General features: G+C 45.4%; 5 protein-coding genes across 5 annotated transcripts; 4 read left to right on the forward strand and 1 right to left on the reverse strand.

Annotated features, from left to right (window-relative positions):
• Positions 1-28,174: 28,174 nt before the first annotated feature.
• LOC308260239 (interferon-activable protein 203-like) lies at positions 28,175-65,542 on the reverse strand (the record flags this gene model as incomplete). The annotated part of the gene is made up of 6 exons (XM_080691549.1): positions 28,175-28,296; positions 31,210-31,285; positions 51,566-51,754; positions 53,760-54,179; positions 54,423-54,486; positions 65,226-65,542. The coding sequence occupies 6 exons, from the start codon at positions 65,540-65,542 to the stop codon at positions 28,175-28,177; spliced, it is 1,188 nt and encodes a 395-aa protein (XP_080547675.1).
• A 21,096-nt stretch (positions 65,543-86,638) lies between these two features.
• Positions 86,639-87,583, forward strand: LOC308260591 (olfactory receptor 6N1-like; the record flags this gene model as incomplete). The annotated part of the gene is made up of 1 exon (XM_080691980.1): positions 86,639-87,583. One exon carries the CDS (start codon positions 86,639-86,641, stop codon positions 87,581-87,583), a length of 945 nt encoding a protein of 314 aa, XP_080548106.1.
• A 10,726-nt stretch (positions 87,584-98,309) lies between these two features.
• LOC308260592 (olfactory receptor 10C1-like) lies at positions 98,310-99,254 on the forward strand (the record flags this gene model as incomplete). The annotated part of the gene is made up of 1 exon (XM_080691981.1): positions 98,310-99,254. The coding sequence occupies one exon, from the start codon at positions 98,310-98,312 to the stop codon at positions 99,252-99,254; it is 945 nt and encodes a 314-aa protein (XP_080548107.1).
• A 9,124-nt stretch (positions 99,255-108,378) lies between these two features.
• Positions 108,379-109,332, forward strand: LOC308260587 (olfactory receptor 6N2; the record flags this gene model as incomplete). The annotated part of the gene is made up of 1 exon (XM_080691976.1): positions 108,379-109,332. One exon carries the CDS (start codon positions 108,379-108,381, stop codon positions 109,330-109,332), a length of 954 nt encoding a protein of 317 aa, XP_080548102.1.
• A 15,206-nt stretch (positions 109,333-124,538) lies between these two features.
• On the forward strand, positions 124,539-125,477 carry OR6N1 (olfactory receptor family 6 subfamily N member 1; the record flags this gene model as incomplete). The annotated part of the gene is made up of 1 exon (XM_080691984.1): positions 124,539-125,477. One exon carries the CDS (start codon positions 124,539-124,541, stop codon positions 125,475-125,477), a length of 939 nt encoding a protein of 312 aa, XP_080548110.1.
• Between the last annotated feature and the right edge of the window lie 17,689 nt (positions 125,478-143,166).

Consider the following 143,166-nt stretch of genomic DNA (forward strand, 5'->3'; position numbering starts at 1 on the left):
AGACTGAAATTCTCGTCAAAGGTGAGGCCAGGTTGGCATGAGGTTCAAGATGGAAGGAAGGGGCAGGGTTGTTGACAAAATGTTGGGCTTCAATGGGAAAGGATCAGGATGCTCTGGTTCCTGACGGAAAAAGAGTGTTATCTTTGGAGCTGGAAGACACCTTAGGGACCATAGAAGTGAACTTAGGAAAAGATGGGATAACGGGGGATGGGATAAAGAGGGGGCAGGATGTGGAATGATGTCCCAAGTCCTCTGATTAATCATCTTCTCCATCTGCCGCTCTCCAGTGAGCCCCTTCTGCCCATCATCCTTCCCTAATTCTCTCAAGATCGCTGGCCTGGGCCCTCCCTGTACTGTAGCAGCGTGGATGAGGACCACGGGAAGAGAAAAGGAAGCTGCTTTGGAGAGAGAGCTTTCCAGCCAGCAACGGGGACTCTGGGACGCCCTTCCCACCGGCTCCTCTTCCTTTTCCTGAACTGTCTGCATCAGTGTGCCCCCCGCCCCCGGGTTGGAGAACTATAGAATAAGAGTTTTAGACCTGCAGTGGACCTTCAGCCAGAGTCCTGGTTGGAGGCAGGAGGAGGAGGCCCAGAGCTGAATGGCTTTCATTCAGCAGGTCAGAAAGGGGTTACTGCTATTGGATGGGGGCTGACAGGGCCCTTTGGGAGCGGGAAGAATCAGGCGGATCCATGCCAATAGTTGAGAGCAATGTCCAGCTGGAAGAATCCCTCCCTCGCTGCCCATGGAACAGAAAGGCAGTTTTTCCTCTAAGTAAAGGTGGATGCCCTCCTTTGGAATTTGATGGCCACCTATCATTATCCTAAAGCCCTCTTTTTTTTTTCTTTTTTTTTTGTTTTTTTTTTTGTTTAACCCATGCCCTCAGCACCCTGTCCGCTTACAAACAGGGCTTCCCAAAAGAAGACTGACCTGCGAGGATGAACTCTATCGTAAAAATAGGTAAAATAAAAGTAACCATTCGCACTGCGATCTCTATGGTTACCCTTGGCTCTAAACACTCGGGCACCGGCGTGTGTTTCCCCGAGGTTTGCACAGAGGCTGGAGTGGGCTGTCTGTGGGGTCGCAGCCCCGGCAGCTCCAGTGCAGGGGCGCAGAGTGGAGGGCCTGGCTCCGGGACGCCCTGTTGACTCAGCGACAGCCCGGGTAGCTGGGGGCGTGGAATGTCTCCTTGGCAGCGCTGCCCGGCTGGCGCAGCTGTGTGGGCCCTGGACATTCCTTTCCCCGTGCTGTTTCTGTGCACGGGGAAGGAGCTCAGCCTGCCTGGGGTGAACTTTACACATTCATCTGGGAGGGGGTGTCCGCACCTGTGGGGAAAAGACTGGAAGACTTGGCGTGACGTCCTGTGCACTCCTGTGGTCTCTCTTTACCAGCTGCCGCCTTCCTTCCTCTTCCAGGCCCCCACTCCAGCTGATCTGGTCCCCCCTCGTTCCACCCTTTCTTACTCCTATTATCCACTTTTAATTAACAGCGTCCTCTGTAATAACCTCCGCACGCATTCTAATTCTAACGTTAACTGAATTCTAATTTCAATCCTAACCCTAATCTACTGCAGACGCTAACCACTAATCCTAATACCGACCCCATTTTAATTGCCGGTTTTAACCAGCATCTTCATTCTGACTAGTCTGGAGCCTGCAACTAGCGCAGCAACTTGCCCATAACAACAACAACAACAATAAAAATGACCCCAACTGGGCACGGTGGCACACGTCTGTAATCTCGAGTTTATTTTTGTTTCTAAGCTTGACTTTATTTTTGTCTTTTTGGCACTGGGAATCAAACCCAGGGCACCGCACTTGCAAAGTGAGTGCTTTGACACTGAGCTCCATCCCAGCGCACCTGGGAGACCGAGACAGGAGGACCACAGTTTGGAGGCTGGCCTCAACAGTGTAGAGAGACTCACCAATCTAGCAAAATCCTACTGCAGAACAAAAATTAAGAAAAGGACGGGGGGTGGAGCTCAAAATAGAATGCCTCTGGGTTCAATTCCCAGTAAACACACACACACACACACACACACACACACACACACACACACACACACACTGACCACAGGTTTATTAATTGAGAACCCATCCGACACCAGACTTCCAGACTTAACGCTGGGTACTTTACGTACAAGGATTTTATTTAAATATCAGAAAGAACCCTGAAGCCCTTAAGATGATTAGTTCCTTTTTCAATCCAAAGAAACAAGAGTATGACGAGATTATGTGATTTGTAAACAGTGCCTCCAAGTGCAGGCCTGCTGGACCAACCCCAGGACCTGCGCTTACCCCTCTTTCCGCCAACAAAACCCTGCCCGACTGACCTTCTAAAATCCTAACGCTGACGGCCGTAACTACCAAGGTGTTGACTTTCTTCAAAGCATATTTTTACTAGTTTAGGGTTTTTTTTTTAAATAAATAGTGATACAAAATAGAAACCAAACGAGCAAGCTCCAAATCTTTCTGCCCAGAGACACTATTGACGTTTTCCAACAGTAATTCACTGATCTAGTTAAAATATTCAGACTATAGAAGGGAAAGCCGCCTGTCCTTCCCAGAGCAGCCATATTGCACAACCCCAGGGGGGACCAGCCCCGTTGGAGCTGCATAGAGCACACGGCTCTCCAGAAACGCAGATAAAGCCGAGGCAGATACCTGCCCAGTCAAACCACCCTATGCGTGTGTCTGTGTATAGATAGACGTACAGATACGATGACGGATAGACAGACAGATGCATACGTGAATGACTTAGGCATGACAGCACTAAGCACTTTGAATTTATAATTAGCGATAACTAAGAAGGGCCAGACGCTCTGTGATGCTCTTTGGATTTATGGCACAATTTAGTATTCAAAGTCCCTGGTGGGGAATCCTTTACCCCTATTACAGACCAGGACAGCGAGGCTCCAAGAAGCAAAATGAAAGAAAGAAAGAAAGAAAGAAAGAAAGAAAGAAAGAAAGAAAGAAAGAAAGAAAGAAAGAAAGAAAGAAAGAAAGAGTGGGCAGAAAGAGGGGGAGAGCCCCCAGCTCCGATGCAGATTTCTCTTACTCCAAACCAATAATAATAAGTTATAATAATCCATCCTCCTCTTCCTCCTCCTCCTCTTCCTCCTCCTTCTCCTCCTTCTCCTCCTCCTCCTCCCCCTCATCTCCCTTCTCCTCCTCCTCCTCCTCCTCGTCCTCCTCCTTCAGAAATGAGGATTGAACCCAAGGCCTTTTAGCTATACCCTCAACCCTTTGTGTTTTTTATTTTTATTTATCGAGTATTAGTGTGTGTGTGTGTGTGTGTGTGTGTGTGTGTGTGTGTCACTGAGAATTGAACCCAGGGACATTCTACCTTTGAGCTACACTCCCAGCCCTATTTTATTTTTATCTGGAAACAGAGCATTGCTAGGTTGCAGAGAGTCACACTACTTGCCGAGGCCGTCCTTGAACCTGCGATCCTCCTCCCAAGTGTGGGATTACAGGCATGCACCACCACGCCTGGCTGTATTTTTGGAGACAGGGAAGAAGCCATTGGGGCTTGGTTCTGAAGGAAAAAAATGGCCGTTGCTTGAACTTAGATGGGCTGACCTAGGAGCCTCTAGAGAGACACAAGACGACCCACTGATACAGGAGACTGTGCGGTGGGGAAGGATCTGGATAAATAGATCACGGAGGGAGACAAGAGTAAGAGGAGAAAGTAATCAATCAAGAAATAGCACAAACAGAACAGAGACCTGGGAAAATTATTTTGCATTCACTTCAAGCACATATAAAATCATGTAATAAATACGTGTGTCCTTCTTGTTCCACTACGGGCTGATTTTTGGATTATGGAAAGACGGTAGCCATGCAGCCATCTTCCCAACAAAAGTGCACATTCTCGGTTGCACGGCACCCACACTCTCTCTGGTGGAACATCTCCGTGTTCCTCCAGTGCCCTGGCAAAAATCAAATGGCCTGCAGTTTCCCAAACACACCGTGCTGTGTCAGGCCTCGGTGTGTTGGTGCATACTGTTGTTTTCTATACCTGGATTGCTCATTTCATTAAATCTGATGTTAATCGTGCTGGTGCTTACCCACCCAAGCTTTGATTAGGTGCTGCTGTCTCTGGGAAGCCTTCCACTCAGAGGGAATTGCTTTTGGCTAGGAGCTACCGCTACATGGAAGCCGCGCCTCCAGCCCCACACTTCTTTGTGTCGAGATGGTTTCTGTAGGTTCTTCTTTTCTAACCAAGCACTTCTTGAGGGCAGGAAGGCGACCTCACGAATCCCATTTTTCCTAGTGCTTAGTGTAGACGCTTAAAAAAAACAGTAGATTCTCAGTGAATTCTGAAATAATCTGTTTATAAACACGCAAGCTCCATACCCCATTGTCCACATAAGTATGTACATGCATACCAGCTACATTTCATTGACATACAAGCTACCGGTTCACGTGCATGCCCTGGCACGGAGCCGCTGTGTCTAAAGCACAAAAACGGATTCTAATATACATAGTCAATAATTTCATCCACTTATTCAAGATAGATTTGTAATTCTTGGAATTGACCCAAGCATGTATCATCTATTGGGCATTTCAGTTGTGCAAAATACTCATCCTTTGAAAATTCTTTGTGTGTGTGTGTGTGTGTGTGTGTGTGTGTGTGTGTTACTGCGCTTGGAACCCAGGGGCATTCTACCTCTCAGAAACACCCTAAGCTCTATTTTTTATTCTTTCTTTTGAAACAGGGTCTCACTGAATTGCCGAGGGCCTAAGTAGCCGAGGCTGGCCATGAACCCGCGATCGTCCTGTCTCAGCCTCCCAAGTATTGGTATTACAAGCGTGCGCCACCACGCCCAGCTTGGCAGATCACTTTTGATTTTGAAAACAGTCACGAGTCCTTGGAATCTAAGCATTATGGATGAGTTGGGGGGCTATGCTTGGTAATACTAAAAATATCTGGCTGTGATGTGATAATAAGTGGCTTAGAGTTTGACTTAGTGTATGAGTTCTCAACGGAGTTCTAGAAAACCTCTGTGCAGTAGCATGCTGGTCTCTTTGCAAATACAAATGAAACCAAACAAGCGTTTCCTTATTTTAAAATCACACCTGGCAGACGAACATGCTGTGTATAAGAATTCCAAAAGTTATGCCCAGCACAGCTTTGCCTGGCCATTTAGCCCGTCCGTTTGTGTGTAGTTAGCTGAGTTTCCGTGTTGTGCAGACTGCCAGTTGAAACCAGTTGGTTCTTTTGACCTGGTTATCTTGTTGCAAACGTATAAAAAATATCCTACATGCTCTCGGATATTTTTAAATTACAAAGTAAAATATACCATTAATTCTCTTATTCTATCTTCAATTTCCACCCCATTATTTGAGCCTGGATTTATCTGTAAGAAAAATACAAGGGCCGAGGATGGCAAATATTCAAGGATGCAGATAATTGATAATTAAATGATCTTACAGTGACGGTTTGCTTTTTAGAATAAGAAAGCGGGACTGGATGTTAAATATTCTAAGACAAAATGTCAGTGTGTTGTGCTAGTCTCCGGGGTACAAAGGAAAGGAGGTCGTGTAACCTCGGGTCAAGAAAGGCGTGGTTGGGTGGGGAGACTTGCAAACAAGACTTACAAACTTGCCGAGTGGAAAATGCTACCGTGACATTATAAACAAGGCATGGTGGGAGCAGAGAAGAGGCGGGGATTAAAGACATAGGAAGCCAAAGCCAGGAGTGGTGGCGCACGCTTGTAATCTCAGCACTTGGGAGGCTGAAACAGGAGGATCACAGGTTTGAGGCCAGCCTCAGCTACTTAGTGAGGCCCTCCACAACTTAGTGAGACCCTGTTACCAAATAAAGAATAAAAAATAGGGCTGGGGGTGTAGCTCGGAGTTCGAATGCCCCTGGGTTCAAGCCCCCAGTACCACACACACATGCATACATACATACATGAATAAATAAATAAATAAATAAATAAATAAATAAATATACATAATAAACCTTAGCCAGGTGGTGCCTGCCTGTGAGCCCAGTATTTGGGTGGCTGAGACAGGAAGATCATAGGTTCGAGGCCAGCCTCAGTAACTTACTGAGGCCCTCAGCCGACTAGTGAGACCCTGTTTCAAAATAAGAAGTAAAAAGGGCTGGGGTGTAGCTTAGAGGTAGAGTACTCCTGTGTTCAACCTTCAGTATAAGAGAAATGTATGGGAACCTTTCACATGAAGAGTGGGGCAGCCAGGTGTAGTGGCGCACGCTGGCAATCCCAGCATTCGGGAGGAAGAGACCAGAGGATAGCAGTTTGCGGACGGCCTCAGCTACTTGGCGAGGCCCTTTGCAACTCAGTGAGACCCTGTTTCAAAAATAAAAAGACTAGCCGGGAGTGGTGGCACATGCTTGTCATCCCCACGCTTGGGAGGCGGGGACAGGAGGATGGCGCAGGTTCGAAGCCAGCCGCACTGGCTTAAGAGACCCTGTTTCCAAATAAAAATATAAAAAAAAAATAGGTCTGGGAGTGTATCCCGGAGGTAGAAGGGCTTCCAGGAACCCCAGTACCACCAAATAAAGAAATACACAGATAAATAAATAAATAAATAAATAAACTTAAAAAATAGGGATGGGGATGTGGCTCGGAGGTAGAGTGTCCCTGGGTTCCATCCCCATACCTCAAAAAAAAAAAACAACAAAACAACAACAACAACAACAAAAAAAACAGTGGGGCAGATATAAAAACAAATGAAAGAAACTAGGTAAGAGGGTACAGTCTGCAGCAACAGCAGAGCCGGCAGTGGCCCAGGTGGGTGGACGGAAGGGGATTCGCGCTCCGGATGGCCCTGTATTCCAGGGCAATGAGGCATCGAAGGGTTGAGGCAGAGAAATGTCAGCTCTGGATCTGCATTTAGAGCTGTCAGTCTGGAGGCGCTGGGTGGGTGGGTGCTCATCATCTGACGCAGAAGGCTGACCCTTCTGGGAACCGCAGACTCAGCACCAGGGCGCAGAGTAGGACTTGCCGAGGGTGGTCTTGTCTGAGATTCTCTGGGCAAGGCAGAGATAACACGCAGGCTAGGACCCAGATATCAATGCACACTGGATACAATAGTGTAGGGTAAAAAGCACAGATACCGGCCACCAAGGTTATTTATTGATTTATTTATTTATTGATTGATTGATTGGTGGTACTGGGGTTCCTGGAAGCCCTTGTACCTCCGGGCTACACTCCCAGAACTATTTTATATTTTTATTTGGAAACAGGGTATCTTAAGCCAACGCGGCTGGCTTCGAACCTGCGCCATCCTCCTGTCTCCGCCTCCCAAGCGCGGGGATTACAAGCGTGCGCCACCACGCCTGGCCACCAAGGTGTTTTAAAATGAGGACCTATACAAGAGATGGGAGTGGTGGCGCACATTTGTAATCCCAGCATTTGGGAGGCTGAAACAGGAGGATCGTGGTTTCTGGACGGCCCCAGCTACTTAGTGAGGCCCTTTGCAACTCAGTGAGACCCTGTTTCAAAGAATAAAAAATAGGGCTGGGGGTATCGCTTGGAGGTAGAATGCCCCTGGGTTCCATCCCCAGTACTGCAAAACAAACAAACAAACAAACAAACAAAATGAGGATCTAGGCGTGGGACCAAGCGTCCCAGTTTGGCAGGGCCCCGCGTGTTCCACAGGATTCCCAGCGCTAAAACGGGCAAAGTCTCAGACACCCCGGGATGCGTGGCCACCACAGGCAGCTCCTGGCAGAAAGTCTTTAGTGAGTGGCAGCTGCTGCCCAGATCTCCTCCTGACCACCAGCCGGGGTCATGTGGAGGGCAGGTGGGGGAGGAGGGGAGCCCAGCGAGTTGTGTTCTGTCTCCCGGGAGAGCAGTGGTGGTCTGGGTGGGGGTGGTGGGTCAGAATAGCTGGGCCTATGGATTGGAGGAGAGAGGGGAAAATTGATAGGAGACTGGATGGGTGCCGCCTTTCCTCTCTAGTGTTAAAGCGGGGTGCAGATACCAGGCACCTTCTCACCACACTTAAGTTTCATCTATTTGGCTGGGCGTGGTGGCGCACGCTTGTCATCTCAGTACCTGGGAGGCTGAGACAGGAGGATCATAGTTCGAGGATAGCCTCGCTACTTAGTGAGGCCCTTTGCAACTCAGTGAGACCCTGTTTCAAAAAATAAAGACTAAAAAATAAGGCTGGGGGTGTACTGGGTACCATCCCCAGTACAGTACTGAAAAAAATAAATAAATAAAGTTTCGTCTATTTGTGCATTCCGGTTCTCAGCCAGCCCCCACCTGGTGCTTTCCTTTGGCAACGGGAATTAGTCTGTACGTACGGTTCTGGGACTTACGGGTTTTAGCTCCATTTGGCAGATGGAAAAAACAAGCTCAGGAGATTTGGTAATTCCCTTTCAGCCAGTATTAACTGGTGGAGCTGAGATTTTTTTTTTTTTTTTTTTTTCGGTACTGGGGATGGAACCCAGGGAATTCTACCTCCGAGCTACACCCCCAGCCCTATGTTTTCTTCTTTATTTTGAAACGGGGTGTCACTGAGTCATGGAGGCCTCACTAAGCAGCCGAGGCAGCGCGCCTCCTCTCCGGCTGGGCTCTGCCTGCTTCTGCCTCTCAACCTCCCTGTTATCACCTCTGAGAAGCCTGCCCTTCCCTGCAGCTTGTCATATTCTTAATAGTTTATCTTTTATTTATCTGTTGTCTATATTCTCTTTTTTTCCCCAGTAAATGTAAGCTTCATGGGAAAAGAAGCCCTGTCAGTTTTGATCAAAGTGGTATTTCTGGAAATTTAAAGGATCTTGCGCACAGAAAAATGCCTGGCTCATAGTAAATGCTTATTTTATTTTACTCTATTTATTTGTGTGTGTGTCTGTGTGTGATACTGGGAGTGGAACCCAGGCGCATTTTATCTCCACGCTACACCCTCAACTCTATTTTTATTCTTTATTTTAAAACAAAGTCATTTATTTATTTATTTATTTATTTATTTATTTATTTATTGTGTGGTTCTGAGGATGGAACTCAGGGGCGTCCTACCATCGAGCTACACCTCAAGCCCTATTTTAATTTTTCTGCAACTACGTTTCAGAGGGTCTCACTAAGCTGGTGAGAGTAGCCTCGAACCTGTGATCCTCCTGTCTCAGCCTCCCAAGTACCGGGATTACAAGCGTGCGCCACCATGCCTGGCTAATGGGTGCTTATTAAATGCCGGTTGGGTTTTGGATGCAGGAAAACAGATGCGTGCACACTTGGAGATACACGTTCAAATTCTTTGATTTTTTTTCTTTTCTTCTTGTAACAGTTCAATAATTTTGCCATCGAGAATTTCCATCTTAGGCCCAAAGTAAACCTCTGCCTGCTACTTAGGGCTTTTCCCCTCTGGATTGTGAGAGAAGACTGCTCATCCACTTTACTGGCTGCTGGATAATGTTCCTCCAGAGGCTCCAAGACTGTTATTAAATTGTCCCTTGACCTCTTGGACGTTAGGTGCGATTCTTCACCTTCTGCCAGCCCTCCCGTCACTTCGAGAGCTCTAGTCCATCCCCTTTCTCTCAAACAGCTGGGTTCAGAGCAGGTCTCAGAAGATAAGCCAGGCGTGGTGGCGCACGCTTTTAATCCCAGCACTCGGGAGGCTAAGACCGGAGGATCGTGGTTCGCGGACAGCCTCAGCTACTTAGTGAGGCTCTTTGCAACTCAGTGAGACCCGGTTTCAAAATAAAGAATAAAAAATAGGGCAGGAGGTGTAGCTCGGAGGTTGAATGCCCCTGGGTTCCATCCCCAGACCCGCAAAAAAAAAAAAAAAAGAAAAAAAAAAAAAAAAGAAGAAGATAAGCCAGGCCGTGGCTGGTGGTTATGACCCGAACACAAGACGATGTTCCAGCCCCGCTTGCAGATTTTTTCCTGTTCTTTATTTTGAAACTGTCTTAGCCAGATGTGGTGGTGCCCGCTTGCAATCCAAGAACTCGGGGGGCTGAGACGGGAGGATCGCAAGTTCACAGTCAGCCTTAGCAACTTAGTGAGGCCCTCTGAGACTCAGTGAAGACCCTGTTCCAAATAAAATATAAAATAGGGCTGGGGGTGCAACTTGGAGATAGAATGCCCCTGAATTCAATCTCCAGTACCAAAAAACAAAACAAAACAAAACTATCTTCTTTGATTACCCTGTGGTTGGCTCGTGGACCCTTTGGGTCCCAAGATCTTTTTAGGGCTAAATTTCTAGAGCTTGATACAGTTAGGGTAGGACTCTCTCCCCAGGTGAGATGCACTGGCACTTTCTCTTCTTTTTTCTCTTTCTTTCTTTCTTTCTTTCTTTCTTTCTTTCTTTCTCTCTTTCTTTCTTTCTTTCCTTCTCTTTCCTTCTTTCTTTTTTGTGGTACTGGGGATAGAATCCAGGGACATTCGACCTCCAAGCTACAGCCCCTGCCCTATTTTTTATTCTCTATTTTGAAACAGGGTGTCACTGAGTTGCGGAGAGCCTCACTAAGTAGCTGAGGCTGGCCACGAACCTGTAATCCTCCTGTCTCAGCCTCCTAAATGCTGGGATGACAAGCGTGCGCCACTATGCCCTGCTTATTTATTTGTTATTTTGAAATGGAGTCTCATTAAATTATTGAGACTGGCCTTAGACCTGAAAGCCTCCTGCCTCAGCCTCTCAAATTCATCCCTTCCCTCATTTCCTCCCTCCCTCCCTCCTTCCTTCTTTCCTCCCCTCCTTCCTTTTCCTCCCTTTCACTGTGAAACAGGGTATCACTACTGAGTTGGGGAGGCTGGCCTTGAACCTATGATCCTCCTGTCTCAGTCTCCAAGTACTAGGATCAGGGGCCTGCTCCAGACTGAAAGCGTGGAATTTGAAGTGGGGCCCACCTGAGGCTTAAATTCCAGCAGTGGCTTGTGGAGATCATTCTTTTCCTCGGTTAATCGGGAGGCTTTATTATTGTTGGTCTGATGGGCCTGGTATGAAGATTAAGTAGCGATATTTACGTAAAACCCCTAGTGTAGAGCCAGACACGGGCTGCTTACCTTTCTTTTTGTCCCGGAGCGGAGGAGCAGATGAGTAAGGTTGTTTCTCGGTGCATGGAATAAAATCGTGTTCTGGATGCTTTGTCTGAATTTGGAGATGGAACCCAGAGCCATTCTACCTCGGAGCTCCACCCCCAGCCCCATTTTATTTTCTTTATTTTGAAACAGGTTCTCACTGAGTTGCAAAGGGCCTCACTAAGTAGCCGAGGCTGCCGTGAACCGCGATCCTCCTGTCTCAGCCTCCGGAGTGCTGGGATGACAAGGCTGCGCCACCGCACCGGGCACCTTGCCTGAATTTGAAAAGCAGGAGTCTCAGTTCCAACAGCCTCTTCGGGGGACCCCCGGCCTCTGCGTAGCCTGCTCTCTGCCGCCCTCCTGTGGCACCCGACGCTGTCATTCTTGGTCCTGGGCTCTCGCAGGGCGGTGACTTGGAGGTAATGCATGGCTTCCCAGCTTTTGGGCGGACCCAGGTCCTGCTCCTCTGAGTTTTGCAAAGACACAAAAGACATTTTGCAGTTGCGTTGACCTCTTCTCCTCAAGCAGCATTTTCTGGGTTCTTCTAAGCTTTCCTTTCTTCTGGGCACGGCATCTGTCAGAGATCCTGCAGGAAGCGTCCAGCCTGCGTGCAAAACGTTTGGTCCCAGAAGGACTCTTTGGGTTTCAAATCCCATCACCTGTCGCCTAGTTCAGTCCCAAGTTCTCCATCCCTGGGATGCTAAAAGGGCATCGTATCCTCACAGATGCCCCACCATGGGCAGCCCCGCCCCTCAAACCGGATCTGTTTACGTTAGTTAGGAAAACAGGCCACTGTCATTGCAGCCTGGGATTGAAACACTGACGTTGGATTGTAGGCTATTTCCACTAGAGAGACTAAGAATTACTGGGGCTAGAGGAAGTACACTCATTTGATTGAAAAACTTTGCAGATGAGAATAAAGAGAAATAGATTTGATGGGGTGGCTTTAACGTAAACATGGGAGGGTGAGATTTGAAAACTAGGCATGGGAGATCTTTTTTTCTTTTTATGTTGAAGCCAGGGCCTCATGCATACAAGGCAGGCACTCTAGCACTGAGCTATAGCCCAGCTTTCAAAGACCTTTGTCTTTTATTATTTATTATTATTATTATTATTATTATTATTATTATTAATTGTTATTATTAGTATTGTGGTACTGGAGATTGAACCGAGGGGCATTACACTGCCAAGCTATACCCCCAACCCTATTTTATTCTTTATTTTGTCTTTTATTTATTTATTTATGTTTTGGTTTTTTAAACCAAAACCTGAGTTGTGAAGGGCCTCACTAAGTTGCTGAGGCTGGCTGAGAACCATGATTCTCTTGTCTCAGCCTCTCAAGTACTGGGATTACAAGCGTGTACCACCACGCCCGGCTGGCCTTTGTTTTGTCTTTTAATCCAACATCAGTTGGGGAAAAAAATATCTGCAGGGTGTTCTGTAAGTGAATTAGTATTTAAATATAAACCCTCAGATTCAGTAGGGTAAAGATGTATTTTTAATTCTTACTTTATAAATTCATTGCAACACAATGCTAAATCCCAATCAGATAATTTATAGAACTTGATCAGCCGATTCTAACATTCTCTTGAGGGAGAAAACCAAGAATGATTCAAGACTGTTTTAAAACTCATAGGGTTTGTTGGAAAGAGGGCTTACCGCCAGGCGTGGAGGCGCACGCTTGTCATCCCAGCATTCGGGAGGCTGAGACAGGAGGATCGCAGTTTGCAGACAGCCTCAGCTACTTAGTGAGGCCCTTTGCAACTCCGTGAGACCCTGTTTCAAAGCAAAGAATAAAAAATGGGTTGGAGGTGTAGCTCAGAGATAAAATGCCCCTGCGTTCAATCCCCAGCACCACCAAAAAAAAAAAAAAAAAAGCTTACCACTTATCCTAAGTTACTTTGTGTGTGTGTGTGTGTGTGTGGTCCTGGGGTTCCTGGGAACCCTTCTACCTCCGGGCTACACTTCCAGACCTATTTTTTATACTTTTTTTAAATTTGGAAACAGGGTCTCTTAAGCCAGCACGGCTGGCTTCGATCCTCGTGTCTCCGCTTCCCAAGCGCGGGGATTACAAGCGTGCGCCACCACGCCCGGCTTCCTAAGTTACTTTCAAATCAAAGCAATTAAATCACTGAGAAGAGGGCAGCATTAGAAACCAAAGTACGAATTTAGTATATGAAGAAGAGTGCCCATGACATCATCGTATGCGTCTCACCAGCAGCCAAGGGTTGGACTGCGCAGTGGGATTGGAATGACTGGCTGTCATTGGTTGGCTGGGGTAGGGTGTGTCTAACCTTACCTCCTGCCACATGCAACAACATATTTCAGATGGAGTTGGGCTAAACTAAATACAAAGTATGTTTTAAAATGATAGAAAAATACATCTAATCCACAAGTGGGAAAGACATTCTTTCAAAGTAATGCTTAAACCCCAAGCTCCATCAGGAAAAGGACTGGCAAGATTTATCGCATGACTTTTTTTGTTTTCTTAACATGGACATCATTGAGAACACTGTGGACAAAATTTAAAAGTATGTTTCAGATTGGAAAAATTAGATACAACACATAGATCAAAGTGTTAAAGTTGATAGCAAGTAAAATGTCCAACAAGTAGACATAAAGAAACACTCCAGTAGAAAATGGGTAAAAGATAGGAGTGTGGCTTTTCAGGGGAAAAAAATACAGTTATACAGTAACGATCTAGAAAGAGGATCCACACACTGGGGTTTGGAGGAGGAGGGGCGGGAGCACCAGAGGGACAGAGGCCCGTCAAATTGTTAAAATTTAAATAACTGATAATCTTCAGTCCTGGCAAGTATGGGAAGAAATAAACACCTTCATATATTACGAGTGAAAATGTAAATCAGGAAAGCTTTTTTGGGAGACATTTTGGCAGACTATATCAAAATTAAAAATGGAAATACCAGAGGTGCTATTTCTCCAAACTGTGCCGTAGATCCGTCCACGTTCGAGGGCCGTGATTTATGCACAGAGGTGCGTGAAGCACATCATTCTTTTCCCCCCAGTGGTGAGAAATGGAAAACAACCCAAATATCCATCAATAGTGAATTGGAGAAATAAATAACGCTCCATCAGACTCTGTAATAACACATTACAGTTAAAAAGAATGAGGGAAATTTATATGTACCAAGGTGGAAGAAATGCCCAAGATGTATTATCGTTAAGCAAAAATACAAAGACGTACACACGTTACTACCCCTTTCGTGTAAAATGGGGGGAAATGTCTAATATGACACGTGTACGTTACATTTCAGGTAGACATAAATGAGTATTTAAGAAAACAAGTAGGTGGGAATTGGGGAAGGGCAACTTGAGTGATGTGTGCACGTACGCCTCTGCCATCGTGTACTCTATTAAGATGTACGACTATGGTGCGCCAATAAAAAAATAAAAAAGAAAGAAAACGAATAATTACTGACTGTCAGGGTAACCTCAGGCAATATCTTCAGCCCCCTTAGCATTTTATTTATTCTATATGTAAAACAAAGATAGTACTTGTACATGTGTCTTGGGGTTTTGTGGTATGAGGATCAATAAGTTAATTGATTTAAAATAATTTGGAGTAGTTTTTGGCCCACAGTAGGTCCTTCATCAGGATTCCTATCAGTCAGACCCATCTTAAACTTAATCTTAGAATATTTCTAGGGTGAGGAGGTTTAAGCCATAAAGGGGGGATGGCTATAATTGTGTATGTATGTATGTATGTATGTATGTATGTATGTATGTATGTATTTCTGGTAGTGGGGATTGAACCCAGGGGTGTTCTACCTCCAAGCCCTTTTTATTTATTTACTTACTTTTTTAAATTTTGAAAGAAGGTCTCAACAAGTTGCTGAGGGTCTCTGTAAGTTGTCCAGCCTACTCTTGAACTTGTGATCATCCTGTCTCAGCCTCCCAAATACTTGGATTCTAGGCATGCACCACTGCACCTGGCTTGTCATTGTTTATATTATATACTTAATATTTTTATGGGGATTATGTGCTTATGTAGTGAATGATTTAAAAAATTCAAGAGCCAGGCAGGTGGCGCATGCTTGTAATCCCAGTACTTGGGAGGGTGAGCCAGGAGAATTGCAGGTTCAGGGCCAGCCTCAGCTACTTAGTGAGGCCCTCTGCAACTCAGTGAGATCTTGTTTCAAAATAAAGAATAAAACATATAGCTGGGGTGTAGCTCAGAGATAGAATAACCCCTGGGTTCCATTCCAGTACTACAAATATATATATATATATATATATATATATATATATATATATATATATATTTTTTTTTTTTTTTTTTTCAGTACTGGAGATGGAGCCCAGGAGCATTTTACCTCCGAGCTACATCCTCAGCCCTATGTTTTATTCTTTTTTATTTTGAAACAGGGTCTCACTGAGTTGCAGAGGGCTGCACTAAGTAGCTGAGGCTGTCTGCGAACTGCGATCCTCCAGTCTCAGCCTCCCAAGTGCTGGGATTACAAGTGTGCACCACCACGCCTGGCAAAAACTGATTTTAAAGGCACCTGTTAAAAGGTCATTATAGAAATCCAGGGGCCAGGTGGAGCAGTCTTGAGGCGGGCAGCGAGCCGCCGGGGTGGGAGGGCAGGGCTCTGCTTGGGGTTGGGTATGGGAAGGAAGAGAAACTGAACAGATAATGCTCCGCTTTGGCGTGTACATTACAAACTGCTGAGCCAAGCTAAGAAATAGTGCAGTCAGGGGAAGTTTTTTGTGGGGTGTAGTATTTTGGGATGGAGGAAGATTGGTGTGTATAGCAGAACAGCGCAGACCCAGTAGCTACAACATCAGACTTCCGTGTGTCTGGATTCTGGAAGCTTGAAGCCGAGGTCAGGTGCTGGGTGCCTGGCATGGACCGGCGTCCTACCTGCACTCTGTCTTTGCAGAGTGGAGAGAGACCATCTCTCTCCTGTCTCTTCTTTTTCTTTCCCTTTTTCTTTTTCTTTCTTTTTTTTATGATGAGATACTGGGGATGGAATCCAGGGACATTCTACCTTTGAGCTACACCCCAGCCCTATTTTTTTATTCTTTATTTTGAAACAGGGTCTCACTGAGTTGCAAAGGACCTCACTAAGTAGCTGAGGCTGGCTGTGAACCGTGATCCTCCTGTCTCAGCCTCCCGAATGCTGGGATTACAAGCTCCTGTCTCTTCTTGTAAGGACACTAATCTCACTGACCAAGGCTTCACCTTTATGGCCTAATTACATCCCAAAGGGCTACCTCCAATCATATGCCTGCTGGAGATTAAGGTTTCAACTCAGGAATTCCAGAGAGACCCCAACATTCAATCCATAGTAGTCAGTAGTCGTCAGCTTGTTTTTTTGTTTTGTTTTGTTTTGTGGTACTGGGGTTCCTGGAAACCCTTCTACCTCCGGGCTACACTCCCAGGCCTATTTTATACTTTTATTTGGAAACAGGGTCTCTTAAGCCAGCACGGCTGGCTTCAAACCTGCGAGATCCTTCTGTCTCTGCCTCCCAAGAGCACAGATTGCAAGCAAGCACCACCACGCCCAGCGTCAGCTTGGGTTTTAAATTCTGTTTCCTTGAAGCTGATAAGAGCCTATCTAATAGGAAATATTCTATAGACAGGAAAGGCAAACTCGAGTTTGGAAGGAAACTGACTGTTTCACCATTTTTGAAGACGGCCGAGGATACCGACCTGGGTTTCATGTGCCATGTCTGGTGTTACGATCCCCAGGTGGAGGTTTTCAGTTGTTAGCTGAGTTTGTGTCCTCTGGTGCTATTTACATTTATCCAGACAGAAAAAAATATAAAAGGGAATCAAGACACGCTCTGTGGCAGTGTTTTTATTTTTTTTATAACAAATCACAGAAAATAGAACTTTGGGGGGCCCCAGAACACACGTACTGTTTAGATGTAAAATGTCTTCCAGAGATTGCTGGGTTAAAGAAAGGCTTGGTCCCCGGATCCTGGGAGGTGATAGTATTTTTAGGAGGTGGAGCCTCGTGGGGGGTCTTTAGGTCACTGGGGGTTGAAGGGGATTGTGGAACCCCACAGCTTTCCCCTCTTGCTCTCGGGCTTATGATATAAATGGGTCTGATGTACAGTGTGCCGCCCATTTCTTGCAGCACACACCAACCAGAGACCCGAAGCGGCGGGTCCACTTGATATTGGACGGGAGCCTCTGGACTATGAGCCAATATAAACTTTTCTTCTTTTTCCAAGTTAATTATCCGAGGTGTTTTGTCATAGCAACGCAAAGGTGACAAACGCACCTGCTCATGCATATACATGCATCTGCAACTGAAATGAAAATAACACCAGGAAAAGATACACGGTCTTATTAGAAGGTGATGTCCTAGCCGGGCGTAGTGGCGCACGGTTGTAATCCCAGCACTCGGGAGGCTGAGACAGGAGGATCAGGTTTAAGGACAGCCTCAGCTACTTAGTGAGGCCCTCTGCAACTCAGTGAGACCCTGTTTCAAAATAAAGAATAAAGAAAAATAGGGCAGGGGGTGTAGCTCGGAGGACTTCCCACCCGGGTCTCCTGTCTCCCTGCTCCTGGTCACGGCCTCACAAGGCAGGCGGGGCTCCCTGTGTACACTTTGGAGATGGAATGAGCAGTCAGTCTGAGTCTCAGGGGCGATTTAGACGGGGACTCAAACCCCACTCATCTCAACTTTAAAGTCTGTGCTTCTCCAATTGGACCCAAGCACGCAGTGTAATTTTGCCACATCCGAGAAAGTAATTCGATTTCTATGGGCCCAAGTTTACTAATCTATGTAATTACAGATGCAGAGGGTTGACAAAAATTATAGTCTACAGAAATATAGAAAATAAAGAGGAAATGTTCACCCACTTAGCAGTTTCAATTTAATCCTCAAACTAGGTTTTTTTTTTTTTATTTTATAAGAGTAGGAAGTGCAGATGGCAAAAATTCAACTGAGGCATGAGGTTAAAAGGGATGATTATTGTACAGTCTTTTGCCATTTTGAGCGTTCTGTGATTCCAGGAAGAGGTTATTCCGTCTTTTTAATTTTCTGGTTTATCAGTTAAAGACCAAACATAAAGCACTTGGCCCTTCCTCTCCCTCCCCTTTCCTCTCATTTTTTGTGCAAAGACTATCCCGGGGAACTCAAGCGTGATTCAATGACGCAGTCCTGGAATTAAAAGAGCACTCAATTAGGAGTCAGAAAACCTGCAGCTCGGGAGGTGTGATGACACACACCTGTAATCCTAGTACTTGAGAGGCTGAGACAGGAGGATGGCAGCTTTGAGGCCAGCCTCAGCAACGTAGGGAGATTCTCAGAAACCTAATGAGACCCTGTTTCAAAACAAACAAACAAACAAACAAACAAACAAACAAAACATAAATAATAAAAGGGCTGGGAATGTGGCTCAGAAGTAGAATGCCCCTGGCTTCAATCCCAAGCACCACCGCCATCCCCATCACCATAGCAAAAATAACAACCCCCCCCCAAAACAAAAAGAAAGGCTGCAATTAAAGCTCCCCCTTGTGAGAGCGGAGCTGGCTGATTTTGAACAAGGTGCTGTGTTCATCTGGACCTCGTCTCTTAGGTTTAACTTAAGGGATTGGATGAAAATGAACCACCAGATCTGGGCGTGGCGATGCGCCTTGTAATCCCAGCATTCAGGAGGCTGAGACAGGACAGCCTCAGCTACGTAGTGAGGCCCTTTGCAACTCAGCGAGACCCTGTTTCAAACTACAGAATCAAAAATAGGGCTGAGGGTGTAGTTCGGGGGTCGAATGCCCCTAGATTCCATCCCCAGTACTGCAAAAATAATAAATAATTAAATAAAATGTAAGAGAGGACTAGACAGCCTAGCGTAAGAGAATTCCATCTGGTGGAATTGTCTGGAAAAGAATGGAAGGGCCTCTGTGTGGCAGGGGTTCTGTTTAGCCCTTCGTTGAGGGTAGAGAGTTGTGAACGGGCTTAGCAGAACCGACCTAGCCCTGTGGCTTGGCAGCGTGGGGCATCCTCCAGCTTTCCCGGGAGTTTCCCACAGTGCCCCTGGGCAGGCTGCCTGCGAGGGACGAGCTAGGGGGAGCACCGTGTGAGGATCATAGCTTGTCCACAGGGTCGCGGTGACGTTCAGAGAGAGGCATGAGCCACGTTGGAGTCACGGATCTTTGGAGGATTACGTCAGCGCACACTCTCGTTCTGGAGGGGGGAATGTGCCCTTCGCCTCAAGATGGCATGCACCTGGTCGAGAAGACGAAGCAGGCACAGGTCTTCAGCCATGTTAAAAGTGGTTCCCCTCATCTCTTTCCTGGCTCGTCAACATGCCAGTTTTCTTTGATTGCTTCCTTCTTTATGTTTACATGGAATACCTGGTTCTATCATCCATACTATAGAGAAGCTTCTTAACTCAAGGCTGGTAAGAAAAAGGCAGAGCATTTTTACTCATGCAGATGCCCTGGGAAGAGGGTTGGGGCAGAAGTTTTGTTTTTGTTTTTGTTTTTTTGCTGTGGGGTAGTGAGAGGGAGTTGAAGGAAGGGTATTTAAAGAGAAGGAAGCCGGGCGCGGTGGGCACGCTTGTCATCCCCGTGCTTGGGAGGCGGAGACAGGAGGATCGCGCAGGTTCGAAGCCAGCCTCGCTGGCTTAAGAGACCCTGTTTCCAAATAAAATACAAAATAGGTCTGGGAGTGTAGCCCGGAGGTAGAGGGGCTTCCAGGAACCCCAGTACCACCAAAAATAAATTAAATAAATAAATAAATAAATAAATAAATAAATAAATAAATAGAAGGAAGAGACCTAGGTCATGGGGTGGAGAATTTTGATTTAGGGTCCCCAGTTGCTTCCTGAACACCAAGACTTTGTACCACGTAACTTTGGCTAGCTCTTACCAACAGCAGGATTGATCACTGTCTCTTGTTTATCATGAGGAAATGTGAGATCAGAGAAGTTAACCGGTTTTCTCGGGTTCAGAAGCTGCACAGCCAGATCTTTGTGTTTCCAGAGTTAGGGTCTTTGTGCGGACTTGGGAACTCACCACCGTATTTGGGGATCAGTAAATAGATGGGGTCCGTCTTTTTCCTATATCTCTTTCGGAGCCATCTACATTGGAATTTACCTGCAGAATCTTAATCCTTCCTTCCTTCCTTCCTTCCTTCCTTCCTTCCTTCCTTCCTTCCTTCCTTCCTTCCTTCTTTCCTTTTTGTGACTCTAGGCACTGAACCCAGGGGTGCTCTACTTCTGAGCTACATCACCAGCCCTAGTTTTACTTTTTTACTTTGAAACAGGGTCTTACTAAGTTTCTGAGGGCCTCAGTAAATTGCTGAAGCTGGCTTTGAACCTGCAGTCCTCCTGTCTCAGCCCCACACCTAAGGACTGGGATTACAGATGTGGGCCACCACGCCCTGCATAAGGGCCAGATCTTTGAGGGTGGGACCATGCCATTATCTGCCCTTCCTGCTATAATCCCCAGCACCAAATGAGAATATTTGCAGAGGAAGGAGGCTCCTGGAGGAGGTTGGGAGCCCGGCCTCTACGGAGGTTGCAGAAGACACATACTCTGCAGGAGACTGATAAAATTTCTTGGGACAGGACAGCAGTATCTTTGTGGAGCAGAGGGGGTGGGGTGTGTGTGTGTGTGTGTGTGTGTGTGTGTGTGTGTGTGTGTGTGAGAGAGAGCACTGAGCCCTGGCATGCTCTTGGGGGCTGGTCTATCTTTCCTTTGTGTCAGGGTGGCTCCTGCTGGCCTGAGGGTTAGGCTTCCCTTGGCAGACACGGGCCTCTTGACCTGCTCCTTGACCAGCGTGTTGCCAGTGGCGGCTGCAAGCAGTACAACGTCTGGCTGCATTCGGCTTTGCCTGTCAGGCTCCTGAACTGGTCCAGGGTGACCGTGCTAAGGAAGACCTACTCTTTGCATCCATGTCGGGGCTAAGGGTCGGGATCAGGTACAGTTCTGAGCTCCCGGCTTCGGGTCCCAGGCGGAAGGCGTCTTGGTGGGAGTCACGGCTCTCTCCAGGTGGTAGAAAGCTGACCTCCCCTCCCTGACCGCATCTCCTCTGTCCTGTTTTCTACCAGGTCTCATCCTAGGAGCTACACCAAGTGTCCAGTCTCAGCACTTCCTGGAGTCGGGGCACCTCTTTTCTTACCCACCACCTGGCCTCAGAGGTTAGGGTTACAGTGAGGTCTGCCCGCAGTGTTCCCCCACTGTGGGTGGGGAACCCCACAGTGAGGTTCCTCTGCTTTCACTGTGTCCTTCCAGAGAGACTGGGGAGGCAAACGTGACTGAACCGTGTCTTTAAACCCGTGAGTCGCCGCTGGAGAATCGAGGCCAATTATCCAATGTGTCTGGGAACCAAATTGGAGGGAATGAGCCGGAGGCAAGGTCAGAACTTACAAAGAGCAGTGGAATTGTCTTCTCCGGGAGGCTTTTCGAAATAGTGTTTTCTTGGTTCTGAGGCCGCGTAGGGCGGTCTTAACGTAGGGTTGTGGAGGCATGGTCAATCTGATTGCCCTGGGATGCCTCTAGGAAGCCCAGACAGCCGGGAAGTCTCCCTTCCTTAAACTGGAGGGTCCAGCATGGAAGACTAGCAGGGATGGGGCTGAGGAAGGAGGGAGGAGACCAGAGAGGACCCGGGTTTTAAAGGAGGATGGTGATGGCCACCTGGATTTATTTCCATGAGATCTGGTGACTCTCCCAGGTTCTCCCCTCACCTCATGCATGTATACTCTCTCTCTCTCTCTCTCTCTCTCTCTCTCTCTCTCTCTCTCTCTCTCCTCTCTCTCTCTCATACACACACACACACACACACACACACACACACACACTCCACTATTCCATTTCCACTCGCATCCTAAAGATGCTGTAGGAATGTCAAATCAGACTCTCCCCGGGTACCTCACCTCCTCCAGGGCTTGACAGATAACAGTTCTGACAGCTGAGAACTGGACCAGACACTGCCCCTGGAGCCCAGCTTTCTGTGTGCCTTCCTCTGCCGCCATCCATCCATGGAGTTTCTGTACAAAAGGCAGCTCCTTTGTCTCTGGAATCGAAAATTTTCCCGAGTCCCCCCACCCCCCCAGCTTTGCCCAGCCCCTGTCTGAGAAGAACTGGACCAGGATGAAACCAGGCTGAGGGAATAGGGGAGGAGGTGGAGATGGCTTCTGCCTTAGCTACGGGTGAGGCTGGGTTGAGCGATCTGCTTCATTAGCATGAGAATAGAGAGCCAGTCCTGCATCCTCCCTTAGGGATGGAGGGGAAAGGAGAGCCCGGGCTCCTCCTGCTCTGTCCTCCTCCATCAGGAATTTTGGGAACGAGAAAATGACCACAGTCACTTTGCTTCCGATCCTCAGAGGCTCCCAGGACCCACGGTATGGGGAAAGCTTTGATGGAGCCGACTGGTGGATCTCCACTCCAGATTTTCCAGCTATCCCTGCCCCCCCACCACCACTCTGAGAGCAGGATGCTGAGATGGTTCGGTGATGCAGAAGGTATGTGCTTTTTCAGTTCTGGTGCTGATGCTGTGTGTGCGGTGAGGTCTCTGTGGCGCAATGGACGAGCGCGCTGGACTTCTAATCCAGAGGTTCCGGGTTCGAGTCCCGGCAGAGATGGTCACCTGGCAGGTGTCTCTTTTATTCCAAATAATGTCATGTTAGCTGGATGGTTCTATTTATTCCTCCCCGGAGACTCCGGGAGGGAAGATGGGAAGCCTTTTCCATAGAAATCCTGGAGCCCCTCTCCTTCGCCTCGCTGCGTTTTAATTTTGGTTCTGTCGTGCTCCTACTGATTCCTGCTGTCTAGTGGGGGCTCAGAGGTCTGCGGCATCCCTGCTCAGCCTGGCTGGCAAAGCCCTTGCAACCTTTGCTTCCGAAGAGGATAATCAGCACCGATGGCAGAGAAACCGGCTCCCGGGTTTTGAAACCATTATGATGCTCACCCTCTTTCCTATGATGATGATGATTATTATTATTAATTATTATTATTATTATTTTAGCTCCAAGAACACAAAAGGGTGGGCTGACTCAGATACACGGGGGGAAATGTCCAGCTGTCCTCACCACTGATACCACCTTGGCCAAGGTACCTCCCTTGGGGTCCGGAGCTGATTGAGGTCACACAGGAATCAGCTGTTCTCTCTCCTTTGGCTTTTCCAAATGAGACTTACCACTTGATCTCGAGGGCGAGATGTAATCATTGCTCTTTGTCTCAGGGGGCTAGACCACACAGCCGCACACTATCACCAGCGGGAAGCCGGAGGAGTGTCCCCAGAAAGTTAAAGTTCTCCCGTGAAAGTGCTCTTCCCCGGGAAACTTGCGGCGCTCTCCCGTCGGCTGCGGGGCGAGCTGCAAAGATTGTTTGTGGATGTCCTTTTCCGACTCCCCAACTCCAGCAGGCCGGGTTCTTGCCTCCCCTCTCACCCCACAATCACATCTGTGTTCCTGGCTTCTCTTTGAATGGGTCACATGGGGCCTGATTGGGAGCCCAGGTGGATGGATGGGATGGAGCTTGGGTCCCTGTGTGAGCTGCCGTGCCTCCCCCCTGCACACCACTGCTTCTTGCCTATTGGCTAAAAGGAATTGCGGGTGCCAAAGACTTGCCTCAGCTGAACCCAGGGTGCCTGGCTAGACAGCCTCCCCTGCCTGCTGGAATGTAATCACTGTCCTGACCTTCGGACAGGAGGCAGAGGAGGGGACTTGGGACAGGAGACCAGAGGAGACAGCAGTATCTTTGTGCTCCAAAGAGGCTGGGGTGAGACAGGAGGGTCCAGGTAAGCCAAACTATGCTGAGGATTGGGGTGAACAGGGCAGAGAGGACTCTGAGCCCGGCTGGTGCTTTTGTGATGCTTATAGCACATCAAAACTCCTAGAATTTTTTTTTTCTTGTGGTACTAGGGAAGGAACCCAGGGGCATTCGACCTCCGAGCTACACCCCCTGCCCTATTTTTTATTCTTTATTTTGAAACAGGGTCTCACTGAGTTGTGGAGGGCCTCACTCAGTAGATGAGGCTAGCTATGAGTCTGGGATCCTCCTGCCTGAGCCTCCCAAATGCTGGGATTACAAACGTGCGCCACCACCCCTGGCTTTATTTTTTATTTGAAAACAAGGTCTCACTAAGTCACTGAGGACAACCTTGAATCTGCAATCCTCCTGTCTCAGCCTCCCAACTACTGGGATTACAAGTGTGTACCACCACATCTGGTTTTTCTAGAATTCTTTTGAAGTAGCAGTTCTTTAAAGGGACTTAAAATTTTTATAGTAAGCTGGGCATGATTGTGGCTCGGGAGGCCGAGACAGGAGAATAGTGGGTTTGAGGCCAGTTTCAGTAACTTACTGAGTCTCTCAGCAGCTTAGTGAAACCCTCAGCAACTTATCCAGATTTTGCTTCAAAATAAAAAAATAAAATAGGGCTAAGGGCGTAGCTCAGAACTAGAATCCCCCTGGGTTCAATCCCCTGTAACACACACACACACACACACACACACACACACACACGAAAAATAAACTTTATAGTAAGAGTGAGCATAGCTTTATAGTTCTCTGCATTAACTTACTGGAATGCTAACTCAGATTTGAATTATTGTCTGCCAGCCCGCCCTGTACACAGGCTGCCTGGAGGATACTTGTGTATCCAGAAATCCCACAAAGCCTCTTCCTAGAGCCTTTCATTTATCACTAATGTATCCCATTCTTGATATTTTTGCTTAAGCCTGGAACTGGAAGAAAAGCTTTATGTATGTGCGTGTGTGTGTGTGTGTGTGTGTGTGTGTGTGTGTGTGCGCGCGCGCTTGTGTGCGTGGCAGAAAGCAGGAAGGTTTATTTATGGTACTGAGGATTGAACCCAGGAGCATTCTACTTCGGGCTAGATCCTCCTAGCCCTATTTTAATCTTTATTGTGAAGCAGGGTCTCACTAAGTTGCAGAGGACCTCACAAGTTGCTGAGGCTGGCCACGAACCAGCGATCGTCCTGTTTCAGCCTCCCAAGTACTGGGATTACAAGCGTGCACCACCTGCTTCAAAATAAAGAATAATAATTAAAAAAAAAAAGAGCTGGGGATGTAGCTGGGAGGTAGAACGCCTCTGGGTTCAATCCCCGGTACCACACATACCACATAAAAAGAGAACAATTGGACAGATGTCCTTCCGTGCTTCAGAGAGGGGATCGGTCTCAGCCAGGGAGTCAGAGAGGTCTGTGGACCCCCCCACTTAATAAGAAGCTCCCACCAACTTAAACATCCCCCAGCATTTGCGTCTTGGTATCTGCGTCTGTAGGATGATGTTTAGGGTATTACCCAGACCTAGAGAACATTTTTCTACCTTGGTAAAAATTCTTCTGTAGGTGACAGCAATTTTCTTCCTCATACCTGAAGGATAACTCCTAATTTGTGTAATCATAATTATCATATTTTAATGACGCTCACAAACACAAAAACAACAGAGGTTTTTACGTTTTGTTTTGTTTTTTACAAAGTCGTTTTACTGTAGGACTTGAAGGCGTCCGAGGTGTTGGAGCTGATCATTAATTGAAAGGCTGTGGGCAGATTTGTCTTATTTATTATTGTATTCTCAGCGCCTAAAATATGGGAGGTTTTTGATGGATGTATTGGAAAGAATTAGTGCTGACTTGGATTGGCTATAAATTATGTAGATAGGAAAAAAGAGATTCCTCTTCGAGCCTCCTCTGGAGCAGGAACGCAGGCCAGGTCTTCACACAGTAATTCACACACTTAACAAATCGTCATCAAACGCTCCTCACTGCCGGTTCATCCAAACAGCAGCTCTCTCCGCCCTGCCCTCGCACAGTGTGAATGCCCAGGACCCGGATGGATGAGAGACAGGTAAATATTAGGACAGGAGGCTCGGGACTCGGTGGTATAACACTAGCCCGGCAAGTGTGAGGCTCTAGCGTAGAGCCCCAGCAATGCCAAAGTAATAATAAAATAAGATAGAATGGAATTTGGGGGGACATTGGGTACCATGGGGGCTTTTTCTTTTTTTGTGGTACTGGGGATGGAACCCAGGGACATTCTACCTCCGAGCTGCACCTCCAGCCCTATTTTAAATTCTTTGTATGGCAACAGAGTCTCACTGAGTTGCCGAGGCTGTCCATGAACCGGGGTCCTCCTGTCTCAGCCTCCCAAATGCTGGGATTACAAGCGTGCGCCACCACGCCCGGCTGCCATGGGAGGATTAAGGGATAACGGGGTGGAGAGTCCGTGACGAGTGGGGAATATGGAGGTCCTCTTGTACAATAACAGGGATATTTGAGGGAAGACCTCGATGGAGAGGGTTGGTTGGATGCGACTCAGGGACGGGCACTTTACGCAGAGACCCAGCAAGGGTGGAGACAGTGGAGCGGAGCCCAGCGTGCCGTGGGTGTGGGGTTAGAGGGGACTGGAGACTTAAGGTCATGCCTTAGTTCTGGGTGTGTCGCTGGAAGCCATGCCCACAACCTGTCAACATCGCCGCCAACCAGGGCCCTATTAGGCCCCGCACCTCCTTACCTCTCTGCTCCCCTGCCATTCAATTCAGAGGCGACAGGACCCTCTTTCCCAAGTAACCAGAAGCAAGTCAATCTCACACCCTAACTGGAATGTTAGAGGGAGGTAAAAGAAAGACATTTGTCATAAATAATACATATCTTAGCATGAAAATTCTATGCTAGCAGCCCTCCTTCTTTATAAAGAGTCATCTGAGCCGGGCATGGTGGTGCACGCTTGTAATCTCAGCATCTGGGAGGCTGAGACAGGAGGATCTGGGTTTGCGGACAGTCTCAGCTACTTAGTGAGGCCCTTTGCAACCCAGTGAGACCCTGTTTCAAAATAGAGAATAAAAAATAGGGCTGGGGGTGTCGCTCTGAGGTAGAATACCGCTGGGTTCCATCCCCAGTACTGAAAGAAAGAAAAAAAAAACGGTGAACTTTGAACCAGGTGTAGGGGTGCACGCCTGTAATCCCAGTAGTTGGGAGGCTGAGATGGGAGGATCACCGGCTCCAGGCCAGCCTCAGCAACTTGTGAGAACCTGTTTCAAAACAAACAAACAAACAAACAGAAGTCTAGCTCAGAGGTAGAATTCCTGTAGGAACTACACACACACACACACACACACACACACACACACACACACACACGTTGTGTTTTGGCTGTGGGTAGGGAATGCACGGGCTTGGGCACAGGCAGGGGCAGGTGTACAGTGGTCTGGGCCTAGGGCCTTGCAGAAGCAGCGGGGTGTGGCGCTGTGGTTTCTAAGGGAACTTATGCGATCACCAGGGAACGGGGAGTTTTATAACGGCGTCCACCTACAGACCTGCTTTATTTTTTCTGAGGAGCTGACCTGCACGGAGCACTCACACTTTGTCTAAGAACTAGTTATTTTTATTTATAATCATTACAAGAGTTATCAGCCTACCAGTGAACATGTTCCCTTAACATCGACAACAAACAGAATATGTTCTCTAAAACAGTACTGCACTGTTTATGTCCTTAGTAATTCTAGTAAATTATTGTTATCATTGTTATTATTATTAATTATTTTATTGGGGATTGAACCTAGGGGCATTCTACCTCTGAGCTACACCCTAACTTTTTGTGGTGCTGGGGATTGAATCCAGGGTCATTTGACCTCGAAGCTTTACCCCAGTCTTATTTTTTTATTCTTTATTTTGAAACAGGGTCTCACTAAGTTGCATAGGGCCTAAGTAGCTGAGGCTGGCCGAGAACCCAGACCCTCCTGTCTCAGCCTCCCAAGTACTAGGATTATGTATGCCACCACACTTGGCTGGTTTTTTTTTTTTTGTTTGTTTGTTATGTTTTGTTTTGTTTTTGAAACAAGGTCTTGCTAGATTTCTGAGGTGTTCCCCGAGTTGCTGAGTCTGACTTCAACCCTGCAATCCTCCTGTCTCAGCCTCCCAAGGACTGGAATTACAGGTGTATGCTGCCACACCCAGCATTCCCAGAAATTCTAATGGAACAGATTATCTTGGAATTCTCCATGTCCTCCTTGACGGTCTGTTGGGATTTTTCTTCTGGGATGGAAATGCTGCTCTGTGATGATTCTTTTGAGAACATGAGTGGTGATACATAAACGATTATGAAAAGGGACTTTGGCATCCATGAGCCCAGCAGAGCAGCCATCTTACAGGCGAGACAAGGGCCTGCATCTGACTCTGAAATCTCACGGCTTTTAACTTATGTGACGGGGATGCACACCTGGTCTCTCCCTAGGAAGCAATCCGCTTAATCCCTGGCACTAAATGTGAAAGTCCACAAATGCAAGAAGTCTTTTTGGAAGTGGTTCATCTCCGAGAGCGCCGCCGCCCCCGTCTGATCAGTGTGGGCCCGCGGGTTTCTGTCCGGGGCTGTGCACAAGCCACATAGTTTAAGGCCAGGTGTGAGAGTGCGTGCGTCTGTCTACATGGAGAAGGTGGGAAGGGGTCCTGGGAGATGAAATCAAGCTAAAGACAAGTGCTCAAGGAGCCAGGAGAAGACAAGAGAGCAGGGATTGGGCTGCCGGGTTCCCTGTCCAGAGCCCTTTTGGGGAGAATTCCCTGCGGTGGATTCTCTTCAGTCTGCCTCTCAGGGGAGTATCTTCTGGGAATCGCTAACATCTCCTAATAACCTCATCTCTCTTTTGCTGCGTCAGTATATCAGGTTTCAGGAGGGGAACGTAACATCAAAAATAGCAGACAGTTGGCCATGCATGGTGGTTCACGCTTGTCATCCCAGCATTCGGGAGGCCGAGACAGAGGATCGCGGTTCGTGGACAGCCTCAGCTCCTTAGCGAGGCCCTCTGCAACTCAGTGAGATCATGTTTCAAAATAAAGAATCAAAAATAGGGCTATGGTGGAGCTCAGAGGTAGAATGTCCCTGGGGTCTGTCCCTAGGACCGCATTAAAAACAATGAGGTTGTGAGAGATAAAAAGGGAGGTGTTCTAGAGACGGATTCAACAGACGGAAACCACAAGGTTGAATGCATGGACATTAGTTCATTTAATCTTGCAATGATGATTAGGACCTACTATTTAGTATGTGTTAAACCTTGAACTAGGTATGAGGGGGGGGAGGGAGTGAGGGAGGGAGAGAGAGAGAGAGAAGAAGAAGAAGAAGAAGAAGAAGAAGAAGAAGAAGAAGAAGAGAGGGAAGGAGAGAGAGGGAGAGGAAGAGAGAGGGAGAGGGAGAGGGAGAGGGAGAGGGAGGGAGAGGGAGAGGGAGAGAGAGAGAGAGAGAGAGAGAGAGAGAGAGAGAGAGAGTTTAACAAGAGCATAGGGACTATTCTGGGGCAGGGGAGAGCCTGGTAGAATGGCCGAGGGATGGAGATGCTTCGCAGGCTGTGTTGAGGACGTCTGGAGGGGGCTGGCCTTGAGAGGCAGATGGACTTCACATCCATAGCCCTGGGCATCCCTGTGTGGACTCCGTAAGGACTGCCCCCTTCTCAGTGCCGTCGATACTCTACTCACTAGCCGAGGGTCCCCGCGAGCGTGCTTCGTGGGCTCCTGAGAGGTGTGGTCCACAGCTCCCACCCTCCTGCCTGTGTGGCCTGAGTGTGTGTGTCACCCAGGGGAGGCGGCTTTGATCCATAGAATAAGGCCCTGGTCCTGTTTCGCATGAACCGGTCCAGGGCGCCACCTGCTGGAACTTCCGATTCTATTTACCAATGTGATTACCCCCCCCCCCCTTGCAAAACCAAAAGCAGAGTTCTTGTCTAGGGTGTTTTTGGTCCTGGTTTCTGAGACTCATCTGCAGAGGTTCTTTCCCTTTCTAGAATTGTGGGTCAAAGCAGTCGCTTTAAAGTGTGTTCTTTTCCAACTCGACTTTGGTCTTTGGTCAAATACCACATCTACCTTGTTTAAATGAATTCATCGTCTGTAAACCTTATCCAAGGTCCGTATATGAAAGAAGACAAAAAATGTCAGGTTCACCTGCGATAGTAAAAATGAGATTTGGAGTACCAGCTAGAGATATATAAATATGGCTGAGACAGGAGATCTCAGTTCACGGCCAGCCTCAGCTACTTAGTGAGGCCCTTTACAACTCAGTGAGACCCTGTTTCAAAATAAAGAGTAAAAACAGGGCTGGAGGTGTATCTTGGAGGTAGAATGTCCCCAGGTTCCATCCCCAGTTCTGCAAAAAAAGAGTAAAAATAAAATATATATATATATATAAAGGTGAGGAGCGGGTGGCACACACCTGTAATCCCAGTACTTGGGAGACTGAGACAGGAGATGCTCGGGTATGAGGCCAGCCTCTGTAACTTAGCAAAACCCTGTTTCCAAATAAAAATAAAGGCCTGGGGATACATCTTGGAGGTAGAATACCCCTTGGTTCAATTCCAAGTACCAAAGGAAAAAAACCCCACAAAACCAAAATAAAACCAAAAATATCCTATATGAGGTCCAAGTGATAAGGAGCCCGACGACGGCAAGGTTCAGCAGTGTCTAATTTTAGCAGTCCCTCAAATTTGGATTTTTTCCACCTGCCTCCTACCCCACACCCCTCTGTGTTCTTTGACTAAAATGTGTATTTCTTCATAGTTTCCAAGCTAATTACACAGACAACCGGTCTGCTACAAATGATTTCTGGTGCTTTGTCTTAACAGCAGCTGGGAAGACGGCTTCTCAGCGGCTGCTCGGCCACATCTGTTAGCTGCTCCTTAATTTCGAGGTTGTTTTTTTTTTTTTTTTTTTTTTTTTTGGTGGTACTGGGGTTCCTGGAAATCCTTCTACCTCCGGGCTACACTCCCAGACACCTATATTTTATTTATTTATTTATTTATTTATTTATTTATGGTGGTACTGGGGTTCCTGGAAGCCCTTCTACCTCCGGGCTACACTCCCAGACCTATTTTTATATTTTTACTTGGAAACAGGGTCTCTTAAGCCAGCGCGCATGGCTGGCTTCGAACCTGCGCGATCCTCTTGTCTCCGCCTCCCAAGTGCGGGGATTACAAGCGTGCGCCACCACGCCCAGCTCGAGGTTTTTGTTAAGTATTTCTATGCGAGGGTCTGAGGGGTAAATCGCCCTGACTGCTTCCTCTCCTGGAATTCCATCGATAACTCTTAATTATCATCATTTTACATGTACAGATTCAGTCATGATTCACGTGGTGTTTCGAGAAATGCAGCTTTTATAAAGCATACCGAATCATCTACACGAAAAACAGCACCGGTTCGTTGACCAGGACCTGTCTTTATGCAGTGCCGGCCATGGGTCAGGAGGTAGGAGAGACCCTGGGAGTCCTGGGGGAATAGGACCGGCGTGACCCTGGTCCTTACCGAGTTGGCTGTGCAGCGTGGAAGACAGATGTGGGCTGCAGAGAGCTCTCCGTGAGGAGAGATAGCGGAGGCCTTCCTGGAAGAAGTGCCATTAGCTGTAAAGGTACGGGAGAGCCAGCCGGGCGTTGGTGCATGTTTGTAATCCCAGCATTTGGGAGGCTGAGGCTGGGGGATCGCGGTTCGTGTCCAGCTTCAGCAACTTGGCAAGGTCCTGTTTCAAAATAAAATATAAAATAGGACTGGGGGCATGGCTCAGAGGAAGAATGCCCTTGGGTTCAATCTCCAACACACACACAATAGAGAAGGAAGGAAGGAAGGAAGGAAGGAGAGGGGGAGGGAGGGAGGGAAAGAAGAAAAGAAATAAAGAAAGAAAGAAAGAGAGAAAGAAAGAAAGAAAGAGAGAGAGAAAGAAAGAAAGAAAGAGAAAGAAAGAAAGAGAGAAAGAGGAAGGAAGGAAGGAAGGAAGGAAGGAAGGAAGGAAGGAAGGGAAAAGGAGATGATAATAATCACATGCAGGGCTCACGCCTGTAATCTCAGTACTTGGGAAGCTGAGGCAGGAGGATCACAGGTTTGAGGCCAGCATCAGAAACATAGCAAGACTGTTTCTAAACAAAAACTAAAAAGGGCTAGGGTTGTGAATCAAAGGTACCGTGCCCCTGAGTTTGATTCCCAGGACTACTACTACTGATGATAATAATAATAATGACCTTCTCTCTCTCTTCTCTCTCTCCCTCTTTGTCTTCTGTTCTTTCTCTTCTCTCTCTCTTTCTCTCTCCTCTCTCTGTCTCTCTCCCTCTTCTCTCTGTCTTTCTCTCTCTCTTTCTCTCTCTTCTCTTTCTCCTCTCCCTCCTTCCCTCTCTCTCTCTCCTCTCTCTCTTCCTCTCCTCTCTCTTTCTCTCTCTCCCTCTTCTCTCTTCTCTCTCATCTCTTTCTCCTCTCTCCTCTCTCCTCTCTCCTCTCTCCTCTCTCCTCTCCCTCCCCCCCCCCTCTCTCCTTCCAGCTACCAGGAGTGGAGCACCTCTCCCGCTGCCATTACATTCTGCTTTGCCCCAGGCCCAGAGCAGCAGAGCCCCAGCCTTGGGCTGAGCCTCTGACACTTGAGCCAAGTACATCTTTCCTGCTCTGAGATGCTGTCACCAGGTATTTTAGTCACAGTGATGCAAAGCCGACTGACACAGACACGCCTTCAGGGCACTGCAGCCGAGTGATGTCACTTGGCTCTGGGGGGAGCAGGGCTGTCCAGGGGCCCCGGGCACAGCTGAGTCACATTTTTTTTTTATTGTGAAGCAAATTGTGTAGACTCAGGAGTGCACACCATGCACACGGACAGTTTAAAAAGCCTGATTACAATCTCAGAATAAGCACTGAAGGTCCCGGCCGCCAGCTTCGAATGAGAACATCTCCAGTTCCTTTGAAAGCTCTCAGGTGCATCTCTTCAACAGAAACCCTTTCCCCATTAACTAGTCTTCCTCGACCACAAGTAAATAAACCAACAAACAACTAAGGGAAGTCTTTTTTTCTAATGTAAAGTTCAGATGGGTTAAAACATGTGACCAGGGTCACATGGCTTTATTTATTCATTATTTGTGTTGGGGGGGGTACTGGGGATGGAGGAACCCAGGGACATTCTACCTCTGAGCTACACCCCAGCCCTATTTTTTCTTCTTTATTTTGAAACAGGGTCTCACTGAGTTGCAAAGGGCCTCACTAAGTAGCTGAGGCTGTCTGCAAACCATGATCCTCCTGTCTCAGCCTCCCAAATGCTGGGATTACAGGCATGCACCCCCAAACCTGGCTGGGTCACAAGGCTTTAAATGGGAATGCAAGGGCCAGGGAGAGAGGACAGATGGCAGCAGAGACCTGGCCGTGACTCTTAACTCTACAACCCGGCGGCCCATGACTTCTGCCAGGGCTCTTACCTCCTGAACCTTAATTTGCTGTTTCTAACATGGGAACAAGTTCTAGTTTCAAGGGGTCTTGTAAGGAGCAGAGACTCTTTCCAAATGGGGATGACCAGTGGCCATTAGCATTTTATGGAGACCCTCTTTCAACATGAAATAAAATAAAGTGGGCATGGTGGTGCACGCTTGTAATCCCAGCATTCAGGAGGCTGAGACAGGAGGCTCCAGGTTCGCGGACAGCCTCAGCTACTTAGTGAGGCCCTCTGCAACTCAGTCCTGTTTCAAGATAAGGAATAAAAAATAGGACTGAGGGTGTAGCTCAGAGGTAGAATGCCCCTGGGTTCCATCTTCAGTACCACACACACAGAAACAAAAAAAGAATAAAAAATAGAGCTGGGAGTGTAGCTCAAAGGTAGAATGCTCCCTGGGTTCAGTTCCCAGCACTACAAAAATAAATAAATAAATAAATAAATAAATAAATAAATAAATAAAATAAAATAGGGCTGAGGGTGTACCTTGGAGGAAGAGTACACCTAGGTTCAGTTCCTAGCAACACACACACACACACACACACACACACACACACACACACACACCACAAAAAATAATAAAACCAGTTTCTGACTTCCCACGGCTTGGGAAGGTCTGCCACCCAGGATGCAACTAGAGGACACACCTTAGACCTCTCTCCGCACACCTGCTTGTGCCTTGCATGCCTGGCTTCTCACCTCTTTTCCTCCTATTCTCTGGCACCGAGGAGATAGGTGTGCTGGCTCTTAGCGGACCTCGATACCCCGGGACTGTGACGTCGGTTATCTGAGAAGTTGATCCTGTAGCCCAAATGCTCTACACCCTGAAACAGCAGACTGCCACCAGAGGGAAAGCTCAGCTTTTCTGGTAATGACGAACGCCAAACCACGGGGAGAAATGTGGTGGGGGCCTTAGGTGCCACTCCTTGTTTTGTTTGAGGTATTGGGGATGGAACCCAAGGGCAGCCTACCTGTAAGCCATAGCCCCGGCTCTTTTTATTTATTTATTTATTTATTTATTTATTTATTTATTTATTTATTTATTTATTTATTTTTGCAGTACTGGCGATGAGCCCAGGGGCATTCTACCTTCGAGCTACACCCCCAGCCCTATTTTTTATTCTTTATTTGGAAACAGGGTCTCACTGAGTTGCTGAGAGCCTCACTAAGCAGCTGAGGCTGGCAGAGAACCTGTGATCCTCCTGTCTCAGCCTCCCAAGTACTGGGATTATGAGCGCACACCACCACACCCCGCTCTCTTTTTATTTTTTGTTTGGAAACAGGGTCTTGCTGTGTCGCTGAGGCTAGCAACTGGTTCTATAAACCTGTTATAGCCTCTGTGTTAGTAAACTGGGGAGAAATGTTCAGAGAAGATTAAAGACTGCAGGAGGTCACAGGTTCCTGGCCAGCCTCAGCCCAAATTGGTGAGATCATGTTTCAAAATAAAAAATAAAGCTAGGCATGGTGGTGCATGCCTGTAATCCCAGTACTTAGGAGGCTGAGACAGGAAGATTGCAATTCACAGACAGCCTCAGCTACTTAGGGAGGCCCTTTGCAATCTAGTGAGACCCAGTTTCAAAAAATAAAGAATATCCGGGTGTGGTGGCGCACGCTTGTGATCCCAGCACTTGGGAGGCTGAGACAAGAGGATCACACAGGTTTGAAGCCAGCCTCAGCTACTGAGTGAGGCTCTCAGCAACTTAGTGAGACCCTGTTTACAAATAAAATATAAAATAGGTCTGGGAGCATGGCATGGAGGTAGAAAGCCCCTGGATTCCACCTCCAGTACCAGACGAAAGAAAGAAAAAAAGGAAGAAAGAAAGAAAGAAAGAAAGAAAGAAAGAAAGAAAGAAAGAAAGAAAGAAAGAAAGGAGAGAGAAAGAAAGAAAGAATAAAAAATCGGGCTAGGAGTGTAGCTCAGAGGTGGAATGCTCTTGGGTTCCATCCACAGTACCATAAAAATAAAATAAATAAATGAAAAGGTAATTCAATAAATGAAATAAAACAGGGCTTGGGTATAGTCAGAGGTAGAATGCCCCTGGGTTCAATCATCTCCAGCACCATAATAACTAATAAAATAATAATAATAATAATAGTATCATAATAATAGGGGCTGCGATATAGCTTGGAGGTAGAACATCCATGGGTTCACTCCTCAGAACCTCATCTCCCAAGCAAACAAACAAACAAACAAACAAAAAGAAGACAGTTCTGTTCTGAGCTCAGATGCTTGCAGAACGAGGCTCCAGGCTGGATCCGGCTTCTCGTCGGCCAAGCTAGCTGCACCAACTCATCGTACAACAAACTATCTTAGGCAAGAATGTACAGAGACTTCCTCCATCAAGTTTTGAGAGGAAGCAGAATGAGCCTGAATAATTAGGGATGATTTCTGAGGACACAATGGGCTAAGGAGAACTGAAGGAAGGAAGGAAGGGAGGGAGGGCAGAGACTGCAGGGAAATTGCTGAGAGGAAGCAGGGAGAGGAAGTCGGGCCCAGGCTGAGCGGAACGTCCTAAGCTACAGAGGGCGGCTGGGAACCGGGTGTCTGGGAACTGGCATAAATAAGCTGGCTTTTTGGGGGGTAGCCTGTACCCTTTGGGTGTCCTCAGGGTCACCCGGGTGCTCTGGCCCCGCGAGGATGTCGGCTGCTCTCAGTTCTCCCAGGGCTTTCCCAGACAGCCAGAGTTACCAGCTAAGACTGCCCAGCCGAGCCTCGTCGGGCTTCCAGAACCGGAGCATCTCAGAGCCCTTACTTAGTGGGCATGAGGACCACAGGAAGGCCGGACCCCTGAGAACAACGAAGCCATTTGAGCACAGTGTGGTTTAGAGAAATTTGGTAACGAGTACCCTTTGGAGACCCCTCGAGCCCCAGTACACAGGTAGCTGATTGCTAAGCCCGAGTCCTGCCAACCCACCAAGGAGGCGCAAATAAAATCTCTGCCCTTATTTTGTATTATGCCTGCACCCTTGAATATCCATTACAAATAAAAATGTCATCACTACAGGGACCAGCATGCCATCTCCATCTTCCTGATGGAGACTGGAAGAAACTCTCTTCTTACCTGAAGCCACAGGTCCAGTAAAGAGTCTGTGAAGAGGCCGGGCGTGGTGGCGCACACTTGTCATCCCAGCATTCGGGAGGCTGAGACAGGAGGATCGCGGTTCACAGCCAACTTCAGCTATTTAGTGAGGTGCTTTGCAACTCAGTGAGACCCTGTTTCAAAATAAAGAATAAATATAGGACTGGAAGCCAGGCATGGTGGCACACGCTTGTTATCTTAGCATTTGGGAGGCTGAGACAGGAGGACCGTGCAGGTTCGAAGCCAGCCTCAGCTACTACTTATTGAGGCTCTCAGTAACTTAGTGAGACCCTGTTTCCAAATAAAATATAAAATAGGTCTGGGAGTGTAGCCCAGAGGTAGAAAAGCCCTGGGTCCCATCCCTAGAAGCAAAATAAATAAATAAATAAATAATAAAACCAAAATTAAACAACTAAAATGTAAATGATACCGTAATTGCCAGAGGCTAGCTTCAAGCTTCAGACACGTTAGGAATGGGTCCTGGGATTGCAAGCATGAGCCACCACCACTTACATTTTACATTGCCACTTTATTTATTTACCTGTGGCACGGGGATTGAGTCCAGGGAAGTTCTACCTCCTAGCTACATCCCCAAGCCCTTTTTATTTTTTCTTTTTTCTGAAACAGGGTCTTAAAAGCTGCGGAGAATCTCACTTCGTTGTTGAGGCTGGCCTGGGACCTGTGATCCTCCTATCCTAGCCTCCCGAGTACTGGGATTTTAGGCATGCTCCACCATGCCGGCTACACTGTGACATGAAAGAGGCCCCCACTCTCAGCTTTGCTTAACCACCAGTCAGAAAGTTCCCAACAGGGCGAATTCAACACAGACAACAAAGGTAGGGTAGAAGGCGGCCGAACAAGGGCCGCCCGGCTCAATCCACAGGTGCTCTCGGAAGGAGGCGTCAGAGGAGTGGCAGGGCTTCTTATGTGAAGAGTCACACAGCTTTTCCCTTCCAGACCCTTCCTCTGGAACATAGCCCCTCACCCTTAAACGGTGTCCCTCTCCAGACACAAGCCTCTAGTGCCTGCCCGCACCTGCTCTCCATTTGAGTTCTGTCTCTTCTGAGAAGCAAGGACGGGGTGGGGGAGCTCTCTGCAATGCAACACTCTGTGGGTGCCGGGGACTGGACAGCTGGCGTCATGGTGACATGCGCCTCTGCTAGGCCAAGGCGGCTCAGAAGCAAGAGCGCTTGGGAGGCTGAGACGGGAGGATTGTGGCTCTCGGCCAGCTTCAGCTACTTAGTGAGGCCCTTTGCAACTCAGTGAGACCCTGTTTCAAAAAAAAGAATAATGGATAGGGCAGGGGGTGTAGCTAGGAGGTCAAATGCCCCTGGGTTCCATTCCCAGTACTGCCAAACTGCCAACAAACAAACAAACAAACCATATATATATATATATTACAAAAATAGGGCTGGGGGGTGTAACTCAGAGATAGAATGCCCCTGGGTTCCATCCACAGTAGCTTACGCGCGCACACACACACACACACACACACACACACACACAGTATGAAATAGAAACCGTGGACACGAGACACCTGTGCGTTGTTTTGCCCATTACTTGGACTTCTGAATTCTCTTGAAACGTAGGGAAAAAAAGTGAGGGGAGAGCTTTTGGCTTCCGCTTCGGTTCACCTGGAATATCTGGCTGAGACCTCAAGGTAGCACAACTGCTCAGGCTGCTCAGAAAAAGAAACAGGAAAGCAAAGATGCGGTGCCCGTGGAGCCTCAGAATCCTCTAACGATGGCGCCTTCTCTTACCCAGCTCAGCACCCAGCGGCATGGCCAGGCTCCCCAAGCATCCTTGGGACAGTCGCCAGCGGCACCCTTCTCTTGCTGTCTAGCGATCCCGCCATTAATTCATGAAGAGTTCATCCGATGTGGGTCTCCACCCCGGCAAGACACCTGCTCGTCCTGGGTCTCTGACCTGGCGACCGGGCTGCTGTGTGCCAGACCTTCCAGGGCGGTGAGGCTGGGAAGAGTTTTCTAGAACTGCTCCTGGAAGTCGTTGCTAATCAGAAAATTAGAAGGAAGGCCGTAGTTAGGGGTTTGCATGGTGGAAAGACTGTTGAGTGTGTTTTAGAGAAGAGAGCGCTGCAGGTGGTCTGATGCCAAGCTTTCTTGGTTGCAGGAATAGAGGCCCTTTTATTTTCCCTCCAGTGAGGCCCTAACAAAAGCCTCAGAGCACTGGGCTACAGGAGGAATTAGAATACATTGTTCAGGGGGCTGACCCGGGCTGAGTGGGAAAGGAACTCTGGTTTCCTGGGTGTGTGGGGCTGCAGGTATCATATTGATGGGAATTTATACCTAGAGGAGGGCTTTCATTTCTGGCTGGAGAGAGAAACTAAGTGGTTGGAGCTATTTTGAGATAAAAGAGAGGAACAGTGGTATGACAAAGTACCTGTGATGTAACATTAGGTTAAAAACCTCAGAATGCAAAACTCCATTGTACAGCCTTCTGTTTAAAGAAAGGCCGAAGCGGCAGACTGCCGGCCCAGAAACACACACTTTGGAGTCCTGCGGCTGGGAAAACTTATTTGTTCTTCTTGCCCATTTTAATTTGTTAGTTGATTACATATCAGGAAAAAAAAGTTATTTCAGTTTATTTGAGATTGGACCCTATTTTTCCCGGAGCCATAGCTAAATTCTTTAGATTAAGGGAGCAAATTAGATTTTAATGGTAACTATTATTCGAAATTTATTTTTTTTGGGGGGGGTGGTACTGAAGGTGGAACCCAGGGGCTTTTCTATCTCTGGGCTACACTCCCAGACCCATTGTATATTTTATTTGGAAACAGGGTCTCACTAAGTTGCCGAGAGCCTCACTAAGTAGCTGAAACTGGCTTTGAACCAGTGCGATCCTCCTGTCTCAGCCTCCCAAGCATTGGGATCACAAGCGTGCACCACCACACCCGGCTTCTTGAGATATTTTTATAGACCTCTTGGATGTATGAAACACATTTCTAAGTATTCCATCAAATCAGAGTTGTTAATTATGTTGTTCAACTTTTCTATGTTTTTGCTAAAAAAATTTTTTTACCTACACGGACAGTAATTTATTATCGAGAGAAGGGTGCTCCTATCTACCACTACTATCATGGGCAATTTGTGAATTTATTCATGAAGGTCTATCGATTTTTATATTGGTTGAATCTGTCTAATGAGGTGCAGACATGTTTAGAATTTTTCCAGGACTTTGGTGACTTTAGCATTTAATCATCGCAGTGACATGCGAACTTTAACGATGCTATTTGTCTTAAGTCTTCTTTGACTAATATTAATACAGCTCTATTGGCCACTTTTCAGTGAGTGTCTGACTGATTTACCTCTTCACGTCCTGTCCTTCTCAGCCATTCAGTATTTTCTTGCATTAGTTGTGTCTTTTATAAATAGCACAAAAACTGCCATTTGCTTTAGTCCAACCTGATACTCTGGTTTTGTTTGTTTGTTTGTTTGTTTTTGTTTTTGCGGGTCTGGGGATGGAACCCAGGGGCATTCGACCTCTGAGCTACACCCCCTGCCCTATTTTTTTTATTTTTTATTTTGAAACCGGGTCTCACTGAGTCGCGGAGAGCCTCACTAAGTAGCCGAGGCTGTCTGTGAACCACGATCCTCGGGTCTCAGCCTCTCAAATGCCGTGATGACAAGAGTGCGCCGCCACCACGCCCCGCTCTGATACTCTGTTTTAATGGTGGATTTAATCTCCATGTATTGGGTTAATTTATGTATTGGATTGTTGTTACTGTTTTGCTTATTTTCATATAGTATCTCCTTTTCTATGTTTGCTTCTTTCTTTTTAAAAATATGTTAGTATTAGCCAGGCATGGAGGCACATTCCTGTAATCCTAGTAGTTGGGAGGCTGTGACAGGAGGATCTTGGGGTTGAGGACAGCCTCAGCACCTTAACGAGACTCTCAGCCACCCAGCAAGGGTAGTTCAAAAATAAAAATAAAAATAAAAAAGGGCTAGGGATATAGGGCAGAGATAGAATGTTCCTAGGTTCACTCCCCAGTACCCCCCCCCCTCTCTCTCTCTCTCACACACACACACACACTCGGCAAAATCAACCAACAACAACATCAATTTAATAATACATTTAATTAAACAAAAAGCAAAAAGAAACAAAATCAATTTAATAACACATGTGATTAAGCTCAGTGTATTCCAAGTGCTATCACTTCCCGTGAAATCACCATAAAAATAATTAATAATGTCTTTTACATTTTTTGTCCCACATCTTCAAAACCTGATGTGTGTTTTACTCTAATTTTGTGTCTCAATTCCTACAACGAATTTCAATCAGACACATCTAATTTGTATTGACTTTTCACAATTTATTATCTTGGTTGCAGGAATAGAGGCCCTATTGTTGGCGTAAACTCGGGCGTGGTGGCGCGCGCTTGTCATCCCAGCATTCGGGAGGCTGAGACAGGAGGATCACGGTTCAAGGACAGCCTCAGCTACTTAGTGAGGCCCTCTGCAACTCAGTGAGACCCGATTTCAAAATAAAGAATAAAAAATAGGGCAGGGATGTAGCTCAGAGGTCGAATGCCCCTGGGTTCCATCCCCAGACCTGCAAAAAAAAAAAAAAAAAAAAAAAAAAGAATAAAAATAGGGCTAGGGAGGTAGCTTGGAGGTAGAATGCCCCTGGGTTCTTCCAGTGCTGCCAAAAAAAAAAAATATTGGCATATATATATATATATATATATATATATATATATGAATGTGTATATATCATATATATGTATAATGTATTTATATAAGAATGTATATACATCCAATATATGTGTATAATGTATATTGTATATTATTGTATATTAAGTGAGATCCTTTATATTTTCAAAATAAAGAAAAAAAAATAGGGCTGGGGGTGTAGCTCGCAGGTAGAGTGCCCCTGACTTCTACTTAATTTCAATAAGTGTTAAACTTAGCCACATATAGTTGGCGGCAATTATACTGGAGAGCACACCCTCTGGATTTTAAGCTCCGGGAGGGAAGGGACTGTGTCTAACATTTTCTGTCTCGTGTTCTAGGGCCCACTCCATGCCCGGCGTGTGGTACGGGTCTAATACCGGGAGTGTTGGGATTGGAACCTGCCGACTGTTCGACGCTTAGAGTTTGATCTTTCCAGCGGGAAGATGGAGAAGGAGTGAGAAGCCACGCTGCTTCGGAAGGATTTGGGTGTCGGTGCCAAGATCCCTGTGATGACGGCTGTGTATCAGGAGGTCTTAAGCGTGAGCCTGCCGCAGGCGGCCGGCTTTCCACAGCTGATCTGCGATGGGATGGCTAAGCCGGCCCGACTCTGAGCGGATATACCACAGGGATATTTTTTAAACTGTATTTTCATAAATTGTCAGGATATCTACAAAATGAGAAAATGAAGGTGATCCCTCACGGGGCTGGGACACCATGGCTCCAGGAAGGAGAAAGCAGGCATCTCTTTTTTCTCCTCTGCAGCTGAGTGCAAGCCCTGAAGATATCTATTTAGATTTTTCTCTTAGGGTTTTGGTGATTGAACCCAGGAGCTTCTACCTCCAAGCCACACCCCAAGCCCTCTTTACTTATTTGTTAATGTATTTATTATTATTATTATTATTATTATTATTATTATTATTATCGTGCTGGGGATGGAATCCAGGGGCATTCTACCTCCAAGCCACACCCCCAGCCCTATTTTTTATTCTTTATTTTTGGAACAGGGTCTCACTGAGTTGCAAAGGGCCTCACTAAGTAGCTGAGGCTGTTCGCAAACTACAATCCTCCTCCCAAATGCACGCCCAGCCTATATATATATATATATATTTTTTTTTTTTTTTGTAATAGGGTCTTGTTAAGTTGCTGAGGGTTTCTCTAAGTTGCTGAGGCTGGCTTTGAACCTGCGATCCTCCTGTCTCAGCCTCCCAAGGACTAGGATTACAGGTGTGCACCCCACATCCGGCTCAAACTCCCATTCTTCTTACCTTACCCAGATGTTTTGTTTTTGTTTTTGTTATTTTTGTACTGGGTACTGGGGGTGGAACCCAGAGGCATTCTACCTCGGGGCTACACTCTCAGACCAAGTTTATATATTTTATTTGGAAACAGGGACATACTAAGTTGCTGAGAGCCTCACTAAGTAGCTGAGGCTGTCTTTGAACCTGCGTGACCCTCCTGTCTCAGCCTCCCAATTGCTGGGATTACAAGCGTGCGCCACCACGCCCGGCTTCCAAGTATCCTTCCTGAGTCACAAATGAGAAGACTTGGGCAGCTAAGAAGGAAAACCTTTTTTGGCACGAGATAGCACGGTAGATGGATGCCTTCAGAGTCACACACTAGGTCCAAAACAAAGTCTGCGACTTCAAAAACCAGCGGCCTTCATTTCAGTGGTGAAGTCTTCTGAGAGTCTGACTTAACTGTATGAAGCTCACAGTCCGGCTTATGGTAACGGGAGCGTTTATAGACATGGATGCCTGCGATGCGATGTCTCAGATTGTCCCGTGATTTAATAGCTGAGACGCTCATCCAGTTCCCGTCTCTGGTTTCCCCCCGACATGCGGATGAGCACCTGTAGCCACCTGTTTCAGGACTCAGCGGAGATCCTCCTTCCTCTCTCTCCTACCTCCTTTCTAGGGAAAATCCTGGTGGTATAAAATATGCAACATCGCCAATTAAATAATTAGCATTGCAAATGCGCTGCCCATTACTGACTTCCTGGCATCCATTATCATGTTTGAACAGTAGATTTCCCCACTTAACAGCAATCAGGTTCCTTAGAGCTCTCGAGTCACTCTGACTACCGTGGTGTGTGTGCTTGCTCAGTCTGTGGGAGGCTAGGCAGGAGGGTCACAGATTTGAGGCCAGCCTCAGCAACTCAGCGAGACCGAGCTTCCAAATAAACAGAGGTGTAGCTCGGAGGTAGGATGTCCTGGGTTGAATTTCCAAGACTCCTAAATTAATTAATTAATTAATAGGCTCTCAAGTTACATATGTTTCTATCCCAGACAGAGCAATCTAGGTATATTTCAATACAGGCTACAAAGCAGGAATATTAAAAAGAAGGAGGAGGAGGAGGAGGAGGAGGAGGAGGAGGAGGAGGAAAGGAGGAGGAGGAAAGTTCAGAGCGTGGTAAAGAGAGCTCTGAGCACACAGACGGGACCAGAGGTGTCCGTGGGAGCTGGTACCCAGCAGAGGGCCCAGGAGCTGGATGGCAGACACAGCCCAGTGTCCTTTGCCTGCTGCGCCGTCTACAGGAGCCGGGAATTCACAGCTCAGATAGACTTTCCTAAAATGCCTCAATACAGAACTCACGCACCAGACGTGACGGTGATGGCACACACGTGCGATGCCAGCACTTGACAGGCTGAGGGATCGCAGGTTCAGGACCAGCCTCAGCAACTTAGCGAGAGCCTGTTTCCCCTTTTACAGACAGTTGCCTGGAGACCCGTCCTCTTGCAAGCCGCCTCTCTGTAGTTACATCCCTCGCTAAGAGTCTAGGTTTAGGAGTTTCCTGCTCCCTCCCCAAACCCAGATCGCCGATGCTTAGCAGAGAGAAGAGAGTGCCTTGCAGGTCCATGGGGTCAGCCAGGGTATGGCACCAGTGGGGAGCCCCTTTCTAGTGGAGACAGAGCATCAGCCTGCTGAGAAGGACAAGACAACTTTATTTTAATACTTTTCTGGGTTTTATAACACAGGCCTGCTAGGTGTAAGCCCCCTTTTACTCCTTTCTGAGTTACTTGGCCAAATGGTGTAAGGTTAAAATGTCTCTGTTTATGGCCCAGGGACTGGGAAGCCAGAATTCACTTCCTGGATGTTGGCTGATTAAAGAGAGACCCACTCTCCTGCTTATCAGCCTCTGGAGCTTTATTTGCCTCTGAAATATGGCCTTGAGGAACACTCCTAGGAAAAGGGAAATCTGGGCCTTTTATTTTAATAATTTCGGGGGTCTACTACAGTACCTGCGGTGACCGCGGACACAGGGCGGGCAGCCATGTCAATGCTGTGAGTACTGTTTGCACAGAGCAGAGTGCTCGTGGGCCTTTGGAAGGCTTGCAGGTGACCACAGAAACCACAGCATGAAATGCAGAAGGAAGGATGGCGGACCAGGCTCACAGACCGCCAGGGGCCCGGAGACGCTGCTGCCTTTCCTCCGGGAAGACCGGCTCCTTCTAGGTAAGCAACTCCCTCCTCTGTTTCTTTGCAATATAGATCACAACATGAATGCCTCGGGGCACAAAGGTCATTTCTTGTACTCTTCAACAAATATCAATCTCCCTGAAGTCACTATGTGTTCCTCACGCTCCCGGCTGTTGACTGAGAACAAGTGATCCACCCTGGACTTGTGCCGCAATGCCTAGAAAATACCCTACCCAAAGATGCTCAAAGGTGGCTGCTTGGGGATTCTAAGTACAAGCATGGAGTGGGGATTCTAAGATTCTAAGAGCCTCTCATGTGGTGCTGGTGGGTCCAACGTGAAGGACGTGGATTCTCATGCATTATTTCTTTGAGGGTTAAATGAAGCCATTTGCTGGCGGCGGTGGTGGCGCACGCTTGTCATCCCAGCATTCGGGAGGCTGAGACAGGAAGATTGCGGTTCACAGATAGCCTCAACTACTTAGTGAGGCCCTTTGCAACTCAATGAGACCCTGTTTCAAAATAAAGAATTAAAAAAAATAGGGCTGGGGGTGTGGCTTGAAGGTAGAATGCCCCTGGGTTCCATCCCCAGTACTGTAAAAAATAAAATAAGATAAAATAAAGAATAAAAATAGGGCTGGGGGTGTAGCTCGGAGGTAGAAATGCCCCTGGGTTCCATCCCAGTACCGCAAAAAAAAAAAAAAAAAAAAAAAAAAAAAAAAAGAGGCCGTTTAAGTCTGCGGTAAGCACACAGGTGCGCACAGATAAACGAACCTTAAGAACTTAGTGGCTGGGACCTGGGTTAGAAGGTGTAATTCTCAGTTATGACCACTAGGTGGCAGTACCTACACACAAATGCAGCAAATAACCATCTACTTTGGCATTTTATTTGGGAAGCTATTTAGGAATGGCTTTTCCTCTCCAAATCCATCCAAGGACAGCAGAGATTATCCATGGCCCCTGGCGCAGGGTCAGAAGTTTTCCCTTCTGGATCTTCAGCTCCTGACCTAGAGTCAGAAACTGACCGCGGGAGGCTAGCTCCCCAGTCTCAGCGGATAGTGCCATCTTGGGTCAGGCAGGAGGAAATTGCCCTCACGTGAAATCCAAGCATTAAATGTCTAAATCCCCTAAGTGATTGGTGCTTTTATTGACTTTCATTGGTGTTCTGTGATTATACATCAGGCTGAGGGGTGGGAACATCCCGTCGGTCATGCAGTGCTGGGTGAGGCTCTGTCCCACCTGCCTGCCCTCCTCCCAGCACACACCATGGAGACTACTAGTGGCAGTTTCCTATATACACATAGACACGTTTGGACTGCGGCCTTAACCACGCCTCGTCTGGGCCCTCCATCTCTCCACTGGACTTCTCTCTCTGGTCTGAGCTCCCCGGCGGCACCAGTCCCTCCGGCTCCCACAGTTCATTCTTTTAATCCCCTCATTCTCAAGAAGAGTCCACTGTGGAAAGTTCCTGAGCTCTGGCCTAGCTCAAGACGCAGACACCCTCCGTGTTTGGAGCAGTGCTTTCCTGAGTGTCTGTAAATCGGATTTGATTTTGGAGGAAGGAAAGCTCGGCAGCCTGACACCTCAGGACAAACTCCGCTCCTCGGTAGCCAAGTGATGCAGTGATTCCCAGCAGCACTGAATCCGTCTCAGCTTCAGGTTTCTCACTGAGAAAAACAGACAAGGGAACTGGTTCTATGGCTTACCCAGCGCCTTAGAATCTGACTTCCAAAGTGACCAAGGAAATCTTAAATACACACACAGGTACACATATATACAGGTATGTAACATGCATATATTAGATATAACATACATATGTTATATATGTATGCATATACATACTCTTGATTCTCATAAAGATACTTTTCTTTTTGTGTGTGTGGTACTGGGGGTGGAACCCAGAGGCTTTCTACCTCTGGGCTATACTCCCAGACCTATTTTTATATTTGGAAACAGGGTCTCACTAAGTTGCTGAGAACCTCACTAAGTAGCTGAGGCTGGCTTTGAACCTGCGTGATCCTCCTGTCTCAGCCTCCCAAGTGCAGGGATTACAAGTGTGCGCCACCACGCCTGGCAAGATACTTTTCTTTATATAAAGTATTAGTATAGCTCAAAATGCAAATGTATATATGTCCTATGTCTATACACATTCAGTTACAAACATATATACATCTATGTGTAATTTACATATAGGTATACATGTTATATATGTACATAATGCATACGTTATATATAGATAACATGTTCCATCCTGTATATATGTGCCCATATATATTCTTCATCCAGTATGTATGTAACATATGTGTGTTTATATAGCATGTATCCATGCATTTAAATGTATATGCATATTTATATAACACATTCATAGCTGTATTTATGTGTATAACACATACATAGGTGTATCTATGTATATTAACTGCATGTGTGTATGTATAGATGTTATTAGTCATTTATATTGGACATGATTAGAATACTATTGGACAAGAAAATAAAGTTGCCTTGGCATGTAAGCCAGTTTTAATAGAAGAAACATATGGGAAGGGGGCGGGCTAAGGCAGCATAATGCACCTAGTCCTCGAAGCTCTGGTTCCAGGCCTGCAGGAGCGCCACAACGCCTCTCTTCTGTAGATAAGTTGGCCCTTCCCGTCGGTGGACCTCCCAGGACCTCCCCTCCTCTCCCTCCAGGCCCACCTCATCTCCAGACTCCTCTCCTACCTACCCCGCTTGGAGCGCCGGCTGGAGTCTCGGTCGAGCCAGCTTGTGTTTATTGCAAAGAGAGCGAAGAGGAGAAGCCAAACCTGCCTTTCAGGGTCCATGGGCAAAAGGCACCAAGGCTGTGATTGACAGTTATAAAACAGCAGAGAGATCCGACTCCAAAGAAAATTAACCTAAAGCAAATCTGCCTGGGACAACTTCCTCCAGGGACCCAGGTAGCTGGATCTTGGGAGTAGATCTGAGTGGGAGCGCCCCGAGGAGCTCTCTGGACTTGAGGAGCAACTGGAAGCAGGTGTTTCGCATCAGAGAGGGCCAGAAACCCAAGTGCCCAGTCGCACCCCTTCTGGACCCCGCGGTGGGAGACCACCTCTTGTCTGGGCGGAGGCTGAGATGGACTCTGCCCTGCACACATCCCTCCCGGCAACCTGGTGTCCTGCAGCAGAGCAGAGCCCATTTGTCCCTGACCCAGGGCCTGGTCCTTACAGATCACACCCAAAGCGCACAGCCGAGTGCTGCTGGGAGCCTGGGAGCCCCATCCGCTCGGTAGGCCACTCAGGTGGGTTAAAGAGACCTCTGGGGAAACATTGGAGCATTACTTTAGAAAATTTGTTAGTTTTATTTCAAATTACAAAACGTATAGGTATAAAATATATCATTTAGAAAATATAAAAAGTATAGAGTCAACACTTTCAAACCCCCCCATTTTCTAGACTTCAGAGCTGTTTTTACATTTTTGCTATTGTTGTTATTTTGTATACATGTATGCACGTATATATATATATATGTGTGTGTGTGTGTGTGTGTGTATTTATTTGTTTATGCATTCATTTTGCAGTCCTGGGACTCGAACCCAGGGCCGCCCCCTGCGTGCTAGGGACGCGTTCGTTGCTGAGCTCCTCCTCCAGCCCAGGAGCTGCCTCCTCTACATACACATTCTAATCAGAAAGATATATATGCCTATACATGTATTTTGTTTTCCAAACTTGGATCTTATCTCCGTAGAAGCCCCGATCACTAGTACTCAGGGTTTGGGAAGAAGAATTGTCGTGAAGTTCCCATGTTTGGACCACGACTGGGTAGTGGTGAAGTCCCCATGTTTGGACCACAATTGGGTGGTCGTGAAGTTCCCAAGTTTGGACCATGATTGGGTGGTGGTGAAGTTCCCATGTTTGGACCATGATTGCATGAAGTTCCCATGTTTGGACCATGATTGTGTGAAGTTCCCAAGTTTGGACCATGATTAGGTGGTGGTGAAGTTCCCATGTTTGGAACATGATTGCGTGAAGTTCCCATGTTTGGACCATGATTGGGTGGTGGTGAAGTTCCCATGTTTGGACCATGATTGGTTGCTTCTGTCTTGCTTTTCCTGGCCTTGATGACCTTGAAGAAGAAGAAGGGAGAAACAGAGATGGATCAGTGGAGGTGGGGTCCACCATGCCTCCCTCCCTTGCCCTGTCTCCTCCCTGCAGACCACATCACTTTCTGCACATTTCCTTGTTTTTCCCTTCCTTCCTCTCCTTCCTTCCTTCTTCCCTTCCTTCCTCCCACCCATCCATCCATTCTTGCTTCTTTTTGGTACTGAGGATTGACCCCAAGGATGTTCTACCTCCAAGCAACACCCCAGCCCTTTTTATTTTTTGTATTTTAAAGCAAGGTCCCGTTAACTTGCTGAAGGTCTCACTAAGTTGGAAGGCCTGCGCCCTTCCTGTCTCCCGCCTCAGCCTCCCGAGCACCAGGATGACCAGAGCGCTCTGCCACGCTGGGCTTCTTTTGTCAGTGTTGCTGACCCGGTGACTTCCTGTTGTGGAGTCAACCCTCCCCTTGCTTGGGACCATGGAAGGAGCCAGTCTTCCTGGCCAGCAGAGACCCATGAGCAAGAGCTGGAAATGTCCCGGAACACGACGGAGATACAGCTGGTCGACCCCATGGCAAGAGTCCAGGGCAGGCTTTCTGTGCGCAGGAGGGTGGGAGGGCTGCCAAAGGTGCTCCTGGTGCAGAATTTTGAGCTGCTTGACAGGTGGTCCTGAGAACCAGAGATCTCGCAGCCCGAGTAGTCAGCGTGTATCGTGGGCTTGCATTCCAATGCCAGCCTCTCATGCAAATGTATGTGGGAACATGGAAGAGGACAGAGACCCCATCATTCACCGTGTCTCTGAAGGCGTCCTTGGTGAATGGGGCGTGTTATGAGCTCTGTCAGTGAACCTCTGTGATAGAAAATATTTCCCCTGCTAGAGAGGACAACCCTGAGGTTTCTCATTTAGTTTTTACACCTTTTATCAATTAAAACTCACAGAACCAGAATTTGAAACAGACCTGCTTTATCAAATGCAAATTCTTATTAAATTATCTCCCCTCTTGGGTAAATTTAACAATTTTTTTTTCTGGTACTAGAGGTTGAACCCAGAGTTATTCTACTTCCAAGCTACATCTTCAGGACTATTTTATTTCTTGTTTTGAAACAGGGTCTCATTAAGTTGCTGAGGGACATTGCTAAGTTTCTGAGGCTGGCCTTGAACCTGAAATCCTCTTGTCTCAGCCTCCAAAGTACTAGGATTATAGGTGTGCACCACCATGCCCTGTGATTAGTTTGCAATCCACTATTATTTAGTGTAGGGTATAATTGCTTTTGAAAGTCTCTCTAAATCTCCTTTATTTACTGTGATAAAAAGTATTCATTTTGGTGGGATTGCAAATCAGTAGAGCTGCTACTAAGATCAGTGTGGAGGTTTCTCAGAAGACTGGGAATGGATCGTAAGACCTGGTGATACCACACCTGGGTATCTTCCCAAAGGAACTAGAGTAAGACTATTCTAGTGCCCCATGCATATTTATGCTTATGCCAGCATACTTTACAAGAGCCAAATTTTGGAACCAGCCTAGGTATCTGTCAACAGATGAACGGATAAAGAAGATGTGGTCTAACCACACGATGGAACTTTACTCCATCACAGAGACAAAGTCATGTCATTTTCAGAAAATGGGTAGAACTGAGAACATGACGTTAAATGTGATTAACCAGTTTGAGAAAGCGAAGGGCTGTATGCTTTATCTCCTGCGTGGAAGTTAGAAACTGGGAGCAAAAGAGACTTCAGATAAAGAAGGAGAGATACCAATCCAATAAAATAGTGGGAGAGGGGTAAGAGAGACAGGTGTGGAGGAGGCTTGACCAAGGCGGTGATTCAAATACTGCAACAGACACATGATATTATCAATATAAATCTCAATAACCTGGCAAGGTGGGGTCCAGAGGGAAACAGTGCAAATGCTGTGTGCATGTATGTATCTGTCACTCTGAACTTTAGTATTTATTTATTTATTTATTTATTTATTTATTTATTATTTATTTATTATTGATTTTTGCAGTATTAGGGATGGAACCCAGGGGCATTCTACCTCTGAGCTCCACCCCAGCCCTATAGTTTTTATTCTTTATTTGGAAACAGGGTCTCACTGAGTTGCGAAGGGCCTCACTAAGTATCTGAGGCTGACTGCAAACCCTGATCCTCCTGTCTCAGCCTCCCAAATGCTGGGATTACAAGTGTGCACCACCATGCTCACTCTGAACTTTATTATGATGTATAACTACAAAGCCCCTATAAAAGTGTATTAGAATTAAAAGATTCCTTTTAAAAAAATAATGGAAGCCAGGGTTTTAGAATATGCCTGGAATCCCAGGACTTGGGAGATTGAGATAGGAGAATTACAGGTTCAAGGCCAGCCTCAGCCACATAGTGAGACCCTCAGCAACTTTGTGAGACCTTGTTTCAAAATGAAATAGGGGTGAGGGTGTAGTTCAGAGATATAATGCCTCTGGGTTTAATCCCCAGTAATACACACACACACACACACACACACACACACACCCCACACCCCCCACACACACAATGGAAAGGACATTTACTAATGAAAAAAGCTTGGTTTTCTTTCTGCCTTTTGGACTTTGTAAGAGATGAAGTTTAGTTTTATTAAAATAATAGATGTAAAAAAATTAATTACAATAAGCCAGGCGCAGTGGCATACTCTTGTAATCCCAGCACTTGGGAGGCTGAGACAGGAGAATCACAGTTAGTGGCCAGCCTCAGCTACTTAGCAAGAGCCTCCGCAACTTAGTGAGACCCTGTTTCAAAATAAAGAATAAAGCCGGGCGTGGTGGTGCACGCTTGTAATTCCAGCATTCGGGAGGCTGAGACCGGAGGATCGCGGTTCGCAGACAGCCTCAGCTACTTAGTGAGGCCCTCTGCAACTCAGTGAGACCCGGTTTCAAACTAAAGAATAAAAAAATAGGGCTGGGGGTGTAGCTCAGCGGTCAAATGCCCCTGGGTTCCATCCCCAGACCCCCAGACCCACAGAAAAAAAAAAGAATAAAAAATAGGGCTGGGGGTATAACTTGGAGGTAGAATGTCCCTGAGTTCCATCCACAGTACCACAAAAAAGATAATTGATCATCATCATCATCATCATCATCATCATCATCATCATCATCATCATCCCCTTTGGAAGAACGGTGTCCCCGGGATACACACCTTGATGTAACTGTGAATCCCACTCCGCAGCTGCCATTTGCCCAGATCTAAGGCCACTTGGAAACAGAAGAGCTGGAGCTTGTCCCCTTCCTCACAGCTGACCCTGGTCAGGTGTCCGTACACCACAACCTCCATCTTTCCTGTGTCGTCTTGGATCTCGTAAAAAATGAAGTCACCCCTCACGGTTTTCTGTGACAGAAAGTCAATATTCGCCTTCAGAAATGTCTATCGGGAATTTCCACAGCTACGAGGGATACAGGGCTCAAGTGGGAACTTGTCTCTGACAGGTAAACGCGGCCACTGCGCTCAGAATAACGGACCGGGCAGCCTCAGGCATTCTGGTCAAAAGCAAATCCGCCCTTTGGAAATCTCTCCAGCGTTCCTTCATTAACTGTTGGGTTTTTTCTAGGACTCTGACCATCTTCCTAATTTCTACTGCATCTATATTGGCGTAGTTGAAGTTTCTCAAGGAGCCGGCGAGAGAGAGATCCGATTGGCTCGGTAGGGTTCGTTGATACCCCCAGGAGCACAGAGGGGGAGAAGCCACGCAGGGCTGCTGGGAGTTGGAGGAAGACTATCGTGCGTCCTCATTCGGGGGCGTGTTGCCGCAGTGTACAGTGCAGTGGCTTACCTTGTGCACTTCTATTTTCTCCATTTATTCACTCTAAAAGTTTTGAGTCCAGACCATCTACTCTCCTTGCGTTGTGTTGTATCTCACTTAACTCTATCCGTTCATTTTATGGCCACATGTGTGTGCACAGTGATTTAAACAGAGGATACAGGACACCGCACAGGTAACACCAACGAACCACTTTCAAAGACGTACAGGAGGGAATAAGGAAAACACTTTACCCTGACAACTAGGTCAGCCATGTATACTATTTACCAGACTGAAAGATAGACCTGAAGTCTAAGGATTCGCCAAACTTTGTCCTTATTTATAAATTGGGAGATTAAGCTACATGTCTTTGGTCTTTTTAACTTTTTTGCTTCTCTTATTATTTTGTATAGAAGTCAGCTGATCAAATCTCTCTCTCTCTCTCTCTCTCTCTCTCTCTCTCTCTCTCGCATACTAGAGATTGAACCCAGAGGCATTCTACTTTCAAGCCACACCCCTGGACCTATTTATTTTTTGTTTTTAAATAGGGACACGCTTGTAATCCCAGTACTTAGAAGGCCGAGACAGGAGGATCACAGGCTTGACGCCAGCCTCAGCAGCTTAGTGAGGCTCTGGGCAACTTAGTGAGACCCTGTTTCCAAATAAAATATGGAATAGGTCTGGAAGTGTGGCTCGGAGGTAGAAAGCCCCTGGGTTCCATCCCCAGTACCATATATAAATAGACAAATAGATAATAAAATTGGATCCTACTAGTCTGCTGAGAGTCTTGGTATGCTCCTGAGGCTGGCCTTGAACCCATGGTCCTCCCATCTCAGCCTCCGCATTACTGGGATCACAGGCCTGTGCTACCATGCCTGGCTTGATCAACAATCTCTTGAGGAAGTAATAAACAGAAGCCCGAGCGCTTTAGAGTTTAGGTGATCAGGGTCCCAGATCGCTGTTGGACAGAGCTGTGTTGTAGAGCAGGATGATTTCTTCTTCTGGCTTTCACAACCAGATCTGGGCGTGGCCATAGCTCCTCATTTGCAGTAAGGCTGTATTTGATACAGACAGGGAATGCTCACAGAAACACAATCCTGAGAATGTACACGTGGACTGAACTACGCACCCTCTTGAACCAGGGTGATGATGAACGGACAGATGATAAAACCGACAAGGTTTAGCCGGGCGTGGTGGCGCATTCGGAGGCTGAGACAGGAGGATCAAGGTTCACAACCAGCCTCAGCTACTTAGTGAGGCCTTTTGCAACTCAGTGAGACCCTGTTTCAAAATACAGAATAAAAAATAGGGTAGGGGGTGGAGCTCAGAGGTAGAATGCCCCTGGGTTCCATCCCCAGTACTGCAAAAAAAAAAAAAAAATATTGACAAGGTTTCTTAGTGAATTTCTTTCTAAAGACCTTGCATGGCGCTACCTTGAGAGAAGCAATGTTAAGAGACTGACCCTCCCAGACCCTGAGGTGGGGGTTCCATCACCTACCCCTGATCGGGGGACATCGATCTCCTGGGTTTAGTAAGTAAGTGGCTCAAACTCTTACGGTTGCAGAAGAAATTTGACACTACAATGCAGTGGCTTACCTTGTGCACCAGAAACCGCCCATTCACAAATTTCCCTTGGCCTTGGCAGCAGAGGTCGATGATTTTAGGAGTGGCTTTGGCGTTTGCAACCAGCGTGCTTGAGATACGGAGTTTCCTGTCGTCGTTCACGTCAGACACACTGGAAGCACCGAAAATCTCCAGGAACCCGTTGCGGCCGATGTAATCTGAGAGGGTGATGACCTTCCCCCGGGTGAACTTGTCCCCCAAGCTGATGTCAAACACCTTCACGCGGAAGAACTCGGTCTCGGTGGCCACCGTGGCGTGAAACATCATTCTCTCCCCATCTTGGGTCCCATACATAAATGGTTCTGTTGCTTTCAACACCATCACTTTTTTGGGACTCCTCTGGTAGCCAACTTCTCTAGAGGGTTCAGTAGGTATAATCCTCCTTCTTGGTCTCTGCTCGGAAAAGACACAGCAAACAAACAAAGAAATAAAACAATGGCCAATCAAAACTGGCATTACAGTTTCTCCATCTCATGAGAGCCATCTTTGGACTCAACTGATCCTCAAGGAACAGCTTCAAGACAACCACGGTTGACACTGGTATAACTTAGCAAATGCAGAGGATTTGGGGAGTGGTGTTGGGGCAGGTTTTAAGGACTCAGGTCACAAAGCCCTTTCCAACACATGGGAGCTAACCCTTGCGAAAGGGTTAGTAACACAACCCTCGGAGTAACGGCAGCCGTCGAGGAGAACCAGGCAGCTGGAGCGGTCAGGCAGAGAAGTGACTCCTTGGCCTGGGGTCTGAGTTTCAGGAGAGTACTTTGCTTTGGAAGGGAGGCTGCTTCCGATGGGAGGGAGGTAGAAAGAAGGGAGCCAACTGGGGGCTCCTAGGAACCAGTATGTGCCCTGGAAAATCATAGAGACCACAACCTTCCCATGGTGGGCTGAACTCGAGCCTCAGCGTAGAGTGGCCACACCCTTTCTAATACCAGGGAGCAGATTCCCCTTGTAGTAATGGAGAATCCCACAAGAGTGACCTCAGCACCCAGACACAGAGTGCACAGAATCAAGGAAGACGCTTCCATATATTATAAAGAGAATTCTGTATTTTGGGGGGCTTTATGTTGCTGTCATCTGTGGGGTGAAAGGAGACCCGAAAAACACAGCTTCTATGCGTTCAGGGCAGATACGGTTAATAACGTCAGCAACATAAACTCTCCCTCCCCCCAGGAAAATACAGCTTTTTTTTTTTTTTTTCCGATACTGGGAATGGAACCCAGGGGCATTCTACCTCCAAGATACACCCCTAGCCCCTATTTTTTATTTTGAAACAGGGTCTCACTGAGTTGCAAAGGGCCTCACTAAGTAGCTGAGGCTGTCTGAAAAACACGATCCTCCTGTCTCAGCCTCCCGAATGCTGGGATTACCAGCATGGGCCACCATACCCGGCTCAGAATTCTTTTTATAATTCAATATAACCATGCAATTTTGTTTCCCTAGAGTAAAATAACCCGTCTATATTAGCATTGATTGATTGAATAGCAATTCCAGATATGTTAAATGATTTTTTTTTGGTACTAGGAATTGAACCCAGGGTCACTCTACCTCTGAAGTACAACCTAGCCCTTTATTATTATTATTATTATTATTATTATTATTATTATTATTATTATTAATTTTCAGACAGGGTCTTGCTAATTTGCTGAGGGTTACACTAAGTTGCTGAGCTAGCCTCAAATATGGAATCTGCAGTCCTCGTGTCTCAAACTCCCAAATATTGAATAACCCCTATGCACCTCACTTTTCTCATACGTGGAATAGACTAACATGGTAGTATAGAATTCTCACACAGAGGCGGGATGGGAGTCACGTAAGGGCAGCCCTTTTACTTAGGTCTGCCATACAGAGTCAGGAAATTACATTGAGAAGAAGGTTTGGAGCTATTATCTTTTAAAAATAAAGAAGCTGGGCGTGGTGGCCCACGCTTGTAATCCTGGCATTTGCGAGACTGAGGCAGGAGGATCCGGTTTGCGGATCAGCCTCAGTTGCTCAGTGAGGCCCTTTGCAACTCAGCGAGACCCTGTTTCCAAATACAGAAGGAAAAATAGAGCTGTGGGTGAAATTCGAAGGTAGAATGCCCCTGGGTTCCATCCCCGGCACTGAAAATAAAAAAAAGTTAAATAAACTAGGAACAGAAAGATGGTACCCTCGCGGAACCTCCGACCGGTGCTGCGGGAGGCTGACAGGGGGTTTGGGGACGGCCTTCAGTGTGCTGTATGGTGGCTGCAGAAGTTCCTGGAAGCTCACTCTGTCCCTGGAAAAGCTGCATCCTCTCCAAATTATTTGTTTTTGTGACATTTTTTTTCTGAAAGAAAAACAAAAATTCTTTTAGTAATGTCTGTTTTCCTTTTTCCTTTTTCATTTTCTTACTTCCTTTTTTTGGTGCTAAGTATTAAACTCTGTGTCTTGTGCTTGTTGCAAAGGGCTTCACATGCTCTCTCACTGAGATGCACCCCCAGCCTTGGGTAATTTTTTGTTGTTGTTGTACTTGTTTGTGTGTGTGTGCATGCGTGTGTGTGTGTGTGTGCGTGTGTGTGTGTGTGTGTGTGTGTGTAGTATTGGGAATGGAAGCCAGGGGCATTCTCCCTCTGAGCTACACCTCAGCCCTATTTTATTCTTTATTTTGAAACAGGGTCTTGCTAAGTTGCTGAAGGCTTCACTAAGTTGCTGAGACAGGATTTGTTTTTTATTTTTTATTTTTTTGCATTACTGGGAATGGAACCTAGGGGCACTTTTTCTTTAAGCTACACCCCAGCCCTATTTTTTTATTCTTTATTTGGAAACAGGGTCTCAATAAGTTGCAGAGGGCCTCACTAAGTAGCTGAGGCTGTCCACAAACCGCAATCCTCCTGTCTCAGCCTCCCAAATGCTAGGATTACAAGTTTGCACCACCATGCATGGCTCAGTTTTTGTTTTGTTTTGTTTTCTTTTCTTTTTTAAATAGGGCATTCCGCCAACTTTCTCCTGGGTTGCAGGAGGAATAACAGCTTATATTAAGATCCTCCAACACCTGGTCTCCTCCCATTCCAACTACAAGTAAACCTCCTGCTTTTAAAGGTTTAAAGTTTAAATAAGTGACATTTCATGGATCTGGGGTGGAACAGTGACTCTGCAGGTCTTGTATAACTGGCTTAAATGATGAGGTCAGGTATAACTCTGGGGATTATTTCTTGGAAAGCCATGGGTTAAAGCAAAGTTGACTCACATTGTGGATATTTTATTTTTTTTTTCGGTGCTGAGGGCCATTGTACCCCCGAGCCACACCCTCAACCCTATTTTTTATTCTTTACTTTGAAACAGGGTCTCACTGAGTTGCAAAGGGCTTCACTATATAGCTGAGGCTAGCCCTTCTACTTAGGTCTGCCATACAGAGTCTGGAAATTTCATTGGGAAGAAGGTTTGGAGCTATTATTTAAAAAAAAATAAAGAAGCCGGGCGTGGTGGCACATGCTTGTAATCCTGGCATTTGGGAGGCTGAGACAGGAGGATCGTGTTTCGCAGACAGCCTCAGCTGCTTAGTGAGGCCCTTTGCAACCCAGTGAGACCCTGTTTCAAAATAAAAAATAAAAAATAGGGCTGGGGGTGTAGCTCAAAGGTAGAATGCCCCTGGGTTCCATCCTAGTACTGAAAAAAAAATTAAATAAACTGGGAACAGAAAGTAATAGGTCAGGTCCCTTCTTTCCCCCATGGGACCCCACAGCAGGGACAGGAGGTGGAACCCTGGAAGCCAGAAGCAGAAATATCGCGAGACTCCAAACATCACAAACAGACTCCAGGCATTGTGAGACTCTGGATGTGGTAAGAGAATTGAAATTCCCACACTGCTAGCCCCACCCCAGGCACCCTCTTTAAACACCGGTACTTCTGCTCCACTGCGTGACTCTGCTGACCGACCGCGACTACTGGCGACTCTCCTGACCTCATGGCTCATCTTGTCTTCCTCCATGGCTGGCAGACCTCGCCAAAGGTGCCAGTTCATTAAAGCTGCTTTTGATAACTAGGCTGGTGTTTACCTCCTTCACGACCCCTGCTCAATTTCAATGTTACAGGAAGATGGTACCTTTTCGTAATCTCCGCACAGTGCTGCGGAAGGCAGATAGGGAACTTGGGGACGGCCTTCAGAGTGTTGTATGCTGACTGCAGAAGCTCCTGGAAGCTGAATCTGCCCTGGGGGAAGCTTCATTCCCTCTGAATTATTTGTTTTTGTGACCTTCTTCTGAAAGAAAAACAAAAATTCTTTTAATAATGTCTGCTCTCCATTTTTCTTTTTCATTTTCTTTCTTTTTTTTGTGGTGTGAATTAAACTCTGGGCCTTGTGCATGCCAATTAAATACTCTATTACTGAGATGCAACTCCAGCCTTTGGTAATTTTTTGTTGTTGTTGTACTTGTTTGTGTGTGTGCGTGTGTGCATGTGTGTATGTAGTATTGGGAATGGAAGCCAGGGGCATTCTCCCTCTGAGCTACACCTCAGCCCTATTTTATTCTTTATTTTGAAACAGGGTCTTGCTAAGTTGCTGAAGGCTTCACTAAGTTGCTGAGACTGGATTTGTTTTTTTTATTTTTTATTTTATTTTATTTTATTTTTGCAGTACTGGAAATGGAACTTAGGCCTATTTTACCTTTGAGCTACACCCCCAGCCCTATTTTTTATTCTTTATTTTGAAACAGGGTCTCAATGAGTTGCAGAGGGCCTCAGTAAGTAGCTGAGGTTGTCCGCAAACAACGATCCTCCTGTCTCAACCTCCCAAATGCTGGGATTACAAGTGTGCGCCACCATGCCTGGCTTTTTTTTTTTCTGTTTTAATTGGAAATTATGCCAAATTTCTCCTGGGTTGCAGGAGGAATAACAGCTCGTATTCAGATCCTCCAACACCTGGTCTCCTCCCATTCCAATTACAGGTACACCTCCTGCTTTTAAGGGTTTAAAGTTCAAATGAGTGACATTTTGTGGATCTGGGGTTGAACAGTGACTTTGCAGGTCTTATAAAACTGGCTTAAATCATGAGGTCAGGTATAACTCTGGGGATTATTTCTTGGAAAGCTATGGGTTACAGCAAAGTTGGCTCACGTTGTGAATATTTTATTTTTTTTTTCAGTGCTGAGGGCCATTGTAACCCAGAGCCATACCCCCAACCCTGTTTTTTATTCTTTACTTTGAAACAGGGTCTCGCCGAGTTGCCAAGGGCTTCACTAAATAGCTTAGGCTAGCCCTTCTACTTAGGTCTGCCATAGAGAGTCAGGAAATTTCATTGGGAAGAAGGTTTGGAGCTATTATTTTTAAAAAATAAAGAAGTAGGGCACGGTGGCGCATACTTATAATCCCGGCATTTGCGAGGCTGAGACAGGAGGATCCAGGATTGTGGCCAGTCTCAGCTGCTTAGTGAGGCCCTTTGCAACCCTGTGAGACCCTGTTTTATTTATTTATTTTTAATATTTATTTATTTATGTATTTATTTATTTATTTTTGGTGGTACTGGGGTTCCTGGAAGCCTTTTTACCTCCAGGCTACACTCTCAGACCTATTTTATACTTTTTTTTTTATTTTTGGAAACAGTGTCTCTTAAGCCAGCGTGGCTGGCTTCGAACCTATGTGATCCTCCTGTCTCAGCCTCCCAAGCGCAGGGATTACAAGCGTGTGCCACCACGCCTGGCTGACCCTGTTTTAAAATACAGAATAAAAAATAGGGCTGGGGGTGAAACTCAAATGTAGAATTCCCCTGGGTTCCATCCCCAGTACCTAAAAAAAAAGTTAAATAAACTGGGAACAGAAAGTAATAGGTCGGGTCCTTCTTTCCCCCATGGAACCCCACAGAAGGGACAGGAGGTGGAACCCTGGAAGCCAGTGTCACAAGACTCCAAACATCACAGACAGACTCCAGGCATCGTGAGACTCTGGATATCACAAGAAAATTGAAATCCCCACACTGCTAGTCCCACCCCCACCACCCCCTTTAAACACCGGTACTTCTGCTCCACCCTGTGACTTTGCTGACCAACCGGGACTACTGGTGACTCTCCTGACCTCATGGCTAATCAGTCTCTTCCCCCACGGCTGGCAGACCTCGCCAAAGGTGCCAGTTCATTAAAGCCACTTCTAGCTAAGCTGGTGTTTACCTCCTTCACGACCCCTGCTCAATTTCAACGTTACAGGAAGATGGTACCTTTTCAGAACCTCCGCTCGGTGCTGGAGGAGGCAGATAGGGAGCTTGGGGACGGCCTTCAGTGTGCTGTATGCTGGCTGTGGAAGTTCCTGGAAGCTCACTCTGCCCTGGGGAATCCTGCATTCTCTCCAAATTATTTGTTTTTCTGACCTTTTTTTTCTGAAAGAAAAACAAAAATTCTATTAGTAATGTCTGCCTTTCTTTTTCCTTTTCTTTTTCTTTCTTTCTTTATTTTTGTTTTGGTGGTAAGAATTAAACTCTGGGGCTTGTGCATGCTAATTACATATTCTATCACTGAGATTCACCCCCAGCCTTTGGTAATTTTGTTGTTGTAGTGTGTGTGTGTGTGTGTGTGTGTGTGTGTGTGTGTGTGTAGTACTGGGGATGGAAGCCAGGGGCATTCTCCCTCAGAGCTATACCTCATTTCTATTTTATTATTCATTTAAAATAGGGTCTCGCTAAGTTGCTGAAGGCTTCACTAAGTTGCTGAGGCCTGCTTTGTTTTTTATTTTTTTTATGTTATTTTATTTATCTATTTATTTTGCAGTACTGGGAATGGAACTTCGGGGTAGTCTATCTTTAAGCTATACCCCCAGCCCCATTTTTTTATTCTTTATTTTGAAACAGGGTCTCAGTGAGTTGCAGAAGGCCTCAGTAAGTGGCTGAGGTTGTCTGCCAACCATGATCCTCCTGTCTCAACCTCCCAAATGCTGGGATTACAAGTGTGCACAACCTTCCTGGCTCGTTTTTTTTTTTTTTTTTCCTTTCTTTTTTAAATAGGACATTCTGCCTACTTTCTCCTGGGTTGCAGGAGGAATAACAGCTCATATTCAGATCCTCCAATACCTGGTCTCCTCCCATTCCAACTACAAGTAAACCTCCTGCTTTAAAGGTTTAAAGTTCAAATAAGTGACATTTCGTGGATCTGGGGTGGAACAGTGACTCTGCAGGTCTTATATAACTGGCTTAAATCATGAAGTCAGGTATAACTCTGGGGATTATTTCTTGGAAAGCTATGGTTTAAAGCAAAGTTGACTCATGTTGTGAGTATTTTATTTTTTTGGTGCTGAGGGCCATTGTACCCCCGAGCCACACCCCCAACCCTATTTTTTTTAAACAAATTTTTTATTGAACATAAATAGTATACATTTAAGCTATATTTGGTGCCCTCTCTCCCCTGCCCCCATTTTCCCTTCCCCCCTCCCACCAATGGTTATCCAGGTTAACCATGTCATATTCATCAACCCTATTTTTTATTCTTTACTTTGAAACAGGGTCTCGCTGAGTTGCAGAGGGCCTCAGTAAGTAGCTGAGGCTGGCTCTTCTATTTAGGTCTGCCATACAGAGTCAGAAAATTTCATTGAGAAGAGGGTTGGAGCTATTTTCTTTTAAAAATAAAGATTCTGTGTGTGTTGGCACACACTTGTAGTCCCAGCATCTAGGAAGCCAAGACAGGAGGATCATGGTTCGCGGCCAGACTCAGCTACTTAGTGAGGCCCTTTGCAACTCAGTGAGACCCTGTTTCAAAATAAAGAATAAAAAATAGGGCTGAGGGTGTAGCTCAGAGGTAGAATTACCCTGGATTCCATTCCTACTACAGACAAAAAAGAAAAAGTTAAATAAACAGAATGATGGTACCCTCTCAGAACTTCCGCCCGGTGCTGCGGGAGGCAGATCAGGAGCCTGGAGATGACCTTCTGTTTGCTGTGTGCTGGCTGCAGAAGTTTCTGGAAGCTGATTCTGCCCTGGGCGGAGCTCCATTCTCTCAGACACTTCTGTCTTTGTGACTTTTCTTTTCTGAAAGAAAAACAAAAATTCTTTTGGTAATGTCTACTTTTCTTTTTTCTTTTTCTCTCTCTTTCTTTCTTTCTTCTTTCTTTCTTTCTTTCTTTCTTTCTTTCTTTCTTTCTTTCTTTCTTTCTTTCTTTCTTTCTTTCTCATTTCCTTCTTCTTTTTTGGTGTTAAGAATTAAACGCCAGGCTTTGTGCATGCTAATTCATACTTTACCATGAGCTGCACTCCCAGCCTTGGCAAGTGTGTGTGTGTGTGTGTGTGTGTGTGTGTGTGTGTGTGTGTTTACAGTACTGGGCATGGAACCCAGGAGTCATTCTACCTTTGAGCTACACCTCAGCTCGATTTTATTCTTTATTTTGAAATAGGGTCACGCTAAATTGCTCAAGGCATTACTAAGTTGCTGAGGCTGGCTTTGTTATTTTGTTTTATTATTTTATTTTATTTCATGGTACTGGGGATGGAATCCAGGGGCATTCTACCTCTGAGCAACACTCCCAGCTCTATTATTTTATTCTTTATTTTGAAACAGGGTCTCACTGAGATGCAAAGGGCCTAAGTAGCTGAGTGCTGCAAACCATGATCCTCCTGTCTCAGCCTCCCAAGTTCTAGGGTTACGGATGTGTGCCCCCATACCCTGATGCTGGTGGTTTTTAATATTAGATGAAGCACAGTATCTTTCCCATTGAGAAACCCCATGCTTTTTACTGGATTCTAATTAGATGTGTGTCCCGGGAGCACCCGGGAACTGCTGACCAGCCATCCTCCGAGGAGATGGGCAGAGGTCAACAGAGGTCAACCGCAGGCCTGTAGGATCCACCCTACAGAGAGTGGACGATTCATACACCTCGTCTTTTCACTCATTTCTGATGGGGGGAGAATAGTCCACCTGGATTTAGTAAATCTAAGTCCCTCTCATCGGCTGTGGCTTTGGCAAGCCGTTTCTCTAAACTGGTTGCTATTTGAGTTGCTATCATAAAAAGTAATAATTTTATTTTTTCATTCCAAGGAATTACATTCCACAAGTCAACACAGCAGTGACCTGCTGGCTCTGTAAAATCATTTTCATTGGGTTCCAGGACAAAATAAAGAACTAAGTGTTGATAAGGAGGCGGGGTGGGGGGAGCTGCAAAGACTTCTGGGAGCTTGTCACCTGCCTTGGACGTGGGCACAACGCCGCTGGGCCCTGGCACCACCTCCTCTGGGGTCGTAGGTGTGGGCTGACCAGCACCAGGTCCAGCCTGCTTGCCTCTCTTCTCTGGATTTTTTCTTTTCTCATTGGATTTCATCTTAATTGATACTGCAAAAAAAAAAAAAAAAAAAAAAAAAGAACACACACACACACACACACAATGAGCCTGATGTAGGATACAAGAAATAAATAGGTTTCATGGAGACAGACTGGAACAGAAAGGAAGGGCAACACAGAACTTGAATACAAGAACCTGGAGCCGGGCGCGGGTGCGCATGCCTGGAGTCCCAGTACTTGGGAGGCTGAGACAGGAGCATCACAAATTTGAGGCCAAGCTTAGCTACTTGGTAAGGCCTTCTTCAACTTAGTGAGACCCTGTTTCAGAACAAAGAATAAAAAATAAGGCTGGGGTGTAGTGGAGGTAGAATGCCTCTCTCTGGGTTCAACCCCCAGTAATGAAAGAAAGAAAGAAAGAAAGAAAGAAAGAAAGAAAGAAAGAAAGAAAGAAAGAAAGAAGGAAAGAAAGGGCTGGGGGTGTAGCAGAGGTAAAATACCCCTGGGTTCAATCTCCAGTACTTCAAAAAAGTATATCTCTTTATATTTATACTTTTCATATATATTTATATTTTTCATCTATCTATCTGTCTGTCTGTCTCTCTGTCTCTCTGTCTAATCTACATATGTATACCTGGTGCTGCAGTATCTCAATCTTTACTTTCCAAACCAGTTTTCTTTCTCAGGCCGGTCTCTCTCAAATTTCTGGGAGAGTTAACGGAAAGAAACTATAATTGCCCAGTGTGTTGTTGACAAGACAGATAGGACACCTTGAGAATCAGGTAATTCAGGATCTTCCTCAGCTTATTTGTTGATCACATAACAAAGACCTCAACCAGCCTGAAGACCTGAAGGCTGACCAGGCCACTGCACCTCCCGGAAACTCCCTGGCTCGGGACTCCCAGACTGTGATCAACTCCTAGACCTCTTGCAGCACGCCCTTCACAAAGGGCCCCTGTAAGAAAAGAACTCTGGCCAGGTGGCGGTGGCACATGCTTGTAATCCCAGAATTCTGGAGGCTGAGACAGGAGGATCATTGTTCGAGGACAGCCTCGGCTACTTAGGCCCTTTGCAACTCAGTGAGACCCTGTTTTCAAATAAAGAATAAAAAGTAGGGCTGGAGTGTTGCTCAAAGGTAGAATGCCCCTGGGTTCCATCCCCAGTATGGCAAAGAAAAGAAAAGAAAAGAAAAGAAAAGAAAAGAAAAGAAAAGAAAAGAAAAGAAAAGAATCCTGCATGCCTCAAAAGTTCGTTCTCTCTCTGGGGATGGCCCTCATTCTCTCTTAAATGTGTATTTCTTACTTTCTTAAATAAACCTCTGTCCACGTCTCTGACTGACATGTGCAGAAATTCTTTTTCGTCACATTAAGCCCAGGACCCTACTGATCCTGAGTTCCCGAGTTGAGGGACAAGCCCGCCCCTCTCACAGCAAGCCTGGAGGGCAAGTGACATTTCAGCCCTGTCCATCTGCAGCGCCTGTGTGTCTGCTGAGCTGCTCCTCCCCTCCTGCCTCAGCCCCACCTGGCCGGCAGCAACCCAGCCCAGGAACCCTGGGACACTCCTGTCTCAGCCTTCCAAGTACCGTAATGACAAGTATGCACCACCAGGCACAAGTATGTCCTTTTTTTAAACCTGCCAGTTTTGTAAGAGGGAAGTTCACATCTCCCCGAGGCCGATTTTTATTTCAATACTGCCTTGGATGTTTCCAGAGAGATATTAATCATGGAGCAGCTATTCTAATAGTCATAATGATTTATTTAATATTTTTTGTGGTCTTGGGGATGGAACCCAGGCTCATTCTACCTCCGAGCTACTCCCTCAGCCCTATTTTTTCTTCTTTATTTTAAAGCAGGGTCTCACTGAGTTGCAAAGGGCCTCACTAAGTAGCTGAGGCTGTCCTTGAACTGTGACCCTCCTGTCTCAGCCTCCCAAGTACTGGGATTACAAGCGTGCGCCACCACTCCCAGCTAATTTTTTTTAAAATGCACAATTTTCTTCTAATTTTATCTTTGCCATGTTCTAATCTCCTTCAGTGTATTGGAAGCCCTAGTCTCTCAATGATGCCTGATTTCCCCCCTTATCTCTGTCCTGAAAAGAATCCCTCCCCCCTTATATACATTAGAGCTTTTTTCTATAGGCTGTTCAATTGTTGGCCTCTGAGGGACCACCATTGCCATGGTTACGGAGCAATGGGTGCATCCCTCGTGGACCAAGGGGGGCGGGAGTCCTAGAGACCTACTGAAGGAGGGAAAGGTCTAGAAAGGTTAGGAGCTGTGATTCTTCCTTATTACTTCTTAATCTCTCTTTCCGCAGCACTCCGGCCAGTTCCCGAAGCGACGGTAAGTCCTTGCAGAACGCGATCATCTCGTCCAGCCCCGAGTCTCTGGGGTACTTCTTTTCCATCAGGTCGGCGATCTTGATTCTGTCGTAATCCTCCTGCATCTTTCCGGTCAGGTTCAGCTTCTGGGCCAGCAGGGACTTGAGCATGCGGAAGTCGTAGTCGTTCAAGGCCTCCAGCCCTTTCATCAGCACCGCTTTCTTATACTCATTCATCATCTCACCAGCATCGGGGGCCTGACAAAGTAAAGCAGCACAGACTTGGCCTGGGTGCAGAAACGAGAACTTAGGGCGTGCTGGTGGCCAACGCCTGTCATCCCACTCCTCGGGAGGCTGAGACAGGAGGATCCCAGGGTCAAGGCCAGCTCAGCAACTTAGACTCTCAGCAACTTAGCAAGACCCTGGGTGAAGCTCAGTGGTAGAACAGCCTTGGGTTTAATCTCTAAGTACCACAACAAGAAATGAGGGACTGGCGCTTGTCAAACCGTCGTGTGTGTGTGTGTGTGTGTGTGTGTGTGTGTGTGTGTGTGAGAGAGAGAGAGAGAGAGAGAGAGAGAGAGAGAGAGAGAGAGAGCCAGATACATCGCTGTGGAGAATGGATGGGTCGTAGACTCACACATTTCCAAGAAGCCCCGCCCTACAGAAAGGATGCTGCGGAGTGGCTGGGTACTGAGTGCAGGCTGGGCAGTGCACCTTGTGGATGCTGGCCTGCCAGTTCTTACTTCCTGCCTCTTTCCTGACCTCTGATGGCTGGAGGGATGGACAAGCTACGTGGGCTCAGCCTCTCAGCTCACACGCGCACGGCCCTATGCGGGGCCAGTGCCGACCCTGGCCGCGCAGCCCCCTCCTACCCGCTGCATCTGTCGGGAGCCGGACCCTGCTCTCCCTGTCCTTGGTGCCTCTGAGGCTGTCACTGTGCTGACCTCCTACATGCTTTCCAGGCAGGATTTATCGGCCAGAATTATGTCAACAGTTGTCTGATTTTTCTTCTCAAAGGAGAAAAATTTACTCCATCATCAGTTTTTTTTTTCTCAAAGAGCCAATTTTCTCTCCATAAGCCATGGTCCAATCCTGCTGACAGCCTTCAGTTATTTCCCCAGTTTCTTTAAGAAATAAAAATAAAATAATAATAATAATATATAATAATAATAATAATAAATAATAATAATAATAATAAAAACCTAGCCTGATGTAGTGGCGTGCGCTTGTAATCCCAGCATTCAGGAGGCTGAGACAGGAGGATCCAGGTTTACGACCAGCCTCAAGTACTTGGTGAGGCCCTCTGCAATTTAGTGAGACCCTGTTTCAAGATAAATAATAAAAAATAGGGCTGGGGGTGTAGCTTGGAAGTAGAATGCCCCTGCGTTCCATCCCTGGTACTACAAAAAATAAGTAAATAAATAAAAGTACCCTTGCTCTTAAAAGCAGCCTGCATCATATAACTTTTGGATTCCTTACATCCTGTGCTTTGAAAAAGAGTGCACCTCATGTCTTCATGACGGAGGACTTTACTGGCTCCCTTCCCTTGCCTGGAACGCTCTCTGTCTGACTTCCCTTTCCTGACCGCCTCCTGTGCGACCCGTCAGACTCAACCAGAGCCTGGCACAGCACTATACCCCTAAAATCTCAGTACTTGGGATGCTGAGACAGGCGAATCGTAGTGATTTAAATAGAATCTCAGCAACTTAGTGAGGCCCTGTTTCAAAATAAAAAAATAACCGGGTGTGGTGGTACACCCTTGTAATCCCAGCATTCAGGAGGCTGAGACAGGAGGATCGTGATTAGTGGACAGCCTCAGCTTCTTAGTGAGGCCCTCTGCAACTCAGTGAGACCCTGTTTCAAAATAAAGAATAAAAAATGGGGCTGAGGGTGTCACTCAGAGGTAGAATGGCCCTTGGTTCATCCCCAGCACTGCAATAAATAAATAAATAAATAAATAAATAAATAAATAAATAAATAAAAAGGCAAACAATAAGCTGAGAAATGCTACAGACCCAACGGAAAACAGAGTGGAAAAAAATAGACGTAATTAGGACGTGCCTATCTTACAAGAAAGGCACAAAGAGGAGAGAAAGGGGAGCGTGTCTGTCTGTGGTGGGGTGAGGGAGGGAAAAGAAGATAACTCTTCACTGATGTGTTGTCTTAAGGCATTAGGTAGAAAAAAAATCAATGAAGAAAGAAAGAAAATAAAAAGAAAGAAAGAAAGAAAGAAAGAAAGAAAGAAAGAAAGAAAGAAAGAAAGGAGAAAATAAGAAAAAGAAAGAAAATACAAAAGAAAAAGAAAGAAAATAAGAGAAAGGAAAGAAAGAAAATACTAAAGAAAGAAAGTAAATAAGAAAGAAAGAAAGAAAGAAAGGAAGAAAGAAAGGAAGAAAGAAAGAAAGAAAGAAAAGAGAAAATAAGAAAAAGAAAGAAAATACAAAAGAAAAAGAAAAAAAATAAGAGAAAGGAAAGAAAGAAAATACTAAAGAAAGAAAGAAAATAAGAAAGAAAGAAAGAAAGAAAGAAAGAAAAGAAAATAAGAAAAAGAAAGAAAATACAAAAGAAAAAGAAAGAAAATAAGAGAAAAGAAAGAAAGAAAATACTAAAGAAAGAAAGTAAGTAAGAAAGAAAGAAAGTAAATAAGAAAGAAAGAAAGGAAGAAAGGAAGAAAGGAAGGAAGGAAGGAAGAGACGAGAGGAGTCTGTAGAAGTGTCTGGGTGAAGATAACTAAAACAAGACGCAGCACGTTCATTATCAACACGGACAATGGGGGTCTAACCAGTTCAAGATAATCTTTGTCAAACTTGATTTAAGATGTCTCTTCGTATGTCATTAAATGCACATTACTTAAAGGTGAAAAAATGAAAAACAAACTTATGCAAAGAGTAACTATCGGAAAGCCCGCTGATCTCTATTAGGGTAGGTTTGTTTGTTTGTTTGTGTATTTGTACATGGGATTGAACCCATCTACCCTCTAGCTGCACCCCGAGCTCTGTTTAATTTTACTTTCCTTTTAGTTGTTGTTTTGAAACAGGATCTTGGTGGTTCCTGAGAGTATTGTTAAGTGACCAAGGGTAAACAAGGCTTTTCCTGTCTCACCCTCCCAAGTATTGGGATTATAGGTGTGTGCCACTGTGTGGCACGATTTAAAAAGACTTTAAGAAGAAAAACCATTCTCAGGTCCAACACGACAGTAAGATCCCAGAGCCGGGCGTGGTGGCGCACACCTGTAATCCCAGCACTTGGGAGGCTGAGACAGGAGGATCGCGGGGTCAAAGCCAGCCTCAGCTACTTAGTGAGGCTCTCAGCAACTTAGACTTTGTTTCCAAATAAAATAAGTCTGGGGGTGCAGCCCAGAGGTAGAATGTCTCTGGGTTCCATCCCCTGTACCACACACACAAAAAGAAAGTTCAACTCCTAGGAAGACACAACAGTTTTAACTGGATTTATCTAATAATAGTGCCTATTATGACTTTATGGTCTTTCATGGTACTTTAAATAGTATTATGGACTATATTCTTCTCCATATTCACATACATGCACATACCAAACATACAGACCTACACAGTATACATTATATGTGTATGTGAATGCATACAATGCCTACATGTATATATGTGTGTGTATATATGCAAATTTGCATATGCATGCACATATATGTATATATACATTTGAAAGAACTACAAGAAAATTCTCTCACAGTTTATGGTAGGCATAGTAGCGTTCAGTTGCTAAATGAACAAGGTAAAAACTTTTGTAAAGTTTAAAAAAAATTTAACAGCATGGTCGACATTATACATATATGTAAATATATATACTCTATATATTTTCAGATCTCTCTCTATATATTTATCTGAAATCAGTATTTAAAATCCCACATTCTATTCATGCGTCCATAAAATATTGGACCAGGTTATATAGAAAGTCTTTCAAAAATTATCAAAGTAGAGCCGGGCGTGGTGGTGCACGCTTGTAATCCCAGCATTCGGGAGGCTGAGACAACAGGATCAAGGTTCGCGGACAGCCTCAGCTACTTAGTGAGGCCCTTTGCATCTCAGTGAAACCCTGTTTCAAAATAAATAATAAAAAATAAAAAATAGGGCGGGGGAAAGTAGCTCGGAGGTACAATGCCCCTAGGTTCACCCTCAGTACCACAAAAAAAAAAAAAAAATCAAAGTAGGCAACAGGAAAAAAATAAAAATAAAATATAAAAAGCACAGAGCCGGGCATGGTAGCACAGGCTTGTAATCCCCGTGCTTGGGAGGCTGGGACAGGAGGATCGCACAGGTTCGAAGCCAGCCTCAGCTACTGAGTGAGGCTCTCAGCAACTTAGTGAGACCCTGTTTCCAAATAAAATATAAAATAGGTGTGGGAGTACATCCTGGAGATAGAAAGCCCCTGGGTTCCGCCCTAGTACCACCAAAAATAAAAATAAAAAATAAAAAAAATTTAAAAAAGCACAAACTTTTTCATGGTGTCAGCAATTCTCCGGAAGTCATTGAGGTCCTCTTCCTCTCCCCGTGGTAGAGTGAGGTTGAAAGTGAAGCACAATTAGCAAAAACTATGGGACAGAAATCGACTTTCTAGACAAGTGTACTTGTTTTCCTGTTTTGTGAGCCGGGGACGACAGTGCATGGCACAGCTTTCTCTCTAGATAAGCTTCCTATTCCATATTATTTGTGCTTTTTTTGGGTGTTGTTATCTTGTCTCTCCCTCCGGCCCTCACTGCATCCCCCAAGTTAAATCCTTTCTGTACTAGAGCGGCCAGGCCTTCTTCATCTACTCTATCCTTTTCTGATGACAGACACTCTGCTAACAGACCGGTTTACGGTCTGCCATCACCACAGTGTGCTTCCCTTGCAGACTACAGCTGTGAAGATGTTGGCTTGCCTGTGTCTCCCTCAGTGAAGCGGCAGAATCCAGCTCCAGCAACGGTTCCCGTCCCGAGCTGATGCCACCCACCCCCGCGCCCTGCCACCCGAAGAGCCAGCCCTTATCTCTGGGAAAAGCCCTGGCAGGACTCACCTCCCTGGAACGTGTTCAACAGGGGTCCAGGTCTGCACACCGGCCGCCGCCGGCGAGGCAGGGAGCAGCGTTAGTTTGGTTCGAGAAGCGGAATCTCCTGAGATATTAAGAAAATGAAGAGAGCCCGGCCTGGTGGTGCAGGCCTCTAATCCCTGTGCTTGGGAGGCTGAGACAGGAAGAGCGCAGGTTGGAGGCCAGCCTCAGTAATCTAGCAAGACTCCCAGCAACACAGCGAGACTCTGCTTCAGCATAAAAAATAAAATAAAATAAAAGGAGCTGGCTGAAGTACGCTAGAGAGCTACAGATAGATTGTCCCTGAGTTCAATCCCCAGTACCACCACCACCAAAAAATTAAAAAAAATTAAAAAATAAAGAAAATAAAGTAGTGCAGGGTCTCAGCCCTGCGCTCGGTGAGCAGGGAATTACGAAATGGAGCTAACTCCACCCATCGTATCTGGTAGCTTTCGATTTCCTCAGGCAGCGAAACCCAGCAGTGATTTTTCCTGTGACATCTCAGTTGCCAAGAAAAGTTAGAGCCCCTTTAGGCTTGAAGTTTCCTGTTGCATAAGTCTCCATAGCTAGGAAAACAGCCCCAACCTTAGCACTGTGGCGTGCACCAGACTTACCCTGTGGTCCTCAGGAGCCCGGAGGCATGCCAGTGATGGTGGCCGAGGAGGCCTCTCCAGAGGCGCTGGCTGGGGAGGAGGTCTGCTCCGAAATCGCTGGATCTGCATGCTTCCCGAAGCCATGCATGGTCATCGGTGCTCATAATCCTGGGGCTCTCCAGAGCCCGACGTCACGGCAGGCACGTAAGCCCAGCACTGACCACCTCGAAAGGAATGTGGCCTTGGTCGCCTTGGTGACCGTGACCGGGCTGCTACGATTCCACGACTCAATTCACTCCTCGGTTTCCCCATCAGGAGCGCACATCGCCACAGCATCGGAGCCGGGGAGCGCTGGGGCAGCAGTGGACTGCTGCCAGGGCCAGGGCCCCAGAGAACCTTCATTCGGCAGCATTTCTTCCCAAAAGGACGGTGGAGGATTTGCGCGCTGCTGCAACCAAGGTGGGCGGCACAACTTGTCAACTCATCCACAAGGGGATTGGTGCCGTGGCTGGGAAAAGAGGCCCCAAAGATGGCTGGCCCAGACTATGACGTGAGCCCGTCCGCGGGAGAGAGCCCAGGGGCATTCTGTCTCCGAGCCATGCCCCTTCCCTTTTTTATTTATTTATTTAGGCCTTGGGGGTGGAACCCAGGGGGTATTCTACCTCTGAGCTACACTCCCAGCCAGATTTTTTTGTTCTTTATTTTGAAACAGGGTCTCACTAAGTTGCAGAGGGCCTAAGTTGCCTAGGCTGGTCTCAAACCTACAAGCCTGCCATGTCAGCCTCCCAAGTACTGGGATAACAGGCGTGCACCACGACCAAGGGCTCATGTTGACTATCATCCTCCACACCAGGCTCATGGACGGGATGATGGAAGTCTGGACTTGAAGCCGTCTGAGAACTCAAGGCAAGAGTAAATCAAGAAAACTAAAAAGGATGTGGAGTGATGGCCACACACACCCATGGGTGTTCCTGGTTCTACAGGCTAGGTCACTGCTTCTGTGGAAGTGTGGACCTGGTCCTAGAATAAGGAATAGAAAGAGACAGAAGGTGTCAGGGGAGGTCAGAGGGTGCCCCAACCCAGGGATGCGAAGGGGCAGGACACATGGGGGAGTGCCGGGGATTCAGGACATCTCCCTTGGTCATGTCCTGGGGAATACCATCTTCAGCGCACACACAGTCGTCAACATTCATAAACCTGGAGCTTTCCAGAGCATGGCATCATGAACGGCGTGTAAGCCCATCGCTGAATATCTCCAAAAGAATCTGGGACTCCTGCACACAGATCCCTCAGGACACAGCTCTTCCAGGACCCCCCGGAAGCACTCTGCTGACGCGCAACTCCCTGCCGTGATCAGTTGGTACCGTGACGCAGTACCTCGTTTCTCAGCCCAGGATCTGCACTCTCGGGCTCATGCACCCAACAGATAGACGCGAGAGGTATTTTATTTTATTTTGGGGGGACATTTAAGATATTTTTCAAGAAAATACATTTTGGAGTCCAATGTAAAATGTCTATGTGATTAAAAAAATAAAATTCAGAGGAATCGCTACGCCTCTCTTTCCGCAGACAGGAACTGTTTATTCTGTGATTGTCGGGGCAGGGCGGGTGATTGGAAGGTGGCGGTCTTGCATTGGGCAGGAGGAGAATTCTGGGAGGTTAATCACAAAACGGGCACCTTTTTTCTCACTGAGTCTCCACCCTAAGGCAGGGTATTTGGGTGGCTCAATCATTTCAAGTATTTCAAATGTGTTCCCCATTTTGAAAATGTTCCTGATAGTGGTTTCAATTTTTATATTTAAACTCTACATATATAGCCAGGCATAGTGGCGCACGTTTGCAATCCCAGTACTTGTGAGGCCGCCGAGACAGGAGGATCACAGGTTTGAAGAGAGGCTCAGCAAGGAATTAGTCTCATCAACCTAGCAAGACCCTGTTTCCAAAAAATATAATAGATTTGGAAGTATAGCTTGGAGGCCGAATGCCCCTAGGTTCAATACCCAGTCCAAGAAAGAAAGAAAGAAAGAAAGAAAGAAAGAAAGAAAGAAAGAAAGAAAGAAAGAAAGGGAAAAAAAGAAAAAGTCTACATGTATAAGTAAGACTTCTTCAGCCCTCAAAATGCCTATAAAAAAAATCATACTCAGACCATACCAAATGTAGTAATTAGAATGTGTTCACCTAGAGTCAACTGATGGGGGTGTTTGAGCTCCCTGGACAGTCTCCACCGGTTATTTTCAAGTCATAAACATATAATCATGTCCCCTGCCACCCATGCTGCTGCTTGGGGAAGCGCCGGCTACGAGCACTGTGGGCGCCTACTCAGGTGTGTACCGGATGCTGAAATATGGGTATTCATATCCTGGGCCCCTTTTTTCTTTCTTTCTTTGTGGTACTGGGGATGGAACCCAGGGGCACTCTACCGCCGAGCTACACCCCCAGCCCTACTTTTTATTCTTTATTTTGAAATGGGGTCTCACTGAGTTGCAGAGGGCCTCACTAAGTATCTGAGGCTGGCCACGATCCATGATCCTCCTGCCTCAGCCTCCCGAATGCTGGGATTACAAGTGCCCGCCACCACACCCAGCTCTGTGTCCTTTTTCCAAGTGGGCTGTTCAAATGATGGAATGGAAACATGGCTCTCCAAATATATGTATGCAGGTTTTCTACAGAGACACACTGCTAGCTGGAATGTAGAATCAGAGGCACGCTAGACAGGGGACAGTGTCTCACACTTTTATGTCCTTGGATGTCCGAGTTTAGGCTGTCCGCTTCCTGGACATTGCCGCCAGGTGGCAATGGAATAAACCAAAGCAAACACCTGCCACCTAAATTTATCCCCCCTCCCTTTTTTGTATTGAAGATTGAACTTAGAGGTATTCTATCTCTGAACTACCCGCCCAACTATAGTTTGATTTTTTTATTTGGTAATAGAGTCTCACTAAGTTGCGGAGGCTGGCTTCAAACCTGAGATCCTCCTGTCTCAGTCTCCCAAGTACTAGGATTATAGGCGTGTGCCGTGACACCTGGCTAAGTTTCATCATAGTCCTAAAAGTCCAATACAGGTCGCTCCTACTCCCACATTGGGTATAGCAAATTAATTTGTGCCCCATGTGTTCCTTAATCATTATGCTAGAAAACAACTTTTGGGGGGTTATCTTTTCTGTGTTTCATCTTCCAGTCCCTGTCGAGTGCTTTCTGTATAATCATTGTGTATAGTCTATATTATTGTACTTGTGACCTCTCATGGAAGGTGCTGATCTATCTAAAGGGATATATAATGAATACAGTCGATAATGAGCCCACGAGAGGAAAGTCAGCAGATGGAGAGATGGCAAGCCATAAGGAAACTTGAGCCTAGAAAGAGAACAGAGCTGGGGATGCTGGCATATGACTCTAATCCCAGTACTTGAGAGGCTGAGACAGGAGGATTGCAAGTTTGAGGCTGCCTCAGTAATTTAGTGAGACCCAACAACCTAGTAAGACCTCCGGGCTATCCTCCCAGACCTATTTTATACTTTATTTGGAAACAGGGCCTCACTAAGTTGCTGAGAGCCTCACTAAGTAGCTGAGGCTGGCTTTGAAGTGTGCGATCCTCCTGTCTCAGCCTCCCAAATGTGGGGATTCCAAGAGTGCGGCCACCACGCCCGGGCAAAAATATTTTTAGAAAATGAAAACATGCCAGGGTGTTGGGAGCCGCACCCCACCGAGCCCCAGGAGCAGGCTGGCTCAGCTTCCTTCTCCCTTCTCAGCGTCTCGTGAGTTCCCGCATGCTTCAGCAGGATGTGTCATATAAAAAACGTGGCGCGTCTGCCAGAGAAAGTGTAAGAGGAAAGGGCGGCTGCGAGCTGAGAGCTCTAAGGACCGAGCAATAGAGGAACCTGAAGAGATAGCGCTAAGAGAAAACCACGCCCGCCAGCGCGGTCACGGCTCCCCAGCTCTCCCGACAGGAAACCCTGCAGCTCTTTCCTGGCTGAACGTGGGTTCACGGTTGGGGAGATTTTCAGATCTCCTTGAGACAGGCAAGAATTGCTATCTTTAAGAGCAGAAAGACAGATTAGGAGTCGTCTCCAGACACTGACCCGCAGGATGTGGGGAAAGGTTAAGGGAAGGAATCCTTTAAAATAATATTAGCTGGTGCGCGGGTCGCTGAACAGTATGCTTTAAAGCCGTTCCCTCCCTTTGCTGACCCGGACCGACGAGAAGTCGGCACACAGCTTTCTCTCGTTTATTTCTATAGCTTCTATTGGGCAGGGAGATTGCTGTTTTCTTCTTAGGAATGGGGTGTGTGTGTGTGTGTGTGTGTGTGTGTGTGTTGGGGATCAAACCCTCGACCTCCAAGCCACATGCCCAACCCTCTTTTATTCTTTATTTCGAAACAGGGTCTCACTAAATTTCAGAGGGCCTCACAAGTAGTTGAGGCTGGCCTTGAACCTGCGATCCTCCTGTCTCAGCCTCCCAAGTACTGGGATTACAAGCGTGCGCCACCACGCCGGGCTAGGGATGCCTTATTGTAAATGAAGCATATTGGCAGCTTTGTACTCCTTTGGTCCAAGAAGTCCCATCTGCTCCTATCTCCACTGTCCACAGCACAGGAGGGGGTACTGGGGGGGACATCTATCATTACCAAAACCTTAATGTCTCTTCTCAATAGAAGATCTGCTACGGAGCCATCATGATGTCCAGAGCATGTAACATTACTTTATTAATACTGACATACCTGGGGCATAGACAGGCCCAAACTTGTAACTAAGTCACTCCTTTTTGTTTTTTTTTTTTTTTTTTGAATATCTGTGAATAAACTCTGTCTTATGGCCGGGATCTGTGATTTGAGAGACTGAATCCCTTGCCTCTCTGAATTAAGTATGGAAGATCCATGTGCTCCTCCAACATCTTATTCTTGGTCCTTTTCTTTGTGTTTTCTTTTTGCTGAAAGTGTTACGCCAGTCCGTTTTCCTCCAAAGACCACCAGGAGCCGAGTCCGATGTAAATTACATGAGGGATTGTATTCAGGCTCGAGCTTGGGCTCTCCATGTACACCAACGCAGTGGTCAGGAAGGAAGAGCGCTTTGCCCCCCAAGAACAAAGCTTTTATCCCCTAAGAAGACCACCCTTCCCACCATTACATTGATTGGTTGTTTTGTAACCAAGCAACCACTGTTGGTTCCCGATTGGTTTAGCTTTTGTGCCATAGGAAAGGGCTGTCATCAGGAAAGTTTCAGCCATCTAAGTTGACCTTTAAGTTGATTGGTCCGGCCCGTGGTACCTATCTCAAGAATGTTCAAGTTGAGTGGGGGTCTCTTTTCTCAGAGCAGAGTGACCTTGCTTGGTTATCTACTGATTCCGGACACAGAGGTACTCTGCACTGATTGGCTGTGTCTAGGGGAAAGTCAGATTAACACAGTTACAGTTTATCCAGAAGGGACATGAGTTACAGAAACTTAACTTCTAAGAAAAGGAAACCTAGGCCTACTTCACTTAAAGCTTTAACTGAAGCCTGTCATGGTGTCACTTTGGTCCTTCAAAAGTAATTGCATTTTCCTCTTAATGATTCTCAGTGCCCAATGAAGTACAGACAACACAGACTCATTATCAGGCAGCAGGATTTTTATACCTAAAAAGGATTTTTATTTCCTTGAAAATTGGAGGGAGTACTGCCCAGCCCCTGACCAGTTGTAAGATGTGGACTGAAACGATTTTATTCATCAACAGGAGAGGAAACAGCTGTGCAGGTGACTCCCCTGGTCACTTCTGTGGTGGGATGTGACTGGCTTGGAATTAGTGAGACCAGGTCTTGGTCAGCCAACGTGGGCAGAGCGTTTTACTACCTGTGACTTGTTAACATGCCTCTTGAACAGGGATGAGATGTATTTATGTTGTATGATCAGTTCTTATACAACATGGGAAATCTAAACATTGCACAAAAACTGACGAAGAAAAGCTGGGCGTGGTGGCACACACCTGCAATCCCAGTATTCAGGAGGCTGAGACAGGAGGACTGTGGTTCACAGCTAGCCTCAGCTACTTAGTGAGGCCCTCTGCCACTTAGTGAGACCCTGTTTCAAAATAAAGAATAAAAAATAGGGACGAGGGGATCATTTGGAGGTAGATTGCCCCTGGGTTCCATCCCCAGTACTGCAAAAAAAAAAAAAAAAAAAAAAGCTCATCAAGCTCTAACAGAATATTGATAATTTCTGAAAAACACTGAAGCTCTAGAAAGATTGAGAGTACAATGTTTTTCTGCAGTTTTTTCTTGTGGAAGACCACTGATACATTCTCAATAATGGTGCCCATTAGATGTTGACTAAATGACACCAATCATGAGGTGGTACCGTGGCACCCACTGGGTGATCTCGGCACGAATGGAAAGAGTTCCACAGGTCAGCTACATCTAGATGATCTGAGGTCCTTTGGAGACAAGAAGAAAACGGCTGAGCTAATTCAAGCTAGACTCACAGAGAAGAGAGTTGAATTTGGGATTTGAACACCATGTGAATAGACAAGAATAATTTTGGGTAGGCAAGGAAGATCTGGAATGAATACTACCAACACCTGTGGGGTTTTGTAATTTTTTAAAATATTTTGGCAGTACTGGGGATGGGTGATTCTTTATGATAGACTTTAGTGCTTCTTGTGAGGATACACTGAGATGTCTTAAAAGGTAAAGGGTAGAGCCGAAGGTGGTGGCTCACAAATGTAGTCCTAGTATTTGGGAGGCTGAGACAGGAGGATTGCAGGTTCAAGACCAGCCTCAGTAACTTAGTAAGATGAGACTCTGTTTCAAAATAAAAAATAAAATAGGCCTGGGGGTTTAGCTCAGAGGTAGAATACTCATGGGTTTAATCACTAGTACCAAAATGAATGAATGAATGAATTAATTAATTATGGTAAATGGTAGAGAGGGAAATTATGGAGAACAGAGTAGATCTCAAATCTAGAGACCAGTGGGTAGGAGATCCACAGTTGGAATGTCCAAGTTTCAGGTCACTTTTATCTACTTTTTTGGAACACCAGCTTATTTGAAATGCTCTCTCTCTTGCTTCTTCAGTAGATAACACACAAATTAATAAACTTCCTTTCCCCCCCACCACCAGGAGACAGAGGTCAGAGTGATGCTCTCAAATCTAAAGTGTGCCCTTGGCTTATTTTCATAGATGTCTGAAAGAAGAAAGAAAGAAAGAAAGAAAGAAAGAAAGAAAGAAAGAAAGAAAGAAAGAAAGAAAGAAAGAAAGTTTTTTTTTCTACCTCTTAGTCAGTAGTCTAACTATTAGAGATTTGCATCATTCTGGGGACATTAATGTCTCCTGGATAATAAAGTTCTAATACTACCTCTTTTAGGTATGGACATGTTGCAAATAAGAATAAAAGCAATTCTGCTCTCACTGTTTTTTACTGTGATAAAATATTTGTAGGAAGGAGACAGTTTAGTTTTTAGGCCCAAAGACATCAAACTCAAAGGACACTAATGGGAGGCGCCCTGCTTCTTTCCTGAGGTCCGTCTCTCTAGGTGGTGGGTACCATGTCTACTCTAGAAAGTTCTGCTATCCCAGCATGCTTGGTTCCCTAGCCCTGGTGCGTTCTTGACCACACGGCAGCTGTTTTATGGTGGAAGAACCCACACTACAAGCTACCCCACTGCTCTGCCATGAGTGGGTTATCTATGGAAGCAACGATTGCCTTCAACATTTAATAATTCTCTGTGATAAAAGATTTATAAAATGCTCTCTTTTAGCTATTTTGAACTAGACAGTTTTCTATCTATAATCATCTGTGTAACGGAGCCCGCCAAGTGTTCGTCCCATTTGCCGTGACTTAGTATATGTTAAACAGTCTCTCCCAACCCTCACCCTTCTCGGTTCTCCCCATCTCCTGGTGACCACTCTTCTGTCTTCTAGTTTTATAAGCTCATACCGCATATAAGTGGAATCATGTGGTTCTTGTCTTTCTATGCCCGGCTTATTTGACTCTTAAAATGATCATTTCCATGCTCATCCATGTTGTCACAAATGGCAGGATTTTGTCCTTTTATAGGGCTGAATAGTATTCAATGGTGGACATACACCACGTTGTCTTTATTTATCCACGATGGACATCTCAACTTATTCTCTATCATGGTTATTTGAATAGTGTTGCACTAAATGTGAGTGTGCAGGTATCTCTCTGATATATGGGTTTCATTTTCTTTCTCCATACTCAGTTTGGGGATCGCTGGGTTATACAGTTGGTCTAGTTTTAGTTTTTGTGAAAACTTAATACATTTTTACAGTAGCTAGACTAGCTTACGTGTTCATCAGTGATGCATAGATGTTCTCCTTAAGACATATCCTCACCAGGATTTTTCCATTTTGATCTTTTTTGAAAATAGCTCTTCTTTTGTGTGTGTGTGAGGTGCTGGGGATGGAACCCCGGGGGCATTCTACCTCCAATCTACACCCCCAGCCCTATTTTTTATTCTTTATTTTGGAACAGGGTCTCACGGAGTTGCAAAGGGCCTCACTAAGTAGCTGGGGCTGTCCTCAAACTGCGATCCTCCTGTCTCAGCCTCCCAAATGCTGGAATTACAAGCGTGTGCCACCACGCCTGGCTTGAAAACAGCTGTTCTGACAGTAGTGAGATGGCGTCTCGCAGTAGCTTTGATTTATATATCATTGATTATTCTTGACCAACACACTTGACAAACTTAGAGAAAGAAAGGTTTATTTTAGGGCTCATGATTTTAGGTTTTAGTCAAGGGCTGGCAGGCTCCAAGGCAGAGGCTGGAGCAATAGGGCCTTAGGGCATGGGGATGGGGAGGAGGAGAAGCCACGCTTAGCTCCTGGCGTCGAGAAGCAGACAGAGAAGCCATGCCTCTTTAGTGTTTTTTTCCAAGAAGGAGTCAGGATACTAAACTTCATTTGGCTCTCTCAATGCTATTACCCTGATATCAGAATGAATTTCTTTTAAATGAATTCACTTTCTGTCCCACAGCATTTGTTGAAAAGGTTCCAGTTCAAAGAAACCACAGAATTCAAGAGGCCCCATCATTTTATTTTACATATTAAATAAAGTCAAGGTCAGAACAGGTGTGTGTCCCACCCCATGCCCAAGCCTAAATTAACACGCAGGCCTCCTGAGTCCCAGCCAGACCTGGGCGTGCCTCCCAGGGCTGTGCGGCTCAGGCCCATGCTCCTGACAAGGCCCAAGAAGGGATCCTGCCAGGACTCCATTTAGACCGGCTTCTTTTTCCTCTTGGCTTGCGTTCCCATGTTCCCAATTAGCATTAATTGAAGGGGGCAAGAGGAGAAGACTTGGGCCTCCCTAAAGCTTCGTACTCCATCACTCAGGCAGGGGGTGGCCTCCAAAGACAGAGGCTGGTAATTACTGAAGTTGAAGCTGTGTGCCATGAAGCCGCACGGGCTGCCTCCAGGGAGCCCCATCTCCCTAACCAACTGGCGACTTGTTTGTCTTCTCATTAGCAAACTTGTTAGCGCTCAGCTCTATTCCCCCGGGTTTCTCAGAAGAAAAGTTTTGCAGGAGTATTCCCTTGGCTGTGCGGGTCTGGCTCTTGTGCTTCCTAGTGAGATGCTGAGGTATCCAGGTCTCCCTTCAGTCTTGGTGTGACAGGGACGGTTTGGCCATGGGTCCAAGGCTCCTGTCCTTGGCCAGTGGGAAATAGAGACAGGAGTCTAGGATGGCTAAGGAGACAAAAGTTCAACGAAATAGAATACTCATTCAAATCTAACTGAAAAAAAAAAAGGAACTATTTGAGACTTGTTTCATCAGGGCCCATTGCTGCCTGATGGTCTTCCAAGGAGGCCTCTGGTCTCTCCTCCCATATATAATAGAGTTTCTACAAGCTCTCTCTGTTGGTACCAATTTTGAGTTCTCACCTATCAATCTCGTATTTCAGTGATTTTTCTTCATGGAGGCAAGAAAGGATGAGCTACATGTCATTGTCTCACATTTTATCAAATTAGGCCTGAGGCTCTAGAGACTCACACAGAACAGAGATGGACACCACAGTCAAGGTTTTCTTGGCCCTTCTCCACTGAGAGCGAGGAGAATGACATTCAACGCTGTCCACTCCTTTGGCCCAGTCAAACCAAACATCAGGATGCATTTAATATCTCTATACTTGTTGTGAACCACATTCAGTAATAGCTGTGATACTATTTATCGAATGCCCATATACGTCAGGAAACTGAGACTCAGAAAGGCTGTGTGGCCAGTCTAGAATCCCAGGGTAAAAAATGAGCCTGGATCCTACTTGGGGGTGGTAGTGAGAGGAAGACTTTCTGGACAGAGGGAAGAAAGAGAGGGCATGGGTTCAGTGAGGAGGGCATTTCACAGCAGGTGGCGAGGCCGGGGGTGGTGGCATGAGGCTGGGCGTAGTGGTACACACTTGTGATCTCAGCATTCGGGAGGCTGAGACAGGAGGATCGTGTTTGCAGACATCCTCAGCTACTTAGTGAGGCCCTCTGCAACTCAGTGAGACCCTGTTTCAAAATAAAGAATACAAAATAGGGCTGGGGGTGGAGCTCAGAGGCAGAATGCTCCTGGGTTCCATCCCCAGTACCACAAAAAAAGAAAAGAAAAGAAAAGAAAAGAAAAGAAAAGAAAAGAAAAGAAAAGAAAAGAAAAAAGTCAGGTGGTGAAGAAGGCGTATGAGCACCAATCAGTGGGAGGCTGAGAGTACTAAATTCAGAAAGTGTCAGAGTCTCTCATCAGCCTGGTTTTGCCTTTGCTGATCTGCTAAGGAGCCACCATCTCTAGTCTCCAGAGGTGCCTAGCTTCTGAACCAAACACAACAGAAACAGAGCAGTCGTTAATACAAAGGATCTCAAAATGTGGCCCAGTTCTTTCTTCTCTGCCCCGCACCATTGGACGATTTTCAGTTGTGCCATCTCCAAGTCCTTGGTTCCGGTACCTCAAGCCCTAGGCTGAGGCCCTCGGCGCACTTTCTGTGGGTTGCTCGATTGTATTTCCTTTTGGAACGCACCCATGTTCATGTCTCCCAGAGGCAGGCCTCTTGGAAGTGTGAATATTATTTCTTCCTCCAAAATGGTTCAGCTTTGCTGGACAGCGATTGCAAGAAGAAGGCCCAGTTCGCTCGCAGGAAGTTCAAAGAAGACACCCGAGAAATCATCTGATCCGATGTTTTCAAGCAGGCACACAATCAGCATTTAAAAAAAGTCTAGACAAGGCGCGGTGGCACACACCTGTAATTCCACCTACGAGGGAGGGTGCGTCAGGAGTATCACAGGTTGAGGCCAGCCTGAGCAACTTAGCAAAACTCTGTCTCACTAAATAAATAAATAAATAAATAAATAATAGACTGAAAATGTAGCTCAGGGTAGTGTGCCTAGGTCCGATCCCCAGTGCTGCAAAACAAAAACAAACAATCAAACAAACACGAAGCAGACAAAACAAAGAAGTAGAAAGTTGAAATGGAGACTTCAAGCCCCGGACATTTTTGTGTACCTTTCTCTTTCCTGGAGCCCCCACCTGGATCCCACTGATACGGGGTTGTGAGAGGTTAAGAAGCAGGAGTTCCTCTTTCTCACTTATTCTGAGGGGTGAACGGGGCGCAAAGAAGGTAATATTACCTCCAAAAGATGCACGGCTTATTGGTGGCTACAAGAATTTGGCAAAGACACATCACTGTGTGGGTCTTTGAATTCTCCTTTTGAAAGGGATTGTCATTTTAAAATTTTAAATGGATTCAACGATCAATTCTTTGCTTTCTACGACAGGAGGACTATGACAGGAGGGTGCCCAGGCCCAACTCTTTGATTACTTCCTTCTTCCAATGTTGACATTAGTTTTCTCACTCCTGAAGAGGAGAAATTACTCATACACACATATAGTAATATACCTGCCACTATATGCACTCATATACTTACTTATGCTATAAGCTCTGCAGCGGCATTAAAGCTAACATGTTCCACCTCGGAGTTTCATACAGTGCATCGCCCAAGTAAAGCCCAAATGTTTTTAAGAGTGAAACAGAGCACATTAATAGTTACCTGGCAGGACAGGCATTGACCACCAGAACTCCCTTCACCAAGCCAGAATATATGGTCACACTCTGTCACTGCTTAACATGTATTCTTAACACGTTTTGAAAATATGCCTAGTCATGAGAAAGTCGAAAGAATCCATACAGATTTATCTGTGAAAGAGTGTGTCTGCAGCTCCCAAGCCCCCTGGTCCTAACTCTTTCTCTCTGCTGTCTTCATAGAAAGAAACAACTTTCCCGAGTGTTTTCTACAAACTTCCAGCATTTTAATGTGAAACATTAATTAATGTAATGTGACCGTCCCTACATGCCCTCCAGAGAGCCTCCCCCTGTTGCTGCAGAGGGTTCCTCTTCATTTGGTCAGCAGCTCTGTACTGTCCCACTGCTGATTCAGCCAGTCTCATCCTGGAGAGCTCTGGGGTATTTCTATTTCCTTCCTTCCTTCCTTTCTTCCTTCTTCTTCCTTCCTTCCTCCCTTCCTCCCTTCCTCTTCTTTCTTTCTTTCCTTCCTTCTTCACTCTTACAAATCAAAAGACAGTGAATGACCTTGGGTGCACATTCCCTATCTGCATCCACACACATATGCAAGATGAATTCCTAGAAACAGGATTACTAGGTCATGGTACAGTGCAAATAAATGTACAGTTTGCTTAAGTATTGCTAACTTTTCATCTAAAGTACATTTTTGTGGTATGGGGTTTCTGGAAACCCTTATACCTCTGGGCTATACTCCCAGACACCTATTTTTTAGATTATTTTTTTATTTGGAAACAGGGTCTCTTAAGAGAGCAAGGCCGACTTTGAACCTGCGTGATCCTCCTGTCTCTGCCTCCCACGCCCGGGGATTACAAGCGTGCGCCACCACGCCCGGCTAAAGTACATTTTTTAAAATTCATAGGCAATGTCTAAAAATGTTTTCTGTCAGCCTCCCCGAAGATCCAGAAGTTTAAAAATGCTTCTTAGGCCAGGCATAGTGGCACAGGTCTGTAATCACAGTACTTGGAAGGCTGAGACAGGAGGATTGCAGGTTTGAAGTCAGCTTTAGATACTTAGTGAGGCCCTCCACAGGACCCTGTTTCAAAATGAAAAATAAATTAGGAATGGGATGTAGCTTGGAGGTAGAATGAGCTCTGGGTCCAATCGCCAGTAACACACACAAACACACACACACACACACACACACACACACACACACACACAGACTTCTAGAGTTTTGCTAATCTGAAAAGCAAGAAAATTATCACAATGTAGTTGGAAGTTGCATAAACCTTTATTATGCACTAGGTTGATCTCTTTTCATATTTTTTTACATATTCTTGTTTAGTAAATGCTTATTTGGGGGTCTATTTTCCCACTCTAAATTAAGCATGGCGAAGAAAGAAACTCTCTCTTATGCATCTCATATTTTCCCTAGCATAAAAATGTTCCATAAACAGAATTAATGAGTAAGTCACAGAATTCCCATGATCATTTTCTCTTCATATTATTTTGGCTTCATTTTCTATTACCTTTTCTAATGTCTAGTTCACATTTTCCCCCTTAGGAAACAATATCACAAAGAAATATGTCCAAAAACTATAGTATATTCAAACTAAAAAAGTTTAAAAGTCACTTGAAATTATTTTAAAACAGTTACCATCTCTTCCCTCCTTGCTCACATTCCCCTACAACATGAGCTTTGTTCAAATATCAGCAATCATACTATGAAAGCACCACACTTCCAGGGCCTTTTTTTTTGTGTGTGGTACTGGGGATGGAACCAGGGGCATTCTACTTCCGAGCTACACCTTCAGCCCTATTTTTTATTCTTTATTTTGAAACAGTCTCACTGAGTTGCAGAGGCCTCACTAAGTAGCTGAGGCTGTCCGTGAGCCCCGCGATCCTCCTGTCTCAGCCTCTCGATTGCTGGACAGGACCCTTCTTTCTTTACACCGTAACATTCTTCATTGTGCTAATAATACCCGCGAGTTTCTTAATAGGAGCCTGGCGCTTTGCTACAGCGTGGAGAAAAGTGACTGGGGAAATTGGGCTGCTTTCGTTCACTTTCTGCACCCTACTTCCTGCCCCAGAGGACCCTTGCTGAGAGCTAGTCACACCCAGCAACTCCAGGGAACACGGAGGCAGGAGCTTCCAGGAAGCCAGCATTCCCAAGATGCAGACTATAAAGAGCCAGGGAGAGGAGGCGGCCAGGGAGGATGCTGTGGGTACCCAGGACACCAGACTGCTGGCGGGGACAAAGCAGAGGAGAAGAGAATGGACCAGGACAGCTGGGCGGACGCTTCGACTTGTGCCAGGTGAGCCCCTTAGTGCAGGGGAGGAAAACTCCAGGACGGTGGGGCTGATGCCCCAGAACCCTGGTCATGTCTCAGTGACTTCAAGAAGCAGCTCTTCTCTGATATAAGAGTTGGGCACACAGCAGCTTAATTCTTTATGCCGTGAGAAAAGGCATTGAGTGAACACTTTCTCTGTCCAGTGTGATCACAAGCGGGGTCAGCCAGCTCAAGCGGAGGCCGGGCTTCAGCTCAGGCCCCTCTCGGCATGCTTTTCTTTCCTTTCTGAGAATTCCTGGCATGTGTCTCTTTTGTGGGTCAGTTTTATAAGGTTCAGTGCGATGGCTGGGTGAAAAATCACCAGGCATCATGGACAGGGGACTCTGGAAGTGATCTCAGGGTCCCCCCGCATTTCATCCATGTCCCTCCTCCTCCTCCTTCTTCTCCCCTCCCCTCCTCCTTCCTCCTTCTATCTCCTCCTCTTCCTTCCTCTTCTTCTCCCCCTCTCCCTTCCTCCTCCTGCTCCTCCTCCTCCTTCTTCACAGAGAGACATCCCACAAGAGGTCCCCAAAGCCATTTTAGGGGACTTATTTCCCTTCCCCAGAGCCCAGTCTTGCTGGTTATGTTACCATCTGGAACTATAAGAGAGAAAGAGTAGAATTCTCTCTCTCTCTCTCTCTCTCTCTCTCTCTCTCTCTCTCTCTCCTCTTCCCTTTTATTTGACACTGATGAAAGGGACAAATCTATTTGCTTGACTCTCTGAAGCACAATATAAAAGTAAAAGTTTAACTAACTTGGGTAGGTGGCGCAGCCTGTAATTCCAGGCAGGTTTAAAGCCAATCTCAGCAATTTAGTGAGACCCTCAACAACTTGGCAAGACCCTATTTCTTTTTTACCCCCGAGGTGCATTCTACCTCCAAGCTATACCCTCAGCCCTATTTTTTTATTCTTTATTTTGAAACAAGATTTCACTGAGTTGCAAAGGGCCTCACTAAGTAGCTGAGTCTGTCCTCGAACTGGGATCCTCTTGTCTCAGCCTCCCAAATGCTGGGATTATGAGCGCGAGCCACCACGCCTGGCTGAGACCCTATTTCAAAATAAAAAATAAAATTGGACTGGTATAGCTCAAAAGTAGAATGCCCCTGGGATCAATCCTCAATACAAATAATTAATAATAATAATAATAATAATAATAATAATAAGTAAACTGGGAGCCTTTGTATCTTGGTACAGCCCTGTCACCCATAGCCTCTAGATCTGAGGCTAAGACTTGCTGTGTCTGGGGCTGCAGTTCCTCTGTGATAAAGTGCTGGATCTATTAGATAACACCCAGCTTCTGTGGGGGACATATGGTTGTCCTTAGCACTGGGAGTATTTGCTGAAGAGAGGAAAACTCTGGAAGTCATCTATCATCTGCTTCTCCCTGGTCCCCAGAGTCATGGATCACGCCAACCACAGCTGGCCCCAGACCTTCCTTCTGGCTGGCTTCTCACTCCCCGGGGGCCTTCGGCCTCTGGCCTTCTTGGGGGCCCTGTGCATCTACCTCCTGACGCTGGCGGGGAACCTGTCCATCATCGTCCTGGTGCGCGCCGACGCGGGGCTGTCCACGCCCATGTACTTCTTCCTCAGCGTGCTGTCCTTCCTGGAGCTCTGGTACGTCAGCACCACGGTGCCCACCCTGCTGCGCACCTTGCTGGCCGGGCCCTCTGCCATCGCCCCGGCCGCCTGCTTCACCCAGCTCTACGTCTTCCACTCCTTGGGCATGGCCGAGTGCTACCTGCTGGGTGTCATGGCGCTGGACCGCTTCCTGGCCATCTGCCGCCCGCTGCACTACCACGCGCTCATGAGCAGGCAGGCGCAGCTGTGGCTGGCGGGGGCCGCCTGGGTGGCCGGCTTCTCGGCGGCCCTGGTGCCGGCCGGGCTCACTGCCTCCCTGCCCTACTGCTGGTGCCGGGTGGCGCACTACTTCTGTGACCTGGCCCCGCTGATGCGGCTGGCCTGCGTGGACCCCAGCCGGCACGCTCGGATTCACGGGGCAGTGATCGGCGTGGCCACTGGCTGCAACTTTGTGCTCATCTTGGGCTTCTATGGCGGCATCCTGCGGGCCGTGCTGCGGCTGCCCTCGGCGGCCAGTCGTGCCAAGGCCTTCTCTACCTGTTCCTCGCACGTGACCGTGGTGACGCTGTTCTACACCTCGGCTTTTAGCGTGTACGTGGGGTCGCCTGGGAGTCGGCCCCCGGGCTCCGAGAAGCTGATAGCCTTGGTCTACGCAGTCCTCACCCCATTCCTCAACCCTATCATCTACACCCTCCGCAACAAAGAGGTGAAGGAGGCTGTGAGGAGGGGCGCCTCCAGGATCAGGAAGATTCTGAGGGAGCCCTGACCAGCTCTTTCGGCTAAGCCAGAGGCTGGGGCCATACGCGAATCGGCTCTTTGGTTAGCAGTCCTCTGGCCCAAGGAAACACCAACCAAATAGTCAGGCTGCATATACCCCTGCTAGATGGATCGAAGGCGGGACACGTAGGCGGTAGGAAGTTAGGGTCCCTGACTCCTTCCCAATCTAACAGGGAAGGATTCCATGAAAACAAGCCCGTGGAGTAATCCTTCAGCCGAGTTACTGACTTAGAGGGGCGGCGCAGGTCTGAAAGAAAAAGTTAAGACAGGAGTCCTAAATCAAGGGGAAAAGGGCAGAGAACACGGTTGGCAACAACAGAGACGCAAATGAGAACCCGTGTGACGTTTCAGATACAGAGGAGCCAGCCACGGGCATAAAGCTCTCCAGCCAGTGGGGCTGGGCCAGTGATCCTGAGTTCCTCTGTGACCCGGGTCGGCTTTGTACAGGATGGAACTGTCTGGGCAGGCGGCTGGAAGCTAGAGATGGGAAGATGAGAACATAGTCTGAGTTCTCTTTCCATGTTCTGCGACACACCTTGAGACAGGATTTGGAGCCATGTTTTAAAAGACAAGCAGCAAAAAATAAACAAAACAAAAAGTGCTATGAGTCTCATATAGATAAAGCAGATGAGCCAGGCGTCGTGGTGCACACCTGTAATCCCAGGACTTGGGAGGCGGAGACAGGAAGATCACGGCTCGAGGCCAGCCTCAGCAATTTAGCAAGACCCTCAGTAACCGACTAAGACCCTGTTTCAAAAAAGAAAAGAAGCTGGGCGTCGTGGCGTGCACTTGTAATCCCCGTACTTAGGAGGTGGAGACAGGAGGATCGCGCTGGTTCGGAACCAGCCTTGCTGGCTTAAGAGACCCTGTTTCCAAATTTAAAAAAATATATAAAATAGGTCTGGGAGTGTAGCCCAGAGGTAGAAGGGCTTCCAGGAACCCCAGTACCACCAAAGGAAAAAAAAAAAGAAAGAAAAAGAAAAAAAAAAGAAAAAAAGAAAATAGGGATTGGGTGTAGGAATGCAAAGTAGAAAAAGGGCTAACATACCAAGCAGAGGTCAGGATCTCTTCCTCTGATCACTCCATGGAGTAGCATTTTTCTTCCCAAGCCCATCATTTCCTCTGCCGAGCAGTTAGAAAATTACTGATTAAATCCAGCCTGTACACTGCCACAATTTTCATTCAGGACCAGAAAATAACCTGTAAACAATGCTCAGATAATTACTGAGAAAAGGAGGACTAAAAACTTGGCAGAGGCGAGTTTCTGAATGGGTACTGAGTCCTCTTTTATTTTTCTCATTATTATTATTTTTTTGTGATACTGGGTCTGAGCAACACCCCCAGCCCTATTTTATTCTTTATTTGAAAACAGTGTCCCACTGAGTTGCAAAGGGCCTCACTAAGGAGCTGAGGCTAACTGTGAACCACGATCCTCCTGTCTCAGCCTCTCAAGTGCTGGGATTGCAAGCGTGCGCCACCACGCCTGGGCTCTATTTTTATCTATCCCACTGCTTTAAAAAAATTAAGTCATTTTTGAATGTTTGCCCTAAGTCAGACACATTCACATTGCTTTCAAATACATGTTAATTTAATCTTCATAATATCCTTGTAAAGAACGATGAGTCATCCCAATATTTACATAGTGACACCAGAAATCTGCTTGGAATTGCTGAGGAGAGGTAGGTCCCACCGAGATCCATGCCAGATGGCTGGAGGGCCTTGGCCAGCTGCCTGAGCCTTGTTCTCAATCTGCTCAATGAGAGGCTGGCTGCGGATGGCTGCTGCTGTTTCCTCCAGGGTAGGACTTTTTTTTTTTCCAGTACTGTGGATGGCACCCAGAGACATTCTACCTCCAAGCTATATCCCCAGCCCTATTTTTTTATTCTGGTTTTTTTTTTTTTTTTTTTTTTTTTTTTTTTTGCAATACTGGGGATGGAGCCCCGGGGCATTCTACCTCTGAGCTCCACCCCTAGCCCTATGTTTTATTCTTTATTTTGAAACAGGGTCTCACTGAGTTGCAGAGGGCCTTACTAAGTAGCTGAGGCTGTCCAGGAACCTCAATCCTCCTGTCTCAGCCTCCCAGATGTTGGGATTACAAGCGTGCACCACCACGCCGGCCTCAGGGTAGGGAGTTTTGATTTCATGATTGTAATACTTCTTAAATGATGGATGAGATCAGAGGATTCAGAAAAGAGTGGGAAAAGTGTGGCTCCAAATCCAGGCCTTTTATTTTTGATCCTGGACACACACACACACACACACACACACACACACACACACACACACACTTTTCCCTCTGACTTCCATTTCATTTTTCTTTTAAAAAATCTATAAAAAAGCCCTAAACAGTGTATAAAATCACATGTACCAAGTGTTCAATAAACAAACTAGCTTTATTTTCTTGTAGACAGGACAGTGTAGTGGTTAGGAGACACTGAAGCTGTTCTGCCTGGTTCAGACACTAACCCAACCATTTATTTATTGTGTGATCTTAAATGATGCTTTTAACTTCCCTGGGCCCCAGTTTCCTTATTTGTAAAATGGACACAGTAATAGGAGTTCTTTTTTTCTTTTTTTTCTTTTTTTTTTTTTTTTTTTTTTTTTGGTGTTACTGGGGGTAGAACCCAGGGGCCTTCTACCTCCAGGCTACACTCCCAGACCTATTTTCTATTTTATTTGGAAACAGGGTCTCACTAAGTTGCTGAGAGCCTCACTAAGTAGCTGAGGCTGGCTTTGAACCCGTGCGATCCTCCTGTCTCCGCCTCCCAAGCACGGGGATTACAAGTGTGCGCCACCACGCCCAGCCAGTAATAGGAGTTTTATGTTCTACAGAAATGGTCAACCACTGCAATGTCAGAGCCTTTCCATGTACATTTCTGCTCTGGAAACTTATTTCTCTGGAAATGCTTCGTGTTACATACAATTTAAATACCTGTTACATGTGAGGTTTGTAGACTTGGTAACGTTCTCCATGAAGCATCTGTGTGTGTGTGTGTGTGTGTGTGTGTGTGTGTGTGTGTGTGTGTGTGTGTGTGTTACTGGGGGTTGATCCCAGGGGCATTCTACCTCTGAGCTACAACCCCAGCCCTGTTTTAAAATTTTTAGAGCAGGGCGTGGTGGCACTGGCTTGTCATCCCAGCATTCGGGAGGCTGAGACAGGAGGATCACAGTTCGTGGACAGCCTCAGCTACTTAGTGAGGGAGGCCCTTTTGCAACTCAATGAGACCCTCTTTCAAAATAAAGAATAAAAAATAGGGCTTGGGGTGGAGCTCAGAGTTAGAATGTCCCTGGGTCCCATCCCCAGTAACACACACAAAAAATAAAAGTAATAAAATAGAAATTTTAGAAGGAGACTCTCCTTAGGTTACGGAGAGCCTCACTAAGTTGTTGAGGCTGGCCTTGAACCTGTGATTCTCCCATCTCAGTCTCCCAAGCACTGGGATTACAGAAGCATAGGACCATACCCAGTTGAGGCACCTCCTTTCGACTCAAGTGTTCAAAGTGCAAAACCCAAGGACTCCTGCTTTTGTGAAGTCCTCTTTGCTTCCCTGTGTGCCTGCTGCAGACCTCATTCCATTGATCTACTAAATCTATTTATCACTTTGAGACTCCTGTTTGGTCTTCTGTACCCCCCTTCTCTTGGACTACTCTTTTTTTCTTGCAGGAGTGGCTGTGGGCACACCAGGAGGCCTGTGGTTTCCTGTAAAGGCAGCACTCAGGTGGCTGTAACTCTGCCCCTCAGTGGCCTGGGCCACTCTGGCTAGAAGCTCTGTGGGGTGGGTGCTGTGGATGAGCCCAGAGCTTTCCCCTCCTGCCCTAGAAACATGGTAGTCACACAGAATCATGGGCAGTGCGTACCTCGCCAGCCGGCTCCAGCACGGTGCCCGGTGCTCATTCACATGTGAACACATGAATGAGGGAATAAAAATGAGGAGGAAATAAACACTTAAGAGCGGAATAAGCCAGTCCAGGTGGCGCGTGCCAGTAATCCCAGTACTTGGGAGGCTGAAACAGGAGGATTGCAGATTTGATGCCAGCCTCAGTAAAGTAGGGAGGCCCTTATTTCAAAATAAATAAATAAAAGGGGCTGGGGGTGTAATTCAGAGGTAGAACACCCCTGGGCTCAATCCCAAGTGTCAGATATTAATTTCTCCCGTAACTCCACCAGAAGAAGATATATTGTTCGTCACTCTAAACCTCCCCTGCCTTTCATTCTTCCATCTTCTTCTCTCTTGACACCTGCTTAATCTTTCCTCTACAATGTGAAGGCTGGGCCATCTTCAGCACAAAACTTCTCAACACATAGAAATAGCTTGCACACAGAGCGGCCCCTTCTCCCCGGGGAACATCTCTGCGGCAGATTCTGATGCTGGCCTCGCTGGCTCCAGCACCAGCCTTGCCTCATGGCAGGCCCTGATCCCAACCTAGCTGGCTCCAGCACCGGCCTAACACCTCGGCAGGCTCCGACCCTGGCCTCGGAGGCCCCAGCTATGGCCTTGCCTCATGGCAGGCTCTGATCCTGGCCTCACTGGTTCTAGCACCGGCCTAACCCCTTGGCAGGCACCAATCCCAGCCTCGGAGGCCCCAGCACTGGCCTTGCCTCACGGTAGGCTCCGATCCCAGCCTAGCTGACTCGGGCACCAGCCTAACACCTTGGCAGGCTACGATCCCAGCCTCGGAGGCCCCAGCACTGGCCTTGCTTCACGGCAAGCTCCAATTCCGGCCTAACTGGCCCCGGCACTGGCCTGATTTATTCTTTATTTTGAAGAGGGTCTCACTGAGTTTCAGAGGGCCTCACTAAGTAGCTGAGGCTGTCCTCAAATCGCAATCCTTCCATCTCAGCCTCCCAAATGCTGGGATGACAAGTGTGCACCACCACGCCCGGCTCCACTAATAGTGTTTTAAAACTATGTTGTTTTAATAAATTTAAGGCTCCCTTCCCATTTAAAGCAACCTGAGGTTTTACAAACAAGACTTACTCCAGCTCTCTGACCCCTCTGCTCCTCAGAGTTCCTCAGCTAACCAGGTAGAGGCCACCGTGGGTAGTTTTTCCTATATGATGACTGTGTTTTTGCAAAGTCCAGAAGGTATGGATATTGTGTTCGTTATTATTCCCTACTCTTCTGCAAAAGCACTTCGTTCTATCACTTATTTTTTATTCATAGGAAATCTTAAGGATGTTTCCAGTTTCTCATAGAGTGCTTTCTCAAATTAAAAGAAAAAAAAAAACCACCAACAACTCCATAGTATTCTACTGTGTTTACTGCTCCACAGGGGGACTCTTGTGTTGCTTCGAGTCTTTGGCTTTAAAAACAACACTGAAGAGTAGGGCTTGGTGGGTATGCTTGTAATCCCAGCATTCAGGAGGCTGAGACAGAAGGATCGCGGTTCACAGCCAGCCTCAGCTACTTAGTGAGGCCCTCTGCAACTCAGCGAGACCCTGTTTCAAAATAAAGACTAAAAAATAGGGTTGGGGGTGGAGCTCAGAGGTAGAATGCCCCTGGGTTCCATCCCTAGTACCTCAGAACAAAACAAAAAAAAAATAATAAAAACAACACTGAAGTCGGGAGAAAAGGTGCAAACCTATATAGTCCCAGTACTTGGGAAGCTGAAACTTGAGGATCATAGGTTTGAGGCCAGACTCAGCAATTTAACGAGACCCTCAGCAATTCAGTGAGACCCTGCTTCAAAATGAAAAATAAACAAATGAACTGGGCTGAGAGTGTAGCTTAGAGGTAGAATGCCCCTGGGTTCAATTCCTAGTATCAAACAAAACCTAAAACCACCACCACCACCACCACAGCAACAAAAATACCCACTATAATAAATAACCTTTTATGTACATCATTTCATATATATGTACATACAAATTTTGGGATGCTTAGATCGTAGTGCAAATAATCATATAATTTGGGTTAATTTTCTTCAAAAGCAATTATATTATTTAGTTCTCCCATCAAAAATGCATTAAAGTATCTTTCCCCATAGCAACTTCAATTAAGAATTTTCATAAACACCTGAATATACACATGAAAATGAGATATTATATCACTGTAGTTTTAAGTTTAAAATCTATCTTAATAATAAGATAAAATTTCTACAAGGTACCCAGGCGTGGCGACGCACACTTGTGATTCCCGCGCTTGGGAGGTGGAGACAGGAGGATCGCGCAGGTTCGAAACCAGCTGCGCTGGCTTAAGAGACCCTGTTTCCAAATAAAATTATAAAATGGTCTGGGAGGTAGAGGGTTTCCAGGAACCCCAGTACCACAAAAAAACCTCATGGTATTATATATAAATATAGCATATAAAATGCTTAGCAAAATCCAATCATTTATATAATTTCACTGCTCACTGTAATGTATACATTATACTGAAGTTCAAAGTAACACAAACATATATTCCCTTACTGGAACACCAAGTCTTAAAATCACTTGAAATTCCATCAGTTAAAAATATGCATCTGTTGATTTCAAATTTCCATTAAACACCCATTACTTTTCAAAATTTTAATAATGATATTAGGAATTTTGCACATGTTGAATTCTGCTTCTTTTTCCCCTAAAATTCTCAACACAGGTAATTGCAGATGCCAACTTTTTTTCCCAGATCCTAAATACTTATGATATTATCAGGACCTGCTCATTTACACTCTCTCTCCCCCTCTCTCTTTCTCTCTCTGTCTCTCTTCTCTCTCTCTTTTTCCCTCTCCCCTCCCCTCTCTCCCCTCCCCTCCCCTCCCCTCCCCTCCCCTTCCCTCCCCTCTCTCTCTCTCTCTCTCTCTCTCTCTCTCTCTCTCTCTCTCTCTCTCTCTCCATTCCTGATACAGAATAAATCTCAGTTTGCCTTCTCTCCCCACAGGCAATGATATGACAGAGAAAAAACATCTTTCTTCAAGCACCAGGGCCACTCAACATAATAGACTTTAGTGTATTACACAGCTTTGTGCCAACCGCTTCTAGATAACGTGGTGGGATCCTGTGCTCACGTATCCATGTTAGATTAAGAACCTGCCGATAATGGTGCATAGCACTGTGGTCTACTTGGATAATATCCAGGTGTCCAGATGTACAAATGGAGAATTCTATCCGGACGTGCCAGTGATACAGAAAGTGTGTCTCAGAGTCTGGCTGGCAAGACAGAAACGTAGAAGTAGAAACGGAATGTGAAAACACTGAGGAGTCAGAACAGCCTAAGGCTGAGACGGGAGGATCGCAGGGGTTCGAAGCCAGCCTCAGCTACTGAGTGAGGCTCTCAGCAACTTGGTGAGACCCTATTTCCAAATACAATAGAAAATAGGTCTGGGAGTATAGCCCAGAGGTAGAAAGCCCTGGGTTCCACCCCCACAGTGCCACACATACACACACACACACACACACACACACTAGTCTAAAAGTGGCCGCTCATAGAAGGGCATAGTTATATTTGAAGAGTCTGGAAAGACGGCTAAGTATACAAATCCATGAAACAGGGATGGAAACAAGGGGTGCCTGGGGGTGTGGGAACGCTGGGTATGCGCTCATGCAGTGCGGGTTCTTGCAAGAATCGGTCCCAGGGAAGGGCCAGCACTTCAGGGGGAGCAGAGTGCAGCTAAATGTTGCTGCAGACAGGATGAGGCTTGCAGAATCCCTGCATGCTGGAGAGACTCTCCCCATCCTAAAGTGGCATTAGCCCTTTCAGAAGCAAGTATCTTCTTTTCTTTTGGCTCAGAAATCTCCAGTGTCAGCCAAGTGTGGTGGGACACACCTTGAATCTCAATTCCTGAGAGGTTGAGACAGGAGGATTACGCTTTCGAGATCAGCCTCAGAAACTTTGTAAGGCTCTCGTCAACCTTTGTAAGACTCTCATCATATAAAACTCTGTGTCAAAACAAAAAATAAAAGCCGGGCGTGGTGGCGCACGCTTGTAATCCCCGCGCTTGGGAGGTGGAGACAGGAGGATCGCGCAGGTTCGAAGCCAGCCGCGCCGCTGGCTTAGGAGACCCTGTTTCCAAATAAAAATATAAAATAGGTCTGGGAGTGTAGCCCGGAGATAGAAGGGCTTCCAGGAACCCTAGTACCACCAAAAAAAAAAAAAAAAAAAAAGTGCCGGGGATGTAGCTAGGAGGAAGAATGCCCCCCCCCCAGTACCACACACACCCAAAAAAGCCTCCAACATCCACAGTAAACGCTGAAACTTAATGTCAAGACAGTCAAGATTTCCTTTCCATCCAGTGTCATCCTCTTACCAGTGTCTTACAGTTACCTCCTTGCCTTAAATTTAATTTAGCAATTGCTTTATCTTCACCCCATCTCTGAAAAACAAAAATGCATTTGGATCTAGGAATGGACGAGTATCTCACTTCCCACAGAGAAATGCTATAATTCTGTTATTTGTCTGGACTCCATGTCCGTCCCAGTACACACTCAAAGATAGTTCTCAGCGGAGACCAAAGCTCAGGTGCCGTCAGGATTTTTAATAAAAACGAGAATATGAATATCAAGAAAAATGATAGCCAGGGCGTGGTGTCACATGCTTGTCATCCCAGCATTCGGGAGGCTGAAACAGGAGGATCGCAGTTCGCAGACAGACTCAGCTACTTAGTGAGGCTCTCTGCAACTCAATGAGACCCTGTTTCAAAATAAAAAATAAAACAATAGGGCTGAGGGTGTAGCTCGGAGGTGGAATGCCTTTGGATTTCATTTCCAGTACTACAAAAAAAATGATTATGAAAAAAATTAACTAGTATCATGAGCATGTCCCTGGTAAAAATAATGGTGGTGTTGGCATAAATAAGGATTCATAGGGCCACTGATGGAGCCTCGGAGCAGGACACGCAGAGGCAGAGTGTTGCTGTTTAACAAGCAATCATTGCAACTATGGATAAATGCAGTGGGCACAATGGAGCTGGGATGGAGGCGGGGAAAGGAAGGTGGTGCGGCCAGCACCAAGCACAGGCGGTACTCGGATAGACTGTTCACAGTGCAACCAAGTTAGTAATGACGGCCAACAAATTATGCAAAGAAAATTCACAAGGTAAAGTCCATTTCTGGGGCTCCCCAAGGTGTTTTTTTTTTTTCTCTCTCCATATATACATTAGGATGTTTCTCTACTGGAAAGCTCTTTTGGTGATTGCAAAAACTTCTAGTGACCCAGAGGAAGCAAAGGCCCTGGGATTGGATTCCGGAATCCCCAAGTGAAGACTGCAGCGTTGAGAAGTCCTTGGAGAAACAGAGCGTCTGCTGTACTTCCCTAGGCCCAGCTCCCTGCCCTGCGGGACTCACGCTGCGAGAGGCGGCCTTAGCAACTCCAGGGAACGGAGACCAAGGAGCTCGGGAAACCCACGTCTGCAGGAACACCCAGTATAACTGGGGCAGAAAGAACACCAGGACAGATGCGACGAGTTCTCTTGTCATCGGAAGAGCCAGGTAATGGGCACTGGTGGTGCAGAAGAGGTGAGGACAGCCGAGGGAGGGGGCCAGGGGAACCAGGGGCCTTTCCAGAAAGTCCTCTCCAAGTGTGGGAGCAGAACGCTAGGGATGTTTATACAGACCCCCCCCCATCTCCATGGTAACTGACAATTCAGTGACTTTAGAGAATCACAGACCAGCCGGCTCATGGGGGCTTTGTAAGCATCTGCTCAAACCTCTTCATTTTATTTATTTATTTATTTATTTATTTATTTATTTATTTATTTGCTGGTCTGGGGATGGAACCCCAGGGGCATTCTACCTCCGAGCTACACCCCCAGCCCTATATTTTATTCATTATTTGGAAACAGGGTCTCACTGAGTTGCAGAGGGCCTCACTAAGTAGCTGAGGCTGTCCGTGAACCCTGGTCCTCCTATCTCAGCCTCCTGAATGCTGGGATGACAAGCCCTGTGCTCCATGCCCACCTAAACCTCTTCATTTAAAAAAAAGAGGAAGTTGAGGAAGAGAAGGAAGATATGTCCAGGCTCAACATTTGTTCTGATTTAGTGGCAAACTAAGCTATCAAGCCAGTCCCCACAAGGCACTCTGGGCTTACTACAGACCTTGCGGGCCTGCGTCCTGCGGGTCTTAGATCATCAGTTCTCTTCTCTCCCACTTGGGAGCTTTCCTTAAAATGTGCCCTGTTCACCCACCAACTATTTATCCTGTCCTACAGTTCTGAGCTGTAAGAAGGAATCCCAGAGCGTCCTCATTCCTTTCTTTGCTTCCTCTTTCTCCTTCAGCCTTTATGAGAACGCCGCTGAGTTCTGGAGACTCCCTGAAGGAGCCTTCCTCGACAGGAAGACGTTTTTACTAAGCATATGTCTCCTTTCTCCCAGTTTTGTATGGCTGGATATTGAATATCAGCATGCTGAATGGGTGGATATTTAAAAGTATAATGGGATATTTCATGAGGGACCATAGGCGGATTTTCCCATCTTTTTATTTACTGGCAGGGAAGATGAATGAAAATCCTGGGGCCTGACACTCTCCTGTCACAGTCTATACAGCAGGACAAGTTCTGGCCTGAGAGTCAAGGAACCTGAAATAGCCGTCAACCCTGGCTGCAGACTTTGAGCACATCACCTCTGATGTGCTCAGAGAGGCTCTGGTATCCGGTTCCTCTTTTAGAAAGTGGAGGGAGCTGCTTTGATATTGTGTAAGTTCTGGCATATCTACTCATTGCCTTCAGTTCTGGAGAAATTTCTCAAGAGGAACGATTCCGAAGTCCTTCCCCTGCTGCCTCTAAGGCTGGTCCCCAGAGTCATGGATCACGCCAACCACAGCTGGCCCCAGACTTTCCTTCTGGCTGGCTTCTCACTCCCCGGGGGCCTTCGGCCTCTGGCCTTCTTGGGGGCCCTGTGCATCTACCTCCTGACGCTGGCGGGGAACCTGTCCATCATCGTCCTGGTGCGCGCCGACGCGGGGCTGTCCACGCCCATGTACTTCTTCCTCAGCGTGCTGTCCTTCCTGGAGCTCTGGTACGTCAGCACCACGGTGCCCACCCTGCTGCGCACCTTGCTGGCCGGGCCCTCTGCCATCGCCCCGGCCGCCTGCTTCACCCAGCTCTACGTCTTCCACTCCTTGGGCATGGCCGAGTGCTACCTGCTGGGCGTCATGGCGCTGGACCGCTTCCTGGCCATCTGCCGCCCGCTGCACTACCACGCGCTCATGAGCAGGCAGGCGCAGCTGTGGCTGGCGGGGGCCGCCTGGGTGGCCGGCTTCTCGGCGGCCCTGGTGCCGGCCGGGCTCACTGCCTCCCTGCCCTACTGCTGGTGCTGGGTGGCGCACTACTTCTGTGACCTGGCCCCGCTGATGCGGCTGGCCTGCGTGGACCCCAGCCGGCACGCTCGGATCTACATCGTAGTGATCGGCTTGATCAACACCTGCAATCTCAGCGTCATCTTGGGCTTCTATGGCGGCATCCTGCGGACCGTGCTGCGGCTGCCCTCGGCGGCCAGTCGTGCCAAGGCCTTCTCCACCTGCTCCTCGCACGTGACCGTGGTGACGCTGTTCTTTGGGTCTGCCTTTCTTGTGTATGTGGGGCCCCCGGAGATCCGAGCCCAGGGCAGGGACAAGCTCCTCGCCTTGGTGTACACCTTTCTGACCCCTTTTCTCAACCCTATCATTTATACCCTTCGGAATAAAGAGGTGAAGGAGGCTGTTAGGAGGGTCATCCAGAGGTCAAGGGTCATGTTAAAGAGACCCTGAGTCCTTCAAGGCCGGAATCCACACACTTGGTAAGTGCTGGATTTAGTTGGTAAAGTCGAGAGGTTCAGCTAAAGAACTGATCAAAGAACTTGTGACCTGTACGGCCAAAGTTGAGTGATTTTTGGATTGGGCAAACTGAGACATCGAGAGGGAGAAGAAAAAGGGTCCCAAGACTTATTAATACAGAATAAATTACACAGAAGTGGAGAAATAACGCCCTAAAAAAAAAAAAAAGGCAGGCATGGTGGAGCACGCTTGTAATCCCTGCGCTTGGGAGGTGGAGAAAGGAGGATAGTGCAGATTCGAAGCCAGCCTTGCTGGCTTAAGAGCCCCTGTTTCCAAATAAAAATATAAAATAGGTCTGGGGGTGTAGCCCAGAGATAGAAGGGTTTCCAGGAACCCCAGTACCACCAAATAAATAAATAAATAAATAATAAAAAGAACTGAACATTTTAAGTAGAATAGGAACTTGGAAAGAAATTAAATTGTGTTGAGAAAATGTTAAAAATCAACAACGGTGATGATCCTGGTGAGACTCTTAGAGAAAAGTCAAGAAAGTAGTAACTAATGCCAGGTATGAAGGCACACGCCTGTTATTCCAGTCCTTGGGAGGCTGAGACAGAAGGATCACAGGTTCAAGGCCAGCTTCAGCAACTTACCAAGACCCTCACCAACTTAGTGAGACCCTGCTTCAAAATAATAAATAAATGAATAAATACATAAATAAATAAAAAGTAGAGAAAAGACTGGGGTGGGTGTAGCTCAGAGATAGAGTTCCCCTGGATTCAGTCCTCAGTACAAAATAAAAGTAAAAACAAACAAACAAACAACAACAAAAAGGACTGATTTCTGGATTCAATCCCAGTATCTTTTCTCTAAACTGACTTACTGATAAAATAAAATCTCATAGAAAGTTCCAGAAGTCTTTGGGAAAATCTGACAATCTTTTCCCAAGGCCAAGCGCATCAGCCATGACATTCAGGAAAGAAAAAAGAAAAGGAGAGATGGTGGAGTTGGGAGTTTCCACCGGCCACCAAGTGATTGAAACTTATAAAATAATGTGTTGTGTTCTGTGGCCTACGAGGGCGACAGCATCAGCAGGGGTTATAAGTGGCGCTTGGGTTCACGTGACGCCCCACCGTTTGGACCTCGAGGCTCCTCTAACCACCGTTCAAACGCATAACTAAAGCCAGCCTCAGAAGGGCGTGGGAGCCACAGGAAGAGCTCAAACATATGCAGAGTCTGAATTTCTGAACAGGTTTTGGGGCACCTGTCATCTAAAAGCTTAAAAGTCGTCAGAAGCACTTTTAAGTCTTTTCAAGGTTGCTACCCTAGGTGGTAGAAGGGAGAAGAAAGTACGGCGTAACTATCGCTTTCAAAATTAAAAGCCATTCGCAATGTTTATGATTTTTTTTTTTGGGGGGGTCAGGGGATGGGACCAAGGGGCATTTGACCTCCAAGCTACAACCCCTGGTCTCTTTTTTATTCTTTATTTTGAAACCAGGTCTCACTGAGTTGCAGAGGTCCTCACTAAGTAGCTGAGGCTGTCCGCGAACTGCGATCCTCCCGTCTCAGCCTCCCAAATGCTGGGATTACAAGCGTGCGCCACCACACCTGGCTTTATATTTTTCTCTTGTAAAACAAAGGCTAAACTTTCTTTGATGGGAGAGCATCAAGTTCAGACATGTCTGAAATAATGAATCATAAATACAATTTATGGACCATTCTTTTTTTTCTTTTTTCTTTTTTTTGGTACTGGCAATGGAACCCAAGGGAAATCTACTTCTGGGCTATACTCCCAGACCTATTTTATATTTTATTTGAAAACAGGGTCTCACTAAGTTGCTGAAAGACTCACTAAGTAGCTGAGGCTGGCTTTGAACCTGTGATCCTCCTGTCTCAGCCTCCCAAGCACTGGGATGACAAGCGTGCGCCACTATGCCCCGTTTATGGACCATTCTTAATCTCTCGTCCTGGACACTCCAGAATCTACTGAGTCATGCTTTATAGTTCCTGGCAGACATGAAGGCTCACATCTTACAAGCGTGATGAACATGAGCAGCAATCCTGTCCGGTGCCTTTACTGGAAGACGCAGAAGCAAAGCAGAAGAGGTCTGTGGCTAGGAGGCCTCCGAGGAAGAATACTTACTGATAACTCCCCATCGACTTGGTTACCCTGCACAGCTGTGGAGTTTAGAGGGTTTTATATATAATGACACTCGGTCCCTCTCCTATTAATAACAGTCCAGAGATTTCTAAACATCTCTGGATAAACTGTTGTTGAAATCCTGTGCTTCAAGGTTTTCTTTCAGTGATAGTTTGTTTTCTTAAGAGATGCTTCTATTGGTGCAGCAGGTGAGCTATGAGGAGCTGCGACCCTCCTACGTGCCCACTGCGATCGGCCTGCTCCTCCATCCCGTACGCAACGTTAGCCGATCTGTGTCTTTCCTGGATTCTCCTTTCCCCCGGCTCTGCAACTTCATCCCCACCCACTATTCTCCTGGTCTGTCTCCTTCTTTATCTGAAGCCCCTTTGCTTTCCTGGGACCATATATTTCCTCTCCTAAGGTAGTTTGTTTCCTTCTTAATAGATGAGCAATTCTTTATTTTTTTTTAATTTTCCTTCTTCAAAAGGAGGCTTATATGACATCCTTGGCTATACAGGTTTCCCACAGATGGCTCCGCTGTCGTCCACCCCATAAAAGACACTGCCCATGTATTCTCCAGATGCGCAGCTATAGGGCTCTAAAGGCATACTTTTTTTTTTTTGGTGACGGTACTGGGGGTTGAACCCAGAGGCATCCTATCTCTGAGCTGCACCCCCAGCCCTTTTTATATATTTTTTTGTTTTGTTTATTCTTTTAAACACTGTCTAGTTAGGTTGCCGAGAGTCTCACGATGTTGCTGAGGCTGGTCTTGAAACTGCTTCCTCCTGTCTCAGCCTCTCAAGTACTAGGATTATAGGTATACATTTTGAGTGTACACTGAAGCCCAAATAAGAGAAAACTTGTATGAGAGTATGGATTTTCTCTTTGCACACATGGGAATTTGGGAGCTGGGTGATGCTTTCTGGGAGAGGGAGAGAAAGATTTTCAGGGATCTTGTCCAATGGGAACATCCTCAAAATATTAGAATTAGAGAAATGTTATTGAAAATAAAAATTGTGTGTGTGTGTGTGTGTGTGTGTGTGTGTGTGTGTGTGTGTGTTGCATACATGTACCAGGTTGTCCAACTACAGTCCAAGATCTAACTCTAATTATGTCTTGGGTATCAGGTAAGCTCTGCAGTTGTTTTGTAAATAAAGGTCTAAGGGAGCCCAGCCTCTTCCTTTCCTGTATGTATCGCCAGTGGCTACACTGGTGCTCCAAATGCAGATGTGAATGGTTGTGATAGATCACAGGCTGGAAACAGCTAAAATGTTTATTATCTCACCCTTTAATAAAGAGCTGGCCTAGCCAGGTATGGCGGTGCACCCCCCCTAATCCCAGTACTTGGAAGGCTGAGACAGGAGGATCTCAAGCTCCAGGCCAGTTTCAGCAACTTAATAAGACTCTGATTCAACATTAAGAAAAGGAGAAAGCGTTGGGGGTGTAAATTGGAGATAAAATATCCCTGGGTTCCATCTCCAGTACTGCAAAAACAAAAAGCTCATATAGCTTATATTTAGCCAGATGTGGTGACGCACACTGTAATCCCAGTACTTGGGAGGCTGAGGCAGGGGGATCGTGGGTTAGAGACCCGTCTCAGCAACCTGGCAAGGCCTTCAGTAACTTAGTGAGACCCTGTTTCAAAATAAAAAGCACTTGGCGGTGTGGCTCAGAGGTAAAATATCCCTGGGTTCGATCCCCAGCACAAAAACCAAAACACAAAAAGCAATTAGTCTAGCCACATTTTGTGTTTTATATCTCACCTCTGATGACACGTATTTATACAGGGATAAGTGAGTGCCTGAGGGACGTGGGTGATGGTGCTGACCAGGGTGCAGGGTGGAGCAGGAGCCGCTCTGTGAACAGCCGGGGCCCTGGCTGCTCTTCTCAGACCACTGTGGTCATTTCTGGAACGTGATGCTCTCGAGTGATCGGCACAGGCCCTGGTCAGAGTGCACTGGTGCAAGACCCTGACCGTCACCTGTGTGTCCTTGGCCACACTGTGCAGATGCAAAGTGGGAATCACATCAGCTTCAAGGAGTCACTGTGCAGATCGGGTTAGTTGATGCAAGCCTCATGCTTAGAGGACACCTGAGACCTGGCCAAACCTCAGGAAATGGCAGTCTGGTTGAAGCCAGGGTTCAAATCAAGGTTCCTCAGGTTCTGCAGCCCATACTTTCTCCTAACGGGCAGCTCTGATCAGAGAGGCTTCCCCTAAGAGAATTGTGTTAGGTAGTTAGTATTAGGCCTTTTCTATCTTAAGAAGTCACTGGAGCTGGGCGTGGTGGCGCACGCTTGTAATCCCAGCATTTGGGAAGCTGAGACAGGAGGATGGCTGTTTGAGGACAGCCTTAGCTCCTTAATGAGGCCCTTTGCAACTCAGTGAGACCCTGTATCAAAATAAAGAATCAAAAATAGGGCTGGGGGTGTAGCTCAGAGATGGAATGCCTCTGGGCTCCATCGACAGTACTAAAAAAATAAAGAATAAAAAATAGGGTTGGGGATGTAGCTCAGAGATAGAATGCCTCTGGGCTCCATTCCCAGTACCAGGAAAAAAAAAAAAAGAAGAAGAAGTCACTGGAGGCAAGGGGCCAGGGTGATTGTGAAGCATTAGGAAATGAAATATCATACATTTTCTGAGCCCAATTCCCAGGCAGGAGGCAAACTTGGCCTGTCTCCAAGTCCCTCCCAGGGGTCCTTGAGCCAGATCCTCACCAGCTTCTGGGGCCTCTCCCTTGTCTGTCTCCCCTGTGACCTAAAACTTCCAGTGTGAGCTCCAGAGTTCCCGCCTGTGGGGATAATAGTCACCAAGGAGAAGAAAAGACTCCTAGATCTAGTCTCCATTCTTCTCACTTATACCAAGCCAGGCCAAAGCAGACCATGTCCAGCTGCTGGTAGGTGAACTGGGGTGCACACTAGCTGTATTGATAAGGACTAGAGAAGTGGGGCTGGTAAGGGATCTGAAAACAGCTCATCTTTGGAAATCAGAGAGTTGGTGTAATGGAAACGTAGTGACTTAAATAACTCGGGTCTTGGGATATCCAGTTTTAGCAATTTCGGAGTGTCAGATCTAAGAGAGACTGTGAAGATCATCTAATCTAAATTTTTTCTACTCAACACTTAAATTTCCTCTACAATCAAGAGTTGGGCACCTAGCTGGGCGTGGTGGTGCACACTTGTCATCCCAGCATTTTGGAGGCTGAGACAGGAGCACAGTGGTTCGCGGCCAGCCTCAGCTACTTAGTGAGGCCCTTTGTAACTCAGTGAGACCCTGTTTCCAAGTAAAGAATAAAAAATAGGGCTGGGAGTGTATCTCAGAGATAGAATGCCCCTGGGTTCTGTTCCCAGTACAGAGAGAGAGAGAGAGAGAGAGAGAGAGAGAGAGAGAGAGAAGAAGAAGAAGAAGGAGGAGGAGGAGGAGGAGGAGGAGGAGGAGGAGGAGGAGGAGGAGGAGGAGAGGAGAGGAGAGGAGAGGAGAGGAGAGGAGAGGAGAGGAGAGGAGAGGAGAGGAGAGGAGAGGAGAGGAGAGGAGAGGAGAGAAAGGGGAGAGGGGAGAGGGGAGAGGGGAGAGGGGAGAGAGGAAAGAGAGAGAAAGAGATTAGTTAACACCTTTCTTGGAAATGTTGGGAGAAAGAACACTGCCATGTGCATGGGGTCTCCTGAGAAGGTGTGGGTAGGAATGGTAGGGAGCAGACCATGCGTGTGGAGACATTTTACTAGAAATGGCTCACCCAGGTTCCCTGAGTGTGGAAGTAGACCCCTGGTGGTGCAGCAATCAGGGTCGGTCTGTCTCTCTGTCTCTCTGTCTCTCTGTCTCTCTGTCTCTCTCTCCCTCGGTACTGGGAATGGAACCCAGGGGCATCTCCCTCTGAGCTTCAACCCCAGACCTATTTTTTATTCTTTATTTTTAAACAGGGTCTCACTAAGTTTCAGAGGGGCTCACTACGTAGCGGTAGCGGAGGCTGGCCCACCCTCTCCTCCTGTGGAGTAGGTCTCGGGTGGCTGGATATGAGGTTGGGGGTTCCCAAGTCCCCACCATTTGGAGGTGGAGGCTATTGTTCTCACGTCTCCACTTGCTCAGGAAGTTGCTGCTGCTCTTTTAGCCTTGGCGTCTAAATGCGTCCTGGGAAGTGTTCTTGCGTCTCTCTGTTCTTCGCCCCGCCCCCACGAAGGTAGTCTGGGATGTGGGCTGCTGCTTCACTCGGCTTTCCTGAGATGAGCTGGAGGTGAGCCGCCTCCGGGTCTCCATCCATCGTTATCTTCAACACAGCACACCAATGTTTGTTATTGCATTGCATTCTGCTAATGTATAAAAAGCTGGATGCTGTCAGGAATTCTATTCAGCCGTAAGGAAAAATAAAGCTATGTCATTTTCAGGGGAATGGATGAAACTGAGGAACCTTGTGCTGAGTGAGATTAGTCAGTCAGAGAAAAAATGAAAGGTCATGCCCAGTCACGCCCCGCGCTTGGGAGGCGGAGACAGGAGGATCGCGCAGGTTCGAAGCCAGCCCTGCTGGCTTAAGAGACCCTGTTTCCAAATAAAAAGGTATAAAATAGGTCTGGGAGCATAGCCCGGAGGTAGAAGGGCTTCCAGGAACCTCAGTACCACCAGAAAAAAAAAAAAAAGAAAGGTCAGATGTTCTCATATGCAGAAGCTAGTGAGGAACTGAGACCCAGGAGGGGCTCCAGACAAAGGAAAACCCTAGTGGAGTGAAGGCGGGGTCCTACCTGGGGGAGAGGGGATGGGGAGGAAGACTTGAAGAGGGAAAACTCCAATGGACCTGATGTACATACCCAAATTTATCATAGCCAATCACTGCGCTGAGCACAGGAAGGTAGGGAGGGGGAGGGAGGGGTGGGGTCTGGGGAGGGCTTAACGTTGCTGTGTGCATGTGCCTCTATCACCCAGAACTGCATCCAGATGATTACAATGCATCAATAAAAAAGGTTATAATAAAAAAAAGTGTCAGGGTCTAGAGCTCCTGGAACTGCTCCACGGGTGGTAGTACTTCCCCGACTTGCACACACAGTTGGCTTCAGACAAGCTCACTTGTAGAACGAGGAAACCTGGTCTACAACAATTCCTCACATGTAAAAGATGAGCAAAAACATTTCTTTGTTCCTTCCGGCTTTGTAGAAGGAAACAGTGGGCCTGTCAACAGGATTTAGGAGAATTGAGGTCAGGTCAATTTTGAGATGCTAAATTTATTTGGCTGATTTTTTAATATAATTTTTTAAGTTCTTTATGTGGATCATATTGAAAATTGCATACATTCAGACTGTGCTTGGTGCCCTTTCCCCCTCCCAACAACGAGTGTCCAGGCTGACCATGCTACATTCACACTTGTACACATATTCGGATGTAGCTCCTCCATTAATCAACCTTAGCCTTCTTCCTCTCCTATTCTTCCATTTCAGCTTTGCTGAGCTTTCCCCTCCATCATCTGGAGTCCCTCTGGTATCCCCAATGCTCCCTAGTTTGGGGATATTAGAGAAAACATCTGTCCCTTCTCTTTCTGTCTTGGCTGATCTCACTTAACATAATGTTCTCCAGGACTTTCCATCTTCTTGCGAATGCCATGATTATAGCTGAGTAGAATTCCACTGTATGTATTTCCCATAATTTTTTTTTTGTGGTGCTGGGGTTCCTGGAAACCCTTCTGCCTCCGGGGTACACTCCCAGACTTATTTTATATTTTTATTTGGAAACAGGCATGTGCCACTGTCACCTAAGGGGAGGGAGGAGGGAAGAGACAGGGGGGAGCTGTGGGGAAAGGAAGGAAGGAAGGAAGGAAGGAAGGAAGGAAGGAAGGAAGGAAGGAAAAAAGAAAGAAAGAAAATAACCAGCATGGGGTTGAAGGACATAAAATCAGATTGTGTTCCCACAATATTATTATTATCATTCTTATTTGTGTGGCACTGGAGATCAAACCTGGGCATTCTACCTTTGGGCTACACAGCTGTGTGTGTGTGTGTGTGTGTGTGTGTGTGTGTGTGTGTGTGTGTGTGTGTTACTGGGGTTGAAACCCAGGGGCTGGCTGCAAATCGCAATCCTCCCGTCTTGGCCTCCCGAGTGCTGGATTACAAGTGTGTACCACCACGCCTGGCTACCCCAGCTCTTTTTATTTTTTATTTTTTTTGTTTTGAAACAGAGTCTCACTAGGTTGATAAGAGTCTCACTACTCACTGAGGCTGTCTCTGAACCTGTGATCCTACTGTCTCACTCAGCCTCTCAAGTACTGGGATTACAGGTGTGCACCACTGTACCCTGCCTTTTTTAAAAAAACAGGGTCTTGCTAAATTTCTGAGGCTGGTCTCAAACCTGCGATCCTCTTGTCTCAGCCTCCTAAGTACTGGTATTTCAGGCATGTGCCACCATGTCTGGCTGCTATTATTTCTAAGGAAGTGTTAATGGTATTAACAATGAAAATGCTACTTTTTTACTTTATGGTGGTACTGGGGTTCCTGGAAGCCCTTCTACCTCTGGGCTACACTCCCAGATACATATGTATATATATATATATATATATATATGTGTGTGTGTGTGTGTGTGTGTGTGTGTATATATACACACATATATATGCATATATACACATATATATATATATGCATATATATATAAATTTTTTTATTTTTTAATTGGGAAACAGGGTCTCTTAAGCCAACGCAGCTGGCTTCGAACCTGCGCGATTCTCCTGTCTCTGCCTCCCTCCCAAGCGCGGGGATTACAAGCGTGCGCCACCACACCCAGCTCTGAAAATGCTACTTTTTGATTGATGAGAGAGAGAAAAAAAAATATGAAGGGAGATGGAGAAAGAAATAGGGAGAGAGAGAGAAAGAAAGAGAGGAGACAGAGAGGAAGAGAGAGAGAGATACAGGGAAAGAGAAAGACATAGGGAGAGAGGAATTGGGGCCCGGCTTGGCGGCCCTCTTACTCCAGCTCTTTCCTCCTCCCCTCCTCCTTCACCTCAGTTCTCCATGGAGCGTCACAACCGCTCGAGCCTGGTGGAGTTTGTGCTTCTTGGCTTCCCGGATGTGGGGCGCATCCGGGGTTGGCTCTTCACGCTGCTGCTGCTGGCGTACCTGTTCACCATCGGCGGCAACCTGCTCATCTTCTTGGTCATACGGCTGGACACGACCCTGCACAAGCCCATGTACCACTTCGTGAGCGTCCTCTCCTTCCTGGAGCTGTGGTACACAGCCACCACCATCCCCAAGATGCTCGCGAATCTTCTCAGTGAAAAGAAGACCATCTCCTTTGCAGGATGCCTCCTCCAGACCTACTTCTTCCACTCCCTGGGGGCCTCGGAGTGCTACCTGCTCACAGCGATGGCCTACGACCGCTACCTGGCCATCTGCCGGCCCCTGCACTACCCAGCCATCATGACCCCAGCGCTCTGTGCCAAGATGGCCACTGGCTGCTGGACCTGCGGCTTCCTGTGCCCCATCTCTGAGGTCGTCCTGGTCTCCCGGCTCCCCTTCTGTGACTACAATGAGATCCAGCACATCTTCTGTGACTTTCCCCCGCTGCTGAGCCTGGCCTGCCAGGACACCTCCACCAACGTGCTGGTGGACTTCGCCGTGAATGCCTTCATCATACTTCTCACCTTCCTTTTCATCATGGTCTCCTACGGGAGGATCATTGGGGCCGTATTGAAGATCAAAACAGCAGCAGGGAGAAAGAAGGCCTTTTCCACCTGCGCCTCCCACCTGCTCGTGGTCCTCATCTTCTTCGGAAGCATCATCTTCATGTATGTGCGGCTGAAGAAGAGCTACTCCCTGACTCTGGACCGAACCCTTGCAGTAGTCTACTCCGTCCTGACGCCGTTGGCCAACCCCATCATCTACAGCCTCCGCAACAAGGAGCTCATTAAGGCCATCCGGAGGACCATCTTCAGGCAGGGGGGTGGGGCCAGTCCCGCACACCACTGACCTGCCAAGGCCCTTGCCTAATGTTCACCTGAAGGAGTTCCTCACACCTGGGGAGTGGCCTTGAAAATTGCCATGCCTACGCCAGATTCCATCTTCTCTCATCACCTTCTCAATGACTTTATTTCACAATGTTTGTCTTCTGTTCCTTGCAGTTTCCCCTTATTTCTTTGGGGGGGGGCTCTGGTCAGTGTTATGATTAGCTATAGAATTGCCCCTTGAAGAGCTCATGAGTTGGTGTTTGGAGTTGATCTGACTGGGTCATGAAATTTGTAATTGCAACAGTGGATAAGCCCACCAGAATGGATTTACCTAGGTGGAGCCTGGTAGACCAGTAGGTGTGGGTGGAGGGAGTGGGAGTGGATCCCTGGGCTTCGGCCTTGGAGTTCATGTGGGTTCTTCCTCCCCCTGCTCTCTCTCTTGTTTCTGGCCTCCATGATGTGAGGAGCGCAGCACATGTGCTCATTCTTTTTCTGCCTCCTGCCACCATACCTTGAGATCTGTGGTCCCCGGCCTCACATGGACTGAGCTCAAAACAGTAAGAAAATAAATCTCTTTTCCTCTAAGTTACATGGTTGATCTTTTAGATGATAGATGCAAAGATGCCGATGGCAACAGTCAATGTAGTCGGCATGTGAGAACATTCCAGTGTCTGTGTTCTCTTTTAAGGCGCACATGTCTCCTTTGCACACAGCTCTGTCCAGCTAGGTTTGGTCAGTTTCCCTGCTCCCTGTTCCAAACAAACTTCTCAACAGAGCCTGGTTCCTCTTCTTCACTTTCTACTCCTCAACCCATTGCACCTGGCTTTGTCTCAGACATTCTGACCAACATTTTGCCAAGGTTACTAATGCCCTCCACAAGGCCAAATGTATTAGCTCTTCCTCACCTCTCCCTTTTCTTGAAATATTAATATGCAGGCAGTCCTTTATCCTCTCCCTCTTTCTCTTCCTCCTCCTCCTTCTCCTTCACTATTAAAGATTGAACCCAGTGGTGATCTACCTCCAAGCTACACCCCAGCCCTATATATTTTTTATTTTGGAACAGGGTCTCACTAAATTACTAAGGGTCTTGGTAAGTTGTTGAGGCTGGCCTCAAACCTGTAATCCTCCTGTCTCAGCCTCCCAACTATGGGATGACAGGCATGCACCACCGTGCCTGGCTATCTCCCAGGAATTTAAGATGCCAAAATGGAAGCTACCTCTCCCTCCCTCCCTCCCTCCCTCCCTCCCTCCCTCTCTTTCTTTCTTTCTTTCTTTCTTTCTTTTTTTGTACTGGGGGTGGAAACCAGGGTCATTCTACACCCCCTGCCCTATTTTTGATTCTTTATTATGAAACAGGGTCTCACTAAGTTGCAGAGGGCCTCACTAAGTAGCTGAGGTTGTCTGCGAACCACGATTCTCCAGTCTCAGCTTCACGAATGCTGAGATTATAAGACTCCCAGACCTATTTTTTATATTTTATTTGCAAACAGGGTATCACTAAGTTGCTGAGAGCCTCACTAAGTAGCTGAAGCAGGCTTCAAACCTGCGTGATCCTCCTGTCTAAGTTCCCCCAAGTACTGGGATTACAAGCGCGCGCCACCACACCCAGCTTTGAATTTATTTATATCTTATTCTGTTTATTGTTATTACCTTTGTGTATGTCACTAGCATCTCTCCCCTTTACAGAAAAGGTCCTATTTATTCTTCATTGCATTTTGTTTCTCCACATAAAACCCCAATTGATATTTTGAACTTAAACTGGATGAGACACTCCCCCAAACCAAGAAAGACTCCATTTGCACTTAAGACAAGATACAAATCCTCAGTATACTTTATCAGGCTGAAAGAAAAACTCTTTCATCTCCCACACAGACTTCCACATCTTCCCTTGCCCTGGCCACATTGTTGCTCTTTGGGTTCTTTAAAGATGGTAGATGCTTCTGGCTTCAACACCTTCAAGCTGTGTTGACCCACTCCTCTTGAGTGTACATTTCTGTTCAACTACCACTTTCAATTGACACTACCTTGGAGGGGGGTGTTCTGAATACCCAGCCTACTCTATGTCCCTCATTTTTTAAAATTATATTCAGTTTTCCTTTAAAATACTTACAGCAATGTGTATGTACACACACATTTGTGTGTATGTAGCTATACATAAAGGGCATCGCTCCTCCTGACAAGTCCACATACTACATTTGATCTGAAATCATTTCCATTTTGTTGCTTGTTACAGAGTCAGAATCTAGCAGTGTCTAAATATGTCAAGTATGCAATAAAAGTACAATGAATGAAAGATGTGATGGATCTGACCCGCCCACTAACCACATATTGAGCCTCCAGTGAGTCCAACCTGATCCTGTTGCCATGGGATCCACTCTCCCTTCATTACAGTGCTTTGGTCCACCCTAGCTGCACACATTTCTGTCTTCTAAAACACCACCAACATGGCCCACATCTGACTTGTGGATCCCTCCCTCCCTCCCTCCCTTCCTCCCCTCCTCCTCCTCCTCCTCCTCCTCCTCTCTCTCTCTCTCTCTCTCTCGCTGTCGCTCTCACTCTTGCTCTCTCGCTCTCCCTCGCTCTCGCTTTCGCTCTCTCCTCCAACTCAAAACGAAAAGGTTTTGAAATGGGGTCTAAGTTGCAGAGGTTGACCTAGAACCTTCAGTCCTCCTGTCTCAGCCTCCCAAGTCTTGGGATGATGGGCTGATGACTGATAGCTGGTCACACTGGGTCATCTTTGCTGGACCTGTGTTTCTTCATTCACAAATTGTGGTGAGCGGGTTAGCCATCCATAGCTGATGTTCCTGGCAAGCATTATACACTTCTAAGGGTCCCTTTAACACTTCACTTTCTTGAATGTACTTTGTGGCCCTTGAGTTTCAGGGATAACAACTTCCTGCAAAAATAGGAGATTTTTTTCCGAGTTATATATTTCTCTGAATTTTTTCAGAGTCCTGGAATACCTATTAAAATTTCTAGAAAAAAAAGGAGGACTTCCGGGAAGATGGCGATGGAGAAAAGCGGGGCTTACGAGCCCCGCTAACAACCAATCTCTATTACCACAAAATCAGTGCCTTTCATAGCCAGAAAACACCATCAGCAAAGAAGCAAAAAATGTAATTTCAAGGGACAGAGAAAAAGAGGGCTGGAAAAACGAGACACCAGAAACCAGACCACAGTGCTGCAGTCGGAGCCATGGCACGAAGTGGTGGGCGCCATTTTCCCTTGCAGCACCAGGCTCCAAAGAGGAAGGGAACTCATAATGGAGCTCAGAGCCACAGAGGAGATAAGCCGGCCTCACGCCTGAGGATGCGGCAGCAGCGCCTTACTGCTGGTGGCAGCGGCGAGCTCACCAGATGGCACCAGACCAACGCACTCAAGAGCCCACCAGGCTCCAGAAAGGAGAGGCGGACAGCGAGCCAAGGTGAGCCGCTGCGGATCAGCCAGGAGGAATTCGGCAGATTTCTCGGCGCAGGGAGCATCTAAAGCTTCCAGAGGCTGGGCTCAGCACACCCTGCAGGGACTCAGAGCAGAGCTCAAAAACAGAAAAGAAATACGCCAGCCTCACTGCTACTGGCGGCAGCAGCAACGAATTCATCGAGTCCACAACAGCTCCATCTGAGCACTCAACAACAGTGAGTCAAATTGTGGCCCCTAGAGGAGAAATCCCAGTACAGCACTCCCAGGGACTTGACCCAGTGGGGGAGTGGCGGTGGCAGAGATATTACACCATAGGAGAACGCCCAATCTGGCACCCCCCATGGTCTAAAGCAGCCTCGATTGACTCCCAGGGTCTGAGACTCTGCGATGCAACCCAAGTAAAGGAGTAGTGGGGACTGAGATACCACAGACTCGCGATCCAGAGCACCTTAAGTGAAGTCATAGTGACCCAGGGAAGAACCAAGAGAAGGCACAAACTTCCTAAATCATGAGAAAGAGGAATAACAATGGAGCAATGAATGCCCACAACCCCACAACATCAGAACCTGACAAAACAGAAATTCAGAGATTTCTAGAAGATCAAATCAGGAAAATAACTGTAGAAATAATAGAGGTGTTTCCAAAAGAATTCAGAGAGAGCCAAATAGAAATAAAGGATGCATTTAATGAAGTAAAGGCATCAATTCAATTACAAACAACCGATTAGACCACATGGAGAATAGAATCTTGCTCCTAGAAGATGATCATTCCAAAAATGAACGCATAGTTTCTAATTTAGAAAAAAAAAATCTGACAGCAGGAATCTGACATTGAAGAAATATGGGCCCATTTTAAGAGAGCTAACCTAAGAATATTTGGAATAGAGGAGAGAAAATAAGGTGAAACCAAAGGGATCAACAATCTTTTCAAGGAAGTAATAGCAGAAAATTTTCCAAACATAGAGCAAGAGGTCGATACACAGGTCCAGGAAACTTATAGAACTCCCTTTATACAGGATCGGAGAAGAGGATCCCCACACCACATAATTGTCAAAATGACCAATGTGGAAGCCAAGCAGAGAATCTTAAGGGCAAAAAAACAAAAACAAAAACAAAAACAAAAACAAAGGGCCAAGTGACATTCAGAGGCAAACCAATTAGAATCACTCCAGACTTCCCAAACCAAGTCATGAAAGCCAGAAGGGCTTGGAGTAACATATTCCAAACTCTGAAAGAAAACAACTTCCAGCCAAAAATTTCCTACCCAGCAAAACTTTCTATCAAATTAGATGGGGAAATAAGAAGCTTCCATGACAAACAGAAACTGAAGGAATTTATGTCTTCAAAACCAGCGCTAGAGAAAATACTCAAAGAGATTAACTACAAAGAAGAAATAGGTAACACACACCAGAACCAGAGAAACAAGATTTTTCATCCAACAGACAACTAAGATTGGTTATCTGTGGAAATTCATTGTTTATGTTAGTCTTTCACCTATCTCTAAATTGTACTGTTTGCTTTTATTGTTGCTTATTTTTAGGATTTCTAGTTGGAATATTAATATACCTTCAGATATAGCATTTGGAAATATTTTATCCCATTCTATCAGTAACTTTTAACTCTGTTTACATTGTCTTTGGATATACAATATTTTTTTTTATTTTTTAGGGAGTTTGTATACCCTTCTGTTGCCTGTGCCATCGAAATCATATCCAAGAAATCACTGCCAATTTCAATGTTGTGAGGTTTTATGACCCAGATTTTCTTCTAAAAGTTTATAGTATTAAGATTTATATTTAGGTCTTTTATCTATTTTGAGTTAATATTTGTATATGTGTTAGGTAAGGGTCCAATTTTATTCTTTTCCATGTAATTATTATTTTTCAACAATATTAAGTTAAAAGATTAGTATTTCCTTCACCAAATGTTCATGGAAACCTTGTCAAAAATAACTTGACAATATGTGGAAGAATTTATCTCTAGGCTTTTATTTAACTCCAATGGTTTATATATCTGCCTTTAGAACAGTACTACACTGTTTCAATTATTGTAGCTTTATATGGTTTGAAATCAGAAAATATACATCTTCTAGCTTTGTTCTTCTTCGAGATTGTTTTGGGTATCCTGATATTCCATATCAGGATAGATTTTTTCTGAAAAATAAATAAATAAATGTATGATAGTTTCACCTAAAAAAAAGAAAAAAAATATTCTCTGGTAAGAAAGAAAGCAAAAATAAATATTGAAATGTTATCTTTAAGTCATCAAAAGCTTGGTATCAGACAAATGAAACTGTTATGTGAGATTATCATCGTTAATACTGGATAAATTGCTATAAAACTAGATGTCAACCACTGAGCCAAGCATGGGAAGGAGGGATGGGGAGGGAACGGGGTGGGGATCGGGTAGGCGCTAACTGGGAGATATGTGCATGTATGTCTACAAAAGTATTTTCTTTATACCATTATGATGTATGAATGAATACAATGCACCAATAAAAAATAAATTAAAAAATAAATAAAAATAAAATTTCTAGATATTCAAATAATTATTTCAAATATAGTACTTGTTCTAGTCATTCCAGTTAGTAGAATCTTTAAAACTGTTTTGTTGTGTACAGTTTATATATACTTGGGGTTGTAAAAATTACACACACACGCACACACACACACATCTTCATAGAACAAAATGGGCAGAAACCATGATCTTCATCTGTGGATGAGAATACACCAGTGTTTAAATTATATTTCAATTTCTCTTTCTTTTTTCTGTATCCATTTCTCTCTATGTATGAGTGTGCATATTAGTGATTATTGTGCATAATAAATATGAACTCTATGATAATTTATGCTCCTCTCTCTGTTACCTAGAGGTGTGTGGCAAACAGAAAGCTTTCACATTATTCTCTCCTATTTCCTGAGGTTTGGAAAGAGAGCATCTTTTATTTCTCCCTAGTTTTCTCCTCTGCTCTGTTTTAATGTCACAAAACCTAAATTTTCACAGAAAACTGATAGCAAAAGGATTCAGAAATCACACACACACACACACACACACACACACACACACACAAAAAAAAAAAAAGACTAGTTTATTTTGGCCTTATTTATGGCTTCTTTTAAATTCAATATGGTTTGTTAATCCACCACTCAACCAGTTAATTATGTAACACGTGCCAATTGATGTCCCAGGCACTGAAACATTCATTTTATGCAGAAGCTGCAATTTGCCGAAGAAAGGCAAAATGTACAGGCTGGATGTGAGTTACCATTGTGTTTTTAATTACAGAAGGAGCTTAAGTGATTATAAGAAACACAAATGTAAAAGACGCAGCTCAGTGCATCTTTTACAGACTAAAACGTAATTCATGCTCTGTAATGAGCGTTCAGAACAGAACATCACCGGTGTCTCTAAACCTCCCCCACTCCGTCTTCATCCCACTCCGCCTCTCCTCTGGCAGGCTTCACCAGGAGCCTGACTCCCAGCAGGATGGCTTGAGTTTTCCTGCATTTTGGCATTGCGTATAAATTGGCTTATACAGTCCATGCTGTGCAATGCTTGAGTTCTTTTACACAACACCGTGTGTGAGAGTCACCCCTTCTATCTTAGACCTGTGACTCTTTCTCACTGCTTATAGAATTCTGTTAGGTAGGCATTACACAATTATTCATATATTTTAACAAGCATTTTAGTGATTTCCAATTAGGGGCTACCAGTAATAGTGATGGTGCACGCTTGTAATCCCAGTACTGGGGAGGCTGAGACAGGAGGATTGCAGGTTTACAGGCAGCCTCAGTTACTTAGTAAGTAGCCTTAGCCATGAAGTGAGTAAAACATATATAGAAATATATATATATATATATATATATTCGTTATAAATATTTTATATATGTATTAATGAACATCATTTTTAAAATATGTTTCCAGGAACAGGCTTCTTGAGTGTATGTGTACAGTTTCACCCTTAGTAGATACTGAAACACACCTTTTGGAAGTGATGGAACCAGTTTACATTCTTATTACCAGAAGATCAAAGTATTAAGGGAAAAAAACAAAACAACAATAAAAAGCAACAACGACAACAAAAACCCAGGAGAAATCATTACTAGTTTGAGAAGTGAGGACATTTTCAAGGAAGAGGTAGAAATTAAGTTGAATCAGAGTGGTTTTATACCAAAATTAAAAAGCAAATAATTGTAAGTAAAATTAATAACAAGGGGAAAGGCAGAAAGACAAGAAAATACTAATTATATCAGAGCATCAAGTATTGTGCTTAAATAGTTTTCTTTTCTTACCCCTACTTAAAATTAAGAAAATTATATATGTATATACATATAAGCTATATATACACACATATATATATATATATGAAAATTCACTTTTTTATGGTTTATATCTGAATTTTCACATAATGTGTACCTATAGTCACTATCAAAATAAACTACCAGGCATGGAGGCACATGGCTGTAATCCCAATACTTTGGAGGTTGACACAGGAGGATTTTAGTTGAGGCCAGCCTCATCAACTTAGTGAGATCTTATTTCAAAATAAAAAATCGAAAGGGCTGGAGGTGTAGCTCAAAGGTAGAACACCTTTCTAATTTCAATCTCTAGTACCAGGAGGAGGAGCAGGAGGAGAAGGAGGAGGAGGAGGAGATGATGATGATGGAGGGGGGGGAGGAAGCATGCGTGGGAGAGAAGACTGCTGCAGATACGACCCTCAGATAGGATTGGGGTTGGGGTCTGCCTTGAAGATATTTTTGTCCTTAATCGATGCTTGTTCTTATCATCTCAGAGCCCAAGAAGGCCACTCATATTTTGAGAAAGTCCTATCATTTTTGAAAAGCATCTGTTTTTTCCAAGTTACTCAATACAAGAGCCCATTGACCCTAGAGTTCTTGGGCCAGTAGTGTTTTGCTTTACTGGAAGAAATCATCAGGGTGAGTGATGGAAACATAGAGCTCCCGAATGTCCTCCTGCTGAGGACAGGCACTCAGGATGCAAGCTCAGATGTGTCCTCTGCCCGGCATCACCTTGTTAAGTCTGCCAGTATCCATTATCAGGCTTGGGTTTGCACAAATCATGACCATTTCTCAGTAACCAACTGCATACAATTCATTTTCCCATTTTTTGTTTCTTTCTTTATCTTTTTAAAATATGTATTGGTGCGTTATGGTTTCACATCATAATGTAGATTGTTATAGTGATAGTGACTCTAAATGTACACACAGAGCTTTGATGAACTTCCCCCTGGCTTCCTCCCTACTCCCCTCTTCCCCATACAGGATATTGGGATTGGCTTTGATAGTCTCACACACTGTCAGTGGATTTAATGTAAGTGGGTGAGCCACTGAATCTGGCCACGTGAGACCCAGGTTGTGGATTAGTAGGTGTCAAGGTACTACCAGCTAATGAGTTTCCTGCATGCCAGTCTCTTCCTGAGAGAGCACTGTGGCACCCCGGGAAGTCTGCTCACAAGGCCCAGGGGCTCCTGCCCGGCCAGGAGCTCTGCTCTGCACGGCTCCACTTCCCCCATAGGAACAGAGCGCTACGCCGCCCCACCTCTAAGCCCCAAGAGTGAACGGATGTCATACTGCAAATGAGAAGAGGTGAGCCGGGCCCTCATGGGTGTCAGCTGAGTCCCGGTGCCAGCCCCCAGCAGAGCCTCCCAGCAGGCTGTGCCTGAGGACTTGGTCAGCCAGGTGTTTTATCTTGTTCTTTCTGGTCTAAGCACTAAGACAAGACCTGAAGCATTCCACATAGGGAAAGGTATTGAATCATTAGGATCTCTAAGGCTTTTTATTCAGAACTTTAATATATATATATATATATATATATATATATATATATATATATATATATATCCCACTGTCTAAATGCTATAGTGAGTGTCTTGTCTCAGAATTAATACATCTTCTATATTTTTAACCAACCATCTGACCTGGAGCAAGTTAGCTCCCTTTTCCGGGTCCCAGTTTCCTCTTTTACAAAATGAAGATACCAAAGATAGTCTCCCTTAAGTTGCATCCTCCCTCCTAAGCCCCAACATTTTTGTTATCTGCAATACTGGAGATAGAATCCAGGGGCATTCTACCTCTGAGCTATACCACCAGCCCTATTTTTTATTATTAATTTTGAAACAGGGTCTCACCAAGTTGCAGAGGGCTCACTAAGTAGCTGAGGCTGTCCTCGAACCATGATCCTCCTGTCTCAGCCTTCCACATGCTGGGATTGCAAGTGTGCACTACCATGCCCAGCTTTGGCCCTATTTTTAAATAAATAAAGCTCCAGACAATGCAGCTGTGGTAGCACAGAGCAGACGGCCGGGGGTTAGTTCCAGGACTTTCTGAGAATGAGAGGAATGATGGAAGATTACAAAGGACCTAAGTAAGAAAAGTGCTCGCTGGTGCATGTGCTAGGTTTTACAAGAGCACTGACGACTGTGGCTCACTCAATTATCAGGAGGACAAGGGAGGAGACGGGGAGAGGACAGAAGAAGGAGCCGGACACAATTCACCCAAATTGTTCCCACCTTTTCACCAGCCACAGCATATCATCCTCTGCACTAACCACTCTGGAAGGTAAGATGAAGCTTGCCATCTATTTGGTCATTTGAGGAAGCCCACAGAGAATTGCTTTAAGATGATGAGACATGGGGAAATTTAGTTAGCCAGACATGTGGCAAGCTTATCAATCAATTTGAGTTTGACAAACTAAAGTATGTCAATAGCGGAAGGACTGATTAATGGGGAGAGAGTTTCTGGTGTTGGCAATCCTGTCAGGGAGGTATGCCCGTTTGTGGGAATACCCAAGGCATGGATTGCTGCAAAATAAAGAAGTTATGAGCTTTTTCTTGTCTGAATCAAAACAAGAAAGATAAGGATACCATCATGGTCAGTGCATATGACATAACCTGCTGTCTTCTTCCTTTCTTTTTCTGTGGCATTTGAGGCCCTTTTAAGTCAGGCGTGGTGGCACACCCCTGTAAGCCCAGTATCTGGGAGGTTGAAACAGGTGAATCACAAGTTCCGGGCCGGCCTCAGCAATTTTGCAAAATAAATTTTTATTTATTTATTTTTGTGTGTGTGGTACTGAGGGTAGAACCCAGGAGCTTTTCTACCTCCAGGCTATACTCCCAAACCTATTTTATACTTTATTTGGAAACAGAACCTCATTAAGTTGCTGAGAGCCTCACTAAGTAGCTGAGGTTGGCTTCGAACCTGCGCAATCCTCCTGTCTCAGCCTTCTAAGCACTGGGATTACAAGTGTGTGCCACCACGCCCAGCTCAAAATAAATTTTTAAAAGATAGGTCTGGAGATTTAGCTCAGATATAAAATATCCTGGGTTAAACCCAAGCAAAACACACACACACACACACACACACACACACACATTTTATTTTTGCAAAATAATGGAACTGTATGTTACATTTTAAATATCTTACTTAGTGAGACCCTGTTTCAAAATTAGAAAATAAAAAAATTCTGAGTTGTAGCTCAGAGGTAGAATGCCCCATGAGTTCAATCCCCAGTGCCACAAATAAAACAAAATAAAATAACCCAACGTTCGAATAAAATCCAAACATTACGAAGATCGCTAGTAGGTGATAGTTCTTAAAGCACTTTCCAACATGAGCCAATGTTTATTGGTGAGGGAAATTATCATAGTAATCAAACAGTGAAAGAAAATTAAATGGAAAAATAGCAAAGGAAAAAACATTAGTGTTTTGTGTCAATGGAGGAATGTAAAGGATCTTGAGAGGCAGTGGTCAGAGTTTATGAGAGCTGTGAACTGGGAGTCCAGTGGGCGACGGCACCAACTTTCAGAAAGTGATGCTCAGTCTCATTCCAATGACAAGTCCTGATGTTTGAGGCAAATGTCCAGGGAGCGGCGGACGTTGTGGGGCTGGAAACTCAGTTCTAGATGATTCACCTGTAAGTGAGATTAGAGGCCAGGATGGAACATGCACTTTGTTTATATCAGAAGGAAAAGATGTAGAAAACATTTTTAACATCTAGAAAAAGGGTTTCAGCTGGACAGACATTTAAGGACCATCCTTTACAGGCAGGAAGAAGGCTGTGAAGTGCAGGCTCAGGATCTGAAGGAGGCGGGAGGCAGAGTCAAGCAGTGGACCGGTATGGGTTTGAACCAAGGAAATTGAGGCAGAGGGGGAGCACTTGTACTGTCAGGGCTCCACTGAAGCCAGATCACCCACGCAAGAGCCCTTCCCACAAGTAGTTCTCTGGCCTCTTGGGGGGGAAAGGCCTTGTGTTAAGTCTCAGGTTGAGGAAAGCTTTGGTATGAGGGGTAGGCACAGCGCCAGGACTCACAAGAAACCATATGCCAGAGAAAAGCAGAGTGAGCAAAGTTAAAGAGACCAAGATCCTAGAGAGAAGCCAAGCATGGTGGTGGTGCACACCTGCCACCCCAGTCCTTGGGAGGCTGAGACAGGAGGACTGCAGGTTCGAAGCCAGCCTTAGCAACTTAGTGGGACTCTTAGGAACCTAGAGAGACCCTGTATCAAAAGAAAAATTAAAAAGGGCTGGAGAAGGGTTGAAATCTGGAGATAGAATGCCCCTGTGTTCAATCCCCAGCACAAGAAAAAGGAAGAAAGGAAGGAAGGAAGGAAGGAAGGAAGAAATTCCTGTAGAGAGAAGAAATGATAAACCGGGAAGACAGAAATACAGTTCCTTCCATAACTATTTCTCCTTATCTACACCTTTCTCTATGCTGTAAATACTTTTATTTTAGCTGGGCGTGGTGAAGCAGGCTTGTCATTCCAGCTACAAGAGGGGAGACTGAGACAGGAGGATCGTGGTTCACGACCAGCCTCAGCTGCTTAGGGAGGCCCTTTGCAACTCAGTGAGACTGTTTCAAAATAAAGAATAAATAATAGGGCTGTTATAGCTCGGAGGTGGAATGCCCCTGGGTTACATCCCCAGTACTGCAAAAAAAAAAAAAAAAAAAAAAAAAAACCTTTCATTTTTCCATTTGTCAAATTCTGACAAACAAATGAATTTTGACAAATTCATTTCAAAAAGAATTGATATCTAGGAGGTCTTTCTGATCTCCATCCCCAGCCTGTGGCTCATACACTGTCCTTCCAAACCCTACTGAATATGAGAATTAGCATTTATCTTCCTAAACTTGCATATTAAAGCATTTACTGAGTTTTTGTTATGTTTCAAACATAGCTCTAAGTACTTAAGATATAACCATGAATAAAAAAGAAAGAAAAAAATCTCCTACTCTCAGAGAATTTTTCTCAAAGAGGAAAAATACAGGAGGGCATGGTGGTGCAGGCCTGTAATTTCAGTACTTGGGAGGCTGAGACAGGAGGATGATAGGTTTGTGGCCAGCCTCAGCAACTTAGTGAGACTTGTTTCAAAAATAAATAAATAAATAGAATAGGGCTGGAGGTGTAGCTTAAAGGTAGAAAGCCCCCTGTAACCTCTTCCCCCCAAAGAGGAGAAAATAGTAATAGGGATAACAAACAAGCATATTTTATGTGTAGAAAAAATAGAGCAGAGAAGGGCAATAAAAGTCAGAATGGAGGAAGGATAGCTGGGTGTGGTGGCGCACACCTGCAGTCCCTGGGGTTGAGACAGGAGGACTGCAGGTTTGAGACGAGTCTTAGCAACTCAGTGAGACCCTCAGAAACCTGAGGAGACCCTATTTCAAAACAAAATATAAAACAAGGCTGAGGGTATAGCTCAGAGGTAGAATGCCCCCTCCTCGATTCAGTTCCCAGTATCTTTTACACACAGGTACACACACACACACACACACACACACACACACACACACACACACACGCTAAGAGCAAATGCTTAGTGTTCTCACCACAAAGGTGGCGGCAATGTGAAGTAACATATATGCTCATCTAGCTAGACCTGCAATAATCGTTCCGCGGTACCTACTACTTCAAACTGCCATGATCACGAGGGAGTGTTGTACGTGATAAATATATGCGATTTTATGTGTCAATGACAATACTTAAAAATAGAGAAAGCTGGTTTCTAAGCGGCAGATGATATATTTTATATGTGTAGTCTGTATTTGAAGTATAGTGTCTGGAAAGGGTTCAGTAAATTTTCTTACATTGACTTCAACACAGCAGAATAGAAATGTTTTTCATGTGCAGATTCAACAATTCCAAAGAGTGCACTTGAGACTGGCGGCTGGGGCATGGGAAGTGGTAGGAAGGACCAACCGAGGAAGCGGCCAGTTCAGAGTGGGAGGCAGAGGCAGCTTTGCCTCCTGTTCCTCCTGCTTGTTTTATTTATCAACACCCCTGACTCTCAAGTGGGATTTTGGACACCATTAATGTCTGAAAGAGGTGTATACTCTGGCCCGCATGTTCTGAAAAGATGATGTGAAATTTGAGTTTTTACAAGAAAATGAGAGGCAACAGGTAAAAGAGCCTCTGAATATGCCTGCAATGATTGCAGCCACTCAGGAGGCTTGGGGAAGAGGTCTCAGGTTCCAAGCCAGGCTCAAAACCTGGTGAGGCCCTGTCTCAAAAATGGAGGGGGAGCCAAGAGTGGTGGCATGTGCTTGTAATCTCAGCATTTGGGAGGCTGAGACAGGAGGATCACGGTTCAGCCTCAGCTACTTAGTGAGGCCCTTTGCAACGCAGTGAGACCCTGTTTCAAGATAAAGAATAAAAAACAGGGCTGTGCATGTGGCTTGGAGGTAGAATGCCCCTGGGTTCCATCTCCAGTACCAAAAAAAAATGGAGGGGGAGTCTGGGAATGAAGCTGAGTGGTAGAGCGCCCTTGGGCTTCATCCTCATTAGAGAGGAGGAGAAGAAGGAAGAGGAAGAGGGGATAGGGGGAGGAGGAGAATTAGTAACAATTTAGTAGCCAGAAAATTGGAGATGAAAAATTGGTTGAAATTAGAAATCAGAAAATATAATTCAAATTAAGTATCTTTGGTCCCATATAGTAGCAATATTCTTTATTTTTATTTTTTGCAGTACTGGGGATGGAACCCAGGGGTATTCTACCTCTGAACTATACCCCCAGCCCTATTTTTTATTCTTTATTTTGAAACAGGGTCTCACTGAGTTGCAGAGGCCTCACTGAATAGGTGAGGCTGGCAATCCTGCAGTCGTCCTGTTTCAGAATCCCAAGTGTGTGCCACCACACCCACCTTAGTAGCAATATTTTATCATTACAAATGATGATTTAAACCTTAGACAATTAATATGTATAAATGGTAAAATGTATATGCCTGGAATTTCTAAAATCTGTATAGACTCCAGTAAGGGAAATGATTGAGTTGCAAGACTGGAATATGGAGACAGAACCGGGCTATATTAATCAGAAAAGGCATGTTCAGCCAGGCACAGTGGTGCATGCCTATAATTCCAGTACTTAGGAGGCTGAGACAGGAGGACTGCAGATTTGAGGCCAGCCTCAGCAACTTCGTGAGACTCTCTTTCAAAAGAAGAAATAAAGGGTTGGGGATGAAGCTCAGAGGTAGAATGCCCCTGAGTTTGATCCCCAGTACAAAAAGGGAAGAAAACTAAAGAGAGGAAAAGAAAAAAGAAAGAAAGGAAGGAAGAAAAGGATGAAAGGAAAGAAGGAAGGAAGGGAGAAAGAAAGAGAGAAAGAAAGAAAAGGCATTTTAAGTCTAACAGGGGAGTGCTGTGAAGGCTGTTCAGTGCAGGAGGAAGGAGGGTAGGCTCAGAATGCCTGGCCCTTGGAGTTGGAGTGGGGAAGCTACCTTGAGGGCCTCCTGGTTAAACTCCGTGGCTCTCCTTCTTCCTCATCCTTCCATACTCTGCAGGGGCGCAGATGGTGTGCCATGGACGCTGGAAACTGGAGCCAGGTCACAGAATTCATCATCCTGGGCTTCCCTAACCTCCAAGGCGTCCAGATATACCTATTTTTCTTGCTGCTTGTCATTTACCTCACGACCATCCTGGGAAACCTGCTGATATTCTTGGTGGTCCACCTGGACGCCCGGCTCCGCACGCCCATGTACCGCTTTGTCAGCATCCTCTCCTTCTTGGAGCTGGGCTACACGGCAGCCACCATCCCCAAGATGCTGGACAACCTGCTCAGTGAGAAAAAGGCCATCTCCTTCTCCGGATGCCTCCTCCAGATCTATTTCTTCCACTCTCTTGGAGCTACGGAGTGCTATCTCTTGACAGCCATGGCGTACGACAGGTACCTAGCCATCTGCAAGCCCCTCCGCTACCCCGCCCTCATGACCCCGGCGCTCTGCACCAAGATCGCCATTGGCTGTTGGTTGGTGGGCTTGGCTGGACCGGTGGTCGAAATCTCCTTGGTGTCCCGCCTCCCTTTCTGCGGCCCCAATCACATCCAGCACATCTTCTGCGATTTCCCTCCCGTGCTGAGCTTGGCTTGTACCGACACGTCTATCAACGTCCTGGTGGATTTTGTGATAAACTCCTGCAAGATCCTGGCCACCTTCTTGCTGATCCTCAGCTCCTACGTGCAGATCATTCAGACAGTGCTCAGGATCCCCTCCGCGGCCGGTAAGAGGAAGGCCTTCTCCACGTGCGCCTCCCACCTCACCGTGGTCCTCATCTTCTACGGGAGCATCCTCTTCATGTACGTGCGACTGAAGAAGAGCTACTCGTTGGACTACGACCGGGCCCTGGCGGTGGTGTACTCAGTGGTAACCCCCTTCCTCAATCCCTTCATCTACAGCTTGCGCAACAGGGAGATCAAGGAGGCCGTGAAACGGCAGCTCAAGAGAACAGGGGTACTCGGGTGAGCGGGGGCGGGGCTGGCTGGCAATGAGGATGGGCAATGATAGAGGTCATCGGTAGGCAGAGAGGAGAAATAAAGCTTTGTGTAAATTCTGCTCTCCTACCTGCTCTCCCAGGTTGGGGAAGTGCTGCTTGGCTCCCAAAGTCAGAACCATTATTAACCTACCACGTTGGACTTGAGCTCAGAGACCAGAAAAGATACACTTTCTCTCAACAGGAGATAGTGTAGTGATTTTTTTTTAATTTATTTTTTATTGGTGCAATGTATTCATACATCATAGTGGTATAAAGAAAATACTTTTGTAGACATACATGCACATCTCGCCCAGTTAGCCCCTACCACGATCCCCACCCCATTCCCTCCCCATCCCTCCTTTCCCACGCTTGGCTTACTGGTTGACATCTAGTATTATAGCAATTTATACAATATTAACATTGATAATCTCACATAACAGTTTCATTTGTCTGGTACCAAACTTTTGATGACTTAAAGATAACATTTCAATATTTCTTTTTGCTTTCTTTCTTACCAGAGAATATTTTTTTTCTTTTTTTTTTTTAGGTGAAACTATCATACATTTATTTATTTATTTTTCAGAAAAAATCTATCCTGATATGGAATATGGACTCTAGATACCCAAAACAGTCTCAAAGAAGAACAAAGCTAGAAGATGTATATTTTCTGATTTCAAACCATATAAAGCTACAATAATTGAAACAGTGTAGTACTGTTCTAAAGGCAGATATATAAACCATTGGAGCTAAATAAAAGCCTAGAGATAAATTCTTCCATACATTGTCAAGTTATTTTTGACAAGGTTTCCATGAACTTTTGGTGGAGGAAATACTAGTCTTTTAACTAAATATTGTTGAGAAATAATAATAAATGAAAAAGAATAAAATTGGACCCTTACCTAACACATATACAAATATTAACTCAAAATAGATAAAAGAGCTAAATATAAATCTTAATACTATAAGCTTTTAGAAGAAAATCTGGGTCATAAAACCTCACAACATTGAAATTGGAAGTGATTTCTTGGATATGATTTCAATGGCACAGGCAACAAAAGAGTAAATAAACTCCCTAAAAAATAAAAAAAAATTGTATATCCAAAGACAATGTAAACAGAGTTAAAAGTTACTGATCCTCTTCCAAGAGTTCCTCCTATGACCCATTTCTCCCTAACTCTCACATATTAGGGAAAGCATCTGATTTCTTATTTTTTGTGCCTGACTAATCTCACTTAACATAATGTCCTCCAGTTCCATCCATTTCCCTGAAAATGATGTAATTGAGTTTTTTTTGATGGCTGAGTAAAATTCCATTGTGTACATATCCCACAGTTTTGTTATCCATTCATCTGTTGATGGACATCTTGGCTGGTTCCATAGTTTGGCTATGGTGAATTGTGCAGCTATGAACATAGATACACATGCATTAGTTTGGTAGTTTGGTTTCTTTTCTTTTGGGTAGATACCCAACAGTGGTATTGCTGGATCAAATGGAAGATTTGTTCTCATTCTTCTGAGGATTCTCCATACTGTTTTCCAAAGTGGTTGCACTAATTTGCAATCCCACCAACAATGTCTTAGAGTTCCCACTTCTCCACATCCTCGCCAGCATCTGTTGTTGTTTGTGTTTTGAATGATTGCCATTCTAGTTGGAGTTAGGTGAAATCTCAGGGTAGTTTTGATTTGCATCTCTCTGATTGCCAGTGATGTTGAGCATTTTTTCATGCATTTATTGGCCATTTGAATTTCTTCTTTTGTGAAGTGTCTATTTAGTTCATTTGCCCATTTTGTTATTGGATGCTTTGTTTTCTTAGTGTTGAGTTTCTTGAGTTCTCTGTATATTCTAGATATTAGTCCTCTATCAGTGGTGTAGGTGGCAAAAATCTTCTCCCATTCTGTTGGCTCTCGATTGAGGTTCTTGATAGTTTCCTTTGCTGAACAGAAGCTCTTCAGTTTCATGCAATCCCATGTATTGATTCTCCTTTTAATTTGTTGTGCCTTTGGGGTCTTGTTGAGGAAATGTTTGTCTGTGCCTATGTGTTGTAGTGTTGGACCTATGCCCTCTTCAAGGAGCTTCAAGGTCTCTGGTTTAATTTCCAAGTCTTTGATCCATCGTGAGTTGACTTTTGTACAGGGTGAAAAAGTGGGATTAACATCCAATTTTCTGCATATGGTTAACCAGTTTTGCCAACACCATTTGTTGAAGAGGCTATCTTTTTTCCAGTGTATGTTTTTGGCCCCTTTGTCAAAAATCAATTGGCTGAAAGTGTGTGGACTTGTTTCTGGGTCTTCTATTCTGCTCCATTGGTCTATATATCTGTTCTTTTGCCAGTACCATGCTGTTTTTATTACAATGGCTTTGTAGTATAGTTTAAAGTCAGGTATTGTGATTCCTCCTGCGTGGTTTTTGTTGCTGAGAACTACCTTGGCTATTCTGGGCTTTTTGCTATTCCAGATAAATTTAAGGACTGATTTTTCTATGTCTGTGAGGAATGATCTTGGTAGTTTAATGGGCATTGCATTAAATCTGTAGATCACTTTTGGGAGGATGGCCATTTTAATGATATTAATTCTGCCAATCCATGAACATGGAAGGTCTTTCCATCTTCTAAGATCTTCTTCGATTTCTTTTTTCAGTGTTTTATAATTTTCTTTGTAGAGATCTTTTACTTCCTTGGTCAAGTTTATTCCTAGGTATTTTATTTTTTTGTGGGAGATCCTGAGTGGAAGTGTTTTCTGAATTTCTTTTTCAGTGGATTTATGGTTGGTGTACAGGAAAGCTTCTGATTTTTTAAGATTGATTTTGTATCCAGATACCTTGCTGAATTTGTTGATCAGTTCTATAAGCCTTTTGGTTGAGTTTGTTGGGTTTTCTAAATATAGTATCATGTCATCTGCAAATAGTGAAAGCTTAAGTTCTTCTTTTCCTATTTGTACTCCTTTGATTTCCCTTTCTTGCCTTATTGCTCTGGCTAGAGTCTCTAGTACTATATTGAAGAGAAGTGGTGATAGTGGACATCCTTGTCTCGTTCCAGTTTTTAGGGGAAATTCTTGAAGTTTTTCCCCATTTAATATGATGTTGGCAGTGGGCTTATTGTAGATTGCCTTAATAATGTTGAGATATGTTCCTTCTATTCCAATTCTCTGCAGTGTTTTTATCATAAATGGATGTTGAATTTTATCAAATGCTTTTTCAGCATCTATTGAGATGATCATGTGGTTTTTGTCTTTGATTCTGTTTATATGATGAATTACATGGATTGATTTTCGTATATTGAACCAGCCTTGCATCCCTGGGATGAACCCTACCTGGTCATGGTGAATGATTTTCTTGATGTGGTTTTGAATGCGTGTTGCTAGTATTTTGTTTAATAGTTTTGCATCCAAGTTCATCAGAGATATAGGCCTGTAGTTTTCCTTCCTTGAACTGTCTTTATTCGGTTTGGGTATTAGTGTGATGTTGGCTTCATAGAATGTATTTGGGAGAGTCCCGGTTTTTTCTATTTCCCGAAATAGTTTGAGTAGTATTGGGATTAGTTCTCCTATAAAGGTTTTATAGAATTCACTTGGGAAACCATCTGGTCCTGGGCTTTTCTTTGATGGTAAGCTCTTTATTGCTATTTCAATCTCTTTGATTGTTATTGGTTGGTTTAAGTGTTCTATATCTTCTTGACTCAGTTTAGGAAGGTTGTATTTATCTAGGAAGTTGTCGATTTCCTCCAGATTTTCCATTTTGTTGGAGTATAGTTTTTCAAAGTAGTTTCTGATAATCCTCTGGATTTCTACGCTGTCAGTAGTAATGTCTCCTTTTTCATCCCTTATCTTCATAATTTGGGTTGATTCTCTCTTTTTTTTAGTTAGGTTGGCTAGTGGTTTATCAATCTTGTTAATTTTTTCAAGAAACCAGCTTTTGGTTTTGTTGATTTTCTGTATTGTTTTTTTATTCTCTATTTCGTTAATTTCTGCTCTAATTTTAATAATTTCCCGTCTTCTGCTGGCTTTGGGGTTCAATTGTTCCTGCTTTTCAAGGGCTTTGAGGTGTGTCATAAGGCTATTTATTTGAAGATTTTCTGTTTTTCTTATGTGAGCACTCAGTGCTATAAATTTTCCTCTTAATACTGCCTTCAAAGTGTCCCAGAGGTTTTGATATGTTGTTTCTTTATTTTCATTTGTTTCTAGAAATTTTTTTATTTCACCTCTTACATCTTCTATGACCCATTCTTCATTCAGAAGTGTGGTGTTCAGTCTCCACATGTTTATGTTGTTTCTCTGGGTCTTCTTATAGTTGATTTCTAGTTTCATTCCATTATGGTCTGAAATGACACAGGGAAGTATGTAACATTTTTTAAATTTGCTAGTGCTCATTTTGTGTCCCAGGATGTGATCTATTTTGGAGAAGGTTCCGTGAGCAGCTGAGAAAAATGTAAACTCTGCTGTGGTTGGGTGAAATATTCTATATGTGTCCAAAAGGTCCATTTGGTTAATGGTGTTCTTTAGTTCTGAGACATCTTTACTGACCCTTTGTCTGGAAGATCGGTCTAGTATTGTGAGAGGTGTGTTGAAGTCTCCCAGTATTATTGTGTTGGGATTTATGTGTGGCTTCATGTCACAAAGAGTTTGATTTATGAAAGTAGCTGCCCCTATGTTTGGGGCATAGATGTTGATTATTGTTATTTCCTCTTGCTGGACTATTCCTTTTACCAGTAAAATGTGACCTTCTTTGTCTCTTCTAATAAGTTTGGGTTTGAAGTCTAACTTGTCTGATATCATAGTTGCTACTCCTGCTTGTCTTCGAGTACCATTAGCATGGATTACCTTGCTCCAGCCCTTTACCTTGAGTTTGTTCCTATCTTTACTTGTGAGGTGTGTTTCTTGTAAGCAGCAGATGGATGGATTCTGGCTTTTAATCCATTTTGCCACTTTATGTCTTTTTATTGGGGAGTTGAGGCCGTTTACATTCAGTGTGATTATAGAGAGATAATTTTTAATTCCCAACATGTTACGATCTTATTTTTGTTTGAGATACTGTTTATTCTTCTTTGCTTAGTTGTCTGCTGGATGGGAATTCTTGTTTCTTTGGTTCTGGCGTGAATTACCCATTTCCTCTTTGCAGTTAATCTCCTTGAGTATTTTCTCTAGCGCTGGTATTGAAGACATAAATTCCTTCAGTTGCTGTTGGTCATGGAAGCTTCTTATTTCCCCATCTAATTTGATGGATAGTTTTGCTGGGTAGGAAATTTTTGGCTGGAAGTTGTTTTCTTTCAGAGTTTGGAATATGTTACTCCAAGCCCTTCTGGCTTTCATAACTTGGTTTGGGAAGTCTGGAGTGATTCTAATTGGTTTGCCTCTGTATGTCACATGGCCTTTTGTTTTTGTTGCCTTTAAGATTCTCTCCTTGGCTTCCACATTAGTCATTTTGACAATTATGTGGCGTGGGGATCCTCTTCTCTGATCCTGTCTAAAGGGAGTTCTATAAGTTTCCTGGACCTGTGTATTGACCTCTTGCTCTATGTTTGGAAAATTTTCTGCTATTACTTCCTTGAAGAGATTGTTGATCCTTTTGGTTTCACCTTATTTTCTCTCCTCTATTCCAAATATTCTTAGGTTAGCTCTCTTAAAATGGGCCCATATTTCTTCAATGTCAGATTCCTGCTGTCAGATTTTTTTTTCTAAATTAGAAACTATGCGTTCATTTTTTGAATGATCATCTTCTAGGAGCAAGATTCTATTCTCCATGTGGTCTAATCGGTTGTTTGTAATTGAATTGAGGCCTTTACTTCATTAAATGCATCCTTTATTTCTATTTGGCTCTCTCTGAATTCTTTTGGAAACACCTCTATTATTTCTACAGTTATTTTCCTGATTTGATCTTCTAGAAATCTCTGAATTTCTGTTTTATCAGGTTCTGATGTTGTGGGGTTGTGGGCATTCACTGCTCCATTGTTATTCCTCTTTCTCATGATTTAGGAAGTTTGTGCCTTCTCTGGGTTCTTCCCTGGGTCACTATGACTTCACTTAAGGTGCTCTGGATCTCGAGTCTGTGGTATCTCAGTCCCCACTACTCCTTTACTTGGGTTGTATCGCAGAGTCTCAGACCCTGGGAGTCAATCAAGGCTGCTTAGACCGTGGGGGGTGCCAAGTTGGGCGTTCTCCAGTGGGGAGTTGTGACTATGGTATGATATCTCTGCCACTGCCACTCCCCCACTGGGCTGCACTGCTAAAATCTCCGACCCAGGGAGACTATCTGCGCAAGTCCCTGGGAGTGCAGTACTGGGATTTCTCCCCTAGGGGCCGCAATTTGACTCACGGTTGTTGAGTGCGCTGATGGAGCTGTAGTGAACTCGGTGGATTCGCTGCTGCCGCCACTGGCAATATGGCACCACTGCCACGCCCTCGGCCGTGATGCGGCGTATTTCTTCTCTAGTTTTGAACTCTGCTCTGAGTCCTTGCCAGTTGTGCTGCGCCCAGCCCTTGGGAGCTTTAGATGTTCCCTGCACCAACAAAACTGCTGACTGCCGCCCGGCTGTTCAGCACCTGCTCCCCTCGGCTCGCTGTCCACCCCTCCTCTCAGGCACCTGGTGGCTGGTTGAGTGGGTTGGTCTAGGGCTGTCCGGTGAACTCGCCGCTGCCGCCAGCAATAAGACGCTGCTTCTGCATCCTAGGCCGCGAGGCCAGAGTACCTCCTCTCTGGATTTGAGCTCTGTTTTGAGTCTCCCTCCTCTCTGGAGCCTGGTGTTGCTAGGGGAGATGTAGGCCGCGCCGCTCCGGCCGCTCTGCGCCGCGGCTCTGGCTGCTCTGCACCACAGTTCTGGCCGCTCCGGTCGCTCTGCACCGCGGCTCTGGCTGCTCTGCACCGTGGGTCTGGCCACTCCGGCTGCTCCGGCCGTTCCGTGACGCGGCTCTGGCTGCTCCGGCTGTTCTGGCCGCTCCGCTCCGGCTGCTCTGGCCGCTCCGCTCAGCTGTTCTGGCCACTCTGCTCCGGCTGCTCCGGCCGCTCCACTCCGCGGCTCCGGCCACTCCGCGCCGCAGCTCCAGCCAATCCACGCTGCAGCTCTGACTGCTCCGGCTGTTCTGGCCGCTCCGCTCGGCTGCTTTGGCCGCTCTGCTCATCTGCTCGGAACCGCGACTCCAGCTGCTCTGTACCGCGAGTCTGGCCACTCTGGCCGCTCCGGCCGTTCCGCGCCGCGGCTCTGGCTGCTCCGGCTGCTCAGGCCGCTCCGCTCCGCGGCTCCCCCCAATCCGCGCTGCGGCTCTGGCCGCTCCGGCTGCTCCGGCCACTCCGCGCCGCGCGGGCGCGGCACTTTGGGCTGGTTTTTTTCCGGTGTCTTGTTTTTCCAGCCCCTTTTCTCTGTCCCTTGTATTTACCGTTTTTATTTCTTTGCTGTGGTGTTTTCTGGCTCTGAAAGGCGCTGGTTTTGAGGTAGTAGAGTTGGATTGTTAGCGGGACTTGCAAGTGCCGCTTTCCTCCGTCGCCATCTTCCCGGAAGTCTGATTTTTTTCTTATCTCAGACGTGTACTCAGGATTTCTGTCGAATGCGTGCCTCAGATATATGGACTGTATCATATGATCAAATTTAATTAATTTCATATAAATCCATTTCATCATGGCCTGAACAATATTTGTTAAATAAAACATAGACCACAAATTAAATGACTGTTTTGTGTGTGTGTACCACTTATGGTCATTTTGTATGGAAAATACTCATCTAGTAAAGCACGCTTGTTAAAATCACATGTATCAGAGCTCAAATCCTAGTTCATTTAGTCACTTATTGATTACTTGATTTCTATAAAGTAGGTCAATATGAAGATTTATTTATGCTTTTTTTTGGTGGTACTGGGGTTCCTGGAAGCCTTTCTATCTCCGGGCTACACTCACAGACCTATTTTATGCTTTTTTATTTTTTGGAAACAGGGTCTCTTAAACCAGCGTGGCTTTGAACCTGCGCGATCCTCCTGTCTCCGCCACCCAAGCACAGGGATTATAAGCATGTGCCACCACACCCGGCTTATTTTATCATTTGATAACAGTATTTCTTCCCTAGATTCCTTTTTTAAAAATTCTATCAAGTTTTTTTTTTTCAAAATGGCGACTGAGGGACACAGCACTTCTCAGTAGCTGAAGCAAATAAAGTTTAAATACTTAGAAAGCAGTGTCTTAATCAACAAAATAAATACATACCAGGAACCAAAGCACATCCAGGTACCTCGGCGGAACCCTGAACTTGAAGAAGAAGAACAAAGATCGGACACGGGACCTGCTGCAGATACAATCGGAACGCTGATCGGAACGCCGATCAGCGGGCTGCTCTCGCAGCTGCCCGAGGAGCTGCCTGCCCGATATTACCGCTGCAAGATAATCCAGGACTAAAAACAGACTTAGGACCGCATCTTAAGCAGCGAGCACCACCCACATCAGAATTCTGTGTGCTCACCAGCGACCGGATCACAACTGCATAGAGACTCCCACAAATTCCTGCACCAAGTCAGGTACCTGAGGGCGCCCTGGTAAGTTGGGGTCCTAGCATGTGTGCAGCCCCAACCCCCCAGCACGGGCCCAAGCCTCAGAACCTAGCACTCTCCTCGCGCACCTTGCCTGCGCCACGGTCCCCTGCTAGTAGTCAGTGCCTGTACCACTGCCACCCCTAAATTGGAGCCTGCTTGTGTGTCTAACCCCTGCCACCTTGCCAGAGCCTGCCTTCCAGGCTGCGAAAGCCCTGTGTGACCCAGAAATCTCCTTGGGGCACCCCCAGCTTCTACGTCCCGTGGGAGGCAGAGACCATTGCTGGACACCGCACACTGGACCCTTGAGCACCTACCCTGCATCCCTGGCCCACCGCTGGGTGTTCCCACCCTCCTGGTAGCCAGATGCTTAGTTCTAAGCGAGAACACAGCTCAATACACCTTGGAAGAGCATACCAGCAGCAATAGACAGCTGCATCCACTCACACCTGGGTCCAGTATTAGCAGCTCATCCAGCCTGCACTCTCAGAATAGGCAGAGCTCCAGCAGTAAGTGTGGGCATCCAGGAACCAGCACCCATTTGCCCAGGGTACATCTTGGGACCACACTGGCTAGCCCAGCTGGAATTTCCAGAGACACAAGAAAATCCATCGGGCCACAATATCTGCACAGGACCTCAGGGGGAGGTTCCAATTATACTTTGGTCATTCTCCACCCCTGCTGTAGGGAAGCACAGGCTGGAGGCTAGGGTGGTGAGTGCAGAGATGCTGACCACAGGTTAGAATTACGCAGAACCTGTGAATTGTACAGAATCAAATAACAGTGAAACCAGACATCCGGACATATAAACCTAAAGCAGCTAAAGGAGAGAAAGGTGTCCAAACACCCAGAGTGACCTAAGAAGATAAAAATAGAGTACAAAGAAAACTAAGAGACATTGGATGGTATTCTGAAAGCTACCAAAGCAATCAGATAAGCACATATTATATGGACCTGACCCCATATGCGTAAATAAGGAGGACTGTTTGTTTTACTTTTAATGTGGATGTTTTGTTTTATTTTGCTTTTACAGTGCTTTTGTTTTGGTATGGTTATTGCTGTTTTATTTTTTTTTCTTTTAACCCACACTTCTTTTACTTTAACTTGTTGTATATATATACACATTGGATAGTTTGCCTTATTTTTTTATTTCACACAGCTGCTAGTTCCTTTTATTTTATTCTGGTTCTTTTTTCCTCTTTCTTCCTCTTTCCTTCCTTTTTCTTTCATTTTCCTCCTTTGATTGGTTTTCCTTCCTTTTTCTTGGATTACATAATAGTCTTGTTATCTTGTGTGGATTCTTTTTTTTTATGTCTGTCTGCTCCTTCCATCACCCCTATTTACAAACCTTCCCACACTAACCTACATACTTTTCTCCCCCAAAACTTTTCCCCATACTATACCTCCTGGTTTAATACTCAAAGTATTTCTTATATCCATAATTACTCTACTAACAACAAAAGTCCTAGTAGTTAACTCTTTCTCATTCCTAGCAAGTTATTACCTTATACTTAAAGTCTTTCTCAACCTAACATATCCTCTACCTAATCCGACTCCTTTACCAATCACCCCAGCTCCTCACACATCACCCGCCCTCAACACTGGAAAGGCTCTGCTGACTAGCCAATACCCCTAAACTCCTAATATTAAGATTTGACTAAGCACATTACTCACGAACGATGGGTAGAAATCAGAAAAACAGGACAGAGAACGCTATAAATATGAGAACCAGGAATTATGAAGAGACAGCAGAAATCACGAATACTGACCTACTAGAAATGCAAGAAGGGGAGTTCAGAATCTTGATGTTCAATATGATGAAAGGATTTAAAACAAGTATAGAGGAGGTTAAAGGTGAATTAGAAACACTAAAAAAGAATCAGAAAGAGGTCTGGAATGAAATGAAAGAGGCAATAAGTGAAATGAAGACAGCAATAGAAAGAAATTCTGGAAGATTAGATGAAATGGAAAACAGAATATCAATATTAGAAGACAGTACATTCCAAACTGAAAACACAGTCAGCGATATACAGAAATCTTTACAGCAACAAAACCTAAACATCCAGCAATTATGGGATAATATGAAGCGCCCTAATTTACGGATAATAGGCATTGAGGAAGGGATAGAGGTACAGACCAAGGGCATCTGTAATATCTTCAAGGAAATAATCTCAGAGAATTTTCCAAATATGGAAAGAGACTTGAATCTTCAAGTCCAGGAGGCATACAGAACTCCACTGAGACAGGACCAAAGAAAAACCACTCCACGCCACATAATAACCAAATTGACCAGCATAGAGGCCAAGGAAGGAATCTTAAAAGCAGTGAGAACAAAAGGACGGGTGACATATAGAGGCAAAACAATAAGAATCACCCCAGACTATACAACCCAGGTCAGGAATGCTAGGAGAGACTGGTACGACGTGATTCAGACCCTGGAAGAAAATAACTTCCAACCAAGGCTCATCTTTCCAGCAAAACTACTATTCAAGATCAATGGGGAAACCAAAGTCTTTCAGGATAAACAGAATCTCAAAAAATTCATGAATTCAAAGCCAACACTAGAGAAAATTCTTAAAGAAATAAACCATAAGGAAGAAAAAAGAAGCAGACTTCAGAATCAGAGAAGAGAGGAAGTTAATAAGTGGGCCATTTAAGTAAAGAAGAAAGATCACACCACCCAAGAGTAGACAGAACACAAAATGGCAGAAAATAAAAATCATATTTCAATAATATCTCTTAATGTCAAAGGACTTAACTCACCAATCAAAAGTCATAGACTGGCAATGTGGATTAGGAAACATAATCCAAATATATGCTGTCTGCAAGAAACTCACCTCACAGTCAAAGACATTCACAGGCTGAACGTGAAAGGATGGAAAAAGATATGCCATGCCACCAGTGACCAAAAAAGAGCAGGGGTAGCAACCCTGATATCCAACAAAACAGACTTTAAACTAAAACACATCAAAAGAGACAAATCAGGGCACTTCCTTTTATTAAAAGGAACAATACACCAAGAATATATAATGATAGTAAATATTTATGCCCCAAATATGGGTGCAACCACATTTGTAAAACAAACCCTTCTGGACATAAGATCCCAAGTAGACCCAAATACAATAATTCTGGGAGACTTTAATACGCCTCTCACACCACTGGATCGATCTTCAAGGCAAAAGATGAGTAAAGACGCTTTAGAACTAAAGGAAACCATAAATCAAATGGACCTAATAGACGTTTTCAGAGTATTTCAACCAGAAACTACAGAATACACTTTCTTCTCAGCAGCCCATGGAACCTTCTCCAAAATAGATCACATCCTGGGACACAAAGAAAATACCAGCAAATTCAAAAAATGTAATATAATTCCATGCATCTTTTCAGACCACAACGGAATAAAAGTAGAAATCAACAACAGGAAACTCGAAAGAAAGTATTCAAATTCATGGAGAATGAATGATACACTATTGAATGATGAATGGGTAATAGCAGAAATTAGGGAAGAAATAAAGAAATTTATGGAAACAAACAAAAACAAAAGACACAACCTACCAAAACCTATGGGACACCAAGAAGGCAGTACTAAGAGGAAAGTTTATTGCATTGAGTGCCCACATAAAAAAGACGGAGAACCACCAAGTAAAGAACCTAATGACACAACTCAAGGATCTAGAAATTCTGCAACAGTCTATTCCCAAAGCCAGCAGAAGACAAGAAATCATCAAAATTAGAGCAGAAATAAATGAAATAGAGAACAAAAAAACAATTCAAAGAATCAATAAAACAAAAAGTTGGTTCTTTGAAAAGATTAATAGAATTGATAAACCCCTGGCCAACCTAACCAAAAGAAAGAGAATCAACTCAAATTATCAAAATTAGAAATGAAAAAGGAGATATCACCACAGATAGTGAAGAAATTCAAAATATTATCAGAAACTACTTTAAAAATTTATACTCCAATAGATTTGAAAACCTGGATGAAACTGACAGATTTCTAAGCACAATTAACCTTCCTACACTCAACCAAGAGGACATAGCAAGCCTAAACCAACCAATAACAACCAAAGAAATAGAAATGGCAATAAAAATTCTTCCACCAAAGAAAAGCCCAGGCCCAGATGGGTTCCCAGCTGAATTCTACAAAACCTTCAGTGAACAACTAATACCAATACTTCATAACATGTTCCGGGAAATTGAAAGAGATGGAACTCTTCCAAATTCCTTCTATGAGGTCAGTATCACATTAATCCCCAAACCAAATAAAGATACCTCAAGAAAGGAAAACTACAGACCAATATCCTTAATGAACATAGATGCAAAAATTCTAAACAAAATACTAGCTATACGCATTCAAAACTATATCAAGAGAATAATACATCATGACCAAGTCGGTTTCATCCCAGAAAAACAAGGCTGGTTCAACATATGCAAATCAATACATGTTATTCACCACATAAATAGAACCAAGAACAAAAACCACATCATCATAGCAATAGATGCTGAAAAAGCATTCGACAAAATCCAACACCCATTTATGTTAAAAACACTGCAAAAATTGGGATAGAAGGAAAGTACTTCAACATCATCAAGGTAATATACTGCAAACCCAAAGCCAACATTATATTGAATGGGGAAAAACTGCAAGAATTTCCGCTACAGTCAGGAACAAGACAAGGATGCCCACTATCACCACTCCTTTTCAATATAGTCCTTGAGACTCTTGCTGCAGCAATCAGACAAGAGAAGGAAATCAAAGGAATCCACATAGGAAGAGAGGAAGTAAAATTATCCTTATTCGCAGATGACATGATCCTTTATCTGGAAGACCCGAAGAACTAAACCAACAGACTTCTGGAGCTGATTGACAAATTCAGCAAAGTCGCAGGTTACAAAATCAACCTAAAGAAATCAGTGGCCTTTCTTTATGCCAACAACGAATCCACAATGAAAGAAACAAAAACAATAATTCCATTCACTATAACCTCAAAACCAATAAAATACCTAGGAATAAACCTAACCCAAGATGTAAAAGACCTCTACAACAAAAACTATAAAACATTAAAGAAAGAAATAGAAGAAGACCTTGGAAGATGGAAAGATCTCCCGTGCTCATGGATAGGCAGAATAAATATCATCAAAATGGCCATTCTGCCCAAACTGATCTATAGGTTCAATGCAATTCCCATTAAAATACCAGTGACATTCTTCAGAGACCTAGAAAAATCAATCATGAACTTCATATGGAGAAAGAAAAGACCTAGAATAGCCAAAGCAATTCTCAATAACAAGAAACACGCAGGAGGCATTACAATCCCAGACTTCAAACTATACTATAGAGCAATAGTAGTAAAAACAGCATGGTACTGGCACAAAAACAGATATACTGACCAGTGGATTAGAATAGAAGATACAGAAACAAACCCACACATCTTTAGTCAATTAATCTTTGACAAAGGAGCCAAACACATATGCTGGAGAAAAGACAGCCTTTTCAACAAGTGGTGCTGGGAGAACTGGCTAACCATTTGTAAAAAGATGAATCCAAACCCCTATATCTCACCTAACACAGGAATCAACTCAAGATGGATCAAAGACTTAGAAATTAGACCCGAGACTGTGAAGTTAGTAGAGGAGAACATAGGTTCAACACTACAACATATTGGCACAGGCAGTAACTTTCTCAACAAAACCTCCAAAGCTCAGGAAATTAAAGCAAGAATAAACATGTGGGATAACATCAAACTAAAAAGTTTCTTCTCATCAAAGGAAACTATCAATAACCTAAAGAGGAAGCATACAGAATGGGAAAGGATCTTTACCAGCCACCATTCTGATAGGGGGCTAATATCCAGAGTATACAAAGAGCTCAAAAGACTCTACACTAGCAAAACAAACAACCCAATCAAGAAATGGGCAAATGAACTAAATAGACACTTCACAAAAGAAGAGATACAAAGGGCTAATAGATACATGAAAAGATGTTCTTCATCACTGGCCATCAGGGAGATGCAAATCAAAACTACACTGAGATTCCATCTAACCCCAGTCAGAGTGGCAAGCATAAAGAAATCAAACAACAACAAATGCTGGCAAGGATGTGGGGAAAGAGGAACTCTTTTACACTGTTGGTGGGAGTGCAAACTAGTTCAGCCACTATGGAGATCTGTGTGGAGATTCCTAAGAAAGGTGGGAATAGATCCACCATATGATCCAGCTATACCACTCCTGGGTATCTTTCCAAAGGGGTTGAATTCAGAGAAATACAGCAACATATGCATACCTATGTTCATAGCAGCACAATTTGTAATAGCCAAAATATGGAACCAACCCAGATCACCATCAATAGATGAATGGATAGCAAAACTGTGGGAAATACACACAATGGAATTCTATTCAGCCATAAAGAAAAACAAAATTATATCATTTGCAAGAAGATGGAAAGCCCTGGAGAACATCATGTTAAGTGAGATCAGCCAAGCACAGAAGGAGAAGATACACGTTTCCTCTAATATGCCCAAACTAGAAAACACAAAGGATACCAGTGGGACTCCAGATATTAGAGGGGAAATACTAGCTAAGTTTTAATGGAAAGATAGGAGAGGAGAAAGGCCGATCTTGATTAATGAGGATCTACACCTGAACATGTGTAAAATTATGAATAAGACATGGTTAACCTGGACAACCATTGGTGGGAGGGGGGAAGAGAAAACGGGGGCGGGGGGAGAGGGCACCAAATATAGTGTAAATGTATACTATTTATGTTCAATAAAAATTGTTAAAAAAATAAATAAGAAAAAGTAGTTATAATAAAAAATATAAAAAATTCTATCAATTATTGTTTAAGTATTTATTTTTTATATTTTTGTATGGTCCATTTTAATTATACATTAGAATGAGGTGCAGAGTGGTAGGAAAACACCTGAACATTTTTTTATTTTTTGGTACTGGAGGTGAAACCAGTACCAAAAAAGCATTCTAACCTCCTAGCTACAACCCTGGGCCTTTTTGTATTTTGCTTTAAAACAGGATCTCTCTAAGTTTATTAGGGTCTCAATAAAGTGTTGATGCTGGCCTTAAACCTGGGATCCTCCTGTCTCAGTCTCTCAAGTTTGGAATACAGGCATCGATCACCACATCCAGATCTTTCAAGATTCCTTTTCCAATTAATGCAAGATCTGCCAGTGACAGTACACAATATCTGGCATATAGCTCTTAGTAAAAATAAATAAATAAATAAATAAATAAATAAATAAATAAATAAAAGTTCTCCTTATGTCATTTTATTTTGTTCTGCCCAGATATCTCCTCTTTATTCTGAGTCTTAGGACAATATCCAATAATATATAAACAAAAGTGCATTTCAGGTACTGTTTCCCAAAGAAAAGGAGCAAGCAGCCTGAGAGAATGCTAGCAGAAGAGTGTAGTTGGTCACATGTCTGTTCTGGTGAGTTGAATGTGTCAAAAATCCTATTATCTCTGCCCCTTATAAAGTATAGAGGTCTAGGAGTTGAACTGGAAGAAAACAGAATGAAAGCATTGTCGGCAGTGGTGTCTTTGGGGCAAAATAATTCAAACAAATGTACCACAGGGTTGGAAGGCTATAAACTTTCGCTTGGCAGAGCTGGGATGCACCGAGTACTGAGGCTGGTGGCCAACAAGGTCTCACATGATCACAGCTGGCCAGAGCAGCAGTGGTATTCCTGGGTGGCGGAAAACTCAGTCCATGGAGATAATATAGAAAAAGAGGTTGCTTTATTCACTAGAAGGCTCAGTAAGCAAAGCTTTGGTTTAACCCTAAATATGGAACATACAAGCTCTTTTTACATTTGGTCACTTAATGTTGGGAGGGGAGGGGTAAGCATGAGATGTGTATTTCCTAGCCTATGTATAATGACAGAAACAGACCAAGCAATTAATCATTACATTAATTATTATATTTTTATCACTGCTTTGTTTATATTTGAAAGAGCCCGTGCTATATCTTACCTGGGTGGTCTAGAGTGATCCTGCTTTACTTATGTCAGGCTCAGAATGGTACAATCTTTTCTCTGACCAAGTTGGAGCCCTGCCAGCAAGGAGGTCAAGGACCAGTCGGATTTTACATAATCATAGCTAGCATAGCAATGGTGTCCCTGGGGCAATTTAGCTCAGCCATCCATGCCACAGACTGGGCAGTTTGTGCTGGGTGATTACATAGGCTATCACTTCATATGATCACAACCAGCATAGAAATGGCAGTATCCCTGGGGCATTAAAACTCAGCCAACCGGGCTGCAGGCTCAGAATGTCATAACCTATGGCCTGCTGAGTTTTGACTCTGTGACCTCAGAGACTGGAGGCTCTCCATCGTAATCACAATGAGTAAAGCACTGTATCTCTGGTAGTATCTCTGGGGCAATAAACTCAGACAGCTGGGCTGCAGGCTTGGAAGGTTATAGTCCCGGGCCATGCTGAGTTTGGACTAAGAGAGAGGGAAGACTACACAATCAGAGATTTCTGCTTCTGGCCATGGCTAAGTACTATATCCTGTTAAAGAGATCCTGGGGGATTATCTAAAAATTTTTATTATATAAGACAGATTCACTGAGGCAAGTATATACTCCCATCACAGAACTTATTATAATGGGATAATGAATAGACATAGAACTCTTATACAAAAGAAAGAAGATGCAGCAGATATCCAAACCTAAAAATTCTGAAAACATAAGAAAACCCGATGAGAAAACAATATACTCCCATAAATTCAGAGCAATGGAAATCACCAATACAGAGGTTCAGCAAATGTCAAAATAATTCAGAATTTTAGTTTTCTATATAAAATTAAAAGAGGGGATGGAAATGGGGTATGAATTGGGGAAGAAATAAATGGGTCATGTGTGCATGTATACCTCTACCATATTTATAAATATTACCCCTTTAATATTTATGACTACAATGCACCAATAAATTTTTTTAAATATATGAAATGAAGAGCAAACATACAGGATATGAAAGAACATATAAATAAAAAATTGAGGCTGGACATGGTGCCTTTAATCTCAGGACTTGGGAGAATAAAACAGGATTCCATATTCCATGGAGGATACTAGCCTTAATAGCTTAGTGAGATTCTCAGTAGCCTAGCAAGACCCTGTTTCAAAGCAAAATATCAGAATATATTGAGTATCATAACTT

This window comes from Muscardinus avellanarius (genome assembly GCF_963383645.1).
Source record: "Muscardinus avellanarius genome assembly, chromosome: 3".
Lineage (NCBI taxonomy): Eukaryota > Metazoa > Chordata > Mammalia > Rodentia > Gliridae > Muscardinus > Muscardinus avellanarius.